Source organism: Zootoca vivipara, chromosome 5, assembly GCF_963506605.1.
Source record: "Zootoca vivipara chromosome 5, rZooViv1.1, whole genome shotgun sequence".
NCBI classification, from domain to species: Eukaryota; Metazoa; Chordata; class Lepidosauria; order Squamata; family Lacertidae; genus Zootoca; species Zootoca vivipara.
In genome coordinates this window covers 61,083,883-61,228,061 of record NC_083280.1, presented here as the reverse complement: position 1 = coordinate 61,228,061, position 144,179 = coordinate 61,083,883, and the positions used below count along the sequence as shown (strand labels likewise).

At 41.6% G+C, this 144,179-nt stretch overlaps 1 protein-coding gene across 1 annotated transcript; it reads right to left on the bottom strand.

Moving 5' to 3' along the window:
- Positions 1 to 26,709: 26,709 nt before the first annotated feature.
- JAKMIP3 (Janus kinase and microtubule interacting protein 3) lies at positions 26,710 to 135,408 on the bottom strand. Its single transcript, XM_035138580.2, has 22 exons — positions 135,272 to 135,408; positions 77,217 to 77,506; positions 70,796 to 71,028; positions 65,524 to 66,021; positions 51,318 to 51,533; positions 49,490 to 49,609; positions 46,827 to 46,973; positions 46,119 to 46,250; positions 45,650 to 45,685; positions 44,861 to 44,920; positions 43,812 to 43,940; positions 42,745 to 42,873; positions 39,786 to 39,869; positions 38,680 to 38,742; positions 38,356 to 38,454; positions 34,999 to 35,097; positions 34,842 to 34,895; positions 33,411 to 33,476; positions 31,309 to 31,377; positions 31,138 to 31,215; positions 27,373 to 27,576; positions 26,710 to 26,959 (listed from the first exon to the last, which is right to left on the bottom strand). The coding sequence occupies exons 3-22, from the start codon at positions 70,928 to 70,930 to the stop codon at positions 26,834 to 26,836; spliced, it is 2,544 nt and encodes an 847-aa protein (XP_034994471.2). The 5' UTR covers positions 70,931 to 71,028; positions 77,217 to 77,506; positions 135,272 to 135,408; the 3' UTR covers positions 26,710 to 26,833.
- Between the last annotated feature and the right edge of the window lie 8,771 nt (positions 135,409 to 144,179).

Genomic DNA, 144,179 nt, shown 5'->3' with positions numbered 1-144,179 from the left:
GTTGTTTCAAAAAACATGGCTGTTTTTTTGTGTATTTGTGTTGTATTTCTTTGATATGTTTCATTGTGATTTTAATTCATATAACCCATCTTGAGTGGGATGAAAGCCTCAGAAATGTGGGGTAGAAATCTTAGCAATGAATGAATCAAGTGGATGGGGTGCAGTTTAATGTTCTATACAGCTTACTATGGTGATGACTATCATTTTGGCATGTATGCCACAAGTCAAGTTCAAAGGAAGGGATGGTGACATTCTTTAATGTGCATCATGTTTCTGGAAGCTAATGCTATGTCACTATAACCCATTCGAAGCACTCTGCTGCTCGTACAGCATGCCTTAGGATGGAGTAACTAGCTTGATAAGATGCATATTTACTCAGAAGTAGGTTCTGAAGATTTAGCAGGGCTTATTCCTAGTTAAATTGCAGAGAATTTCAATCTAAATGTCATGGCAAGCAATGTCTGAGCTTCATTTTGCTTCCCTTATTAAGGAAGTTCAGCTCAACATTTGCATGCATCATCATATAGATACTGGAGTTTTCCAGAATTTTATGTTATCACCATCAGCAATGTGAGTAAAGTAAATTATGTTTAGAGTCAGTGAAAGAAAACCTCTTCTCTCTCTCTCTCTCTCTCTCTCTCTCTCTCTCTCTCTCTCTCTCTCTCTCTCTCTCTCTCTGTATGCAATGCAATGCAATGCAATGCAATGCAATATATCTGAGTAACAGAAATCTAAATCACATTCATTGTTTGTACAAAATATCTGTTTCCATATAAACAATAGCATATTTATACACCATCACTTATTTACATGCTCCTGTTCTGTACAGATAAAATAATGTTTGTAAGGAAGAAGAAAGAGAGAATGAAAGTGGAAATTGGCAATTCTAGGGCCATGAAATGGATACATAAACATACACATATAATGCAGAAACATGGCTGAAGAAGAAATGTATTCCAGCCATTTTCCAAATACACTTGTCTTTACATTCTCAAATCTTATCAAGTGCATCCTGTATATCTAGGCCACTAGGAGCATCTGAATCCCTAAGTACAGCCAGGCATTTAATTTAAGGCATTTTGAAAGATGCCTGCATTGTACATTCTGTCACACTTCCATATGCTTTTATCAATGTCCACTTTTGCCTCTAACCAAGATGGTAAGGAATATGCATATGGGGCTGCCCCAGAAGCAGGGACCTCCAATTCATTTAAAGATAAGGAGAACACTCAGTTAAGGTAACACACATGAAGTTCCTTTGCCTTTGAAGAAAACAAAAACCCAAATGTGCACAGGGAGCTGTGTGCATGCATTTGGAGCTTTTCCTTGTTGCAAGAGTAGCTGGATCAGGGCAAATGTTTGTAATCCAGTAAAATGAATACTGCATGCAGAAAGCAGTCAGTGCACAAGGATTGGTTTAAATCCACATTATTAGATTTTTAAGAACCTTATCTGAAGGTAGAAGTGTGGGCCCTGCTGGAATTAGCAGAAAAGTAATTAGATGTTATGGAGAAAAAACTGAGTGTAGCTCAGGGATAGCAGCAAATGAGTAAATCTTCAGTCAACCATGGGCATAACCCATGCCAAGGTATTTTGATGGGAGAGTTAGGCATGTGCTTACTGTATTGGCCTGAATATAAGCCTCACTCCCCCCCCCCCAATTCTGATCATGAAAAATTAAAGTGCGGCTTAAATTCATGACCTTACAAAAATTGGCTTTTATGATATCGCTGCTGAAACAGACATACGGTAAAACGGAACGGGTGTGAGTGCCTACGGAATTGTAAGGGAGTGGCTTATATTCGGGTACGGCTTATATTCAGGTCAATACGGTAAATCAGTGAAAAGAAATGGTTGTTAAGGCTGCAGGCCTACCACACTTCCTACTAGAGCATACGTCCTACTAAGTTAAGCACTTACATCACTAGGCAGAAGTGTTTAAGTCAATGGGACTTCTAGGTGTGCTTAGGAGGACTGTAGCCTTGAGTGTCATTTCTGAGTAAACATGCTTAGGCTTAGGCTCATGCTGCACAGGTGCTTAACTTCAGAAGGATCATGTGGTGTTCAGGAGCAAAAAAGTACTATGAGTATGAAAACACTAACTTCCTTTATATTTGTTTTCAGCAAAATTTCCTGTTTGGGTGCCACTTTTTTCATAAAGATCCAGAGTATCTTCTAATGACCAGATGGTGGTACCAAATGTTTCTTCTGTTTTTCTTTTCCCATTAATGCAATAATGTTCAATGTAGTTTCTGAGATCAGTAGTGGATCACATACTGGATAAATGTCAATTTCTGGAGCAGTTTTTTTGAACAGTATCTGAAGCTAAATTTGTTAACAGTAGCACACATTTTGGAAGTGTTCAGGGGCTACCAAAACTGGCAGCTTGTGACCAGAATTTACTTTAAAAGGGGGAGGGGGGACTTTAATTGGTGTTTCTGGGGATTTTGCATACTATATTTGATGAATCTCATTTGGGACCATGTTTTGCAGCATCCACATCCTGGTCTGAATCTGAAAGAAAGTGCACACACGCACACCAGAAAGGAAAAGGGAAAAAGAAGAAGACAGTAACTACAAAATGCTCATAGTATAATTTCGTCCTGCATGAATTGTGATGCACCAAGCCAAACACAGTCAGTCTGCCATTTATGGAAGCCTATCAAGGGCTTGATAAATGCCTGCTTTTGGCTAACCACCTGCTTTTTGCTATCTTTTGGGACTCAAAAAAGAGGAGGCTTGGCAGTCATAATATGTGTTTGGTGAACTATGTTGGACTTAGTGGACACTGGTGTTTTGTTATGAAATTAACAAAGAAAAGGATGGAAACAAAGAGGAAATGCAACCATTGGCTAACATCTCTAATCTTACTACATCATAAAAGAAGTTCTAAGGATGGACAAGTCAAAGGATGAGCCACTATCCTTCATTGTACTAGTGCAATGTGAGAAACTATAATTGCTGATTGTCCGTATGGCCTGATTAAACACAAATGATTAGACTTCCCCTCAGGTATCTATGTTATGATGTAACTGAGTTTATGGACAAGGAGAGTTCAGGGAATGATGCAGTTTTATATTAACAAGCCTGCAGCACAACTGAGAAGCCAATCTTTTTTTGTATCCATCTATCAAAAGACTTATAAATCTGAGAGGAAACCACAGTATGTGTCAATCAAATGGGGAAGGAAAGATGTAAGGCAACATCAAAATAGTGTTAGGTGCAGAAGTGACCAACCATAGGATGGAACCAAAGGGATGCTTAAGCAAGCCTAATGCATTTTGGTTTGCACATATGGTACCCAATTTCCACATATTTCCCCCTCCAGCTACAGCACCTCCACCATATCCCATTCTGTTCCTAAGGGTCCCCAACTATCAGGAGCTGTTTTTGAAGAGCACAGTTGAGTGCAATGGAAAAGGGGATGGGGGACCTCTGTTCCACAAGGGAAAATCCACTTGAGGTTCTTAGGGTTCATCTTACTTCTTATGAGTGGCACCCAACAAACGTATAAAAACATGAGAAAAATAAAAGAAACAAATCAGTACCGTAAAAGAAAATCAGATGGGCCCACTGCCCATCTTCAGTTTAGTTATCAACCCAGAGGTCATCCTGCATGAACAGTACAGTAGAGGCGAATTCAGAAGTGCAAGGTCCCTTCATGATAGTCATAGCCATGCCCCACATCTCTGCCACACACACCTCACAACCACACCTCCTCACAGACACACTGCCTTCTAAGGTTCTACAACAATCCTATAATTATGCAACAATAATAATTAGGGATGCATTGCATCAATCAATTGTTGCAAGCATTGCCTTTCCACTAGAACTATACTATTTTCTGTGCGCATACATGGGCCAATGATTTGGAGTGCTCCAATACCTTCTTCTGGAGTGACTTAATTGGTCCATCAGACTTCTTTGGTGGTCCATTGTATGTAGAAGAACTTGCCCACCACACTCTTGAAACTGAAACACATTGTGTTTTCAGGGTTCCTAAATGCTTAGCTTTGGAGCACCCAGAACAATGCCTCCTCAATCATCTTTGTATGCACCTTTTCCAGAGTGATACTACAAGCCAGTCCTCAGTGACTGACTCACCTCTTGTCTCCAACCAGTGCAAAGGGCGAGAAGACTTCTCTGTATCTAAAAAGCTAAAAAAAGCTAAAAATCTACTGAGAGAAGGGAAGCCTTCTGCAGAAATAGTAATAGGTTCTATTACTACACCTTTCAGACCACTACACCTTTGTGCATGAGTCTCACTGACTGCCTTTGACTGTGTTCCAGGGAGCCTTGGAACCTTGGAAAAAAGCTCTATAAAAGACCCGGGATTCTCAACATTTTACAATAACTAGGATCCTTTGGTGAATAGTTAAACTGATATAAAACCACTGAACTAGTAGAATAATACCTGACATTTCTCCCATTTTTGCCTTACCCCATGGAGGGGAAAATTGATGAATATTCTGCAGCTGGCTTGGGGATCCCTAATGCATACAGCTACAGACATTCCTCTTTCTCTCTTGAGACAATGATGAACTAACTGCCTCCTTCAATGCTATCCTTGAGATGGAAATAGCATGGAGCATACAGAAAAGCATAAAGAAAAATAATCAACCCTCTCTTGCACATATAATTTAGAAACAGATTACAACAGAACACATTCCTTTTCTTATCTTAGGAACTACAACACCCAGAAATCACTTGGCAAATGATGTAACCAGAATTTATACATGTAGGCTTCTATATGTGGATTTCTGGCTACATTGAAGCTTCTGTCAGTGACAATAAGTGTGGCTGTAAGGATGGGATGCGGGTGGCACTGTGGGTTAAACCACAGAGCCTAGGGCTTGCTGATCAGAAGGTGGGCAGTTCAAATCTCTGCGACGGGGTGAGCTCCCGTTGCTCAGTCCCAGCTCCTGCCAACCTAGCAGTTTGAAAGCACGTCAAAGTGCAAGTAGATAAATAGGTATCACCACAGCAGGAAGGTAAACGGCGTTTCCATGTGCTGCTCTGGTTTGCCAGAAGCGGCTTTGTCATGCTGGCCACATGACCTGGAAGCTGTACACCGGCTCCCTGGGCCAATAACATGAGATGAGCGTCGCAACCCCAGAGTCGTTCACGACTGGACCTAATGGTCAGGGGTCCCTTTACCTTTAAGGATGGAAGAAACTCGCCATCTGACTACAGCCAGGCAGCACTACTGATGATAATATAGAAGTCATATTTCAAGTTGGAAGCTTGAGCTATTGGGCCTCACTTCCAAGGTTCTCAGAGATGCTGGTTTGAAGCAGTGAGTATCACGGAGGAAATGAAGTTCCTATATCTTCTCCTTTCATTTACATGGAATGAATGGAAAATCCAGGCTCACACACATATGCCTCAGCTTGCATGAGGACATAAATATTTTAGTTCTATCAATCAGCAGAGACCTTTTTTTGGTACATCATTGTCTTTTAAAATACCCCACATTTTTTGCCCTCAGCTTCCATAGTTTAAAATAAAAAACTCTCTTTTTCAGAGCCAAACAACTAGGAGCTGATTTTTTTTATTAAATAAAGCTAGCACTGAAGTTAAAACTCAAATGGGTATGGAAAATATAAGCTGGTAAGTAATGTTTTAAAGAGTTGGTGTGATTATTGACAAATTAATATTATAAAGATGAAAATAAACAGTCAAATCAATCTATGGTAGGTAGGTAGGTAGATAGATAGATAGATAGATAGATAGATAGATAGATAGATAGATGATAGATAGATGATAGATTATACTGGAGATAGATGGATGGATAGATTGATATGATGAAAGTTCGTTTAAACACATCACTCTGATCTGAAAATCACAGGTCCCATGATCTCGCCTTTAGTAGGAGGGCATGAGGATAATCATGAATGGATAAAACGATTCCCCATTTGACACTCAGCAGATGGTCCATCTGTCCTTGCAGTCAATTCTCAACTGGGCATTAGACATTTAAGCCACCATATGGCTAGGAAACACAGACACTTTGAGCATCAGAAATGGGTTACTTTTATACATACAGTATGTTTTGGAAGGGGCAAAAGAAGAGGATAAAATTTGCCTGTAAATGTGGAATAACATTTGTAATACTTGTACAATGTATGTGCAATCTTTCTTTTTAAAAGGTTTTTTAAATTTAAATCATTTCCCTCCAGTCATAGGAAGAAATGCATTTCCCCTTCACCGTATTTATTTTGTAAGGATTCCCCCCCCCTAAACCTAAACAATAAGCATTATTGGGATTCCCCCCTAAAAACAATTAGTTTTGTAAACATTGGAACTGAGCAAAAATAGCAGCTTATTGCTAGAATACACACACACACACACACACAAACACACACACAAACAAAACAAAAACAGTCCCTTATATTTTTCTAAATGAACGCTATAGGAAGATGTGGGAGACAGTGCTACAATTCCCACAGAGTGGGAAAAAATACGGAAGGAAATCAAAATTACATTAGAATTATTATTTAAAACATCAAAATAAGCAGTATATGGGAATAATCTGTCCTCAAATCTGTATAAAACAAAAAGGTTAATGCTGAGCATAATGGCTGGAGACCTGGAACCTCCACTTCTCAGTTCTGGGGGAAACCTACTATTTTAAAGTGTGTTTGGTTCAGAAGAGATAGCAAGATTATTAACTTGAATAAATATAATCATTAACTATTATTTAGATGACGAAAAACAAGACACACCATTACAGGCTTGTCAAATGATGTGGAAATGACTTGAAATGGATTAAAGGAAGCACACATACATATAATGTTGTCTGTGGTTCCTTCAGTTTTCAGTACACCACTTAGAGAAATTTGTAACTGATTAAGTGGTATAGAAATTTAATAATAATAATAATAATAATAATAATAATAAACTCACTGCACCACAAATTTTGACAAAAGTCATGCCTATGAGATAAAAGTTGCCATTTCTTATAGATATTGACTAGATATTCGTGCTGGACACGAATATGATAAAATTGGCTACTGTTTCTTAGAGATCTGCAATAGTTTATTATACAGTATACTCAACAGTAGCCTATGTACTCCAGCCCAAAGTGGAGGCCAGCCAATCAGCTCTCGCAGGAGGGCATATATTGCTCCTGTGCTTGGTGTGAATCCAAAATGGAGCATCCATTTTAGCAGCAGCAAGGAAACTCAGATCAGGGAGCCACGTAGAGCCCTCCATGCCTCTCTGCCAGCTCTTGGGACACCCCCTCAGGCCACATCCCCTCCTAAACTTTCAAATGCCCTCTGCTAGTGCTTTTGCATGGCTGGAATGCATCCTTGAACCATCCTCTTGGGAATACCATGTTTTAAAAATAGGGCAAAAGCATGAGAAGGGCAGGGCATACACCTCTCAAATAAAACACAAATATATGCTGATGAACTCTCTACTTGTGCTGGAGCAGCTCAACCAGTCAATGTTTACTATGCAGGGGATATTAAGACTTATCACATCAGTTTTTCAAAAGAAGGAAACACTAGAACCAATGTGAAATGGATGTTCTTGAATAAGGAGTTGTTGCTATCTTTTATGAGGCCATGATGTTGTAGGGCACTGGATTGTTACTTCAAATAAGGGCTCTTAGCTATCTGAAGTCAATAGATGTCCCATCCAAGTAGATAGGGGTGTTTGAGAGCTCACTTAGTGTAGATGCTGCTGTGGATTATAGCTTCCAATCAGCACCACTTTCAGGATGTGCATGTATTCAATTGCTGTGCTCTTTGAAAGAGATGACTGAAGGGCAGACCACATTTTTTGATATTGCCACTGTTATCTTTATGGGCTTGCACAGGAAATTAAGCCAGAGATAGATAAAGGCAACGTGCATTTCAAAATACAACTCCTTTGGGATTCCTAAATGAACAACAGACTAGTAAAAGTTCAGATGCAAAATGACGTGAGAGTCTGCAGCATCATTAAGCCTTAAGAAAACCAGATGCAGGCAAGCTATAAAAGTGTGGCTCATAAAAGAGCTGATGCAATGATGTCAGGAAGTCGTGAATAAGGCTGCTGATTAAGCCTGCAAACCTATGAACTTAATCTCCTCTCTTTCCCTGAAATTCTTACGGTGAATGTATTTGGGAAGGATATGTTGACCCAAATGGGAAATGGAATTATCTACTTCCTGGAAGATCAATTCCACGAGTAAATCTGAATTACATATTTAATATCTTATTGTCCTTAATCAGTTCCAGTCTGAAGTCACCATTCCTAACCACTGGCAGGTCTATATAACAGAAGATGCTACACTAGGTAACCAGGGAAAGATTTGCTTGAATGGGGAAGATTTGCTTGAAGTAGAAAGCCTTATGAAATTGGGGGTCTTGCTTTATCGACCAATTCCATTCCAAAAGCAGGCCTGAACACAGACCGGAACTGGTTCAGATAATGAAATGGATATGAAGTACGGTATATGCCAGATATATCATATGTGATGCACATGCAGGATATATCACAAACACCTACTTTTCGTGCAGAGGGATGTTTTCGGCTTTGAAAATCAAATGAGACCATCATTGCACTTAACAAAATATTTAATGCACTTTCCCCATATCCGTCTGTCTAAACATGTCCAAGGATAACTGCATTTTTACAAGCTTATGCCATGAACCAGTGCAGCACATACTGCTTGAAACAAATTGGATCCCTATCCCAGAACAGTCACTGAAGTGGTTATCGCATGACTGCCCCCTGGACTTAATGCATAACAAAGTACTAATTACCACACAGGGCAGTCAGTTTGCATGATAAGAGAACGGATGGTCCACACAGCCTTTTGGCATCCACTTAACTATAAATGCTTGTAAGACGAAAGGACAAACAGCTATTAGAGGAAGAGTTCCATAGATAAACATGGAATTGGAGAAGTGGATAGATACCAGGTAGGAAAATTAAGGGCCTGACTTCAAGCTATTCAAGCTACACACTTCAAGGTTATAGCAGGAAATTCAGGTAGACAGACAGTCTTCCCATAATTCACACTTTTGAATATGGGGTGGGGGGGGAGGAATACCCCAGTGGCATGAGTTAAGGGCAGGATGTCAACTCAGATTTTCTGTTCTAATCCCTTTCCTCCTCTTGGGTGAATAAATACGTTTAATGTGATTGAAATCCTGTTCTCTTTGTGAGCACCCTTTGATAGCAACTTTCAACTGAAAACTGTTCAGCTTTTTCAATTCCCCCTTTATGTGGATTCAGAAAACAGAGTTATAAATTCACCATAGTCTATATTTATCATGCTGTCGAAGGCTCATTTTTGAACAGCTGACACAAGATAGAGGAATATGCTTCTCAGAGCTATCAGCCCCTTTTATCAGTGCAGCCCTCAACTTTGATACATAGGAACAAACCCAAATTGCTGAGCTTTTTGGCAGAAACATACCCCAAAAATAGAGATTTTAAGCTTTTTGAGCTGTTTCCACCTGCTTTTTCTATCACGTTGTCATACATCTGGGTTTCCTCTGACATTTTGCCAGTTTAACAAAAATTCCCCCTGGCATCATTTTTACACCTGGACATGCCAGGAATTTTCCTTATGTATGGCAGGCCTAGGAGAATGTGATGTCAAGTGTGGGGCAGTTGGGCATTGTTTAGGGGAAACTGACCTCATAAGCCAAATCAAGATCCCTCCCAGGTGAAACGAGACCCACTAGATGGAGATTCCCCACTGCTGGTATTGAGGGCTATGAAAAAAAGGGTATAAATTTGGAATTATGGCAAGTGATTACTACCATTCCACTTCCCACCCCTGTGAATTCTACCTAGATGGCCATATGCCCTACTTTGTCATTTCTTTGGAGGGCTGTCAGAGACTAATCCTATGTTTGAAAGGCTGTCTGTTCCAAGTCTGGTTTTTAAAGATGAAGAACCCTATGAAGGGAGTTGAAGTTGCTCATCAACAGTAAGCATTTGTTTTATTCTGTTTTGTTTTGTTGGGTTGTAAGCTACGGCTGAATGCTAATGCAATAAAGAATTGATTGATTGATTGATTGATTGACTGATTAAGCATCTCAACAGCAGACTGAAAAAGCCACCGTTCCCCCCGCTATGGGGAAATATATTGCATTTCTATTTAACTAGGGTAATTATTGCTAGCATATGCACATTTTAAACAAATATGTGTCTTTCATTGTTCTTTTTGGTGATGGTCCCCCCCCTCTTTTTGATGATGTCTAAGTGGCCAGTTGGCGCTGTGGTTAAACCACTGAGCCTAGGGCTTGCTGATCAGAAGGTCGGCGGTTCGAATCCCTGTGACGGGGTGAGCTCCCGTTGCTTGGTCCCAGCTCCTGCCAACCTAGCAGTTCGAAAGCACGTCAAAGTGCAAGTAGATAAATAGGAACCGCTATGGCGGGAAGGTAAACGGCGTTTCCGTGCGCTGTTCTGGTTTGCCAGAAGCGGCTTTGTCATGCTGGCCACATGACCTGGAAGCTATACGCCGGCTCCCTCGGCCAATAATGCGAGATGAGCGCGCAACCCCAGAGTCGGTCACGACTGGACCTAATGGTCAGGGGTCCCTTTACCTTTACCTTTAAGTGGCCAGTTAAATTCCACCCAGTGAACTTTCATGACAGAGCAGATAAATCTTCTGCAGACGTATCAAGAGTTCCATCCACAACACTGCACACATATGAATCGGGGAAGTAGGTTACTGCAGCAGTGCAGCCTACAGCAGTTTCAAAAGCTACTTTATCATACACTGCGTTAAAGCTAAGCTAAGTTTTTAGAGCACTGCTGTGCTTTCATCAGCTGTACCTTTCATGTACACATTTCTACAACGTGGACATAAAAGAAACAAAGCATTCAAATAGAAAGGAAACTGGGATAGCCCAGGAAACAGATGGCTATGCAGGGAGCAAACCATGACCTCAGAAAATGTGGGTATCATTTTCATCACTTATTCTCCTAGCTTTGTGGCTAAGTAATTGGATTAGATCATTATAATCTGGATTTGAATGTACAAGCAGCACAAACACAATTTAGACAATTATGACTTAAGGTAGTCTGACGAGAATTTCTGATGGGCACCTCATCAAATAACACTGTTGTTTGCACTTCATCTAGGACAATTTACACACTGCACGGTCTTTATTGTTTATAATCAGGGCTCGCAAATGTATATCAGATGGTAAATATATACCTAAATCACGCCGTTTGCTTCATACCAGAACTAATCTGTAACATTTTTTGATTCCATAAAAAATAGTTATGTATTTACAGCGAATGTGCCCCTTGGAAATTTAGTCTGGTTTTTTAAGAATAACCTCATTTGCTATGCACACTGATTAAATATTCATTAATAATAAATAGAATTAAAGAGGCTTGCTGACAAATTATATTTCTCCCTGACTAGAACACGCACACACACAAGAGACAGAACTGATTGGATTTTAAATGGCTTTCTATATTTCTTTCATGTTTAAACTTCAATGTTTATCAGGGGAAATGAACATTATGACTAATCGTCATCTCCCCACCCCTTGCCTGACCCGAAATGGGTCTAACACCTAAATGTAAATAGTTTGTATGTATATAAAATGTTTGCACTTACAGGCCACTAATTAATATCCTTGAAATGATTTTCTGCTGTAGAGAGATTCAAATCCCTATTGTCATTTGCAGATCAGGGGTTTTTATTTGTAAAAAAACCCCACACACCACCACCACCTTACCAGGGTCTATATTTTCAAAGGACAAAACTACACTAACACTCACCTAGCTGTGTTTATAATGACATGGAACCTGAAAACAAAAAGGAAATAAAGGTAGGGTAAATCAGTCTACAATCCTGAAGGATACAGAGTGTATGTGCTCCTCCATTGGTGGAGAGGAGCTCTCCATCCAGACAGGGTGGCACTTGTGCCTTGAGGGAAACTGGTGATGTGTTGCTGGCAACAGCTCTTGAAAGGAGGGTGTGCTCAGGATGCTTGTGGGAGGCTTTGGATATAAAAACAACTTGCCCTTGAAAATGGCAAAGCCATGCCAGCCTTGAAGCACAATGATTTTCCATGCCACTGATGTCAATCAAAGGGAAAACAGGGGAGAGGAGAAACAAAACAGAGACAAAAATAAATACAAACATTCTGCAAGAACCTTCTGCCCTGGCTGGAGCAAGCCACCAGGGTATAGGAAGCAGCAGTCCCTCCGCCACAGGAATTAGCCCTTCTACCTTAGGATTGCTCAGCAAGTCTTGCGGGGTGGGAGGGAAATGCAATCTTATACATTCAGTCTGAGTTCAGACCTGGCTTCAGAATTGAATCAGCCTAGCAACTCAGTAGGATGGGTATCACAGGCACTGTTGGTGGTTCCATTCATATTTTCAGGGCCATGTTGTGAGAGTAGCACTGGGTGAGTGCTCCTTGGCCTCCAGGTGCTTGTGCTATGGGGTTTCATAGGGATATCTGTAGGATAACGAGCCTCATATCACCAACAGGCTTAAATCTAAATAATGCATGAAGGGGTTAAAACCATAGAGTAAGCCGTCCTGCCAGACATAGCTCACCATGGGAAGGACTAGGCAATCAAGCCTTTGTTCCCTTCTATCTGAGAAGTTCAATGTGTGAGGACGTCTAAGCTGGTTGCTCCAAACTCAGATTGCATGGTTCTAACAAGCCACTCTTGAATTCATATACTAATAATTTGGGAACTTCCGCTACTTTGGAACTAAGCCAATTTTTACTGCCTGTGCAACTTTTCTGATTGATGTATGGGGAAACACATGAACCTGACCTTTGAAGAGTTTGTAAGCAAACTATTTTAAACTTGCCATATGTATGGCCTTTTCCCTATGCTGGGGGGAAGAGGGGAACTTTTTAAGGGGGCACTTTTTGGAGCACAGAAGGGCACGTATTTTAAAGGTCTAACAAACTTTACTTTGCTGCATATTTTGTGATTTTTTTAAAAAAAAACTTTGCTGGGGTTCTCTCAGCAAAGAGAACTTGCCCTAATCCTGGATCTTGCCATCCAGGGAATTATCCCTTTATACCTATTTTTTTCTTGCTACCAACACTATCTTCTCCCCAGTGTTATGTAAAATCTTTATGAAGTCATTGGGAATGGTCATTAGGAGCTTTGGAGCAAGGTGTCACCAGTATGCTGATGACACACAGCTCTACTTTCAGGGAAGGCCGTGAAAGCTTTAGGTCACTGCTGGGATACAATAAACTGCATCTGAATCCCAAGGAGACAGAGGCTTTTGGGGTGGCTTGTTCCCATGTCTGAGAAATAGGTAAATTACTTGTTCTGGATGTGGTCGCACTCCCACCGGAAGGAGCAGGAGAGAAGCTTGTGGGTCCTCCTTGATACATCTTTGTCACTAGAGCCAGCAAATTCCACAGGAATAGCCATGCTAGCCTATAGAACAGGGATGGGGAACCTGTGACCCACCAGATATTGCTGGACTAAACACTCTAATCATTGGCTCTGCTGGCTGGAGCTGACGGGAGTTGGAGCCTAATAATATCTTGAAGGGAATTAGTTCCCCATTCCTGCTGTACAACTTGCTTAGTGCTGCAGACGAGCACAGCTTGTCTTTTGGATACTACTGGCATTGTGAATGTGAGGGGGGCGGAGTATGGAAGGCGAGGGAGCCAATGAAGATCACATGAAGGCTTCTTGGAAATAAATAATCTCTCATTAATAATGAAATTTTCTATTAATAGTCTCAATTATAATTCATAAAACTGTGTTTGCCAAGAGCCCTCTAAAGAAAGTTTTATACCCAGCAAGAACGGATGCAAAACTTTGGGACGAATGAAGTAACTATTCACTAATTTGCCACTTTCAAAACTCAAATGCAAACGTGTGATGTTGAAATGCATAGTTTTACCAGCCAAATAAATCTTTACCACAGGCTTCTCCCGAGCTTTCTTTGTTATATCGCCTCCCCACTCATGAACCAACTGTGTTCAAGGCCCTTCTCTTATTCCAGAGGTGCAGAGAGTGGTGACCCAATTAACTAGTCTTCTCAATGCTCGCTGCCCAGTTGTGGAATGCTCTCCTCAGGGAAGCATGCCTGGGACATTTACTGTTTGCTTTTAGGCGGTTAATTCTCTGCATATTTTTAGTGGGGTGAGGTTGAGGTAGAATTGTTTTTTTTAATGCATATTATTGAAAATAGTTTATTCTTATTCCTGTTTTAGATCTTGTCACAGACAATAACCTTTCCTCATACAGAAGTGCATTCTTGCACTGTTATGAAAGATGGACAGAATCCAGTTGGTGCTTTTGCACTCCTGGAAGAATTTGCTTACCCAGTAGAGGCATCTGCCAATGTAAGTGGTGAAAGAGGCAATTTTTGCTGACTGCTCTTTCCCCGTTATCTTCCACCCTGTACTGGAGAGTCCCCGAACACCCCAGAGGCATTTTTCTTTGGGGATGCTTGCGGGGAATGACAGGACTAATAAGCAAAGTTTGCCTGCTCTTCTCTCCTTTTAGCAGATGCCTCCATTGAATCAAAAGCTCTCCTGTTAGTGTAAGAGCACTTCCTGGGTTCCACCCAAGGACTACAAAGTTATTGGGCTGATAAATAGCGAATATGTGAATTACAAATCACCTAGTGTGCTAAAACAGCCTATATAAGATAAATAATGCAAACACGGATTGTAGTATTAATTCCCCGAAGAGAGTAAAGTTCAGTAACAATTCAGTAGGACTATGTGGGCTCTAAATGAAAAAGAATGGATGCCACATGCTCCTATCTGAAAATTACATCCACCTGATCTTAATTACACATCGCTCATTAAAAACATTATTCATGGAGAAGCTTGAGTCACTACAATGCTGATCAGCACCCTTTTTCCTTTTATTGTTCCCAGAAGCAACCGTGTTCAATCATTCTCTTAGCCCTGCCGTGTGCTTCTGTTTGAAAAACAGAACGTCCATCAAAGCAGGGTTTGTCTAATCAATGAACCTTGTCAAGAGTCAGGCAGGTTTATGTAGCAATCACAGGCTGGTCTTTTGGTATTCTAAGGTCACTTCTTGAAATGATAGGCTCTCTTGCCTGCTGACATTTCCCAAAGCTTTCCCAGCCTACAAACACAAATGTGACCGACCGCTATAAAACAATTGCCTCTTGTCTGCTGGCCCCTCCCAGTGAATCGCTGGCAGATGGGAGCAATCAATTCTTTACCAATAAACGCTATCACTGCTTCAAATGCAACAGCTGTGAAGAAGCTTAACAGATGTAAGGGCTTTTAAAAATGGTAATTAAAGTGGTTAACCCTTATAGTCTAGGAAGATGCCACTAACTGGAAGCAAAGGGGGTCTCAGAAGAACTTCATGGACTCCAAAAGCTCAGTAAAAGTCACTGCTGAAAAGAGATGCATTTCATAGAATCATAGAACTGTAGAGTTGGAAGGGACCACAAGGATCATCTAGTCCAACCCCCTGCAATGCAATTGAATGCAATGCACGGATATGCAGCTGTCCCATGTGAGGATCAAACCTGCAACCGTGATGTTATCAGCACCATGTTCTAACCAACAGAGTACCAAAAATAGTTAGCATTCACTGGTATATGTTCAAAAAGTTGTTGCATAGGTATTTCTCAACTTTTTGAACATATACCAGTGGATGCTAACAATCTCATTTAAGTGATTGTCAACATTCACAGGTTTATCTGTGAGTTTTAAAGCTTTATTTTTTAAAATGCCTGGGATTTTCCTCATTCACAGGCAAATGGTGGAGTCTCCTTCTTTGGAGGTCTTTAAGCAGAGGCTTGACAGGCATATGTCAAGAATGCTTTGATGGTGTTTCCTGCTTGGCAGGGGTTTGGACTGGATGGGCCTTGTGGTCTCTTCCAACTCTATGATTCTATGAAATGTCAACATTTAAGACTTCCACTGTACCAAGCTACTGGTGCCTGCATGTATACTATCAATAAAGGCATATTGTGGGGTGAATAAACTTGGATATATTTTAATACGCACACTTTCCTATTATACCATCTTATTCCATTGTTTTATTGTATATCAGACAACACCTGGATTTCTTTTTTTGTTAATGTTAAGCAGTATAGAAAATTTCTAAATAAATAAATATTTCCATATAGAGAAAATCTGGAGAATATACTGGCTCTGAAACAGAGCGTTATAGTTTTAATAGTAAGTAACAGTTTCATAATGAGTGAAACATTTCAATGTTCAGTAAAATTTGGTTTTCACATTTATCTGCCTAAGGCCAATTATTTTTCCTTAACACAACTGGAGGAGGTGCCCTCTGATGAAGGTCTATTTGCCATTGACATCTTAACTGATCATTTTAATAAAGCAGAGGTTTGTTTGTTTGTTTGTTTTAAATTGCTTAGTAAAGCCCAGCAGGGAAATTTATCAAATTGTTTGCCAGTGGGAATAAGTGAAACAGTAGTGAGAAACTGAAGCTTCACTATAACCAACCCATTTCCCCCAACTGAGCTACTTTGGGCTTAAGCGCCAACCATGATGTCATTATTCCTGCCTCAGGAACTTCGTCTAATCTCATCATCGAAGGTTGTAAATTCAGTCTGGCAGTGTCAACTCTAAGCATTTCAGCTTCTGTAAAATGGCTGGAAAACTGAAGCAGAAGAACCAGACATCCCTTGCTTGTAAACGTTCAGGCTTTTGGTTGCTGTTGTTTGCTCAGGGTTAATCTCCACTGCCATATTCATTTATGCAAAAAATCTTCAAACACATTTTTAAAATGAATGAAAAAGTTAGAATATATCTTGCATTTCAAGTCTGAAACCATATCCACTTTCCTCCTAACAATTAGCAACATAGCTATGAGAAGCTCAAAGTGCTCAGTTAAGCACAACGACTACCTTTGCACATCACAGTTAGCCGCAAACCATCGTTTACTGGAAATGAGGAGATCACACCTTTTTAAGTCTTCCCTCCTTGTATTGGGAAGAAGCAAACCATTGCTAGGGGAGTAAATGGCAACCCCCTACCCTCTCCGGGGGTTACGGAGAGGGGCCGCTGGCCCGCAATGCCCCCAGACCCACTCCGACTGTTTTTGGAGTGGGGGGAGCTTGGGCTGAGCACTTACGAGGGCCAGGACTCCCGGACGCTAATCTGCATGGCGGGGATTTCCATGGTTAAAGAAGATAATTAGGCTTAAATCTATGGACATACTTCAGAAGGAGGGGAAGAAGCGCTGTTTACTGCTGAGAAATTTATGCTGCTGAGGGAGAGGAGTCAAAGGCTGTATTTCATCTGAAAGAAGGATTGATGGGGACGGAGCGATAAGGGAAGTGAGTCCTTTTTTATTTTTCTTCATATGAGTTACTTCGTACCTTCCCAGACGCGATGTACTGGTTTGTTTGGAGTGAAAGAGAAGCAAAAGACTGTGTGAGTTGAACTTTATAAACTGTTGTTACTGAGCATATTTTTTAAAGATGTGGAGTTGCCGACGAGAAAAGCCCCCCTCTAGTTGGACGGAAGGAGTCCTGGACGCGTTCGGAGGATTTATGATCTGTGACGCACTTTGAATTGGAGCAGCGACCTGAAGCTAAGTTCAGCTATAGGGCAAGGAGATCCATTAATTTACCAAGAGTCTATGGTTTGATGTTTGGGTCTTCTGCCTGGAAAAGCTGTAAATTTTATAAAGATCGTTAATCTACCCGGTTATGAGAGAAAACGAAAGTGTTTTGAGTTTTTTTAAGATGGCGCTGCTTCGTGTTGACGCAACAGGGAGCTCCAGACCAAGAAGATTTATGGGGAGGCTGGACTGATTAACCCACACAGGAGAAAGAACATTTGTGAAACCTTGTTTGATATTTATCTCAGCAGCTGGGAAACAATCGGTTGAAAGTGGAAAACATCTATGTGACTATAAGGGAAAGATTCGGATTATTATGAACTTGGAGAGACGATTTGAACTTTAGAAAAAAGACGGCAGTGGACGGTTGCGAGGAATCCCCAATTTCTTGAAGCATGGGAACCCAAAAAAATTTTTTAGATGATTTGGCATAATATTCGGTTTGATTGATATATATGTGTATAATTTGAAATAACGAATGTGATATAATTGGTTTTAATTGGAAAATTAATAAAAATATATTTTTTAAAAAAAAGGGGAAGAAGCAAACCATGACGCATGAGATAGCATTGTGTCACTCCAAATGAACAATGGTGGTAAGTCAGCATTTGTTCTTGATTTAACAATCATGGTTTATCTGGAATGAAACAAACCACAATCCCTGGTTTGGATGCAATGCTAAACCAGGGATTGTGTTTTGTTCACATACCAGCAGTGAGGAGCAAGGCAGCCCAGACATGCATTTTCACAATAAACCAGGTGTGGGGGAGCATTTGGATCTCCAGATATTGTTGAACTACAGTTCCCATCAGCCCCAACAAACATGATCATGGATGATGGGAATTGCAGTTCAATAATATCTGGAGGGCCAAAGGTCCCCCTCACCCACAACTGATGGTTAACTAGGTTTACTGTGACAAACAAATAGAGCCCATGTGATGGTCAATGTATCTTTTAAATATAGGTCTTTAATTATTATTATTATTATTATTATTATTATTATTATTATTATTATTATTATACCCCACCCATCTGGCTGGGTTTCCCCAGTCACTCTGGGTGGCTTCCAACAAAATATTAAATTACAATGGTCTGTTAAACATTAAAAGCTTCCCTAAACAATGGGATTTCAAGCTGAATTAAGTTTGGTAAAGTAACAGAGAATACTCTATAGTTCAGGCTCTCCAATTATTAATCATATAATATTACAAAAGATAATCTTTACTTTCAAGAAGTGGCTTTCATCTACTAAACTGTAAACGTTGCCACATTTTATAACATGAAACTTGAAAAATATATATGTCAAAATGTATCTATATTCTAGATGAATAGCATGCACATTTATTTAAATTGAGGCTGAAATTTTACACACACTTACTTGGAAGTATCATGGAACTTAGTGGGGCTTACTGCTGAGTAATATTTGTATGGCATTGTGTTCTAAATTACATTTGCTGATTGCTTGACCTAAACTCAGGTGTCTCATCTACGAAAGTATAACCAATAGCTTATCGCATGGATTAGTACAGTCTGATAAAGACTGAGCATGCTCAATAGCTGCATAATATTAAATGCAAATGAAAAATAAAAAGAAATGGGGGGAGGGAATAGAAAAGGACTATTTTGGAGGAGGAAATACTGACTGGCTAGAACCCTGAAGAGATGCAGTCCTGGGAATTCTGCTGCAACTTGGTATGCAGTATCTACCAAACCCTTTAAATACGAGATAATGATATTGAACACTACACAACACATATTATTGGTTGGAGCTCCCTCAAGTGGATGATTGTAGAATGGGAAATAAAAGAAGAATGAAGTTCATCGTGTATTCCAAATACAGTACATGTAACTCTAAAATGAATCTGTTGCTTTTGGCATTACTTTCTTGTACAGTAATCAAATATGCTTGGGTTCATCTCCTAAGTGAAGAAAACAGCTGCTCTGCTGGCATTCAAGTGACTTGAAGAAATGCTACTGGATTTGGAATTTTTTTGGTGGGAACAACTTAAACCAACATATTTGCCTTTGAGCTAGTTTAGCCCAATGGAAATTTAGTGGGATCTGCCACACAAGAGCCAAGCTGCATTTAGGCTGTGGTCCTATGCAATCTTATGTGGGAGTAAGTCCCACTGAAATCAGTGGGACTTAAAAAGTTAAAGGGGCCCCTGACCATCAGGTCCAGTCGTGTCCGGCTCTAGGGTTGCGGCGCTCATCTCGCTCTATAGGCCGAGGGAGCCAGCGTTTGTTCGCAGACAGCTTCCGGGTCATGTGGTCAGCATGACAAAGCTGCTTCTGGTGAACCAGAGCAGCGCACGGAAACACCGTTTACCTTCCCGCCGGAGCGGTTCCTATTTATCTACTTGCACTTTGATGCGCTTTCGAACTGCTAGGTGGGCAGGAGCTGGGACCGAGCAACGGGAGCTCACCCCGTTGCAGGGATTTGAACCACCGACCTTCTGATCAGCAAGCCCTAGGCTCTGTAGTTTAACCCACAGCGCCACCTGGGTCCCTCCCAGTGGGACTTACATCTGAATCAGTGGGACTTACATCTGAATAAACATGACTACAGTACTTACTTCCTGAAGCAAGGAAGTACAGTACTTACTTCCTGAAGCAAGGAAGTATTGAGTGGAAGTTACTTTTAAGTAAATATCATTAGGAAAGACCTGCAAAGCATAGTGCTTGTGCTTAAGTGTGCCATCTTCTTAATCTGCTTTAACACACTGCAGTTTGGGCTGTCTCATTTGTTTGCATAGCCATTGCAATGAAAACAGGTTTGTTTTTTTACTGGAATCCAAGACTTCACACCTGCAAAGAATAGCCTTGGGGTGGGGTGGAGTTTGGCGATGCATGGGTGGCAGGCAGCATTAGCAAGCAACACAAGCAGGCCCATGGCGCCTAGGACTTAATATTTACATATATCTATCTAATTTCCTAAGGATTCAGAATTCAGCTAGAGAAAAAATAGCCTCCACATTTACTGGAAGATTGTTAATGCATGAAATAAACCAACCAAACACAAAGAGTTATGAGTTTTAGATAACCACTGAGCATTTAGCAACATTGGTTTGCATAAGGAATAGGCCATCAGAATGCTTACTTATAAGGTGGCGAATGAGTACGGTACATATAATATCAGCTTCTCACCTCTGGGCAACTCCTTGAGCTTCAAATTTATTTCCAGGAAAGTTAGTGTTTTGACTCTGTCCTCTTCTCCTTTTCTTTCCTTCATCTTAGAATATGTCTTTATCGGCCTTTTGTATATCCAGTACTGGTTGCTTTTTCTCTTGGAAATTTTATGTGCATTGCTTTGCATCCTTTCAGTTTCTTCGCTTCTCAGGTGACACTTCCACCAACATTCAAGCCAAGAGATCTTGAGCTTTCTCATGATAGTAAGTTAACCTCCTCAGAGATTTTCCCATGACAGACCTTCTAGATCCAAGAAACTTTTAATTTCTTATTTCAATCCCACTTCAGTTTCCCTGTACGCTCATGTTGCTGGCTTCATTTCATCCGGGAATTCAAGTGCATCACACCTTAATCATGGTGTTATTTTTTTACTAGCGCTGTAGACAAACTTCAATGAAATTTTAGAACAAATCTCTCTCCTGCCCCCTGCCCCCCATTTTAATGCCTGGGAATAGTTTCATATAAATGATTTCATGTGTGATGGAAATGAAACATGTATTTCTTAAATGATCACCACCAAATACGATTGCGTGTAATTCCCCATTTCTATTGGTTAAAAAACACTTTGAAATACAGTACCGTTTTTGTTGTCATTCGTCCATTCATCCATTCATATCTTCGCCAGCCTGGAGCTCTTTGAGAATCTTCCTTCAAGACGTGTATTTAAGCAACTATGAACAACAGTACAAAGGACTGAAGTACAAAACAGGACATGTTCACTTCTTTACAGAAGCAGTTTACTGCCTGCTTAGCAGGGAACCAAAATATATCCACTTCATCTGAATGAGTTTACTGCTTTTCATGTAAAGCTGAAGTTGTTTTTGAGCAGCAAAGTCAAGGCTTCCCTTAGAGAGAAGCCAGTAGTTGTTCATCAATTGGGGTTTTGTTTGTTTTTTGGCATTCTTCTTTGACAGTTCTAATACTAGTTTGTAAAAAGTTATACAGTTATACTTATCAGAAGATCAGACTTCACTTCAAAATAAAATCCACACAAGTTCTTCTTTATAAAAATGATCAAAAAGAGCAGATCTCCAGTCTTTAATGTCCAAGTACAGTATACAGCCTAGTTTCTTGAAAGGGCAATGTCTCTTTCCTTTCCAGCACTGGCTACCATTGTTATATTGTTCCATATGAGACAGATTTCCTAGATTTCTCTCTGGACTGAAAGAGAAGAAAAAAAATTCAATAGAAGCTAAAGCTAAAGGGAGTATGAAACAAGACCTCTGTGTGTCTCAAACACATACACTACTCCTTTGGGTCACATTTCAGTTTACCTTCCTCTGCCTCAGATAAACTTACTGGTGGGGAAAGTCAATGTGCCCAAGTGCTGGGGAAGATGAAAGCACTCAGTGAAAAGCAAGCTGGAGCATATTGGATCATACATGCACTGGACATTTGATTTCTGAGTTTGAATGCCTATTTTTGTTAAAGTTTTTTTTAAGACACTGACAGCACAATACACTGCATATATACTTAGAAGAAAATCTAATGGCGTCCAGTAGGGCTTATTCCCAGGTTCATAGGGCTAGGGGAGGAATTCAGCACAGCACTATTATAGGTTTTCCATCAGTGCAAGCATTTCTGATGAAACCATTTCCCCTCTCCTTCCCCATATACTATTTTTTTGTTCTCCTTATATCCCAGAGTTGATTTAGGGGAGGTGCATGGTCATATGGTGGTGGGCGGGTGGAGAAGGAAGGAAGCCCCATTGCAATACAGTTATTTAGCTGAATCCATCCCTTTGTTCAATGGGACTTGCTCCCAGATAATTGTTCATTGGACTACAGCATAAATGGGCATACAGTCATTCTTTGAGGAGATAAGGTATTTCTTTTTCACTTTTTCTAGGGAAGTCTTGAATTCAGTATTTAAGTACAATTTTCTGCTCTGGAATTTCTAGTCTGAAAGCAAAGTCCCTTAGGTCATCTAGAAAGCACAGCATCATCTTGTCTTTCAGATTCTTTGGCAAGCCAACTGGGGTGAGTCCAGGCTGTACAAGAACACATGCAGCTTTACATAGCTGGCTGTCAGGCGTCAAAGGATCCAACCCCTCCACAGGAGGTTGCTAGGAATGGATAAGACAAGGAAAGTTCTTACCAATGCTGTTTATTCAATACACACAGAGAGAGGCTTAGAAATGCAGACACTTGGGGTAATGGTGTTGCTCCGAGGGAGTCGCCACCCCTCCCACTTTCTTATTATGCGTCATCACTATGGGTGCTGAAATGTGCCTTCTGCCTCTGATCTTTCTGCTCTCCTACTTTCAATGCCCGCTGGGTTCTGAGAGAGGGGGGGGTCTGGAATGCTTTCTAAAGATATTATGTCTGTCAGCTGTCTCCCCTCTGGTGCTTCTTCTACCTCTCCCATTATTTCCCAGCTTTCCCCCTCATCTGCCTCTGAGCTGTGATCTCCCTCAAACCCCTGTTGTAATTCTGAACTGTCTTCTTCTTCTCTGGAAGGGTCAGGCTAGGGAGGCGGTCTCTACCATTCCTCCTCTGCCCAGTCTCTGACACTGGCTTTGTGAGAAGACAGAACCAGAGCCTAGCAGGAAGCAGAGGAGAAAGAGATAACTGGGAAACAAGAGACTTACCTCTTGCCGTTGCGTGGGCGTACTATGACCAAAGAATGAAAGCTAAAGAGAAAAACAAAAACAAAAATAAAAACTAAAAAAGGGGGGAGAAACAAGGGAAAGGAAAGAGAGAAAAAGAAATTACAGTAAGCCTATTGTGAAACGAGCAACAACTCGAGATAAGAGTAAAGCACAACAGTCTGTGGAAAAGAGATGAAATAAGCAGCAATAGGACATAGTTCCAAATTGATCAGCATTTCCATACATTTCATGCCCATTAACAGTATAGAGCAGACATCCTCAACTTGGTGCCTTCCAGAAGTTTTGGAATTCTGATCATCCCTGCCTGATCATTGGCCACAAAGACTAGGGCTAATGGGACTGGATACCAAAACATATGGAGGGCGTCAGGTTGGGAAAGGCTGAGAGAAAGAGGCTTGAAACTGGAACCCAAGAGGTTCAGAAAATGATGGGAAAGCAAGTTAAATGAATCTTTAGTTCTCCTTCCACATAATTTCCCATAATGTCTCTAGATTACTGCCTTTAGCAGTAACTGGTGTGTAACTTTTAATGTAAATGAGTTATATGTGAAATTATGGATTTTGTGTATTGCTTCTGCCCCTTGGTGCTATTGTAGTTATATGTGTTACTATTGTTATTTTTGTTGCCTGGTATCTGACCATAATAAAGATTGTTTGATACTGTAACGTGAAAAGGGAAATTTATGGCTGCATTTCATCTTTTCATCCAAATAATAATAATATTCATCCACAGTTAATAATAATAATAATAATAATAATAATAATAATAATAATAATAATTTATCTATACCCTGCCCATCTGGCTGGTTTTCCCTCTGCTGTCTTCCTCAATTCAATGCCAAGTTAAAATTTCATGCTCTCTGTGATGTTAATCCCTTTAGCAGCAGGGAAAGTGTAGTATCCGGATAGCAGAGTTATGCTTTTAACGATGCAGTCCTATAAATGCCTGTTCAGAAGTAAGCCCCACTGAATTTACTGGGTCCCCTTCTCACATGTGCATATTCCTTGCCCTTTTCATTGCTTCTTATTTCCCCCCAAATAAAATTCACCAACTCGTGAATGTTGCATCAGAACCAGAACGTGAGCCCCTTGGTGCTACTGCAAGTCAAAAATACAGAACTCCTTTAACTTTTGTTAATCCTACACAGCAGTGGGCCAAATTTGGCAGGTGGGGTGGGTAAAGGCTGCTTTTATGTCCTCTTGCGCACCCATGTTCCTCTGGCACCAAACACTTTGCCAGCGGAACAAGCTTCACTAAATGGCTTCAATGTAGTGCTACATTGGATATAGCCCTTTGTCTCCAGGCTGTTGCCTTCTTACCTGTTTTTTCCCTGAGGCTGCATCCACCCTACATATTTAAAGGAACTCTGGGAATTTTATTATATGAATATCCTGCCCTTCCTCTAAGGAACTCAGTGTGGCATACAGAGTTCTTCCCACCACAACTAGCACCACTCCATTTTAGCTTGACAACAGTCCTAATCAACAGAGGTTGATTAGGCTGAGAGAGGTTGACTGCCCCAAGGTCACCCAGAGACAGGGGCGTAGCCAGGATCAAAACTAGGGGGGGGCAAGCCATGGTCGTTCAGGGGCGGGGCCAAGGCACAGAAGGGGAGGGGCCACAAAGTGGGCGGGGCTAAAGGGCCAACGGGCCTGATGACATCGTGGCGGTGGCAGCAGCGGCCACCTTGTGCTTCTGGGGCTGGTAGCGTTGGCGGCTACCCTGCTTGGCTGGAGAGGACGGGAGGGTCGGGCAGGCGAGAGGGGGTGGCAGGGCGGGCGAGGGCGAGGCAAGACACGGCCGCAGCCACGACGGCTCCGAGGTGTTGCTGCATATTAGCATAATATTTCAACCATGGTTCAAGCCCCACCTTAGGAAAAAATCCTGCATTGCAGGGGGTTGGACTAGATGACCCTTGTGGTCCCTTCCGACTACAATTCTATGATTCTATTGATATATTACCATAGCATATGCATCATTCTGCTTTCTTGAATTGTCCTACTCCTAGGCATAGCAGCCAACTCCTAGAGGCCTAGGTGCCCCTCTCCCCCCCCCCAATTACTGGTAAATACCGTATTTGAAAGAGTCATCCCCCCATGTTGATGGGCTTTCTATGTGGGGCTTATCTGCCCCCCCCGTATTTTATTAAAGATGGAAGAGGGAGGGAAGGAAGGAAGAAATAGAGAGAGGGATAACTCATATTTGTGGGTGCCTCTGGGTAACGCTGGGATGCTGGAACTCTGCATGTACAGGAGCCTTGTAAGCAGCTTTCTCTCTGCTTGATTTACAGCAGGCACGTCCAACAGGTAGATTGTGATCTACCAGTAGATCACTGGATGTCTGTGGTAGATCACTGGTAGGTCACTGGCACCCCTTAAAAAAGCTCACCCAAAATTTTCCTCCTCCCTCAAAAAAGTTGAACTATGACCTGAAGCCCTAAACAAAAATGGACCTCCCTCCCTCCTAAAAGAAGCTCAACAAGTTTGACCTAAACCCCAAAAAACAGGGCTTCCCTTCCTTTAAAAAAAACTCAACAGCTTTGACCTGAACCCCCCAAAAGGGGGTAGATCACCCCCAGTTTTAAACTCTGAGTAGATCAGAGTCTCTTGGGAGGTGGCCACCCCTGATTTACAGTATACAGATGCAGGAGGAGGGGCAGACTGGAACACCAATGCTTTTTATAAACATCACTGTGTCTGTCAAAGCTACAGCCCCCCCCCCTTTCTTATTCACTTCTTTTTAGCCTTGCAGAGCCACCTTAGTCAAATTGAATCCCCTGAGTCTGCACCCTCATTAAATCGCCAATAGAACTCTTAATGCTCCTGAATGCTCATTAACAGCTCCCACTTAAGAACAATAGGGTGAAATGGTCAGCTATCGAATCTTGCCTGGGGATATATGCTCCATTGTCTTAACTGCTTAACTACTGGTAGCCACTTTGCTTTATTTATTTGATGTGTTTTTGTTACTGCTGTGTGTCCCCCCCCCCCCAAGCAAGCGGAGACTTAGCTGCTCTTGCTAAAGCAAAGCCCTTTCCACTTCAGTTTTTGGAGGGGAAAAGTGCTGGTTATGGTCTGTAAAATACATTAATTTTTTTGCTTCTAGGGGGGGCAGCTGCCCCCTCCTGCCCCCCTGCCTACGCCCATGCCCAGAGAGCTCCATGGTTGCATGGGGGTTTAAACCATTGTATCCCAAGTGCTAGGCCAATGCCATAACTACTACACCATGCTGGCTGTAACATACATAAACTAGAATGAAATAAATTATGTAAAAACATATTTATGCTTAAAGAATCATCATTTGACTTCCAGAAGCCAAAATGCCTATTTAGTAAGAAACCATCCCTTTTCTACAATCCCATATGAATGTTCTTAATAACACTTGTGACTGAGCAGGTAATGATCAAGACAATTCCTTTGTCCAACCAGATCATTTGGAAAATGACTAGCATTAAATGAGGCTGTTGCAAATAGTTATATACAAATCCTACTGCAATAGGCACACCTTCTCATTCACATTTTTCAGTGTTGTCATTACTATACATACCTTTTCTTCTAATTCCTTTATTTGTCTTATTTGAGCTTCGATTCTTTCTTCTAGCTCTTTAATTCTCTGTGGAAAGTGAAATTCTATGTGAATACTACCATTTTGGGGAGTAACATTTTAACCTGAACAATTTTTCAAACACTTCAGGTATGGGTTATGCAGGGGCTGTGATACAGACATCTCTGATTCCTTGGATATGTACAAAATTCTGATAAATTTCCCAATACCTCCAGAGCCTTGGTTCACATGAATGAACTTACAGGTCGGTGTGGCTGCAGACAGTCTTTCAGGTAACTTGGTCCTGAGTTGTTGCTATATCATGGTTTAGAATAACAGTGCGAAAGAAACTCGGGTGCAATGAAAAGCCAGTGCACCACCCAGATGCATGTGGGAAACCTGCAAGCTGGACACAAGTGCAACAGCACTCTCCTCTCCTATGGTTTCCGGCATTGGAGCATTTCCTCCTACCCAAAGCATACCTGTTGTGCATGCTGAATGTGCTCCATTCGTTCACGGAGGATCTGGGTGTCCCTTTCGCGGAGCTCGCTCATCACCTGGCGCTTCCATTGTTCCACAGCATTCTTCAGCTTCTCTCTTTCATCTTCCGAGAGGATTTCGGACATTTTGGCTCCCGCTTCCTGCTGCAGGGCATCGTAAAGCATGGCTTCCAATTCTAAAATGTGCTAAATGAAAGGGGGAAATTATTTGTTCACTATGAAGCTTATTATTTGCATTACGCTCTTGTAATACTTGCTGTGTCGCTTTTTGCCTTTTACTGTATTCCTTTGCTGTGGATGCTTATTGTGCTCACGAAAGCCAGTTTTTATTCACCTTGTACAATATCATTGCCACCCAAAAATCAGACCCTGTTTGTACCTAATTTAATATGGTTTTGCCCTTTCTGTGGAAAATCTGCTAAGTTTTTTTTATTAAGAAAACCAGCTGCCAAAAACCTTTTCCTAATAACTGAAAGTCCTGTGTGCAATATTTGTTGGATGTAATCCATTGGTACAGTCAAATGCAACTTTCCTAGAGTGGGCATAGGCAGGGGGACATCCAGTCATTGTAACTTCCTGTTCCACTGGTCTGGAGCTTCCTCTCCCTACATGTGATTTGGGAGATGGGCATGGCTCTGGATGACTCCATAAAAGAGCCGAGTCACCCAACCATTTCCTCAGTTGTCTTGCTGTTCTTTTGCTGCCACGCTGCTCTCCTGCAGGCGTTTTGTTCTATTAATGCAATTTTGATGTCTGCTGGCTCTCAGCCAGCAGCACATGAGCTCAGTCTCCATATGAAATGAACTCACTGTTTCTTTATGTGACCACTAAGTAAAGCCTGCCTTTCAGGGATCAAATTGTGAACTGAAATGTGAGTAAACTTTTTGTTACTTTACTCAGAAAGACTCTTGTGCAGGCATCCCCAAACTGTGGCCCTCCAGATGTTTTGGCCTACAACTCCCATGATCCCTAGCTAAGAGGACCAGTGGTCAGGGATGATGGGAATTGTAGTCCAAAACATCTGGAGGGCCAAAGTTTTTGGGATGCCTGCTCTTGTGTCTTTATTCTTTTAAGAGGGAATAAAGGGGACACCAGGAATTAATGTTAACTAAGAGATTAAAATGAATCTGCAAACTAGCTTCTAGCTATATTGAGGGAAATCTGCTCTGCTACTAGCGTGAGTGAAGAAAGGATAATAATCTGTTTTGGGGGGTAGTTCTGTACTGTTTAAAAACTACTTCCACTGATTATTTTATTTTATTTTATGACTGCAGATCACCTTGAGACATATTATGAAAAAGGAAATTCAGAAATGAAATGACAACAGCAGCAATAAATTCAATGGAAATGGGGGGGGTGAGCTCTGGAGACAACATAGTGTCTGAGCGCAAGAAGGAGACCCATTTCACACATCAAAGTCTTACTTTGCTGCTGAAATAGCTGTGCAAGAGTGGTGGGTAGTTGGGTCATGCCATGTCTGCCTAAATTGAGTTAAAATCCTAATCATTTTATTTTTATATAAATGCATTGTTGAAGAAGAAGCACTAGGTCCTAGAAAACAACAAACGCCTCCCAGCTGCTTGTCATCAGCCACCACCCACTAGATAGTTTCACTGGAATACACATAGATAGCATGGAGAGCCTTTTATTTGTGAGGAATAAAAGTCCTCAGAGTATTCTGGATAAGCCTCTTCCTCTCACTCTTAAAGGTGTGGGTGGAATGTGCTTGATATGAAATGATTTCCATATTTCTGCCCTGTCACTGACAATAATACAGAGAATGCTCTGTGGTGTTGCCTTGTCTAAGATAATGCAGAAATCCCTTCTGTGCATTAGGCAAAGTCTGCAGGGAGCTTTCATTTCACACATCAGTTCATAATCCCTGATATATTGTTATGTGTGCATAATAATGTGGAAGCATGATAACCTGAGTCTCTGTGCTAGAAAGAGGGAGCACAGAGGGTTAATCGGCTATGTTATGTCCCTCAGATATGTCTATCAATGGACACTTCTCAGGCTTGCAGCGATAAACTTCTCATTGCCAACATTCTTACTGATCCAGCTTTTGTACCTTTGAAAGCAGAGTGGAATACAGAAATTAAGTGCGGAAAACTTTCCCTTTCATTTTGTCTTAATGCCATGGGGGGAGGGAGCCACCCTGCTTTTTGTACTAAACTCCCTCTCATGATCTCTTTCGCCATGTACAGTCATACCTCGGGTTAAGTACGCTTCAGTTTGAGTACTTTCAGTTTAAGTACTCCATGGACCCGGAAGTGTTTACTTCCGGGTTCCTCTGCGCGCGCACACGCAGAAGCAATCTGCATGGTTCGCGCATGCGCAGAAGCGCTCTATCAGCGCTCGGATTAAGTACTTTTCGTGGTGCAAATGGCACCCTGGAACCAATTGAGTACTTTACCCAAGGTACCACTGTAAGAAAAAAAAAATCAATTTTAATTTTTATCATCTAAAATACAGTCTTATTTATTTTATTGTACAGTACATTGATTATTGCCTTCATTTTATGGATCAATGGTCTCGTTGGACAGTAAAATTCATGTTAAATTGCTGTTTTAGGGGGTGTTTTTCATCATCTGGAATGGATTTAATCCACTTTCCATTACTTTCATGGGAAAGTTCACTTCAGGTTAAGTATGCTTCAGGTTAAGTACGGACTTCTGGAACCAATTACAGTAAGTACTTAACCCGAGGTACCACTGTACTCAGAAACACTGTCTCCTCTTAACAAGAAAGGGCATTTGCAAACTGCCTTAGTTAAAACTCTGGCATTTTTCTTAAGAGAAAATGTACCAGCACTGCAGTTCCTAAAACAAAGAGTATTTGTTAAAGGAGTACCCCCTATTCCCTAGGACTGAGTAAGTTGATCATAATTATTCTTTGAATACTCATGACACAATCAGAGAGTAACTGGGACTTATTTTGGATGAAATACTCCATTAAGTCATGAAACCGAGTCTGTTTTGTTTCTCTATAACAGTGTTTCTCAACTTTTTTTGGGCCAAGGCACACTTGTTACATGAAAAAAATCACGAGGCACACCTGGAAGAAAGTTCCCCTCTGCCGCTCATTCCGGCGCCCCTAGAAGCAGCGGCTGCGGCTCCAGCGCGCTCATCTCCGCTAGCCTGAAAGGGAGAGGGGCTTCGGAGGATCCACCACTTACGGAGCTTCCGGACGAACGGCGACAAGGACAGCTCCGTCGGAGGAGACGACGAGGCAGCAGAGCGCGCTGCCATCGCCGCCACCGCCCCACATTCAACCACCGCGCCGCAAGCGAGTGCGAACTTGCGAGAGGTGGGGTTGGGGAACAGAGCGGCGCCAGGCCATCTCGCGAGAGCAAGCGGCGAGAACAGTTGCCCGAAAGGAGCCCCTGGGAACTATAGTCCTTTCTCTGGCTCCCTTTCCCTCAACAGCGTGCGGGGGTGGCGGAAGTGGAGCTTTCTCTCATCAGCCAGGTTTGCGCTCTCGCGAGCCTTGAGCCGAGGCTTCCGGCTGGTGAGGGTTTGCCGTTGCCTGGGAAACAAGCCGCACGTCACGGCACACCAGCCAGCGTCTCGCGGCACAGTAGTGTGCCGCGGAACAGCGGTTGAGAAACGCTGCTCTATAACATCTGTTCTTCAACACTCAGTTTTAACTAAAAGGCTTCTATCAGCTGATGGAATATGGAATGGTCACTCTCATTCAGGTTGTTTGAATCTTCCAAGAATTTAATCTTCCAAGAATTCAACTTACCTTATGTGCTTGGTCTAAGGACTGCTTCCTGTAATCAAGTTCATCATCCAAATATCCCTTTTGTTTACTAAATAGTTCCTAAAGATGGAAAGAGATTTCAGTTATACTGGCTATCTTTCTATGTGCTGTGTGGGATTCGTTTTTAATTTTTTGTATAAGTTCTTGTATTACCTTTTCGTTTTCTAGATCTATCATCTTCTGCTGTAGAGCTGATTCTGTTACTTCTATCTGCTGCAGCCACTACATAGACATGATGAGAAAAAAAATCCAAGTCAGATAAACAGATTTGACAAATGAGTAGTTGTCAGAAGTTCTCTTTTATTATTGTTCTCATATTACTGATCAATTAGACCCAAAACAAAGATGCTCCAGTATATTGCTATCTTATAAACCACAAACAAAAAAACAACAAAATGATCAACTAGTTCCTTGAGTACGGTAATGATTCCCAAGAATGCAATGAGGATATTCTGAGTATTGCGTTTGCTGTTGAACAGAAGTGTGGAACCTCAGATTGCCCAGGGGAGGATGTGGCCATTGTTCTGAAAAAAGATTCCTACCCCTTGGTCTTGACCAGGCACCCCCAAACTTCGGCCCTCCAGATGTTTTGGACTACAATTCCCATAATCCCTGACCACTGGTCCTCTTAGCTAGGGATCATGGGAGTTGTAGGCCAAAACATCTGGAGGGCCGCACTTTGGGGGTGCCTGGTCTTGATCATGCTTAAGACTGCTGCCCATAGGGTATTATGAACAGCAAAATGAAGTGCTGAGTTATGATAGCTATGTAGTCAAAATGGGGCTACCAAGGACAAAAGAGAGCTATCAGCATGCTTTGGAGAACATGATATCAACTCACAAGGACTGAGCATGCTCATGGCTAAAGAATGCTGAATATCGGTAAGGTAAAGGTAAAGGTATCTGTAAGGTAGGGGAACAGAAATTGGAGGGGTGTGTGTGTGAATGCAATTGAGTGCCCTGAAAGCTGGCACAATGAACAGCAGCACTCCACACTATGCCTATTCGTTACAGGTCCCACTTATATCAACTGTCATAGACATTTCTAAGGAATAGCATTCAAATGGAAATGGCCCTTTATGACACCACCTACCACGTTAACCAATTCACAAGGTATTCTTTGGCTTACTGCAGGTGCCAGCTGCAATGGTCGCCCTAGGAGCATCGTCCCAGCACCATCTGCGTCAGAAGGTTGGTAATTCGGGCCCACCCAGGGACAGCTGTGGGCAGGATTCCTGGCTTGCAAGAGGTTGGCTGGAGGATCCTCAAGATCCCTTCCAACTCTACAGTTCTACGATTCTCTGTAGTTCTTCCTCAAGAACAAGAGTGTCCCAATATATGTGCTACACATTGTAAAGGTAAAGGGACCCCTGACCATTAGGTCCAGTCGTGACCAACTCTGGGGTTGTGGTGCTCATCTCGCTCTATTGGCCAAGGGAGCCAACGTACAGCTTCCAGGTCATGTGGCCAGCATGACTAAGCCGCTTCTGGCGTACCAGAGCAGCACACGGTAACACCGTTTACCTTCCTGCTGGAGCGGTACCTATATATCTACTTGCACTTTGACATGCTTTCAAACTGCTAGGTGGGCAGGAGCTGGGACCAAGCAACGAGAGCTCACCCCGTTGTGGGGATTTGAACCGCCGACCTTCTGATCAGCAAGCCCTAGGCTCTGTGGTTTAACCCACAGCGCCACCCGCGGCCCGCTACACATTGTAGTGCTAGCATAAAAAAGCTTCAACTTGAGGCAAGAAATTGCCTTATGATACACTATTCTACATGTTCTGGTGTTGGCATGGGGAAGAGAAATGCATGGGGGCCATTTCAATCAGCATCTACTAAGCTGGGGTGCTTCCTTATGGGGACTTAATTTTCAAATGAATTGTTGACATAGTGCGTATTGGGCATTGGTACCAGGGCTGTTGGTTGTTTTCTTTACTTATTTGATTTCCCCCAGAAAGGGAAAATCTGAATTACGTTGGGGGGGGGCATGAACAAAGCTAGCATTTTTAGGCCAATAACATTGTGGGTGCTGCAAAAAAAGCTGCACGTGTGAAAAGTACCAATTTCACAATAAACACCTGTATGGAAGCATTCCTAATCTTAGAAACAGCTTTGAATGCAGTGTGGGTGAGGAGTGGAAAAATACCAGTCCTATCACTATACTCCCACTGATCATGACTGTGCTATACCAGAGAAAGCGCTCACTGCATATCTCTCAGAATGGGGGGGGGGAGGAGAAACCATGCTCATTACCTTTTCGGCCAGTGTCAACACTGTCCGCGCTTGTATAACAACTACTTGCTCGTCATTCGTTAGGTTCTGCAGCAAGAACAAAACAGGATTGTCATCAGAGCACATGCCTTTTCATCTTTTTGCCATAGCCAAATTATGTCAGGAGAGCAGAGCAGCTCTCGGTATGGTGGCATCACATTGCATGCTGTGTTTTCCTAGATCAGGAAGGGGGAACCTGTTGTCAGACTCAATTCCTACCAGTCCCAGCCAGTAAGGACAAGGATCAGGGATGAGATGGGAGTTGAGTCATGACACCTGGAGGGACACAGGTCCGTCCGTCCCCGACCTAGATATTATGGAGCAAAAGGAAAAAGACATATGGAAATATAGCAACTCCATGTCTCACATGACCTAGCCCTGCTTCCCAAAGAGCACCTCTCTTTTTTGCACACAGGGAGGTTCTACATAGAGCCAAAGTCTTCTACACAGCTCCTTTAGAGAAAACGTAAGTATACAGAAGAGAACTGCAACTCAGATCTACAAGCATGATGCACAGAAGAAGCCAGCAGTAGTGAGTGGTGTTGTGCCTCTGCTCCCACTTTCAGGGATGGCACGAGGGCAGGGCAGAGTAGCAGAAGGGTTGGCCGCATGCAGTTGCACTGGTGGAGCCAGTCCAGCATTTTCACACTGGTGTGCCCACACAGCCCCTAGCTTACCACTGCCTTATCCCCGCCCCCAGTAAGTAGCAGCAATGCTGCTGTAGGTGGAATGGCCCTTCCCCATGGCGCCAGCAACTCCTGAAATAGACAGCAGATAACAAAGATGCAAATGCCAGCACTTTTAAATCCCACTGATTTCAATGGGAGTGATGAAATCAGGCAGGCTCCATCTTTGTGCGGGTCATCAAATAAACCGACAAGCAGTTCATCAGAATTCACTTGTAACTTACACAGGGTCAGTAGTAAATTAAAGAGTTTGACCCAAGAAATAAGAATTTATGTAGCACAATTTTGTACCATTTTTAAAAAGAAATAATTTAAATTTAGTTCACCTTAGGCTCTATCTTGAATCTATTCTATTTGACAGAGCTTAATTCTCAAACTTATTAAAATACTTGTCAAAGGAAGCAAAAAGCAAAGACCGGGAAAGCGTTGGGGGGTGGGTGGGAGAAAGAGTGCGCCTATTCATGAATTGGTTTTGCTTTTTTAAGAAAGTAGCATAAAATTAAATAGCCAACATTAAGGTGGTGTGGAAAAACCCATAAAGGACCTTATTGGCATATAATAGCAAAGGGCATGCAAATATTGACCTGTATTGACTTGTCCCCGACAAAATGTAAGAAAAGCATTTTTTTTATTAAAAGATGCTTGAGGTTATTTAATGCTATCTGGACAAAAGGACAAAACATACTAGTAGGAACATGCACAATTTATTAAATGAACATACACTTACGGCGTTATCCCCTAAAATGTCCAATTTTTTCATCAACTCTGCTACTAGTATGTCCTAACAAGAGAGAGGTACACAAGGCACAGAATATCAGAAAAATGCACAATGCTTTGCTGAGATGAAGCAGTAGCAGAGAAAAAAGAAAATAAGAATGACTTACTGTTACTCCTTCTGCCTCACAGTAAACCTGGAGGGGGCTTTTCCCTTCAGTAAAAGGAATGTGATGGAAATTGATAGCTGGAGATCTTCTCTCTCGCTCCTGTAATCAAACCAAAACTGTGTTGCTTTATCATCAGCTTAATTAAGAATGAGCTTTCATGAACTTAAATATAAAGCCAACTATGTAAGGGAGTGACTGTCAATCATTTGGAATCTGCACATAAGGAGAAGCATTGGCTGCTTTGAGATACATCTAAGGCAGGGGTCAGCAAACTTTTTCAGCAGGGGGCCGGTCCACTGTCCCTTAGACCTTGTGGGGGCCCAGACTATATTTTTTTGGGAGAAGAATGAACAAATTCCTATGTCCCACAAATAACCCAGAGATGCATTTTAAATAAAAGGTCACATTCTACTCATGTAAAAACACGCTGATACCTGGACTGTCCGCGGGCCAGATTTAGAAGGCGATTGGGCCGGATCTGACCCCTGGGCCTTAGTTTGCCTACCCATGATCTAAGGGGTGTCATGCTGTGATGTAATAGTACAAATGTGGTGTTTAAATGGTACAGACAAAAAATGATTGCTCTTTGCATAAACTTTAATCTGAAACTCGGGCATACAGCAAAAGTTGGATAGTGAGAATGTGCAATGACAAACAGGAAAATCCAAGCTCACATGCATTGCATTTTCAGTAATAAAAAAACCCACAAATTTGAGTTTCTATATATATTTTAATGGAAATTCCAAAACTCTTGACTTTTTGTCTCCAGTCATTATTTTGTAGAAAATATTCTGGAAGTTGCCTGGTCCTCAACTAACATATGTAGAGAAGCACCTTAGCTAATATGGGCTTAAGGAGTGTCTTGGTCACTCTGCTCTGTCAGAAGCGCACAAACAAATGGACTGTTCCTTACCAGTCATTCAGTACTGTGCATGCACAGCTTTGATGGGAAGCATAATAGAGAAATATGTGGCATAACTTCAATTCTGGGCTGCTAGGGAGAGACAAGACCTTTGGAAGTGATGGTATGATTTGTTTGTTAATCCCAGTATTACCTACTCTGACTAGCAGTGCCTCTCCAGTATGGATGGCAAAGAAATTTGATTCACTATGTAATTAAAGCTAAATATATCAAATTCACACTTTCTGAAACAATATGTGAACCGAAACACAGCTATCCTTCAAAAGTTGCACCTATCTGAATTTTGCGATGCGAAAATTCTTCAACCGAACAAAATGTTCACAAAAATGCATATACTAGGGGGTGAAGGAGAAAGTAAGCATAAAAATGATGATATATGGGGAAATTGCTAGCAAAAATATGTATACATTAGGTGAAATTTTATTCAGAGAAATTTTCACTAAAATGCTGCTGAATTTTCATAGTTTTAAAAGAACAAACCAGAAATTGCTGCAAAACATGGAAAACTGAATTTAAGATTGGGAAAATGAGAAATGGAAAGAATCAAAATTGGCAGTTCCTTCCATCTCCCCTTAAGGGACCTAGACAAAGGTATTTTCCAAGAGCTGCTACTTGCTCTTTTGAACTGAACAGGCCCATGATTAAACCTTGGAACTTTTGTATACAAAACATGCAGTCTTCTACTATTCAGCTCCCCTTTAAACTTTTCAATGTTATATTTTTTTTCTCCTAGTATAAAAGAAGTATGGCGTTTTTAATATCTTCCTACACTTTCTAATTAAGATAATGCAGGTGATTATTGCATCCTATTGATGTGCGGAGTCAACAAAGCATCTGCATTGGGTTAATTTATTTAGTAAACATACAGATTCCTATATATAAAATATCTCAAAGTAGATTATAGTAAGGAGCCAGACTCTAAAACAACAAAGAGTCAAGGGCTGTTGTCAATGTACAACAACTCAATATACAGTGCAGATGATATTCAAAACCTAGCAAATAAAAACAATTTTAAATATAAAAATCCACCCAAAACCCAGACTTTAAAATACTATAAATAATAAGCTGTATGATCCAGGACCAACAGTTAACGTGGCTTTGTCCATCTAACCTCCATTTCCCTTTGTCTGCTTATGCGCTCTTTATAACTGACTTATCACTATTTTTACCCACACTTCTGAATGTTTGAATGGTACATCATAAAAAGGTAAAGGGACCCCTGACCATTAGGTCCAGTCGTGACCGACTCTGGGGTTGCGCGCTCATCTCGCATTATTGGCCGAGGGAGCCGGCGTATAGCTTCCAGGTCATGTGGCCAGCATGACAAAGCCGCTTCTGGCAAACCAGAGCAGCACATGGAAACACCGTTTACCTTCCCACTGTAGTGGTTCCTATTTATCTACTTGCATTTTGACGTGCTTTCGAACTGCTAGGTTGGCAGGAGCTGGGACCGAGCAACGGGAGCTCACCCCGTCACAGGGATTCAAACCGCCGACCTTCTGATCAGCAAGCCCTAGGCTCAGTGGTTTAACCACAGCGCCACCTGGGTCCCTGTTTGAATGGTACATCATAAGGCATTCTTAAACAAGCTAAGATTCCAGCATGTTGCTGTACAGCTAGAGAAGAAGTGTGCATGCACACTTATCTGAAGAAGTGTGCATGCACACGAAAGCTCATACCAAAATAAAAACTTAGTTGGTCTTTAAGGTGCTACTGAAGGAATTTTTTTATTTTACTTCGATCCAGACCAACACGGCTACCTACCTGTAACCAGAGCTAGAGAATGGTCAGCTTTGGCTGCAGGCACACCACACATTTAAAGCACATGCCTTCACCCCCAAGAAACTTGGAAACTGTAGTTCACCCCTCAGAAAGCTACAATTCTCAGCACTCTTAGAAAACTGCAGTTCCTATAATTATCTGAGGTGGGTGGGAAATGCCACGTTAATGTATATGGTGCACACAGCCTGGGTTTTGATTAAAAGGATCACTGCAGTAGCATCGTGTCACAACCAGGGGGCGTTCAGCTTGCATGTTGAGCAAACTCACAATATCATTCATGGTGCTGCATTACAGCAAGTCACTACTATTACATCTGCAAATGTAGCAAAGGGTGGTGCAGGACCGGCCAAGGAAGAGCGTGATGGAAGTGATGCTTGGCTTGCAATAGTTACTTGTACATTATCTCCAAAGCTCTTCTGACACTGTGATGCTATCTGACTTGGCATAAAGGCAGATGTTCTGTAATATTTGCCACCAAGTTGTCAAAAGTGTGATTGCCGCTGACATGCAGCATAGATCTGTCACTCTTGCTTCATTAAAGAACTCACTGTAGTCACACCAGCGTTTGTTGCTGATCGCTCAGTTTACAGCTATGCATACCCATCTCTCATTACGACAAAGCAAACTGGAAAGCCTCTGCGGCCCATACTCACTTCCAGTTCTAATATCCTAAATTCCAAGAGTTCGTTTTGATCTTTAGCATCCTGAACATCATGCTTTAACCGAGCCTCTTCCACCTCCATCTGTTTTATCTGGAAAAGCAAAGGGATTGCTCTTTATGATATTACATACATAAAAGACAGATCTATTACGTACTTGATGAGAAAATACCATCTTTTCTTGTATTGAAAACTAATGCACACCTAGTCCATTAAACTCCCTTTTAGTTCACATATGATGCGAATGTTCTTTATTATTAATCTTTAATTACACTTTTGCACGTAAGTATTGGATGAATAGAAGTGTCCAAAATATACCTTTTCTACGAGCTCTTGATTTCTTTTGTACAATGCTTGTTTTTCTTCAATCCACTTCATATCCTTGGGGGGGGAAACACAATAATATTACTGGAAAAACACTGGCAACTTTCAATTCCTAACACTGGATTGGTTTATCCTATGGTTACCAAGACAGGAGAGGAGGAGCCTCACAGCTGCTTTGCTTTTCCCTGGGCCTCTTAGCTCAGCATGGTGCAGGAACTGAGCCACAGTTTAGTTTACCATGTCATCTTAACACAACTAAATTCTTTCCTCCTTAACCAGGAACTGAAGCCAAAAACAAATCTTGGAGCTGAGAACCTTGGCTTAACTGCTGCGCTAAGCTGAAAGGACTGAAGAGGAGCAAAGTGGCTTCAGTGCTCTCCCCAGGAGCCAGCACATTCATGTATACATGCTTACATGTGAACACAGCCACGGGCAGAAATCAATAGAAGGCATATGATTTCCCAGGAGAGAATTGTGAGCAGGTCATTGGCTTCCTGACTGTGTTGAGCCAAGACACTTTTAAAATAGCACGTAGGCTGCCTCTCTTGAGAAGTGAAAGCAGTGAAACGAACTATTTCTGGAGGGCTTTATCATCCTTGTTTTTTGGAGCCTTCCCTTAGATTAATTCTATGCTCAACACATAGGGAGAGGATCAGAAGTGCCAACAAGCCAGAATGAAGGATAGGGAAAGCCCCTGCAATGTATACCGCCACAGTTAAGTGATAAACCTGCCAAACCAGAGAATTGTGGACAGTCTGGTAGATTGGGACCTCAAACCTAGGTGCAAGAGATTAAATATTGAGCTGCCCTCAAAATATATAACCCAATCGAAGCCAGACTTGTAAAAGTAAATCTTGGAGTTAAGCTTATTCCAGCAGACTCCAGTAAATCAGCCCAAGAAAGGACATAGAAGGTGCCTGGACTGTGGCTTGGAGGCCTTGAGAAAATCTCTCAGGACTGATTACAAGAACAATTTTCTCAAACTCTTAAAAGGAAAATGTTGAATGAAGAAGGCTGCAGGCCAAGGAATACATGGGGGGGGTGTATTTGCACATAGCTAAACATGTACTGATATTATGCATTTGCCCTGCATCTATTACCTGTCCTTGCTCCGCAAGTGCCTTTTCTAGGTCATCTATCTGAGCCTGGGATCTGTGGATTTCTGCTTGAAGCTGCTCACGAGTCTGTAGGATGGGATTGAAGAAACGTCAAACTTTCTCTGATAGCTATCATCCCAAGGACAATGCAGTTCTACCCATCTGAATAGCGCAGGGTGACACTATAAACACCCAAATGCTGATCCATTAATTCAGACAATTTGAACAGCTATTTGCCGATAGCTGGTTCACACATTATGAAAGCCAGCAATCTCCATCTTGGAACTGAGTCTACAAGGTGACCTCATGGCTGCAATAGCCAAAGTACCCAAAGTAATTTTCTTTCTCATTTCCCTTGTCTCAGCATCTTGCCTGAAAAAGTTCTGGCGAACTGGAAAACTTGCCACATATTTGCAACTTTTTAGTTTGTCCTAAAGGTCTTGCCCAACAGTGGACTTTAAATAGAAACATACTTTTGAGATGGGGATACTGATTTAAGAAGTGGCTTTGTGTTGAGCATTAAGTATTGGTCAATTTCCCCCCCCCCCCGACTAAATCATATTACAACTTTCAAGCTGATTTTCAAACAGTGTACTGTATTTCAATCACCTGTCTATGTTGTGTTCTATGCCTCCTGGGATGCAATTGGTTATCAATAAAAATAAGTCTGGGCCAGGTTAGGAGGGAGCAACCCTACCCCCCAATTTTATAGTAATAGGTGATACTGTATATTGCTGTAGACATATGTATAAGACAAAACCCTTTGACTTTCTGGGTGCTGTTGGACTCCAACTCCCATCAGTGTCAGCCAGTGGTCTGGAATGATGGCAGCTGGAGTCTACCAACATCTGGAGGATACACAAGTTTCCCATCTTTGACATAAGGTATCGTTATTTGCAAGGTGAGCTCAAAGAAGGCAAAACACAATTTAAATATTCAGACTCTTGTAAGGAAATGCATCTCTTTTAGAAGTGTAAACCTGAGAATACGTAATCTTAGTAAATGCTTGTGAGCATTTTATATTCAAGAATATTACTAACAGATTTCTATTGTAATGGCATTCAACGCCAATGGTTTTTATTTTGATATATAATTTTTTTAAGCTGACGAGAAGCATGAAAATAAAAATGCACTAGATGTGGTTTCTCAGTAATCTATTCCTTCAGCACAAGAGTGAACAATGTGACTGATATGAGAGACCATAAAGTTGAGTTTTGTGTTTGAGATGGTTTCGTAGGCACATTATGAATTCACAGCAGATCAGAGTCACATTAAACAACTTTCTGCCTAAAAAAACCTCCCCCAAAATAATTTATCACTGATAACTAAAAGAAGAGAGGGGGGTAAAGTGGAAGAATGAAAATGGGGAGCACACTGAAACTCATTTAAAGCTGTTTCTCAACTTTCTGCACTTTAGCTTTCTACCTAGACATCATTTTACCTTGTCACTATTTGTCTTCTACCTTTATTTTGGAAAAGTTCAGATGGTTGTCCACCTTAATATGGGTACTTCTCTCTTATAGTTCCCACATGTTCCTGCTATGCTAGTTAAGACCACAAACCTGAAAGCAGGGTCTGCCTTAAGTTTTTTAAGGTGATGATTTATCTCAAGTTAATCAGGACTCACTCTCATTGAAAGAAATGCAACTTAACAGCACAATCTTATGAATAAGGCAAGTCCCACTGCATTCAGTGTTCTCCATCATGAGGGGAACCTACACAACTGCAACAAGGTCCATGCTAGAGATCGTCACCATCCTGTTCATAGAGGATGCAAGAGGGTGGACCAATTGCACTCACCCCTGTTCTCCCTTTTCACATATAGGCTCAACTCAGAAGATGAACACCTGTATAAGTTTTAAGTCCCACTGAAACTAGTGGATCAAGTTGTCTGTGAGTAACTTAGGCTGCAGTCCTGTACACAATTCAAGTACCATTGCATTCAGTGGGGCTTATTTCTATGCAGATATGCATAGGGGCAACACAAACACAGCCATCCCTTCTCTCCCTTCTCACATGTTGACTTATTCCAGAAAAAGAGCATCTGAACATGCCATAGCTGCCAAGTTTCCCCTTTTCTCGCAAGGAAGCCTATTCAGCATAAGGGAAAATCCCTTTAAAAAAGGGATAACTTGGCAGCTATGAAACATGCTCTATAGCCATGGCTGGTCTTGATGGATTGTAATTCTAGATCAGGGAGGGGAACCTGTGACCTCCAGAGGTGGTTGGACTGCAACTCTCATCATTGATGAAATGCTGATATGGAACAGCACCATGGACACCTCCCATATGAACACTGGCTATACTGACTGGGACTCAGAGTTGGGGTCCACCACAGGTTCCCCTTCCCTGTTCTGGACAGTTTATGGATACCTAGTGAAGAATAATAACCTACCACAAATAATACTTTATGAAGCTAAGGCCTCCTTCCGTTGCTACGTTAGTGGTATGGCTGCTGCTGTAGGGTGTTTCCCTCCCCGTGCTGTTCCATTAATAGACTGAAGTCTTGTAGGATGAGTTGGCAACTGAATTCCTTCCCATAACAGCACCACCTTCCCATAAATTATCACTCTTCTTCAGAAATTGATGAAATGCTGATATGGAACAGCACCATGGACACCTCCCATGTGACTTTGGATATTACTTGAGTGAAAGGAGTGGTCCCCACAGTGATAAGGCAACATTAAAATATACATGTCATCTATACTTTTTCAGAGTCTTTGGGCAGGTAAGCAATCATAAATTTTCTTAACCTAAAGCAGGGATGGGGAACCTGTGGGGCTGATAGCAGTTCATGCCCGACAAGTGTCTGGAGGGATGGATTTCTCCACCTCTGAACTATAGGATATTCCCTTATTTCTCACCCAGAAAGGATCTAGTACTTCTGTTATAAGGGTTAGACTAGCAGGAAATATGATATAGTTACAAGCCTTTATTTTCATGTAATATAAGCAATTTAGACCTTAACTTCTCGTTCTGCATCCAACGTTCCTCCAACCTGCTCTTGCAGCAGAGCATATGCCCTCTGTAAGGCCTGGTATTCCATCGTCAGCTGCCGGAATCTCAGTTCTGTTTCTTCTTTTGCCATGCCCTAAAGCGCAACAACAATAATAATAAAAAGGAAATGTCAGATTGAACTACGAATATAATTCTCCTGAGAAAGAAAACCAATGGAATTCATAAACAGCCTTTACGGACAGTAAACTCTCCTCTAGGATAGAACATTTTGACAAGATTTACACGGGTGGCGCTGTGGTCTAAGCCCACTGAGCATGGGGCTTGCCGATCGGAAGGTCGGCGGTTCGAATCCCTGCGACGGGGTGAGCTCCCGTTGTTCGGTCCCAGTTCCTGCCAACCTAGCAGTTCGAAAGCACGTCAAAGTGCAAGTAGATACTGGTAAATTGGTACCGCTCCGGCAGGAAGGTAAACGGCGTTTCCATGCACTGCTCTGGTTTCACCAGAAGCGGCTTAGTCATGACCCGGAAAAATTGCCTGCGGACAAAAGTCGGCTCCCTCGGCCAGTAAAGCGAGATGAGCGCTGCAACCCCAGAGTCGTTCGCAACTGGACTTAACTGTCAGGGGTACTTTACCTTTACCTTTACCTTTATTCTATGTTTCTTATGGGCTTAACCATTTGAGTTTGTGCAATATCTATGCTACTATCAAATCCATGTGAACAAACCAAGGAAACATAACCATAGGAAAGGGTCCTGTAGCCTCTTAAAGACTAATGAACTGATTATGGCATAACCATTTATGAGCTAGCGTCCAGTACATCAGATGCAAATCAACCCTTTCACCAAATATAGGGGAATAAAATATTCCATGTTCTCGTTCCAGATTTTTCCCCAGGATAGAGAAAGAGGACCTCTATCAGTACGTAGTAATAAGCTACAGTTTTGAGAAATGTATCATTAGTGATTAACTTAGGTCCATCAACATCACTTGGTCTATTCTCTGAGTATAATGTAGTTGCATACAAGCTAATAGTAGTAGTACCCAAACCACTGGACAATGTGTGATAATTACCTCTTCCAAGTCATCATCCGGTGTGCAGGGTGTTTGATCTGTTCGGTCGGTTTGATATGAGATAGAAGAGCCATCAGACTCAAGGGAAGCTTCTTCATCATACCCGAAAAATGTCTCCACCACTGGCTTCTGACCAAATGACAATGTGTCAGTGCAAGGCAGTGAACAATACAAACATATCTTTCCATATTAAATCAAGCAGATCTTAACAATACAAGAGAACTAGACTTCCTTCCTATATGAATTCTGAAGTGAAGACTTACTGTTTGAATAATATGAGCAAATATATTCTCTTTTTCATTTTCTTGATATATAGTAATTTATGAGAAGCTCCTCCGGGAGAATGGTGCATCACAGTAAACACGTATTACCCACCAAACAGCATCTATAGGCTGTATCCAATGAAGGCATCTCATTAGCACAAGGATGTCCTTCTGCATGATGGGAAGTCCTCTCCCTCTCCTCTCCCTGCACCCCTCCATCTGCTCTGAAGAGTTGGGGAAACCCCCGTAACAGATTTAGCCCCCCCCCCCGGGGGACAAGCAGGAAGAAAAGAGGGAAAGGAAGTATTCTAGTGCAGCCGAAAGCCCTTGCACTAACAGGAAAATTTCACTGGATACGTAATTCCATTTCTTGATCATCAAACAAAGGCTGTAAAAACCTTACATAAATTAAGTACACCACCATAACTCATTGGAATAATCTTCATCTTTGATCTGTATAAGGGGGGGGGACTGGCAATGTCCTATCAGCTATGGACATTCTAACTGCAAAGAGGGGGCAGGTCGGTCCTTTGTCCTGTTGACAAAGTAAGTGGCTATGAGGGAAATGGGCCTATTAGAAAAAGGCAGCAGCAAGGAGGCAGAGGGATGACAAGAAAGGGAGCCCAATAGGCAGAACAGCTAAAAGAAGAGGTCTGAATAGGCAGTGAGCTAAAAGGGATTATAATAGCCTATGGTCACAGTTGGCTTGCCCCATAAAGGCTCTTTAAATATCATTATATACAGTATGTATTTAAATAATACATGGTTTCCCACTTACTCTCTTACCTTGGGAAATTTTGCGAATTTCTTCCTTTGTTTCCTATACCTTAGAAGTTTATCCCGCTCCTGCAAGCAGAAGCAAAATGCATGTGTCAAGACAGCCACAAACTGGGATTGAATACAATCCATCTAGGAAATTGTCAGTCTCTTATACCGTTATATTTATGGAAAGTGTGAAATTGGAATAGAACAGGGCATTTAAATTGCACAGATAATCTATGAGGCAAATCAGAATACAAATCAAAGGACAGTGTTAATAATAAAAAATGATTTGTGAATTTTAAGAAGCACAGCTTCACTTTCAAGCACCTGATCTAAGGCAAAATTCTTTGGCTGGTATCTGTGATGAAATAACCTTGCACTAAAAATAGTCCCTGAATATATATATATATATTCAGGCGGTGACCATTTTAGGTGCATCCAATTGATGCTTGATCTCCAAAATGGGGGAAGAATGGGGGCAAGGAGGAAAGAGGGCAGGGAAGGGCAGGTGGAATGGGGCAGGGCGGAGTGGGGTGTGCTTATATGCACCCAGTGGATATGGGGGGGGGCAGGAACAGAACCCTCGTGTGAAAGGGTCACCGCCTGTGTGTGTGTGTGTGTGTGTGTGCGCACACACACACACACACACACACACACACACACACACACAAACAAACACAGAGCAGACACTAACCAGAATCTCTTTTATATTAACATAGGAAGCCATTAAACATGACAACCTCACCGTACAATTCAATGGAGAGTTCACATAAGCACACATGAAAAGCAAAATGAAATCCATATGCTACTTACTATTACGCTCTTCACATAGCCAGCAGTTTCTAGTGTCTAGTTTAAAAGAATTAGGAAAACTTGTTATATGAAAGGACACTTGCCTCATTTTCTTTAGCAAAATATCGCAATACTGTACTTTTTTTAAAAAAAAACTTGTGCAACCAGCTCTATATATTACATAATAATAAGTGTATGCTTATTATTCAAGAGTCATTATGAGGTACTGGTTAGACTAAAGCGTCAAACCCTGGGAGACCAAGGCTCAATTCCTCAGCCATGAAACTCACTGGGTGACCTTGGGCCTGTCTCTGCCCAGAGACATCTGAGAGGCCACAGGTTTCACCCCCATCCCTTTCATATTTCTAAGTGATGACTTCTCGGTTCCCCACACAAGTCCCAGGGGTTGTGCCCAGAGAGTGAAGCTAGGTCCACGCAGTGCCGGGCCACATGGCAATTACAGAAGAATTGCAGCAAAGTCTTCTCTTACCTTCGAAAGTTCATCTATGATATTTTGCTGCTCTATGATTTGTAACCTCAGGAATTCGACTTCTCTTTCATCTTGACTCTGATCAAGGTCGTTTAAAGAGCTTGGTCTCCTTATTGTTCTCACCCTTTGTCTCTAAAGAAATGGAATAAATGTTGAGCAAATGATGAGAGTGTCTTTTCAACAAACATCATAGAATCCTTTCTCATTATGGCAAGACACTGTCACTCAAAGTTTTCCAAGAAAAAAACAACCCTATTTTTAAATAGTAATATTTAACCACTGGATCAACAACAATTTGTTTGGGTGTTTACATAAAATGGCACAACATATTCATTTTAAAATCACAATAAAAACATAATTTGGAAACAGTAAACATAATAAAATTATTATCCAATTATAGAGAAAATCAACAGATATACAGTAATCACATCCTTTCCCTGCATTTATTATATATTTCAATATAACAGTGGGTGAATATGCAAAAAGATGTGAGTCTTTGACATTTTGCATGAATGCATGAAGTTGTATGCATTTCCCCCCCATTTTATATACCTCATTTATAACCTGTCTATCATATCGCAATCCCAAGGCGGGTTCAATGAAATGTGTAAAACAGAATACAATAAGTACAAGACTATGCTAATATAAAAAAATTAAATACTGTAAAACATGGGATTCCTGGGAGAGTACATGATGTAAATATCTCACCATTTCTAAATTCTCTTGTGTGACAAATTTCAGCTTATTTTCCATACGACGTAAGGCATGAGACAAATCCTCATTTTTCCTACTTAGGCGTTTATTTTTGTCTAGCAGTGGTTTATACTGGCTCTCAGCTTCTCTCAGACGCTTCAACTGAAAAGTGGGGGGGGGGAATTACACAGGCATCAGAAATCTGCACAATGTTGATGGTATAAATATAAAAGAAATATGGTACACGTTGGGTGGAATGTTCCACTTATTCAAAAATTCTAATCGGAAAGATCGGAACAAATATTGGTTTTCTTACATTTACATCATAGAACCTAAGGTAGCTTGCATGGCACCAAGGTGGTCATCTATCCAGGCACCGGCCACATTCACACCCCTTTGGCTTCAGTTAGGCAGTGGCCTCACATGTGAACCTGAAAAGTCTTAGGCGCAGAAGTCCAATTTGATCCTATTAGAATTCCATATATGGAAGGAATTGGCTCAGATTCAGGTAATGGTTTGTGGTACTGTCTATTGATGGAAGCAAAGTTTAATATCGTGTGGAAAGTCAAAATGCCAAAAGGGCACCGGCAAAATTTAAAACAAAGACGTTTTGCACAAATACCAATATGTTTAAAAATAATATAGATATTTCTTATGCCTCCTGGCTTAAAGAGCAGGGAGCAGGGCTCTTTCGCAGTATCCTTTGAGAAAAATGACACATGTCCTCAGCTTTTGCTCTTAAGGGAAAGCCATGTGGAATGGCAACCAATACCATCCCATTTGAAGATACTCTTGCATTCTTTTATGAATGAAACATATGATGGAGATTATTCAGCTGCGAGCCTGGGATACTATTAAGGAAATGGAAAAGAAGCTAAGCGGCTGTGCTTCCCAGTGCTCACAACTGCCTCCTCAAATATGCAAGCCCCAGTTGCGGCCCCAGATTATATTGCAGAACTGCTGCTCTAATGTCCTCTATAAATTTCATCTATATGGATTTTTCCAACATCCCATCATGCTTTATTGCAGCAGCTCGGTGAAGTATAGGCTTTGCCACAGTAAATGTCATTAACTCGCCTTTAAATAGGATTGCATAGAGATGGGGTAGCACTCTGAAGAACTAAAAGCGGGAGGGGAAAATTCCAGACTTCATCAGAATTATAATGAGAACTTGAGCCTACAGCAAAGTGAGGGCCATAGCTCAATGGCAGAGCACTCTTTTTGCATTCAAAAATTCCACATTCAGCCACTGGCAACTTCAGGCAAAGCAAGGATCAAGGAGCAGGTGTTGGGATGGGTCTTGGTCTGAGTCCATGAAGAAGCACTGTCAGCAAGAGTAGACAATAACAGACTAGAATTCAGGCACCCTCAAACTGCAGCCCTCCAGATGTTTTGGGACTACAACTCCCATCATCCCTAGCTAACAGGACCAGTGGTCAGGGATGATGGGAATTGTAGTCCCAAAACATCTGGAGGGCCGAGTTTGGGGATGCCTGGACTAGATGGACAAACAGCCTGACCTGATGCACGGGAACTTCCTATGTTCCACTTTTCACTTCCAATTACACTGAAATGTATGGCAGGGATGGGGAACTCTCCAGATCTTGTTGCATTACAACTTCCGTCACCCTAGCCCATCGGCTATGCTGGCTGGGAATGATGGGAACTGGAAGCCTGACAACATCTGGTAGGCCCCAAGTTCCACACCTGTAATCTAAGTGCTTTATCTTTGACTGGTGCCTAATTTTTTTTTTATTGAAAAGGTTAGTGCCATAGCTGCCAAGTTTTCCCTTTTCTCGCAAGGAAGCCTATTCAGCATAAGGGAATTTCCCTTAAAAAAAAGGGATAACTTGGCAGCTATGGTTAGTGCTCTAAATGCTTATAAAAGCTAAAGAAACTGAGAGGGAAGAAAAAGATGCTTCTTTGTGGCCACTTCAAGAATGAGCGAAAATTCCTTCCTGTGGCAAAAAGAGGGGTTACCAATGGACCTTCAGCAACTTTGAAACTGCCTTAGGAAATGGGCTTGTCCTAGCCATCTATCAAAAGTGTTCTGAGCTTTCTTTGGGTTAGCCTCAATGTTTCTTATTCATTCAAACATCAGTATGCTGATGGCATACTGTAGATAAGTTCCTAATTCCACACGCAATTATGACGTTTCACTTTAGAAAAACATCTTCTTTGGAAAAAAGGCAATTTTTGCTAAGATATGTGTCAGATTCTTGCCTCTTTCTATAGCTGAAGGGGACTGAATGGTTGCTTTCTGGAATGAGTTGAGTAAATCGATGAACTCTTTATAGTCATCAACATTTATTTCCCAGGTTATGTCCATATATTATATTCGCTATATCTGAACACATATCCTACTTCTTAAGTTGCTTCAACCTCTTGCTATCAAGGCTCTCACAAATAATACCGTAGTCAAGTCTCTTGAGTGAAATAGAAACTTAACCGACCTAGGTGTAAAGAGGTTGGATGGTAGGAACAGGGTTGAATCCAGCATAAAATCTGACCAGCCTCGTTTTATTAAAAAGAGTGCCACCCCTCCCCCCCCAAAAAACACACCAAACCCAGACACAGGATCTTGTAGTGCTGAGTACAAGAGGCATATAGATGGAGTGGATCTGCCCTACATAATCCAGTCAGAAGTTATTTTATGAAAAATAAAAGTGATTTCTTACAAGCTCATTTCGTTCCTCTGACAGTAATGCATTCCGATCTTCCAGTTTCCTGATGATTGCACTTAATTCGGCTATTTTAAGTTGGAAGCGCCGGGCATCCCTCTCATCCAACTGCTGTTCCTAAAACAAAAAACAACTGCAAATAACTGTTCATAGAGGAAATATATATATTTTAGAGCTCTTTATGGCCCCATCTTCTTCCCTTGTTGAATCCATCCATTCCTGACTAATTATATATATGTATATATAATCAATAGTGTAACCTATGCCTTAATACTGAAAGATGAGACCAACAGAAATCGAAGAAAGGATGTATGTAAGAGAGAAAGCAAATGCAAAAGAAAAAGAAAAAGGGATGCATATGTAGATAACAAGTCACACACATCATACTGGGAATTGTGAAAGAAAACATTGGGAATTATGGCAATGTTTCCTGTATTTGCCACTGTTGAATTGAGTGCCTTAAAACAGCTGAGCCGATCTAGAACTTATTTATGGTAATGTGAGGTCTATAGATGCTGAAATATAAAATGTAACAGGTACGTGCAATTCTACCATTGCATAATTCCTTTCCCATGGAGTGGTGAATCTAACTGAGCATCAAAACGGGTCACTTAAAAAATCAGAGGATTGTGTTTTAAAATCAATCCACACGTGAAAATGTTTAACCCAAATAGAAAATGAATACAGATATAAGAGTAGGCATCATTGGGTTTTTTTAAAAAAAGAGCGAAATAATTATCTCATTATATTAACATATCCTCTTCATTTGTTCTTGATCTATTTTTATTCATTTGGAACCACGTATGTAAAAAGCTTTAATTCGAGCAAACCAATGGTTATATTTGGCCTGAATGACACTCAACAGTGCTAGGATTCTTCATTCAACAGGTGCAGGAGAGGCTTGGAACAAAGGACAGAAAAGATTTTGTGCTCATTTGAAATGTAGATATAATAGCTACATTTCAAATTAAGCAGCACTACAAAAGAAATCTTGATGAGGATCAACAATGAAAAGAAGTTCAACAAATGTCACCGGGGGGGGGGGATCTCTGTTATTAGCAAATTAACACAGAAGCTGGAGAAGTGGCAAAGTTACATAAGAAGCCAGCATAAAAATGTAATGGGTTTGATTTAATGGAAGAAGAGACTGCAAACAGCATGAAAGAAACAGCAAAGAGCATGTTTGTTGGTATCTCAGAGCATTGACTAAAGTTAAGAGCTTTGTGATGATGAGCAACCTCAGTGATATTAGTAACGAAGGCTAAGAATGATCTCTACAAATGGGCAGGTTACTTCCGTTTCCCCCCTGCTAGTCAATTCAGTTTTGTGGTTGCTTGCGACAATACTGTTAAGTAGCCCTCAAAATTAGCACACACCCATTCATCAGTTGAGTTATGCATTTGCATTGTAAGTCTCGGAGAAAGCATTTCAAGCTGTCAAAGTAAGGCAAAATGTCAAGGTAAGCTGTGTGTGTTGTTGTTGTTGTTTTAATTCTTTTAACCTGCGGGCAAATTAAAACAAACAAAAAATCATGCTGTCACATGTCAAAATAAGGTTTGAAATCCTGCTGGCTGTCTCCCCCTAGAGCAGGAGTGGGGAATCGGTGTCCTTCCCGAGGCTGCTGAACTCACAGCACCCAGCACCTCCGACCATTGGGCATGCTGGCTGGGGTGGCTAGGAGTTGGAATCCAACAACATCTGGAGGGCTGCAGATTCCTCGCCACCACCCCAGAGGGGAAAAGAATTCGTTGCCAGAATGTGCACTCACTCATCAAGATTTTGGCATATTTGTTTGTTTCAGGCAAAACCACTAGAAAGTGCTTACAGGACTTCCTGAATGATCTGAAGTGTCTCCTGCACCAGTTGCATGAGGAAGTTCCCGCTTGGGGCTGCTCAGATGCCGGTCAGCCTCTCTGAGCTGGGAAAGTTGTTCATCTAAAGCCTCCTTTTGGAGCTGAAGTCTCTGAGCATGCCCGGCTTGAACCCCTAACTCTCTTTCCAGCACGTAGACTGCTCTGTCTTTAAATTTGATCTCCTCCATCTACAAGGAGAACAAAATACAATCACATACGGGGCATGCACGGTACAATTCTGCCGTTGCCATAGTAACTGGCAGCATCCCTCCTAGCGGAGCATTTGAGAGGATACCCAGAGGTTCAAAATGCATGAAATTCATTTCTGCAGATTTCACACCCTTTAACGTTGAAAAGAAACACTGGTTTTGAAAGGGGGGAAAGCACCCTGAAAAATAGAGTATTTTGGCAGCAAAGATAATCATCATCTCACTTATTATCCCTTATAGTAAACCTCTTTGGAATTCTTTCAGCAAAAGAAAGAAATACAATTTCAAAAAAAAGGGGGGGGGAGAGAACTGGTTTGACTATTTCTTCATGTCTACACATTACACTGAAATCCTCACACCAGGTTTCCTACAAACAAGTAAGTTTCAGTCGCCTTTGAATCAGATTCAGGATTATTATTAACTGTGCAGCACTGAAGGTGTGCCTCGTGCATGCATTAAAGTTCAAGGACCTGGATATTGGAGTTCAGGCATGAAATGTTTCTCAATTGATTAGTAAAGAAGTAGGCTCCGTTCCTGACCCACAATGATTGTTACACTGAGAGTTTAATCATGAAAGAATAATATCACAGAGTACTTTTTTGAGCTTAGGTTTGGAACGAATAATATAACTCCACAGAAATGTTATGACATTTTTTGTTGTTCATGTCAACATTTCAATGATAATCCCTCGGTTGCCAATCCTATGCATGTTTACTCAAAAGCAAGTCCACCTGAATTCAATGGGGCCTATTCTTACATATGCTGCATCCTGGAAGTTTAGGATAACAATACTGAGATTTCAAGTGCTCAAAATTACACTGCTATAATCCCACAAGGTAGGTAAGCATTATTATTGCTGTATTGCAGAAAGAGGTTGAGGCTGAGGGAACCAATCTTATGTATGTCTACTCAGAAGTGAGCCCCACTGAATTCAGTGGGGCTTAGTCCCAGGTAAATGAGTACAGGATTGCAGCTAAAGTCTATTAGTGCCAAAAGACACATTAAATTAAATGTGTCTTTCTATTTGGCCAGCAGCATTGAAAAAATAATAATAATTAAATTGCATGGGTGGCGAGGAGAGATGATAACAGAGTCTGAGCAAGCACCAGGAGGAATTTTAACTCCTTCTTCCCCTACTGCAAGCCTAAGGAAAGCCCCTCTTCTGAAGGAGCTATTTTTCTTGCCTATTCTGATCCTGTTAATCATCAGCCCTGCTCTCCAACCTGACACAATTTGCAGAACACTCTGCAGAGAAAGTGGGGCTCAATCTAGACTTGCAGTTAAATTGTAGCAAAACTGTACTTTGCGCGCCCCCCCAAAAAAAGTAGGGGACCCTGATTCTTAGTAGGGAGGTAGAATGCCGGGAGGGGAGGCTTTGCTTTTACTACCTGTCATGATTCTGGAACATTGTGATCAGGGGCTGAGGAAGGGGGGTGCAGTGGGGATGAGCCACCCCAGGTGTCACCACTGAGGGGGTGACAAAATGGCGGGCGACACTCACCGCGGGGCCTGCAGTGTGCCTGAGCCACGCGTCTCTCCTGGGAGTGACGCGGTGGCTTGAGCGCCCACAGGTTCCACGCTGCCCCAAACGCCTGCCTGCTGCCTCCTCCTCAGCTGCAGGGCGGCTGAGAGGGAGGAGGCAGGCAGACTCCTCAGAGGTCCCTCAGAGTGTCCTGTCCTGGCTGGCCCTGCTCGGCTCGCTCCGCCACTGATTGTGATATTGGAATGCCTTTAGGACCCGGGATGTTTCTAGCCACACCCACCTTAGTGTTGGAGTGGAAAGGGCTGGAAATTCTCTCTCTCTCTCTCTCTCTCTCTCTCTCTCTCTCTCTCTCTCTCGTGTGTGTGTGTGTGTGTGTTCCTGCATATCTGGAGCATGAGGTGTGCACGACAAAGAGAGAAGAGGATGTGCTGTGTGGCTGCATATCTGATGCATATGTGTTTGTGACAAAGAGTGGTGGAGAGAGGCATGCGGGCTTTTCTGTTCTGTTGTTCTTTTGCCCTGCCCACTTCATCCACCATTGGAAAGCAGACCCCCATAAGCGGCCAAGTTGAAATAGGCCCTCTGGTAGAAATAGGCTCCCCATCTCTAACCTAGGTCATTGATTAACATGTTGACAAATACAGGGGCCAAGATAGTGCCGTGCAGTACCCCACTCAAAACCTCCCTCCAGTTTGAAGTGGAACCACGGGTGAACACAGTCTGAGTGCAGACCTCCAAGCAGCTGATCACCCAGCCCGCATTTAACCAGTTTGCTAATGAAAAATATCATCGGTAAATGCTTTGCTGAAATCAAGATAAATCATGTCCACAGCATTCCCACAATCCACTGAGCCAGGGCCAGCCCAGGATGTTTATCACTACTGTATAGGCAAAACACTTCCTCCTCCTCTACAGCCCACCCTCCTCTGCTGCATGCCTGCTACTTGCCCACTAGGGGGGGTAAAGGGAGACCAGAGAGTAGTGGCTTGCAGTGGGTGCAGAGTGGTGGGCAAGTGCACAGTGGTGGTGGTGGTGGAGGAGGAGGGGGAGGAGGGGGAGGAGGAGGAGGCAAAAAGCACAGACACTCCCCTGGCTGTCCAGAGCCTGCCACCCTGAGGCAACTGTCTCGTCTTGCCTTGTTGGCATGCCAGCCCTTGCACTAAGCTAGCAATCCAGTAATAAAAAAGAGATATAAGATTAGTCTGGCATTAATTCTTGGCAAAGTTGTGGTGGCTTCTCTGTATTGTTAAGAAGATGCTCTGGGTTGAATGTTGTAATCTGTTCTACTGTCTTCCTTGATATCAAAGTCAAACTGACCAGCCTGCAGTTTTCAGGGTTCTTTTACCCCTTTATTGGGTCTTGGAACAACACATCTACTCCTCCTTTGTGGTCAAGAACTTGTTTATCAAGCAGTAGCAGAAGAAGCACTGTAATGGGCCAAGACCCAAGCAGCTGCTTGGTTTCGATCAGCAACTGGTGGCCAACATATTTCACCCCACGTGTTCCTGGAGGAGTTTCAGTCCCTCTGAAGAAAAGGGTTCATAGTCCAGGGATATTTCTGGATTCCAGTCTGTCACTGGCATCACAAGTAGAGTCTGTGTGGCTAGGCTGCTTCACCAGTTATGGCCTGTCCTGCAGCTCTCTACCATGGTTTCAGTTGTCTATGCTCTAGCGACCTTCCACCTGGGCTATGGCAATGCTCTCCGTGAGGGGCTGCCACCATGAAGACAGTTTGGAAGCTACAGCTGGTGCAGAATGTGGCCGCCATCCGACATTCTGCAACTTCCACCTTGGCAAAAATGAGGCATTTCAAGAACCCATTCTAGCTAGGGGGTAGAAATACTCTGAGGAGGCAGGGCTGGGTAGGAGGGCACGCCAGGCCTCTGTTGCAAGGAAACGAAATGTTACCAAAAAAAAATCCATAATCTCTCTGCTTAAGGGGAGGGGGAGCCAAAGTAGCACTTACTCCAGAACCTCTTGCCACTCTTAGAATTGAGGAGTGTATAACAATACTTACAGGAAGACTTCCCAATAAATCCAGGAACCTTAAAACACTACTGATCTTAGCGAGAAGCCTCTGATAAACCTCCAATAAACACACATACTATTCTGGAACAGTTTGATAACTCTTGTATCAAATGGTTCTGCTGGAAAATTTAATAAACACATCATGATTGTGATGTTACCTTTCAGCTAATAGTACACACAGATGGATAAAGTTTTCTACCATCCCTTTCCCATTGCTGACTCACATGCTTTATACTTGACCTGGAGACCAAGTAGTTTTTTCTCGCTATAGAAGAGCCTTTATTATTATTATTAAGCTCCTTGAATATATCATAGGAAACCCCTGGACTATACTAACCCCCCTTTTTTCCTTTTTGCAGAGGACAAGTGGATTTGTTTGAACATACTCAAGAGAAAACATCAAACATCTTTAGACCCATGCATTCCAGAACTAACACACAAGAATGGAAGGGAAGAAATCCTCTTTGACAGAGGCAATAAAATTCACTTGTGTGCTGCACTTCTCACACCATCATTAAAAAAACAACAACCCATGAATAAATATATAATCTATTTTAAATGTATTGTAGTCTACTAAAGATTGCCATAAGACAAAGGACTGCTTACTATGCATCTCTCCATGGATGGTATAAACAAGCTGTAGGACAGAAATATTTATAAAGGTTTCTTTTTTAAAAAAAATATCTGCATAGCTAATATCTATTGATCTGAACACAGATCTGTCAACAGGCAACATTTTAATTTAGAGAAAAACCACACAACTATACACACACAGAGAGAGAGAGAGAATGAAAGGTAATTCAAATCATATCAAGCATTGACTCTTGCTCATATATTCAGTTCTGCAAAAAGAAACAACTGCGAAAAATTTGTACAATAAGGAAGCAACAAAAACAAAAAGGAAAAGGGAAAATACTATTTTATGTTAAAGCCACTGAAGTATAACAATAATAACATGATTTTAAAGAGAGTGAATCATTAAGCAATACGGAGAACAGTAGATAAATTAATAAAAAGAGGCACTCATGGACATAGAGACACCCCTTCACACACCCACATTTACAGCCTTTTTTGCTCCGTACTATCAACACAAAGGAGAGGTTAGTGCAGAAAAAGGAGTTGACTCACTGAGAGTATTGGGTTAGTATCCAGGTGTGTATCTCAAAAAGACTAGCTCACGCGTTTGTTCCCTGACAGTAGGAAGCGGCGCTCCCAACAGTCTCGCCTTCCTGATAATTTCACCCCAGTTACTTTCTTTAACAGAAGGCCTACTTGTGAAACAGAGCCTATGAATATACATGAGGAAGGCAACCAATGGCCTTTAAGAAAACGGCTTGCTTAACAGCATGGATGTTTCCACTTTATATTTAGCAGGTTGCCTCCACCAATAATGCATTTTAATTAATAAACAGCTTGCGAGCATCGCTGCTGCCAATTATGGAAAGCCAGGAAAGATGGGGGATTTCTCTTCCTCCCAGCCGTCCCTCACCAGCATCTGCTATTAAAAATCAAAACACTGAATAATTTCTAATATCGTTTGCATCAAACCGGTTGTCATGGCTGTTATTGGGGGGGGGGGGAACCCAACATCTCATTTTCAATGCTATGTAAGCTGCTTATAAGCTTGGGAGCTTCCATAAGGGTTGTTAATATAGAGCACTGTAGCAGAAGGTGTGGAAGGGCAAGGCAACATTTCTAACTTGCAGCATCTGGGGCTGAAAAGAAAAGGAAAAACCGGGGGGGGGGGCGGGGGCGGGGACGACACATACCATTCCCAGACAGAGGTTTTAATTGCAAATGAGAAAATCCACGCCAGTCATTGGCCGCACGTTTCCCTGCAGGCAAGTTGTCAAAGGAAGCAATTAGAATGTACCACAAGAAATATGTCTCTTGCAGGGCCAACCAGCACAGGTAAATAAGTTGTCAGTCATTTATTAGTGAAGAGGTAACTAAAGATCAAAGGGAGCAGGAAGCCTTCTGCGGTCAGTATGATGTATGCTATTAAGGGGGAACTCAGGCATACAGAAGAAGAGACTGGAGGACACATAATGAAGGTGCCTTCTGGTGCCAAGGCAGTCCATTGGTTCACCTAGTCTGGAACGGTCTTCGATTGGCTTGGGAAACCCAGCCGGATGGGCAGGGTATAAATACTAAATTATTATTATTGAATGGATGCAGCTCTCTGAGGATTCAGATTTTGCAGAGAGTGATACGTGAGATCTTTCAAAAGTGGAAATGCTGGGGACGGAAGCTTGGGGCTGCATTCACACTTCAGTTCCTTCTGTTTTCCTGACACTTCGGTAACTGTTCATTGCCACATTATATTTGAGCTTTCACATGACACATGACATCTGAAACTACTGTGGAATGTAGCGCAAGTTGGGCGCTCATTTCCGTGGAGTGATGTCAACTTGAATAAAGTATTGGGGAGGAATAAAGTCCCACCCCACATAATCGATCGCAAGATGTGGCGCACACCATTTGAATGGCAATGCCCATCAATTTTGGGGCTCGTGAACTTTTGGGGCTCGTGAATTTTATTGTGGGGGCGAATGGAGCTCAGCTCCTAGGAGTTGGCTCCTATGTTTCTGTGTTATTTGCTTCCAGAAAACATCTGTTTGCAAATAATAAGGCAACGAGTGCTGAACTTGCACTATATTGCACAATATTCCACCATATTTCCAAAAGTGTCTTTTATGTTGTGTGAAAGCTCAAATATAATGTGGGGATTAGCAGATAGGGTGTGAATGCAGCGGAAAACCTTTGATGTGCAAAGCCTCTGAGCTATAGCTCTTTTCCTTAATAGAACATGCATGTAATCATATCAGCTAATGTATGCAACTACTCCAGTTCTCTTCTCTATGCTGCTTTTGTTTTTATTTTATTTACGGATATTTATTTTATTATTTATTTCTCAAACATTTTAGTCACTTTTTTAAAACAAAACAACAACAATTTTACAACAATAAAACCATATGGTACCTCTTTTACTGTATATTTTCCAAACTAGCCATTGTCTTTTGCCAAGAAGAATAGGAGCACCACAGCACAAAATGCTGAGTGGAGAAGGAGGACATCCATTCTTCTTAGGAAAGTCTACCAATACTTGGAATCCATGAGGCAAGAAGGGAAACATGATTTATATACTTAACGCCCGGTTCTAACATATTCACCAACATGCACACATTTAAATGCACACTAGAATATACTTTTTTGAACACATTGCTGTCGGGTGTGTGTGTGTGGAGAATTGCACTGCAAAATTCAGAGCAAAGTGAGTGTTTTGGTTTGTATATTGTTTCAGGAAGTATGAATTAGGCGTGAATGGAATTTAAAATTCTGGCATCCAGAACCTTGCCAGTTTGCTCAACCCAGGGTAAAAGCTGGTGTGTGTGTGTGTGTGTGTGTGTGTGTGTGTGTGTGTGTTCGTGTTTACCTTCACACCTCCAGCTTTCTGGCTTGTTTTTTTCAAAACTATTTCCCCAAACACTGGCAGCAATGGGAGAACAAACCTCCATGACAGATCCAGGCTGGTATGCATTGGAAGCCCAATCCATAGGCATGTCAAGGACATGAAGGAGCTTTGTATTCAATGGATCCAAGGTTGACCATGACATGTCTTAAAATACTACCAGTGGCAAATCTGTGCCCGTGGAAAGCTCTGGGAATACTGGGACTCTCCAAGGGAGCAAACACAGCAAAATTATTTAAGGCTTTACACATTCTTATGCTGGTCCAAGAATCCAGCTTTTCTTGATACACCTTTTTATTTATTGTAATCTCCCCCTGCCCCTCGTACTCATCCCATGAAGAGCTGCTTGAGCTCATCTTAGTTAAACTTTTTTTTAAGTATAGTTAGAGAGGCTGAGCACCCACTCAACCTGCCTCACTGATCGACTTCTGATCATAAGCAGAAGTGCAAACATTTGGGCAACCCTTAGTAGTCACCCAAGATCTGTAGCCACCATGACACTACTCCTGCTGATTACAGAACTTAGAACTTGATCTCTCACTGCACCTCTGATGGGGACGATATCCTGCTTCCCTTTGCCAAATCCAAGCTTGGACCAAAGGAAAGGGCAGGTACCATTCCCACTTGTGTGCTTGCTTCAGGAGGGCTTCTGAAGCCCATCACAACTGTGTTTCCTCTCCAGAGGTCGGGATTATTTGGCAAGAAAATTCTAAGTCCCTCAAACAGCAAAGTACCAAACTGTTCTTTCCAACCCTTTGGCTAGAAGCAGAGTGGGGCACTTTGTGGGTTTGTTCAGACAGACATAGACACAGACACATAGACACACACACACACACAAAAGTCCACTCTACTTAAACACTTGATGACTCCTGACTTAGAGTGAGCTGACATCATTAAAAAGCATCGTATTTAAGGTGAAAGTAATGTCCCAAAGCCTTTACAGGTATTCAGTCTGGTTGATTTTTATATATGGGATAGGGATAAGGTTTCCAGACTCAATAGAGGACAGGACTTCTGTGCCTTTAATTGCCCTGCTCTCTTTTGAGTCTGGAAACATTAAAGAGAAACCAGCAGACCCTTTGTTTAATTTCCAAGCAAAGGGTCTGCTGGTTTCTCTTTAAGGTTTCCAGACTCAAAAGAGGGCAGGGCAATTAAAGGCACAGAAGTCCTGTCCTCTATTGAGTCTGGCAACCCTAGATAGGGCAGGAGGAAATACCATCTTGGCCTTTGGCTTAGAAGGATCCTCTTTGATATGCTCCACACCTGTGTGTGAGAGAGAAGCAGAGAGATTGGGAATGTAGGGTATGCTCATTTAGTGGGGAGGAGAAGCCTTCAAAGTCGTGATTTCTTTTGCTGTGTTTCCCCTCCTGAAATGTGGTATTCATGCTTGCAACTTTTCTCCAAAGGCTAGATACTAGAAAGGGTTGAAGAGCTCTGATGAATGCATTAGCACACATTTGACAACTGCAGAACCACAAGTGTGATCAAAGGTTCCATATTCAATGCAAAGTAGGGGTTTAATGCAGCTGTTTTTAGTTCTGCTACACCCAACAGAAGAGAGAAGGGCCTGCTAATGATTTTTTGACAATACAATATATAAATTGTTAGAAATCCAAAATGCAAATATCTTGTCGAATCATATTTTCTAACATTTTCAAAATGAATAACAATTTTAAGAGTAAGATGCTGGTGATGCAACAAAGTTGGACTAATTATTCCCAATAATTTAAACAAGTAATTATTCCACAAATACTTGGGCGGTGGCACAGGGGCTTGTTGAAAACTTCAATTTAAAAAAATGATGCTCACAATTTTGTTTTTCCAATCTTTTCTTTGCTGGGTTTTTACACAAGATCTAAGTGAGATATCTTATAAACAGACAAACAAATGTATTGTGGCATGCATTTTCATAAGTATTGATTACCTTTGTCATCTGCATGTAATGGAAGTACCGTATTGGCTCTAATATAGCCCACACCCAAATATAAGCAGCACCTTTAAAATTTGGCGGCTTGGGGGGAGCCGCGGATGGGACGGGCACCATTGCCACACACTCCTGGGCTGCTCTCTGGGGAGGGGGAGCCACGCCCCTTTGCTGGCAGCCTCTCCCCCTTCTCAGCAGTTCAGGGGAGGCTTGGGGGCTACAGTTGGGGCGGGCGCCGTCGCCCTGCATTCCTGACACCCCTCGTGGGCTGCTGTTTCAGCAGCAATATCGTAAGGTCGTGAATATAAGTTGCACTTTAACTTTTCACGGTCAGAATTTGGAAAAAAAAGTCTGGTTTATATTTGGGCCAGTACAGTAGGTTCTTGCCCATGTAACCACATGCCACAGTCAAATCTGTTAGACATTAAGGTACCATGGATCACATGGCTGCTTCTGCTACTGTAGATCAACACAGCTATTTTTTTCTGGAATCAGTACTTAGTCCACTTTAATATTGATATCGAGTTCCTGCATCTTATCATGTGGTCGATGGGAAACATGCCCAGTTAATAAAACTCACAGATTTCTGGCTCCTGTTATTTTGTATCTATCTGCAAAATAGCATGTTATATTATAAGTATAAAGACATATGGCTTCATGATCTTGAGGCATACTCAGTAAATACTCTGGCATTAAAGTGTTTGCTGTTGGGGATTAATTTGCCTCCTGTTGAGCAGAGCTCTGCTATTAATTTGTGGTAGTCTACGGCTGACATGAGGAAGAGAAAACATTACAATCACATGACTACAGCAAGCCAAATAGATCGTTGAGCAGAGTTTAACCTGTGATGTTGCTAAAATATATTAGAGCACATTTTTCTCAGTCAAAACATATTTTTTTCTTTCCTATAACCCTCATGTGCATAAGCAATGTTCAAAGTGTGGGTCTCATCCAAGGCTTAGGGTGCTAACGTGAAAATGTCGCCTTGTTGCTTGATTAACAACTGGCTGTTCAATAGGTTAATATTTCCCTTGGTGAACATTAGCTGTGGTGCTTTTCTCATGAGAACTCTTAGTTTTTATCATTTCTCTGGGTAAGCAAGATTTAAACCCACAGCCTGGTAGGAAAGTGCTAGAGTTGAAATCCAGATATATGAGCCAGTACGGAGCTGCATCAAACATCCAAAATCAAGTTATGTTATGTTTTGCTTGGAAATATTCACACCATATGAGGTTGGGAGGAGAAGGGTGGGGGTGGTTATTTGGGGAAAGCTGCACACATAGAGAAAGGCAGTAAGATATGAGGGGGAAGCTATCTTTGGATTTAGTAGAAGTTAGCCACTGAGTCCCTTACTATAACTGGAATTTTGTGTTCCACCAATCGCTGTTCCCTACAAAAGACCCAAGCATGAGTCCTGCAGATGGCAAGAGCTGAAATGCTCACTTGTTTCGGATAGTTAAGAAATGAAAAAGGCTAGTGAGGTTTTGCAGGAATCCTCCAATATCTTAATTGGGCTCCATTCTAATTAGACTCAAAGAGCCATTTCAAGGCTAAAATGCACACTGCATGAAAACATGTAAAAATGTTGCCTGGTGGATTTTTCATGGAGGACAAGGCTATCCATGGCTACTAGCCATGATGGCTATGTTCTACTTCCACTGTCAGAGACAATGCAACTCTAAATACCAGTTGCCTGAAATTGCAAGTGGGGAGAGGGCTGCTTCACTCAGGTTCTGCTTGCAGGCTTCCTGTGCACATCTGTTGGCCATTGCGAAAACAGAGCGCTAGACTAGATGGCTCTTTGGCACGATCCATCAGGCTCTTCCCATGTTCATTTAAGCTTGAAAAATTACTTTGGGAAAAGGTGATTGAGCCTGTATTGGTGCCTGGGGAAGAATAATTTCCCCACTTGCTATCTCCCTCTCCAAATCTACGCTGGTTTTGAACTTAAGTACGTGTTTGTGAAGGTCATAGATACCGACAGGCTACACTTATATGTGTTTGCATGTAACATTTAATTGTGCCTCCCCAAATATCTTGGGACACTTCACTAAAGACACCCATTTGTGTGATCAATCTAATACAGGCACCCCCAAACTTCGGCCCTCCAGATGTTTTGGACTACAATTCCCATCTTCCCCGACCACTGGTCCTGTTAGCTAGGGATCATAGGAGTTGTAGGCCAAAACATCTGGAGGGCCGCAGTTTGGGGATGCCTGATCTAATATATCCAGAAGTAACTTACATCTTCTAGCAACTGCTGAAATCCTTAATATGTTGTAGGGTGGATCACAGTAATCACAGTTGTTGTGACTGAGCTCTGTGAACTATCGGCTCACATATTGGATTGTCCATTCACGTGGATATTTCCATTCAGTTCAAAAGGTTTTATTCAATTTCCATCCATCCATCCATCCCTCTCTTGGTATTTGTGGGAGTTACCTTGTTTTACCTTATGAGGATGACTTAGGATGGGAGAATGAGACTTGCCCAAGTTCACCAAGCCATGAAGGCTAAAGAGAGGTCCATATCCAGGTACATTTAACCATTATACTACTCTGTCTCCCTAGTTACAATGTTACTGACTATACACTGCAGTAAAATAAGACTATATTTTGGTATTGAACAATTAGGCTGTTTCTTTGCATCCTTGAGTGCTATAGATGCAATTTCCACTTAGACTTTGTCCACGTTATACTTTTAAGGCACATTCAAAGCACATTATTTCCCTCAAGGAATTATGGGCACTGTAGTTTACTTCTCACAGAATTACAATCCCCTGAAAACTTTAACAAACTACTGTGCCCGGGATTCTTTGAGGAAAAGATTAAGCTTGAATGTGCTTTCAATGAGCAGTGTGCACACAAGTTGCATGATATCTCCAAACAGAAAAAGAGCATTCAACATATTTGGCTATGAAGGAAAGATACAATCCTGGTCACAGTTCTCCCTTTGGTATAGGATCCCAATGTTCCTGAGCCCCACAAATTGGACAAAATTGGATTTAGCATGACTAGACTTAACTTATCAAGCATACATTCTATTACATGTAAAGTTATGCATTTTACTTTGGAAAAGAAAGTATCCATTCTGGATATTGCATATTTCAGAATAGGTCCTATTACTGTGAAAAAGCAGATCATTTAATATGAAACTGAAGGTACATTTGTCATTGTCATCCTTATCGTGGAAAACAGCAAAATGCTCCCTGAGCATAATAAATCCGCTGAAGTTATACATCAAGAATTAATCTACTATGAATAATTAGCTGCTGCAACTAGTCTCCCACTAATGGTGTTAGAAAGCATTAGGTGTGGCTTTCATTGTGATCACAGGAGTGTTAAACATAAATTCACACATAGTAACATGTAGATGTGGTGCAGGAGCAGGAAAAACACAAGTCTACACAAAGGCCTTGCTCTCTAAATGCCTGGTAACCGCCTAATAACTGGAAAAAAATCAAACAACTGTCGAAATAGAAAATCAAAAGCTATCATACATAGTCGGAGCTATCCAATGAGAATTTAAATCATCTCTTGAGTGGCTTTATATGCAAAATACAGCCGTTTATAATACAAATATGTTATCCTGGAAATGAAACTGTGTGCAGGTCACCTTATATGTTGTGTATTTTCCTGCATGGAAAGCACTTCTGTCTGGGAAATACTGCGCAACTCAAATCGTATATGATGAGGCCAAATGGAGACATTTACGTATGAAAACAGGCTAAGAAACCATGACTAGATGCAGGCTAAAGGTAATTGCTTTATACGTGTTTTTTTTATAAAAAAAAACCACCCTGCTGAAATGGCATACATGTATATTCAGCGGTGTAAGTCCAAGAGGCTGTAATCCAATAATATGATGATGATGATGATGATGATGATGATGGTGATGATGATGATGATGATAACAATAATTTATTATTTATACCCCACCCATCATCTGGCTGGGTTTCCCCAGCCACTCTGGGCGGCTTCTAACCAAACATTAAAAACAATACAGCAAACATTAAAACGTCCCTAAACAGGGCCGCCTTCAGTTGTCTTTTAAAAGTAAAATAGTTGCTTATTGCCTTGACATCTGCTGGGAGGGTGTTCCACTGGGCAGGCGCCACTACTGAGAAGGCCTTCTGTCTGGTTCCCTGTAACCTCACTTCTCGCAATGAGGGAACCACCAGAAGGCCCTTGGTGCTGGATCTCAGTGTCCGGGCAGAACGATGGGGGTGGAGACACTCCTTCAGGTATACTGGGCTGAGGCCGTTTAGGGCTTTAAAGGTCAGCACCAACACTGCACACTTATCTAAGTTCCATTAGATTCAGTGTGAGTTACTTCCAAGCAGGCATGCCTAGAATTGTACTGTAAAACAAGGGTTTAAATCATTGGCCTCCTACACATGGCGTTGAGCTTTGATCACTTTGTCATATTTGAAGTTTTGCCTATACCCCTTTCCCTAGAAAAAGGTTGATAGTAACAATTAGATCACCATATACTTCTACAATCATCAGAAGTCTTTTATGTCTCAGTAACAATACAGCATTGTGAAAAGGTAAGTAGAGATGCACAGCAATTTGCAAAGCTGGTTGTGACCTGGAAAAGAAACATCATCTCCTTCCTCCTAATTTACCCTTTACCAGCAGAAAGACAAGGCGGTATTTGGATTCTAGCACATAACTATTTTTCTAGCTTTAAAACTTTTTTTTTTAAAGAACAACCTACTGCCCACTAACCAGTCCTGATGTGAAGTTGATTCCTGGTGGAACTAAAATGATCATTTAAACAGATGGCATGGCAAGAAACCAAGAGACAGCCTGGATCAAAACCTTGCACCCTGTTAATTTACAGCACAGCAGTTCTTTGAGAGACAACCTCCTCCTAGACATTTTCATTAGTGCTGGATAAACCTCAGAAGGATCAGAAAGTCTGTATGGATTTGTAGCCCCAATGCAGGATGCTTCATCACAGTGAATTTGAACTGTTTATTAGCAAAAACACAGAAAGAGCATTCATTCCCTTCCCCTTGATGCTGAAAACCACCAGAATGATTGAAATTTGCACATACCAATCTGCGAATTTCCCTCTCACACTCTCTCTTTATCCTGGTAATCTCTTCTTGGTGAAGGTGATATACACTTCGTATCTCTGCTGCTTTGATTTTGTCGGCTTGCACGACTACAGATAAAGCTTCTTCCACTTGTTTTTTAGCCCCCTTAAGCTCCAAAATTTCCTGTTGCATTTTGGTTTTCTCACCCTCAAATCCCTTCTTGGCCTCCTCCTTTGCTTCGCAGAAGAGCATCGTCTTAACCTTATCAGGCGTCCCATCCCGGACAACATTGAGTAAGGCCTGAAGTCTCTGAATTTCATTATCTTTGATTTTTATGACTCTAAGAAGCTCAGCTTCATGCTGTCTTAAAAGTCCCTCGCGAACAGCTTGGAGCTCCTTCATTTTTTCTTCATGAAGTTTGGCCTTGAGCTCCGTTACTGTCACTGTGTTTTTGCGCTGTTCGTGTTCTTTGATCAGCTTCACTTCCTGATTTTTCTCCCTCTCCAATTTGCTGACCTAGAAGAAAAAGAAAGTATCACACGGCATGTTTAAGGTGGATTTTATAACCTAGCAATAAATGTTGGAGGACATATTTAAGACAGCTGTTGGGAAATCATCAAGTGTTTTTTCATTATCACCAATTAAGGGTTAAAAAGAGATGTAAGATTAAATGAGTGAGTTTGTCTGGGTTTTTTCTTCTCTGTTAGCAACATCAGCTATTCAGGGTGTGGGGGGGGCACAAGCTAGATCAGAACCATGGTGCATGGGAAGGAGGGGTTAATCCTGTTCCCCATGTTAGAATCCCACCGAAAGTTAGAGTTGCTCATAGTCCTGGCAATGCACCATGTCAGGGGTGGATAATGGAAGATGGAGTCCTCCCATTACAAGTTTCTCCATCCCTCTGAAAAACTCCATCTCTTACTGAATCCTGGGCTCATTTGCCATCGGACACTGGACACACTGGGAATACTGGGAAGATGTAGACAAAGGGACGGAAGAAAAATACCTCCCTTTCTCTTCTACAGTGACTTATTCATTAAAATGAGGGCCCATCCATACCTTGGCTTAATATGGATTCTTTGTGCCTTCCTTAATTTCTTCTTGTCCATGTGGCATTCACCTCCAACTACAGTGGTACCTCTGGTTAAGAACTTAATTCGTTCTGGAGGTCTGTTCTTAACCTGAGGTACCACTTTAGCTAATGGGGCGTCCCGCTGCCGCCGTGGCATGATTTCTGTTCTCATCCTGAAGCAAAGTTCTTAACCTGAGGTACTATTTCTGGGTTAGCGGAGTCTGTAACCTGAAGCGTCTGTAACCCGAGGTACCACTGTACTGCCCCCCCTTCCAAAAATCTTGAGATCTCAATATGCAATTGATGTAGCTCTCCTTTTCAGATTTTCAAGGCATAGAGAATCCCTGGATTTAATGAGCAGACAGTGTGGGACAACAGTAGCTGGAAGAGAACACTGCATGGACAGTGGGGAATTAAAGGGGGCCCTTTATTGCACTAATAAACGTTAATAAGGACAGGAATATTCACAATACCAAAGTTTCTCAACAGCTGTCTGCACGCTTCTCCTTGATGATACACAAGTACCATGTCTAAATGTCGGTTGCATACGTAGTATTTTTGCACTTTTTGGTAATGTGCTAATTCATACACAGGAGTGTCGACACAGACAGGCCTGACAATAATTCAAACAAACCAATCCACACACCCATTTAAATTAGCTGACAAAACGAGTTTTGGTGTGGCAGGATTAGTCCTCCTTCTCAAAAGTTTTAAAATAATTCATAGATCTTCTTGCTTTCCTGCCTACCCTTTATAGTGAAAGCAAAACAACTAGAGTCTGTCTGAACCAACCTCCTGCCAATTTCTAACGCAAAAGTCAGAGACTCGGCTCATTTCAGGTTTCACGCAAGCACAGTTTTTGCACTGGTCTTTTAACTTTCGCCCGGTTGCTTTTTTTGAGTTCTTCAAGGCAACAATTCCAGCTAAAAGCATCGCCTGCTGGCAAAAGTAAGAAGCTTGTGAGTTTAGCAGAGTTTTGAAAAGCAAAGACTGTCAATGTGCTATCCCCATTTTCCACCTCAGTGCCCCATTACTTAACAGTGGCCATGTTTCTTGGCTCTTAGATACTCAGCTATTATTACACAACTGATCCAACAGATGTTGTTTCAGTTACTTCCTGGGCTCTTTCATTCAGCATTCATCCTAACCGGGTTGCACAAAGCAACTGGATTGCACAAAACTCTTCTTCTACTCGGTGGTTAGACTCAGTCCAGTTACACTGAGCATTCATCCTGATTTGCTTACAGGGTTCTTATATGTCTTCCTGTTAATCATTCATTAATCCCACATTATTCATTCATCCCTCATTTTTCGGCATGTTTCTCCATCACTTTCCTAACTTCAAAAGGTTGGGGGGGTTGGTTTTTTGTTTTTAAACAAAAGAGTGAATGGATTGAACTAGGGCAACAAAGTATTTTATTCCACTTTAATTGCACAAGCCTAAATTTCCAGTATGTGCTTAAATCCCTCCCACAAAATAGGGGGAGTCTGGAGGCACCCCCAGTTACTAAAGTGGTTTTATTAAATGGGGACTTAATATTGTAAAGGGTCATTCAGGTATCACAATTGATAGCAGTTTTTCTTTTCTTTTTTACTGACTGAATCCCGCATCCTCCCTGTTAGATCTGGATGAAGTGTGTGTAGGGGGGTATAGCCTGGCATTTTGATGCCAGTGATGTTGTGTGCATGATACAAAAAAACAAGCTGCATGTAAGCGGATCACCCACCCACAGGAAACACAACAGCAGTTTGCTGGGTGGGGTGCAGCAGCTAAACTACCTTCCCAGAAGGCGGCCCACTGGGAGGGCAAGATGGCAGGGAGCCTGGCATGGTGTAAACACACTCGCAGAGCCAATCCAGTAATTCTGCTAGTACATTTGCACCACATTGACCTCCCCGCCCCTTTGATCCTTTATCTTCTCCTTTCTGCTAAGCAACAGGGACCAACCTGCTAGGAAGCTAGTGCTGTGGCTCCAACGCCACGCCCCCCAGAAAACTGCTTCTCAAGATTCCACCACCTCTAAATGACTTGATACCCATCAGGAAGCCCCTTAAAACTAACATGTTACAAATTTTCTTAGCTACCAAATTAAATTTAAAAATCCCCAAAGCATTTTCAGAGTAGTGGTGCAGCAATAAAATCTTCCAGCCCCTTTGCAAAGCTAAGCAGGCTCTGGTGTGGTTTCAAACTGGATGAGAGACTGTGTTTTGAGATTCCTGCATTGCACAGGGTTGGACTAGACTGCCCTAGGTATTCCCTCTATGATTCTAAAACAGCTTTGTGCTTTCTCAGTGGTTTTTAAGATGTTAATTAAGCAGCGTTGGAAGTAAAGAATAAATAAAAATGACCTGCAAACATACACTGTTGAACAATATCCGAATAGCCTTCTTTTAATGATGCCTTCCCAGGAATGAAACTGCTGCTGTACAAGCAATTCAATAATGCAATACTTCCGGGCTTGTTTTCCGATGTGTGATTTACACAAGAATTTTGGAGTAACACTAAATCTTCTAATTAGAAATGAATTACAAGGAGATGCCATCCATTCAGAACCCTCGGCTGCAATTGCTTGTCTGCAGCTGATATTAGCAACATGCTGGGCACGTCTAACATTAGCATACTGCTTATATTTCATTGCTGACTGCTTAGTTTGCAGTGCAAGCTGCTTATGTTGCCTGGGATGGATTGGTAACATCAAATAAAATCAATACTAAAGTCTGGACTGGCTTGCATTTGTGGGTTATAACCATCATACCTGGAATGAAGCTTTTAAAAATGGTGTGGACTTATATAGAAGAAGAAACAGTGGAAATTGTGTGTGTATATACAGTATACACACATATATCTGTGATTCTATGAATGACCTGAGTGCCTAGATAGGAAAATGTGGAAATATGTGGTCCTTAAGGCCTGTTAGCCAGTGCAGTTGGCTCAATATTGGCTCAATAGCTGGCATCCATCTGTCTCAGGAGACATTAGAGGAGTGTCCCTTTGGAGTTGAAGTCAAACTGTTGCAGTTGCACCATGCAATTTCCCCCTCCATGCCTCTCCCATGCCTCATCATCAAAATCTGCTCCAGAGGATTGAGGGGCCCTTCAGAGAAGATTTTTTAGGGTGTACAGAGAAGAATTTGATGGTGCACAAGGAGAGTACGGGGGTGGCCCATTCCGCAAACAGAACTCCATGCACAAACCTATCTATTTTTATATTTTTATATTGTTGTATTTGGATTACATTAGAATAACTTGGGATATTTACTTACAGCCACTAGTAAGCATAAACTTTCACAGCCATATATTTCTGTCTATCCTACATTTATGTAATTCAATTTATAGTTTAACATTTAAATAATCAACGTATCTGAATTTAAGTACATTAAGAGCCATTTATGTAACATTGCCTGTGACATCTGTTCATCATCAGTAGAGTTCTCCAGCAATGTCAACATGAAATTCAGTAGGTTTGCCCTGAGTAGTACTTAATTGGCTGCAACCCTGTTTTCAAGCAAAGCGAAGTGTAGACAAAATATAATTTGTCTTCCGATTTGGTAGATTACTCTAAAAGCCAATGCAGGCTCCAGCTGTCACCCACAAAGTAACCAAAGATTAATTTAATTTTCACATTAAAAAGCTAGATTGTGCTCAAAAGAAATTGCCAGATCAGCTTGTTTAATGTGTACTGCATATGGATTTATGCCATCGTCCCCCCACCCCTTCTTGGCAGTTTTGCTTCTTAGTGTATGGTACATGCTGACAATACAGCTGCTTTGGCCTCCATAGGGGACCAATTAGAGAAGTCTCTAAATAATGCATCAAAACCCGCATTCGTATGAAGACAAGATCTAAAACAACCTTCAGGCTTCATTCCACTAGAGTATATTAAGAGGAGGACCCTTGTTTAATGTTTGCAGCATCTTCTTTTTTCATGATCAACTCCTCAATTTACAGATCCAAGGCTTATGTTCCATTGCAATGAAGGACCTAATCTATTAATACACATGGTATCTTTCAGAAGTGCATTTTCTTATTAAAACACACACATGTACTGTGATGAGGTGTACCAAATTGCATGGTGTGGTGTGTTTTTTCCTGGCACAGGAAGAGAGCTATGGGATGGCTATGCCTCCTGATTCGCCATCACATTGTAAGTGGGTGTGTTTAGGAAACAGGATGGCTTTTGTTTTGATTAGCAGTGGTGGGGGGGAAAAAGATGCACACCTTACTCTTTTCTTGCTGGAGCTCTATTTGAATATCTGTTAGTTTTGCCCTGAGCTCTTCATTAGCAGCTTGCAAGGCAGCTAAGGCATCCGGTCTTTCTCCTTTAGCTCGAAAGCTGGCACCCTTCTTTGACATCGTGAGACGGCGTGGCAAGAGGGGCAGAATCCCAAGCAGAGAGGACCTCCTGCTCTTGCCTATTCCTTGATTCTGCTCCACAACATTTTCTTATTCATCTGCAAAATAAGAGAAAGACCAACAGTTGGGAGTCCCATCATTAGTCTGTGGAAAATACAAGGTGTTTCAGCTGGAGAGGGACCAAAGCACTTAAGAAAGAAGCCCCTTTTAAGGGATTATGCATCTTCTATTTACTTCCTTATTGGTAGCAATACATCTTCAACTAGAGCAGGGGTGGCCAACTCTCAAGAGGCTGCAATCTACTTTCAGAATTAAAATCTGGCAGTGGTTTTTTTTTTTTTGTTCAGTTCAAAGCTGTTGAGCTTTTTATAGGAGGAAAGCCCCATCACTATGGATCAAAACAGCAGCACAGAGAAAGCTCCGTCTTCCCTACATACAACAATGGAGGGCGGGGTGAGGGGGTGGGGCAGGAGTCACTTTTAGCCACGCTAAGGAAAGGGAGCCAGAGATCGAACACAATCTACCAAAACCTCGTGGGGATCTACCAGTAGATCACGATCGACCTCTTGGACCTCCCTTTCCTAGAGCAACTTTGCAGATACTTCCTATATTTCATCCTAAGTTGGAGCTACATCACATAAAGCCTTACAAAATTCAAAGACTAATTCAAAGACTAATGCCCTCCTACTAGAGGTCAAAGAGAACAACAATTACCAGACCTTTAGAAGGCATCTCAAGGCAGCCCTGTTTAGGGAAGCTTTTAATGTTTGATGGATTTCTGTATTTTAGAATTTCTGTTTTTTTGGAAGCCGCCCAGAGTGGCTGGGGGACCCCGGCCAGATGGGTGGGGTATAAATAATAAATTATTATTATTATTATTATTATTATTATTATTATTATTATTATTATTATTAAAACACAGCATTGATTACATATCAAGTGGGTGATAAAATATTTGTTGTTGTTGTTTAGTCGTTTAGTCGTGTCTGACTCTTCGTGACCCCATGGACCATAGCACGCCAGGCACTCCTGTCTTGCACTGCCTCCCGCAGTTTGGTCAAACTCATGTTCGTAGCTTCGAGAACACTGTCCAACCATCTTGTCCTCTGACGTCCCCTTCTCCTAGTGCCCTCAATCTTTCCCAACATCAGGGTCTTTTCCAAGGATTCTTCTCTTCTCATGAGGTGGCCAAAGTATTGGAGCCTCAGCTTCACGATCTGTCCTTCCAGGGAGCACTCAGGGCTGATTTCCTTAAGAATGGATAGGTTTGATCTTCTTGCAGTCCATGGGACTCTCAAGAGTCTCCTCCAGCACCATAATTCAAAAGCATCAATTCTTCGGCGATCAGCCTTCTTGATGGTCCAGCTCTCACTTCCATACATCACTACTGGGAAAACCATAGCTTTAACTATACGGACCTTTGTCGGCAAGGTGGTGTCTCTGCTTTTTAAGATGCTGTCTAGGTTTGTCATTGCTTTTCTCCCAAGAAGCAGGCGTCTTTTAATTTCGTGACTGCTGTCACCATCTGCAGTGATCAAGGAGCCCAAGAAGGTAAAATCTCTCACTGCCTCCATTTCTTCCCCTTCTATTTGCCAGGAGGTGATGGGACCAGTGGCCATGACCTTGGTTTTTTTGATGTTGAGCTTCAGACCATATTTTGCGCTCTCCTCTTTCACCCTCATTAAAAGGTTCTTTAATTCCTCCTTGCTTTCTGCCATCAAGGTTGTGTCATCTGCATATCTGAGGTTGTTGATATTTCTTCCGGAAATCTTAATTCCGGTTTGGGATTCATCTAGTCCAGCCTTTCGCATGATGAATTCTGCATATAAGTTAAATAAGCAGGGAGACAATATACAACCTTGTCGTACTCCTTTCCCAATTTTGAACCACTCAGTTGTTCCATATCCAGTTCTAACTGTAGCTTCTTGTCCCACATAGAGATTTCTCAGGAGACAGATGAGGTGATCAGGCACTCCCATTTCTTTAAGAACGTGCCATAGTTTGCTGTGGTCGACACAGTCAAAGGCTTTTGCATAGTCAATGAAGCAGAAGTAGACGTTTTTCTGGAACTCTCTAGCTTTCTCCATAATCCAGCGCATGTTTGCTATTTGGTCTCTGGTTCCTCTGCCCTTTCGAAATCCAGCTTGCACTTCTGGGAGTTCTCAGTCCACATACTGCCTAAGCCTGCCTTGTAGAATTTTAAGCATAACCTTGCTAGCGTGTGAAATGAGCGCAATTGTGCGGTAGTTGGAGCATTCTTTGGCACTGCCCTTCTTTGGAATTGGGATGTAGACTGATCTTCTCCAATCCTCTGGCCATTGCTGAGTTTTCCAAACTTGCTGGCATATTGGGTGTAGCACCTTAACAGCATCATCTTTTAAAATTTTAAATAGTTCGGCTGGAATATCATCACTTCCACTGGCCTTGTTATTAGCAGTGCTTTCTAAGGCCCATTTGACTTCACTCTGCAAGATGTCTGGCTCAAGGTCAGCAACCACACTACCTGGGGTGTACGAAACCACCATGTCTTTCTGGTATAATTCCTCTGTGTATTCTTGCCACCTCTTCTTGATGTCTTCTGCTTCTGTTAGGTCCTTACCACTTTTGTCCTTGATTATGGTAATCTTTGTACGAAATGTTCCTTTCATATCTCCAATTTTCTTGAACAGATCTCTGGTTTTCCCCATTCTATTGTTTTCCTCTATTTCTTTGCATTGCTCATTTAAGAAGACCCTCTTGTCTCTCCTTGCTGTTTTTTGGAAATCTGCATTCAGTTTCCTGTATCTTTCCCTATCTCCCTTGCATTTTGCTTGCCTCCTCTCCTCCGCTATTTGTAAGGCCTCGTTGGACAGCCATTTTGCTTTCTTGCATTTCCTTTTCCTTGGGATGGTTTTCGTTGCTGCCTCCTGTATAATGTTACGAGCCTCCATCCATAGTTCTTCAGGCACTCTGTCCACCAAATCTAAATCCTTAAACCTGTTCCTCACTTCCACTGTGTATTCATAAGGGATTTGATTCAGATTGTATCTTACTGGCCCAGTGGTTTTTCCTACTTTCTTCAGTTTAAGCTAGAATTTTGCTATAAGAAGCTGATGATCTGAGTTACAGTCAGCTCCAGGTCTTGTTTTTGCTGATTGTATAGAGCTTCTCCATCTTTGGCTGCAGAGAATATAATCAATCTGATTTCGATGCTGCCCATTTGGTGATATCCATGTGTAGAGTCGTCTCTTGTGTTGTTGGAAGAGAGTGTTTGTGATGACCAGCTTGTTCTCATGACAGAACTCTATTAGCCTTTGCCCTGCTTCATTTTGAACTCCAAGGCCAAACTTGCCAGTTGTTCCTTTTATCTCTTGATTCCCTACTTTAGCATTCCAATCCCCTGTAATGAGAAGAACATCCTTCTTTGGTGTCATTTCTAGAAGGTGTTGTAGGTCTTCATAGAATTGGTCAATTTCACTTTCTTCAGCTCCGGTAGTTGGTGCATAAACTTGGATTACTGTGATGTTAAAAGGTCTGCCTTGGATTCGTATCGAGATCATTCTATCATTTTTGAGATTGCATCCCATTACAGCTTTTGCCACTCTCTTGTTGACTATGAGGGCCACTCCATTTCTACTACAGGATTCTTGCCCACAGTAGTAGATATGATACTCACCCGAACTGAATTCGCCCATTCCCTTCCATTTTAGTTCACTGATGCCCAGGATGTCGATATTTATTCTTGTCATCTCATTTTTGACCACATCCAGCTTACCTCCATTCATGGTTCTTACATTCCAGGTTCCTATGCAATATTTTTCTTTACAGCATCGGACTTTCCTTTCGCTTCCAGGCATATCTGCAACTGAGCGTCCTTTCGGCTTTGGCCCAGCCGCTTCATCAGCTCTGAATCTACTTGTACTTGTCCTCCGCTCTTCCTCAGTAGCATGTTGGACGCCTTCCGACCTGAGGGGCTCATCTTCCAGCGTCATAACTTTTATATGCCTGTTGTCTTTGTCCATGGAGTTTTCTTGGCAGGGATACTGGAGTGGCTTGCCAGTTCCTTCTCCAGGTGGATCACGTTTAGTCAAAACTCTCCACTATGACCTGTCCATCTTGGGTGGCCCTGCATGGCATAGCTCATAGCTTCTCTGAGTTATTCAAGCCCCTTCGCCACGACAAGGCATTGATCCATGAAGGGGTGATAAAATATATGCTGGTTCAAAACCTCAACCCCTTTCCCAAAGACTGGGAGGAGTAGCTTCAGCTGCCAATGAAAGGTCAGCAATTTCAGCTTTTGTGTGTTTTAGAAAACATGGCGGCACCACATAGAAGGTCCAACCATACATTAGACCATATGAGATACTCTAAAGAGGCATTGCAGTTATCTGGTGAAGTGCAAGCTGCCCTCTTCATCCCTATTCTGGTATGTTTCTTAATTGGTTGAGGGGAAAAGCTTATCCACCCATTTCCAAGCCCTAAAAGCCTCGGCCCAGTATACCTGAAGGAGCATCTCCACCCCCATCGTTCAGCCCAGACATTGAGGTCCAGCGCCAAGGGCCTTCTGGAGGTTCTCGCAGCTACAGGGAACCAGGCAGAGGGCCTTCTCGGTAGTGGCACCCACCCTGTAGAATGCCCTCCCATCAGATGTCAAGGAAATAAATCTGACTTTTAGAAGACCTCTGAAGGCAGCCCTGTTTAGGAAAGTTTTTAATGTTTGATGTTTTATCGCTTTTTGTTATTATTAATAATATTCTGTTGGGAGCCGCCCAGAGTGTCTGGGAAACCCAGCCAGATGGGTGTGGTATAAATAAATTATTATTATTATTATTATTATTATTATTATTCATTTTAAAATATATCATCATCATCAACCTTCCCTCCAAAGAGTTCAACACACTTATCTGTCTCTCTATTTGATTCTCACAACAATCCTGTGAGGTAATTTACTCTGAGGGATAGTGACTGGCCCAAGGTCACCCGCTGGGCTTCATGGCCGAGTAGGAATTTGAATCCTGTTGTCCCAGGTCCTTGTCCAACACTAACTTGTATGGGAAATGAATAGAAAAATGAACTGCAGGATGAGTTTGGGGGTGCAGCAGAAGGTCTGTGCGAATGCTTCATGACAAACCCAAATCATTATCCCCTTTTCCACCCCAGCAAGATGACATCTCATCACCTCACCACTGGCCAGGCATTCAAAACTTCTGGGAGTGACTCCATAAAATATCTGACCACCTGGTCATAAAGAGTAGGAGTCACAGGCTTGCTTCTCTGCACATTCACATTCTCCAAAATCACATATCAAGCCATATTATAATATACGAGCTATGTGAATTACCGCAATATTGGTTGGTGCATTAGCTGTGATTCCCCCCCCCCCCCACACACACAAATACATACACATTATTGATTTCTCATCAGTTTATGACAGGATAGATTTAAACCATTGATTTAAATCAAGGCGATTTAAATCATTGATTAAAAGTATTTAATTCACCAGTGGGGAAAAGCTGTTTAAAATCACTAACTCAAATCAAGCTTCCATTGAAGCCTATATTTATTGAACATATGTGCATACCAATCAATTGTGATAACAATTCAAACTGAGTTGTTTATAGGCGAAATTGTGCCTTTACAGTTCAGCCCATAAGCCACTTTCACTATAACAACAGGCAGACCCAGAGACAAAGGAGCATTTGTGAAACTAAGATCTGTTTGGCTCTCTCTGTGATACATATGCAGGACAGGGAGTATGAGCATTTAAGACAAAATACTTTCCCAGAAGCATTGACTGTTAGTTAGAACACATCTGCACTATACATTTAAAGTAGTATCATACCACTTTAAACAGTCATGACACCTCCCCAAGAATCCTGGGAACTGTAGTTTGTTAAGGAGGCTGCTGTGAGTTGTTAAAATGACCTTTATGTTCCTCACAGAGCTACAATTCCTGGGTGGTTTAACAGTCATTCCCTCTTCCCAGGGAATTCTGCCAAGGTGAATGTCTCCACTTTTTTTGAAAGACAATCATCATGCAATTTTCATTTCTCAGGAACATCAAAACATCCATTACACTCATGTTTGCAATTGCTAGCTCTCTCCAATAAAGTTTCATCGAGACCATTCTTGCAGAAGCATGGTAAGAAAGACACAAAGAACTGGAAGATGGTGGGGATAACCTCCAGTGGTCTTCAAGTTTATGAGAATTTCAGGAATGAAAATACAGTTTTTACTTTATGAGTTGGAATTCCACATGGACCACACACCGAAAGGCTTTCTTCTTTCTAAGCAAGCTGCTATTTACCTTGCCTTCTGATGGGAAGAAAATCCCTCTGCTGCACAATCTGTCAGCAAAACACCAGCATGTGACCAGATTCCTTTCTCATGGCCACTAATTACACTTCAGGGTTTTTTTTTTTAATAGAGGGAACACTCTTCAATTCATAGCAACATAAAGGATGTCGGGAAAGGCCATTCAGAATGTCAGATTATATCCAGCCATGATGATCCATTAATAGGTCAGAGAGATGCGGCTTCCTTCTGTGCTGTTTAATTGCATGCCCCAGCTTAAATCTCTAGGCTCCTGTGTTCTTCCTTGAAAAAGCAAAGCAAAACAAAACAACCACATGTTACAAAATTTGCCCAGAATAACTCAATTGCACTCAGTGTCTGCTTTCCCTGCACACATTTGAAATTGGATGGAACATTCCCCTTTTCCTAAACAATGTTTGGCCCTGCTTATGGGCTTCCCAAAGGCTGGCTACTCTTGGAATCAGGACCCAGGATTAGCTAGTCTGACCTTTGCTTCCCTCCTTTGTGGAGGAAAAAGAGGAGCAAGCGGTGGAGATTTATGATGTCACAATCTCTTAATGTACCACTGCTCAAGTAATGCAGGGATGATAGGGGCACAGAAACAAGCAAGCAGGCAGGCATTGCTTGTTAAAAAGCAGCATCAGTCTAACATCCTGAATTGCAAAACTAGCTCTTCAGTAGCCAAATCCACACGGTTACAACACTTCACCCACACACTGTCACTCAGGCTGGAGAAATTGCTGACAGCCTCATCTGCTCTCAAAATGCATCCCAGGTTCTTGACAATTCAAATAGGTCATCTGCTGCCCATCAACTGATATTCAGTGCCCATCACTGGGAACTACCAGGCCGTGACAAACTTTAGAGAGAAAGCATGGCTTTCAGCTGTATTTAAAGGACAAGCTGCCCCTTGACTTGCTAAGCATACTGACATTTTTATGCGTATGCTTCCTGTTATCTTGTTTCCTCCAAAGAGATGATGCAATGAAACCAAAACAAAGCAGATTCTGACTAAACATTCAGAAAAACTTCCTTTTTTTTTCTTTATTCATTTTCCATTTTACATATTACATCTATACAAGTCATACCTTAGTCTTACACAGACTTCCTGACTTATCTTCCATTGGCATCCTATTTCATATTCTTAGTTTGCTACATCTCCTTATATCATTCGGAAAAACTTTCAGGAAGAGCTGTTTGGCAGTGAAGTGGACTCTTATGAGAAGTGGTGGGCTCTCCTTCCTTGGAGGTTTTTAAGCAGAGGTTGGATGGCCACCTGCCATGTATGATCAAGTTGAAATTCCTGCATTGCAGGGGGTTGGATCCCTTCCAATTTTAAGATTCTATTAGTCTATGATTCTATATGAAAAACTGGATTCCTCCCCCAGAACCACAGTGAGAAATGTGCTTTTCCAGGTTCATGGGAATATGAATTTTAGACTTGGATTAGAATGGATGATATTGTAATGAGAAGGTCTGGGGCTCCTTGGAATAAGACAATGGATGTAAAATAAGCTTTGCAGGTGTAATGTTCAGGTTCTTGCCTTCTCTACAACCATGAGCAGGGTCTTGTTTGTGCTACTAGGATCCTCCTTGTCCTTTCAGTCTAGTGTTAAGTCCTGGGATAGACTGACCTGCTATTAAACCATGGCTTTCTGAAACACTAGCTTGGACCAATGAATAGATAGATATCCCTTACAAACATTACAGATGCTTCCTCAAAAAGCCAGGCCCTGAATCTTCGACCTATGCAGGAAGGCTTAACCATTGTCAAGAAAAAACTGACAATAAGATATACAATGATGTGCATTCTAGGTGCATCCAGATGAGCACAGAATGCAGGAAACCCAATACCTAACAATCCCCATTGTTTAATGCTTGAAAGCTTCTGGCCTGGAGAACATGTGAATGCGAATTTGTTATACTCAATAAAGATGAACGTAAAATGGATTTCTTTTCCTGCCTGTTCATACCGGTACGCACAATTACAGTGACAAGAAAGTCAATGTTAAGAGGGTATTATGAAGCTGAGAAACATGTTAACTGTATAATGAGATTTTCCACTAAGGAAATTGGCTTCTCCTATCATTCGCTAAGCAGCAAGCCTGGCTGGTGAGTGGGTGGGGGGATGGACTCCTACAGAAAGATTAATATGGAACTCTTTAATTAGGCCTTTTGCAAAGAAATGGAATATAATGAGAGAATACATGGATATCACGATGTACAATACCTGCTGATGTATAATATAATATAATATAATATAATATAATATAATATAATATAATAATATGATTTAAGACTGCATGCATTGGGCTTCCACAATCCCCCCCATAAAACACCCCCTCTGTTAATTAGAAGTAAACCCATAAAGCTGCATTGTCCTGGTTCTCAAGAATCAAGATATGCATATAATATTCATTTACTTATTTATTACATCCTCATCCCATCGTTCTTCCAAGAAGCGCAAGGCGGAGTACATGGTTCTGTCCCTCTACATTTTATCCTCACAACAACCCTGTGAGGTAGGTTCGGCTGCAAGACTGTGAGCTTCATGCCTGAGCAGGCCTGGTCTGCCAGGTCCTGGTCCAACACTCCAACCATCACACTCAACACTGGTTCTGAATATTTGAGTTAATAGGTAGTAGTTTACATCCACAATTGCACAGTAATGCTGAAACTAGGAAACAGAACCCTAAAGATAAAAGTAAATGCACAGGAGTCAATCAAATGTCCTCAACAGACTCACTCATCCAGGTACTGATTCTACTAAGAGGCAGCTCGGCAATATTAGCAACTGTTACTCTAAGAGAATGTTTATCTTGCCAGCTGTAGGACTGGAAAAATAGGAGAGTGACAAAAAAAAAACTTAGGAGGAAGAAAAAGTGAAGCTATTTGCTAATCTCATATCACTGTAATTTGGGACACTGTGATGATGTCAACATTGTGACATCACAATGTTGACATCAGAATTGGGGCATGAAGAAAACAGTTTGTTTCAATATAATTTTTATTTATTGGGTTTTAGAATGAATACTATTATAATATTAATCCATAGTCTTTTGTCATCCTGGAGAGTTTTTCTTCTTTTCTTTAATTAATCCATTGGCACAAGTTAACAAACCACCTGAGGTCTTGTCATTTCTACATTGCATTGCTTTTAAGAAAAATACCTTGTGACACTTGTGGATTTTCATTGCTGCTGACGACTTTGAGGTGCTCCTGTCTGTACAAGCAAACAGGCCAATGTATTGTCCGAACTGGATCAGAAACCTGCACTTTTGCAGACAGTGATGGTCCAACCCTCCCATTAGGTAGACTGAGGAGGCTACCTTATGCAGCTGGTTTTGCATGTCATGAAAGGGTAGTAAATTGTTAGTAGTTTTATTCATTGTGACTGGTTGTTGTTTTTTACTAAGAGAGCTCAAGAGGTACTTGCAAAACTTTCTGCTTCAGGTGCCAAATTAACTAGGCTGGCCTTCACTTCTTTGGGTGATACCTAACACTACTGTTCAGGTTTTGCAGATAATGTCCACTCACACAATGGAACTTGTTCCACAATGGAATGGACTGTCTCACTAGAGTGGTGCATGCTCTAGTTATCTCTCGCTTGGACTACTGCAATGTGCTCTATGTGGGGCTACCTTTGAAGGTGATCCAGAAACTACAACTAATCTAGAATGTGGCAGCTAGACTGCTGACTGGGAGCAGCCACCAAGACCATATAACACCGGTCTTGAAAGACCTACATTGGCTCCCAGTATGTTTCTGAGCACAATTCAAAGTGTTGGTGCTGACCTTTAAAGCCCTAAACGGCCTCAGTCCAGTACACCGGAAGAAGCATCTCCACCCCCATCATTCTGCCCAGACACTGAGGTCCAGCGCCGAGGGCCTTCTGGCAGTTCCCTCGCTGCGAGAAGCCAAGTTACAGGGAACCAGGCAGAGGGCCTTCTCGGTAGTGGCACCCGCCCTGTGGAATGCCCTCCCACCAGATGTCAAAGAGAAAAACAACTACCAGACTTTTAGAAGACATCTGAAGGCAGGCCTGTTTAGGGAAGCTTTTAATGTTTAACAGACTATTGTATTTTAATATTTTGTTGGAAGCCGCCCAGAGTGGCTGGGGAAACCCAGCCAGATGGGCGGGATATAAATAATAAATTATTATTATTACCCCTCCTCTCCCCATAGTCCTCATGCACCCTCAAAATCTTCTCCAGGGCAAACTCCAGAGCAGAACTTGAGGGCACATGGGACTGGAAAGGGAAGTCCTGTTTACCTAGCACTGGATGCAACCCTTTGCGTCTTGGCCAGGAGGGGAGGCACATTTCATCTGCTGCTCCACTGTCAATTTCAAAATGTCTTGGGTTAGCTCTGGCAGACACTTTGCAAAGAAAAGGAAGGAAAAGAAACTGTGCCATCAGACATGGCTTCTGGTTTATCTGATGCCAAACCAAGAAAGGATTGATCTCCCTTCACTTGCCAAGCTCAATCAATAATTCTGGAACAGACCCCAAATCAGTAACTCTGGATGTTGACACGAGAAAAACCGCACCAAAACATGTTCCCAGATTGTGGCATGGGAGTATTCAGCATTGTCATCCATAGAAGATACAGAGAAAGAATTGGAGGAAAATGAGAAAGTATTTGGCAGGCATCTTTCTGATAGGGGAGATGTAGTTTTATGCATACAGGGGAAAGCATTGTTGGAAGCTATGAAAGAGTTGGTGTTTTCTTGTTTCTTCCCCCTGCATCACTTTGTTTTCTCTCCTTCAAACCTCAGCTTTGTTATATATGAAGAATGAGAGTGGTGTTTGCGCTCATGAGGTCTGCGCTCATAGATGATTAATCAAAGCCATCTGGACACTGGTGGACACATGCCAGTTATAGAAGAATATCGCTCCCAGGTGCCACATGCCAGAGACTTGCCATGACTAAACTCCAGAAATGTATAGCAAGACTTCTCTTGAGAAGTTTTTCATTGACAAACCTAGCCTATATAGACCCAGACAATGAAGAGACCACCACAGGCAAACTATTAGTAGCCCAATTTCGTTTCTCTGCTATCTCAATTTCCACTTATAATTCGTTTTACAAAAATAAGAATGAGTCATGCAAGGGAGGGGGGCCTAGCCAGCCATCAGTATTACCCCTTAGGACATTCAAACAAAACAGTACATTTCTCAGCAACAGGGAAAATACATTATGTATATGATAATGCCTCTCACATTGTGTCAAAGATGGTGGCATGAATAATGCATCACCCAGCACTGCCTTGAGTCAGATGCACTCTTTTTGCCACCTGCCTTTAAATGGAGATCAATCCCTTCCTGCAGATCCGTCAAGGCATTTCCCAAGCCCATTTTGTGCAATAGCCCCGCCAAATGACAAAGGTGTTATATCCCGTCTGCAGGGGAGGAATAACCTTAATAGGAGGCAGACATAGCTATTATATTTGCTCTTCTTTCAAAGGCATCGGTCCAATATATATTTACTTGGTTCTCAGTTCCCACTGAAGTGAAACTTTACAAACTGGTGCCTGAGTTTGCTTTCTCCCTTCCCTCCTATTTTCCCTTCTGATTTGTCTTCTAGATCATAAGCCTACAGACCAGGGTTGTATCTCTGCAGTAGTTTATCTCAAAGTTTCAAAATGTCTAAACGCTTATCCCATTTATAAATTTAAAATTTACTGTTGTACAATGTTTTAAATGTTTGTTTTCCTTCTGGGAGTGTACCCACAAGTGTGTTTTATAAGCTGGTCTCTGACCGTAATAATTTATCTATCTATCACAGACAAGGAGCGTCTTTTTGCTCATCTTGTAAGCTACTACTAAAGAGCAGGGTGGAAATGTTTTAAATCAAACACACCACACACACACACACGAAGCTTACTTCTGAGTAAACATGCACATAGGATGGCATTGTAAAACAAGGCTAGATGTGTGTTCTGCATCAAGAAAGGGAATTCCTCAACTTCCATGAATGAAATAAAAATTATGGAAGTTGGAGCAAAGTACAGAGGCGGGAAAAGGAAATCAACATTCAAGTGAAAGGCCTGAGTGTCAGATGCATAAATCTACACTCAAATATTTATCTGACTATTCATATTCTACCCCTAATTCAAAGACTTTGAGGCAGGTACCAACAAGTTGCGTAATTTGGTGGCATCTAACTTCAAAAACCCCAACTACCTCTCCCAGCAGCTTCATGTAAAGGTTGAATAGCTTGGCTTAGGGACAGAATACAACCCTAAGAGACCCACTGCAGACAGTTAAGGGAGAAGTTGTATGACTGTAAACAGTAAGTGAGATCAGGAAAGGGGTATTTTGCAGGAGCTTTTAATGGGGAGCAATAGCAAATGATCATAGAACTATGTCTACTTGAAGAGTTTCTTTCATGCCAGGAAGAAAAGAACATTATGGTATAATGGCAAATTGCCATTTCAGACATGCTGCTATGCTTGTGAATGCTGTGCAGAGCCATTGTGATGTTGCTTGCAGAGTGTTTGAGTCACACCAGGGAGAAGTGGCTGCAAATCTCCCATTCAGCTGAAAAGCTCATTGGATGGCTTTGAGCCAGTTCACCATCCCTTGACTTCATCTATATAAATTTGCATAACCCAACATATGTCAGCTTTGTAAAAGTTGGTAAACAAGCCTGATGAATAAATAAATATCTCCCCTCACTCTGCAGTTGTCTTTTACCTAGGATCTCCTTTGCCAGGAATTTGCATAATATTCTAAGAATATGACGTTTCCTCACATAAGGCATCCAGAACGACATTCTGCCAAGAATGGAATAGTGTCATGCACTAGTCCACTGCATGCCGCCCATTTAAAAATCGTTCCCTCAACTCTGTCACCATTTGAATTGTAAATTAGATTTATCTGGCTCAAACTGAGTGAAAAATCAATACCCATCTGATTAATGGATTTCACCATCAAGAAGATCTCCTGAAGCAGCAGAGCTGATACCTGGTGGGGATTGTGCAGAACACAAATGGGAGAAAGCAACATTGTTGGGTATAAGGTCTGAGTTAATGAGAAGCCTCCTTTTGTAGCTTTACCGTAACAACCACAACCAACCTGTACTTGCTCACACATATAAAAGGCATCATTTGTTATTGCAAGTTATCAAGCGGTGAACAAGACAACTCCTTAAAAGTTAGATAAGTGTGTGTGCTTTTTACAATTTACAAAATATCATGTTTGTGAGCATTCTATGAGAACATAGCAACTCAGCCAATAAAAAAGGACTTTACCAACAGATTCATTAATAGCTAACATGTATTTTACCTCAAGGATTGTCCTTCCCCATTTTATTTTCTTCAAAATAACAAAAAAGGCAAATCTGTGTGCTCTTTAATATCTGATAACTATAGCAGGCTTCCCAAAGTGGCATTTCCCATGTGTGTATGTGTGGATTAGCAATCAGGGGGTATGTCTGAGAAAGAAATCAGGAATATATATTTGAGCAAATATACCAATTGCTTTACTTCTGGAGCTGCCGTTAGATGTCCCGAGTTCAAGTGAAACTTAACAGGCTGTGATGCTTACCATAGCTGCCAAGTTATCCCTTTTTTAAGGGATTTTCCCTTATGCTGAATAGGCTTCCTCACAAGAAAAGGGAAAACTTGGCAGCTATGATGCTTACTAAAAGAAAGGACACATGTACCTACTATCCATAATTTCTCTGCCCCGGTCCCTGATAAATCACTGCTTTGAGGGGCAGAATGTCTTGATGAATTTCTATTAGTGCAAGCTGCTAGATGTGTTGTACTTTTTCAGGATTTATCTCTCTCCCCAATGCATAGTCAAATCAATCCATCTTGCCTCTACTATAGCTAAACATTTATGAATGACCACATTACAGTTGCACACTTCAGCCAGCTGGGATACATTTTCTATTTTTGGCACTTTGTTCTCAGTTATACATTAATATTGTGCTTCTTCTATTTTAATGCGTACTATACATCCAATAACTTTCTGTAAAAGGGTTCTGAAAAGTGGTTTGCAAATACTTGAAATAAATAACCAAACAAGAATCGAAAGTATCATGGTCTAACGAGCTGCTAGAAATGCTTACATGCGTAACAAAACAATTGGAAATTCTGCTTTGGGAGTGCAGAAAAACTCACTGACTGCGCTGCCTCCCTTATCTAAGGCTTTCTTAAGACAACGTAATTGACAATCAATCTGTCCTGATGAAAGTCTGGTCAAAGTTTTTGTTTGGGATTAGCACATGCCCAGCAACAGATTGAGAAAGCACGTGCTTGATCCTGAATGACCTGAATTTCCACCAAAAAGATAAATAAATCCCCAGCTGTTCTTTTCAAAATCTACTCAAATTTGAAGAACTGCAAATAAATTCTTGACCCTTCTGGAAAACACTTAAATGCAAAATAATTTGAAACAAAGCAAAAGAACTTACAGCCTTGCAAGTTCCTGTGTATCTGATGAGCAGAATCAGGGCAGGGGACACCTATTGTGGCTTGCCTTGGTCTTTGATGGCACCAGTCTCCAGGGCCTTATCCTTCCCACTTTAGTAGCTCAGCAGCAGCAGCAGCAGCAGCAGTGCCTGCTGACAGGCACCCTGAGGCAATAAGTATGTACTAAGTTTGCTTCTAGAGACACAAATCCTCCCCCATTGCTCAATCACATGTGCAGAATATGTATAGTCCATAAGAGGGACACGGGTAGCGCTGTGGGTTAAACCACAGAGCCTAGGGCTTGCCGATCAGAAGGTCGGCGGTTCGAATCCCTGTGAAGGGGTGAGCTCCTGTTGTTCGGCCCCTGGTCTTGCCAACCTAACAATTTGAAAGCATGAAGTGCAAGTAGATAAATAGGTACCACTCCGGAGGGAAGGTAACTGGCGTTTCCATGTGCTGCTCTGGTTCGCCAGAAGCAGCTTAGTCATGCTGGCCACATGACCTGGAAGCTGTACGCTGGCTCCCTCGGCCAGTAAAGCAAGATGAGTGCCGCAACTCCAGAGTCATCCGTGACTGGACCTAACGGTCAGGGGTCCCTTTACCTTTATACTTCATAAGAAGCCAAAGTTAGCTAAAGGATGGATATTGGAATGGCATCTTACATGCATGATTAACAGAGAGAATGACAGTCATGTGGCACCTCAAAGACAGGCAGATGTATTGAGACATAAGCTTTTGTGGGCTACAGCTGGCAGATATTAAACACATGAGCAGTTTCAAAAAATGTAGGGGCATGAAATACAAGAGCTACAAATTTCTAGTTACTCTTTGGTTGTTTGTGGTTTTGCCCCAGAGAGGTTTTCAATGTTGCAGGAAAAAGTGATTATTTTATAACTGATAATTTAAATCTCTTAGTAGTGGCAGATAAAGGAAATGAGTAATAACTGAAGAGATTCACTTAATTTTTCCCCACTAGTATGTTCTAGGAACGTTTTACATATGAGGCACATTGAGGGAGATCCCACCCTGTTAGGGCCTTCCCATTCTGGCATGCCCCAGGTTCTATGTATGGATTTGATCCCCCTATTGAAGTGAATGAAGGAGCAGATGAAACAGTCCCATACAAGTGTGCAAGCATATGCAGAGCTGGTATGCTAGTAGTCAAATTCTTGGGGAAAGTTAGGAGGGCCCATCAAAATATTCACAAATTTGTTCTCCTCTGTAGCTGTCTACCAGCTCCATCTGGTACGCAGGCTGAGACCCTACCTGCCCACGGACTGTCTCGCCAGAGTGGTGCATGCTCTGGTTATCTCCCGCTTGGACTACTGCAATGCGCTCTACATCGGGCTACCTATGAAGGTGACCCTGAAACTGCAATTAATCCAGAATGCGGCAGCTAGACTACGGTAGTGACTGGGAGTGGCCGCCGGGACCACATAACACTGGTCCTGAGAGATCTACACTGGCTCCCAGTACGTTTCCGAGCACAATTCAAAGTGTTGATACTGACCTTTAAAGCCCTAAACGGCCTCGGTCCTGTATACCTGAAGGAGCGTCTCCACCCCCACCATTCAGCCCGGACACTGAGATCCAGCACCGAGGGCCTTCTGGCGGTTCCCTCGTTGCGAGAAGTGAGGTTACAGGGAAACAGACAGAGGGCCTTCTCGGTAGTGGCACCCGCCCTGTGGAACGCCCTCCCAGCAGATGTCAAGGCAATAAGTAACTATTTTACTTTTAGAAGACAACTGAAGGTGGCCCTGTTTAGGGAAGTTTTTAATGTTTAATACTGTACTGTTTTAATATTCGGTTGGAAGCCGCCCAGAGTGGCTGGGGGAGCCCGGCCAGATGGGCGGGGTATAAATAATATATTATTATTATTATTATTATTATTATTATTATTATTATTATTATGAACAAGGTGCAAACCCCCAGGTCTCTGTATTTATTTGGCTTATTAAAACAAAGGGTTAGCATCTATGAATAAGAGAAATACTCTGGCTCATCTTACTTAGCACTTAGTTTCACATTTGCATAGGTTGCTGTTTTGTTAGGTTGTAGCACTTTGTCACTCATGATAGGTAATTATTGTCCCTTTCAGCAATGTATAATTACCAGGGAATAGTACATTTTCCATGTTTCCATGTATTATGCACATTTACATAGTGCATATTTTTAATCCTACTGGCAATTTAGAGAGAGGGTAGGTAGCGTGAATTACACAGAAATGCCAATATTGTTTTAGTGTCTCCCCCACTTATTAAATAAATTGTAAACATGCAATTTCCTGAGCGAGATATCTATAATTAAGCTGTTTCTTTTCTTGTAAAACAACAAGAAGTCTCAGCCCAAGGCTCAGACATTTCAGACAGGAAAATGAACAATATATCCACTTAGCGAATATATGTACATTTTTACAGTAATGCATTGCTCACCAGCAGTTTTCATTAAGCATATAATAAATACAAAATATGTACAGCTTTGTAAATTAGATGAGAATCATTTGTTTCTGTAGATGTGTGTGTGTGTTTGTGTGTTTGCATTAGGGCAAACCCATTGAAGCTAAAAAGCTAGCTGTGGAGTTAATGTGGAAGATAGCGGGCTATGGGGCTCCCGTGCTGCCTGGCACAGCTACTGCACAACACACAGTAGGGTGTGAGCACTTCAAAGGTGTGAGCTCCAGATGAAAGGCTGAGCATCGGGGACAGCCAAGGTATCAACATCCTAAGAGCCACATGCAAGGATCCCCATATGGCCTGGAATAGAGCCACAGAACTCGCCAAATGGTGCTTCTCTATGCCAATCAGCCTCTCCAGTCCACATTGCCACAGATTCTTCCTTCCCTCTCATCTCTCACTTCTGCTTGTCTCTGCCTCTCTTCATATCGAAGAAAGCATGGTGCCTTTCCTCATAGTTATCTCACTCATAAGAACAGCCTTGCTGGATCTGGCTAAAGACCCACCTACTCCAGCCTCCTGTGGCCAACCAGATGCCAACAGAAAGCCTGGAAGCAGGACTTGAGAGCAACAGAGTCCTACCTGTTTGTGTTAAAACTCTGTTATTGGATTTAATAAAAAAAGGACAATTAGAACTATCTACAAGTTGGAAAGAGGAGCAATCTTGGCACCATGCTAAGTTACTATCATCATGCAGAATGTTGTTGTAGAGCCCATCTTTGCACTTTGAAAACCAAAGCATCCTTGGCTGGTGCCAGAACGCTGACAAGGGTGATGCCAGGCAGGCCTCCTTGGGAAGAGCATGCTCTAAACTAATGGTCCATTGCCATCATGATTATCATTGCATCCAGTCCTGGACACTGCAGTTAAAGATAAATGTTGACAAACTGGAATGCGGTCAGAGAAGGGCACCAAAGATGAAAAGAAAATCGGAGACCTGGTCCTATGAAGAAAGGTTGAAGGCACCGAATATGTTTACCTAAGAGAAGAGATGATTAAAAGGCGATTCGATTGCCACCTTCAGATATTTCAAGGGCTGTCATGTAGAGGATGGAGCAAGATTTGATTTCTATTGCTCCAGAGCAGCCTTTCTCAACCTTTGATCCTTGAATGTTGTTGAAGGATGACTCTCATCATCCCTGTGTGCTGGTCCTGTTTGCTAGGGATGATGGGAGTTGTAGTCAAACAGCATATGGGGATCCAAATTTGAGAAAGGCTGCTCTAGAGGGTAAGGCCCATGGGTTCAAATGGGCACTTGGGCCTATTGGGGAGGAAAGGTGGGACAAATAAACTACATTGCAGAGGATTGGACTAGATGTGCCTGCCTGTTGGAGCCCCTGGAAAATATATAACAAAATTCATGCCAACCTGGAGGCCACTGAAAAAAATCTGAATATCTGGAGTGGCTCCTACACTCACTAAATATATTATCTGCTAATGGCTTAGTCTGGTTTTCGAGAAATGGAAAAACCAACAACATATACAACAGTAGGCTTCTTTCACACAGCAAATCAATCAAGGTAGAAAGCAAACAAAGCAATTACAATTCCTTATCCCCCCCCCCCGTTTCTCGATAAAAGAAATGATACAACTTGTCCAATATAGGACCCTTAGGGCAGCCTGCATTTTACAGTCGACCCCTAAAAATATCCATAGCTCTCCCTCCCTTTTATCTGAATACATCAAATTACCCTTAAGATTCAGCCCTTTCATTTGAAATCAATGACTCAGTAATTAAACGTAATCAATATAAACAAAGATGACATTCTAAGACACTAATGATGTTCATAAATGTATTTTAAACAACTCAAGAATGAGCCTAAATTACTACTTAACTTTCCAACTCCATAATTTCTTTCCTGTTGAGAAACAAAACACAGCTGTCAGAAAGAAAAACAAGTCAACATCTAGTCAAACCAACATTGACAAGCTTTCAATAATTTGAATGAATTTCATCTTTTCTTAAATGAATGATTTTATAGTATTAAATGGGGAGCGGGAGACAAATTCTGGTCCAAACAGTGTCCTACAGCCTTTGAAAGCCCAAAATAGAGAAAGGACAATAGGCATCTGGAGTATCCCCAATGATCCAGGAATGTCAAACCAATGCCTTTGACTTGACTTAACCGTCCAGGGGTCCTTAACCTTAACCTTAACCTTTTACCTTCTAGATCAGTGGTTCCCAACAGGTGGTCCACGGACTTCCAGGGGTCCGCGAGCTATGCCAGAGGGGTCCGCAAGATGCTAAAAAATATATTAAATATATTTCGTATGATAACCGATTTTTTGTTTTGGCCACTTCCTGCATGAGCAGAGTCTAGCGCAAAACTAGAATTAGATAGAGGCAGTAGTTCTGCTGTATGCCGTTAGGTGGCGCTTTACAAACACTCCTGTTTTGCAAAGAGGCAGCGCACACATTCTACTAACGCTCACCTCCCCAAGATGCTTTGCACGGGTTGGCTTCATTTGTGCGCTACTGCGCAGGTACCCTGTCTTCTCCATTCCCCTCCCTCCTCCCTGGCGCGCGCTGCCTCTTTGCAAAACAGTCGTGTTTGTAAACAAAGCGTTGTTTTTCACGGAAGCTACAGTTCGCGTAGTTAAAAATGGACCATTGGATAAAAAGTGGTTCATCTCATTAAGAACTGAAAATTAAAACTAACTGTATACTGATGGAGTACTCTGTTGTAACTGTAAAAAACGTATAAATATAAAGTATAAAAAGACTCTTAATTTGGCTCTCACTTTTTAATTTTAGGATTAGGAATTAATGGGGGTCCTTGTCACAATAGCGGCTCAATGAGGGGTCCTCGAGAAAATTTTGTTGGGAACCCCTGTTCTAGATGTTTGGGACTACAACTCCAATCATGCCCAGCTTCATATGACCGCCCTGGCTGGGAGTTGCACTCCAAAACATCTTGTTGGTGAGGTTTGACTTAGTAGAAAATGTGACAAAGAGAGACAACAAAGAAAGGGAAGGGAAATGGAGGAGGGGGAAACATGCATTTATTTTAGCTATGTTTGATAATTATTATTTTTGACTGAGGATTTGAAAAGGGGGGGGGAGAGAGAATATACCACACAGGTTTGCTAGGAGGCAGTTCCAGGTGAGCACGAGTGGAAAAAAGGGCAGTCATTTGCCAGAGCAGGATATCTTCAAATGGCTAAAGGTGATGCAGCTGCAGGGGGGATGTTTTGGGCTACAGGAGGAGAGAGATAAGGATGGAAAGCTCCTAGACTTCATAGGCAAGAACAAGGCATTTGCTGGCTGATCTGAGTGCCGCCAAGAAGCCAGCAAAGACATTTAAGGAGAGATGTAATTTGATCAGGGCCATGAGGGAGGTGAATATTTTTGGCAGTAGAATTCTGGACTGAGGTGAGAGCAGTGGTGACTGGTGCCCATTCGGTGTGGTAGGGCCAAAGGTAGGGGAGCCAACAATAGGTAAAACCAGAACCGACCAATTATACATTTGCCCCCATTCCTGCTCCCTGCTGAGATCTACAAGGGCAAAACTAGAATGAGGAGAAAGCAGACAAGCATGGCTAGAATGGATGTAAACAAGAAGGCAGGTGGGCTTGGAGAACATAAAACTGAGGCTGGTGGGGCAGAGCAGCTGTTTGCCCCGATGGACCAGCCTCCAGTGAATGGGAGAATGGAAGATTGGAGAGAACAAGGTTGCAGGAACCAAGACAACTAAATTCTTGCTAACTCAGCAGCTACAGATGTGGCTAGGGCACCGAGGAGGGCTGTCTCTGGGCTCATCCCACTTGTCCCATGCCTAGAGAGCATGAGTCTGGGCGTTCTCCCCTTGCCCTGCAAGTATAAATTTTAGTGATAATAATAATGTGCAGTTTTTTTGTTTTTAATTCTTACATTTTCTTCTGCTCTGTGTACTTTTAATAAAAGAATGACAACTCTCATAGTGGTGATCTTGCTAATAAAAGACAGCAGAAAAATAAAATGCTTGAAGCAAACTGTGGATCAGTTAGTAGGTAGGAAATCTGAAAACAGAAGAAATGCTTTGTGTCATCTGGTACAAAGACTTCCTCTGTCTACAGCATATAAGTGACATGTTGTTGAACAGAAATATATAGCTTGGTTGCACTGTCACCAATGACCTTGTCAAGGTAATTTGAATACCAGCTGAATAAAAGCATGGTGAGTTATAAGGTCCATCATTTTAAAGCCATTGCGTGATATTAAGAAACAAAATACAGTGGTACCTTGAGTTACAAACACCTCAGATTACAAATGCTTCAGGTTACAAACTCCGCTAACCTGGAAGAGTTACCTCAAGTTGAGAACTTTGCCCCAGGATGAGAACGAAAATCGTGTGCCGGTGGCGCAGCAGCAGCAAGAGGCATAGCTGCCAAGTTTTCCCTTTTCTCGCGAGGAAGCCTATTCAGCATAAGGGAAAATCCCTTTAAAAAAGGGATAACTTGGCAGCTATGGCAAGAGGCCCCATTAGCGAAAGCTAATGAAAGAACAGTTTCAGGTTAAGAACGGACCTCCGAAACGAATTAAGTTTGTAACTAGAGGTACCACTGTATCTCTGATCTGATTTTAGATGACTCATACGTTTTAGCCCAGGTCAACAAAGCATTTGCTGGTTGCCCTGGCACAATTCCATGCATTATTTATTTACAATGTAAGCAAGTATGACAAACTCTCAGTAAAAAGTGCCACATGTTATAATGCCCACTTAAAAGAAAAGGGACAAAAGAGTCAAGCATCCTGCTTCTCACAGTAACCAATTGAATGCCTTCAGGAAGCCCACAAGCACAAGGTATGAAGACACCAGCTGTAGCAGGCTCCTGGTGAGTCCTCAGCAACTGACACTCTATGACCAAGTTTATCGTGAATCTACAGGTTCTATCTAACCACAGCAAGTAATGATTGTCAAAAAATAATATTATTATTTTATTTATTTTCAGTATTTATAGAGTACTTTACACCATAGAAGGTCACCAAGCAATACACCAAAACAATCAATAAAACAATTCAGCAATCCAATAGCATGGTGTTCAAAACAATGAAAAATTTGGGCACCGCCTGTTTAAGATCTGAAAGCTTACAAATCCCTCTTCTACTCTATAAAAGAGTGTGTTGGTCACACAATGTGCCTTTATACCAGTGGCCTTAACTTATTTAAGTGCCTTATTCAAAGGATCAGCTGTAAATGCACATGCAAGCCACCCATTTAACTGTAAAAATGCACTTGAGATCAAACGAATCCCAAAGCAATTCGCTGATTTATTGTCCTTCATTCAAAGGGTAAACAAACCCTTCCTTGTCGCTTACAAAAGTTGCTGAGGCTATCTATACTTGAGACCAAAAATGCATGAGCAGTTGCATCAAAATTCACATCAAAGAGCCGAGCATTCAACAAGCACAGAACAGGCGAGGAAGAAGAAATGCCTCATCTTCGCGGTTCCAAGATCCCACTGATCAGTGCTGCAATATTAATTGAACAACCAACACTGCTTCCATCTTATCTATTATTATCCATTAGCCAGATGACTGATTGTACATGGATTCCGAACTAAGTAGGAAGTAATGCATTAGGAAATCAGGAAGCAACATGCTCCAGGTCTAACAAAAACCAGATATGGCTGTCAACAATGTCAATAACAGCCCAGGCCAAACTCATTATCTCATTATCTCACCCCAAGCTCCTAATGTGCATAGCACTATAGAGGTTACTAAGAAAGGACCCCTCTGGAATCTCCATTGTAGCAGAGATCAAATTACCCACCACCATCTCCCCTAATAAAAACATGTTACTGTCTCCAATGAATTCCTTCAATTTAAGAGATTATGTTAAAAAAATTATGCAAGGGTACAAAATAGCATGGCCAATGGTATAAATGCTTTATCATGGGGATAATTGCATTAATATCCTTGTGTGTGTGTCATCTTTGTCCAATCTGCATTTCCATGACAATACTGGAAAGATATTAAGAGATAAAGGCAGGCATCCATGTATGAGAAATTGCCAAAGGTGTCACAAGACCGTTTGCTGTTTTTAATTAAACTTGTTTCCTGATAAGTTTGTTTAAGAATGCAACAGAACTGGACCCTGCATGGACAATCATGAATACAATTTGTGGGCAATTAAGTTTTTCAAAATGCTTGGATCCTAAATTGGGGAAGTATTCAAGTAACCCATCAGGGGCGTACCCAGGATCAAAATTAGGGGGGGCTACGTGGCGGGGCAAGGGGCGGGAGGGGAGGGGCCACAGTGGGAATGTGGGCGGGGCTACGTGGCCTGCGCCCTCCCAGCTCTTCCGAGGAGGCGGCCCCACGGGCCGGGAGCGGAGCTCCAGAGGCGTGCGGGGAACGCGAGCCTATGGCTGCCTCCTCCGCGCCTCCCAGGTCTTCTGAGGAGGCAGCCCCAGGCTCCCGTTCCCGGTGTGAGGCTCCAGAGGTGTGTGGGAAAAGCTAGCCTGTGGCTGCCTCCTCCGCGCCACCCAGGTCTTCCGAGGAGGCGTCCCCAACCTCCCGTTCCCGGCGCGAAGCTCCAGAGGCACGCAGGGAACGCGAGCCTGTGGCTGCCTCCTCCGCTTACACTCCCCGCTCCCGCTTAGCGCTCCTCCGCTTACGCTCCCCGTACGCCTCTGGAGCTTTGCGCTGGGAGCGGGAGCCTGGGGCTGCCACGCTGCGCCCCTTAGCCTTTTGCTTCTAGGGGGGGCAATTGCCCCCTCCTGCCCCCCTGCCTACGCAAGGACAAGTATTTCCACTTGTGCAATCTGAATTTCCTCTCCTCTCCTCTCCCTATCCCATGCCCTCACCAAATCTTCCCTATAACAGATTTAAGGGAGATGGAGGAGAGTGGAATAACATTCTATTGCAGATGCAGAAAATCCTTGCTGCACTCAGCATTGTTTTGGATTCCACCCTAGACTTCTACAAAAGGAAGAACACCTCCTGTCCAGGGATGGGACTGAGATCCAGATGGTAAGACCAAAATGAATGGATTTAAATTACAAAAATGAGCAGGATACTTCATGGGTCAGGACAGGGTGGGGCGTTCACAGGAATGACCCAGGCGATGAGGGGAGTAGGGGGAGGAATAGGTAATGGATCAGGACACCCTGGGAACAGTCACAGGGATGAGCCAGGGGAGGGGGAGGCGAGATTACTCATGGCTTGGGACACCCTGGGGGACTCCCAGGGATGGCCACAGCAACACATAAAACATTTCAACTAAATGAAGGGGGACTCTGAGGATCCATTTCATAGACTAAGCCACAGCAACGCATGGCCGGGCCAGCTAGTGTGTGTGTGTGTGTGTGTGTGTGTGTGTGTGTGTGTGTGAAGCATGCTGCCTGACAGTGGGTAATGCAGTCATCATGACTCTGAGCTGTTGGTAGCTTTACCCTCCATGAATTTGTCGGATTAATTTGCCTGCCCTGACTTAATCCCAGCCAGTGCACTGAAAGGCATATACTGTACATGAACACCACTGTAGCATTTGTCCACTGCAACCACTCAAGTTGTAGCAAAATTGTTCCTGGGGAGATAAATAATTAAAAGAAACAAAAGTGCATTACTTCCCAGAATTCAGTCTCTTATGGAATAGAAAATTACAGTGCCTTCTGTTTCTGTTTCCCTGTGGTCTAAATGCCTCTAAAGAGATGAAATCCAGCTCCCTGCATAATCTAATTTATTTCCATGTTCCAGAAGTTATTTCCATGTTGTGATCAGGTCTACCAATCACAAAAAAGTTCCTTTATCTTGTTCAGTGCCGGATTTACGTATAAACTAAACAAGCTATAGCTTAGGGCCCCACTCTCTTGGAGGCCCAATTTTTTAAAAAAGAAAAACAACAACTGGATGTACATTTCCAAAATATAAGATAAAAAAGAAATAAAATAAAGCCTACATACAGCAACAGAAGAAGAGGAAGAAGAGGAAGAAGGAGTTTGGATTTGATACCCCGCTTTATCACTACCCAAAGGAGTCTCAAAGTGGCAAACAATCTCCTTTCCCCTCCTCCCCCACAACAGACACCCTGTGAGGTGGGTGGGGCTGAGAGACTTCAGAGAAGTGTGATTAGCCCAAGGTCACCCAGCAGCTGCATGTGGAGGAGCGGAGACGCGAACCCGGTTCCCCAGATTATGAGTCTACCGCTCTTAACCACTACACCACACTGGCTCCCCAGTGTTTTGTGTTGTGTAGGCTCCTATTTGTTATGTGCAAATGGATTTAAATACCTATTAGGTTCATAAATAGGGACGCGGGTGGCGCTGTGGTCTAAACCACAGAGTCTAGGGCTTGCCGATCAGAAGGTCGGCGGTTCAAATCCCCGCGACGGGGTGAGCTCCCGTTGCTCAGTCCCAGCTCCTGTCAACCTAGCAGTCGAAAGCACGCCAAAAAAGTGCAAGTAGATAAATTAGATACCGCTCCGGTGGGAAGGTAAACGGTGTTTCCGTGCACTGCTCTGGTTCGCCTGAAGTGGCGTAGTCATGCTGGCCATATGACCCGGAAGCTGTCTGCAGACAAACGGCCAGTAAAGCGAGATGAGCACCGCAATCATTTACACATTTCATTCTTTGTACACCACCTTTGTGATTCATAAAAAGGAGGCGGTATAGAAATATTTGAAATCAATGAATAGCCAACCAGCTGTGGGCTGGCCATAGGAAAGTCCTGCCCCAGGAGTGCTTGAGAAATTTGATCATTGTGAATTCTCATATGACCTAACTTTAGCCACACCTCCTCAACTGACAGGTAGGTTAGAACAGAGGCTGAAAGTTGGGAGCTTGCCCCACATCTCAGAAGAATTATTTAAGCAAGATTAGCAATGCATCTTCTCTCCTAAATTACACATCCTATACATTTGCTTTGTAGGCAGATGTTCTTATTAATAGGACCCCAAGAGTTCTGAACACAGCCATTCATTTGGATGGTAAATGCACCAACGGCAGAATTCTATGAATATATATTCACAAATAAGCCTCAATGAATACTCCCAGATAAGTGTGTATACGCTCACAGTGTAATCATATCTATGTCTGCTCAGAAGTAAGATCTATTGAATTCAGTAGGGATTACTCTCAGGTAAACAGCCTAAAACACCCAGAGATGGACATGTTCATTCTGAGATGACAAGAGCATTTAGTGCACATTAAGTAACACTTCAATCTTATACACACTAACATGAGAGTAAGCTTTATTGAACACAGTAGGACTTGCTTTCAAGCAACCATGCAGAGGACTGCACTGCAAGCATAGTAGTGACAAAACATCTGAAATATTCTTTTAGGGCTATCATCTGCCTTCTTCCAAGCAGGAAATATTAGGGTTCAAGACACCAGGAAAATGGTTTTAAAATTAAAACCATGCATTTCAATATCTATCAGGCGCCAATAGTAATGTGAGATCAGACAGACTGAATTATTATTTGACACCAGTTTTAATGACAGCCTAATTCTGAAAACACTCAGCTATTACCATCAGAATAAATTCAGAATGTACCTTCCTCGCCTTTGCTTCTACTTAAGAAATAAACAACCATTTCTTGGCTTCCTAAACTCCAGCTACAGCCGTTCAGCTCTGAAGAGTCTATGACTCAGCAAAGAGGTCTGCATTTATTATTTCAGATGGAACTTACCAACATGTTAGCACAGGGAAGCTTTGCTGCCACTATCCATTGCTAAACTGTCTCTCTGAGACAGCCTTGCTAGTCTCTTCCCCTGTATGAAAACTGGGGAGGATAGTATTTATTCAGCAAATAGCAGTTAAAGACAGCTCAAAATAAAGACTAATTGAGGGACTAATATATCAGCGTAACATACCGTGGATCTGGATATAAAGGAAACAAAGAACCAATTCAGGGTGAAAGGGGGAATTTAAAGAATCCGTGCTAATTTGCTAACTGGCCAAAAATCAACCAGAGAGAAATTGTGGTCCATTCCACCATCTAAATCAGGTTTGGATGTAACGCTAAACCATCATTTATCATTACAAGGATGAGGTGCTGCAAGGCTTATATGATCCCTGCTCCTCCTAGGGTGAAGTCACAAGGAGATGTTTGGAAGCTTTCACTTGTGTTTTAGCTTAACCACAGCTTATGTTCTTACATTGTCTGAAACTCAAAAACTGGAGTTAATTTCAACTACGGATGGACAAATCACTCTATTTCACATTTGCTCCTTTGCATGTCAGTTCTGTCCTGCTTCCGCATTACTCAAACTGGTGGGATGAGTCTCATGACTGGAATGTAGTAATAGAGGGATACAATCTATTTAAGAGAAATAGACCAAACAGGAAAGGAGGAGGAGTAGCTTTATATGTTAGGGATATGTATACCTGTGAAGAGATCCAGGATTTAAAACTTCAAAGCCAAATTGAGAGTATCTGGGTCAAAATTAAGGGAGAGAAAAACAACAGTGATCTCATTGTGGGAGTTTACTATAGATCCCCAAGCCAAACTGAGGACACAGATGATGCCTTCCTGGAACAGATGGCCAAGCATTCCAAAGGAAGTGAGATAGTAGTAATGGGGGATTTCAACTATCCTGATATTTGTTGGATGTCAAACTCAGCCAAGAGCATAAGGTCGAACAGATTCCTCACTGGCCTTGCAGACAACTTCATTGTCCAGAAAGTGGGAGAAGCAACAAGAGGATCAGCCATTTTAGATCTGGTCCTAACCAATAGTGATGACTTGGTTAGTGGGGTAGAAGTGGCAGGATCATTAGGTGGGAGTGACCATGCTCTTCTGGAGTTTATTATCCAGCGGAAAGGAGCAACCAAGCATACTAAGGTCCAAATTCTAGACTTCCGGTTCTGGCCGCGGATCGCGATCGGGCGAAAAAGCGGAGCTCTGCAGCTCCGCGCTAAAAAGCTGGGCGAAAGGGGGGTTCGCGAGGCTGAGCGACCCCCAGAAAAGGCCGGGGAGGCGATCCCCTTCTGAGACGTCGGCTGTTCCCCAAAGGTTCTCCTGGAAACCTTCGCAAAAAGCTGAAGGAGGGGGAGAAGCTGGGCGCTGCGACGGAGAACGTATCCAACACAGCCCGCGAAGCCGAAGCCCGACGCGTTCACAGACGGTAAAGCTCCTTTTAATCAAACCCTTTTAAAAATAACAACCCCGGGCGTTAGAAAATAAAAGGAAGTAAAGAAACGTAGAGGAGTCCCCCCCACTAACTTGGACTTTAAAACCGGAAGATAAAGTTAAGGCGCAAGTGGGGAGAGGGAAGGAATATAAAAGGACAGTAACATATTGCAAAAGACGCCGTCAGGGACAACCTAAGAAATGATTATGCTGGGGAATTAAAATAAAATAAAACAGAGGAACCGTCTAAACTCTGACCTGGTGGAGTCTGCATACAGTTTTAAAGAGCTCGATTAATTAACGCGAAATAAGAACCTGTCCTAAAGGAGGAAAGACAAATCTAACTTTTTAACAGACACTGCGTGGAGAATACTTTCTCTCAATAAAAAGGACACTTTCATGCCCGCAGTGACGACTAGGAAAATTAAGACGAAGTGAAAATAAAATGGCGACGGCGTTTTAATCAATCAAGGACTAAGCAGGCGAGGCTACAAAGAAGCCAGAAGTGACGATAGCGAAAAACAAAGAATCTAAAGAGGTCCTAGGAAATAGCGAAAGAGTAACCAGGACAGTGATACAGTGACACCAAGTGGATACAAAGACAATAACTGTGCTAAGTCACTGTATCTGAAGAAGTGTGCATGCACACGAAAGCTCATACCAAAATAAAAACTTAGTTGGTCTTTAAGGTGCTACTGAAGGAATTTTTTTATTTTACTTCGATCCAGACCAACACGGCTACCTACCTGTAACCAGAACTGTGCTAAGGACACTGTTTAATAGAAAATAAGTAAAGAGCGACACCCTCTGGACAAACAAGAAATTGCACATCAACAGCTAAAATGAACAAACAAAAGATATCAAGCTCAGGAAATGGGCAACAGAGAAGAACATCAAATGCGGATCATGAACTGGACCTCAAAGAATTAATTTTAAGCCTTAAATCTGATATAGGAGAGATCAAACAAGATTTCAAAAATGATATAGGAAAAATCAAACAAGATCTCACAGAGATAAAAAAAGAAATGAATGAAAGAATTAAGAGCATAGAGGGCAAGGTGGACAACATGGAAGAGAAGATGACTTCAGGTGAAGTAGATAGACAGGAAATAAAAGAACAATTACACAAAACCGAAGAAAAAACAGACAAGGCAATGGAATTGATTCAAGAATTACAGAACAAGAACTTGGCATTAGAAACAGCATTGAAAAATATGGCAAAGGAAAAGAGAGAAGGGAAAAAAGAGTCTGATAAAATGAAGAAGGATATAGAAGAACAACAAGCAGCATTGGAAGCATCACAGGATGCCCTCGCAATGATGCAGATGAAAATGAGAGAGAAGATCTTGAGGTTCCGGAATATACCTGAGATTGCAAACGAAGACATAGAAAAGAGAATAATAAGTGCACTAGCAGAATGGATAGAATTAGATGAACAGGAAATTGAAACAAACATAGAGGAAGTTTTCAGAGTTAATTCTAAAAAGGCCAAAGCTAATAATTGGCCAGGGGACTGCCTGGTAACGTTTACATCGATGTGGTTAAGAAACAAGGTCTTAAAACTTAAAGGAAAAAAGAAACTGATAATGGAAGAGACGGAAATCATTATCCTGAAAGAAATTCCGCCACGGCTGGTGCACAAAAGAAAGAAATACCAATTCCTAGCTAAGCCATTGAAAGCGAAAAAAATCTTCTTTAAATGGGAATATCCAGAGGGGATGGCGTTCTCTTTTAAAGGGAGGTGGAGAAGGTTTGATAACCAAGACTCAGCGGACAGATTTTTCAGGACTTATTCAAATGAACTGGGTGGACTAAAACCAAAATCTGTATCTGAGCTGGATAAAGAAGAAGATGTAGATGACCCCAGCAGAGACGAACAAGAAGACGAGGGTGAGGATGGAGAGATTGAGGAAGAAGGAGAAACGAAAGAATGATCACTGAATTGATAATATAACTCAAGTATAGAGACAATGTAATCTAAATAATAGTTATTAGAATTACCCATTTGTATTAATAATCGCGGAATCACTTCTTAATGCATTGAGTAAGATAATTTCCTTGATCCTGCTTAGTCTAATTGAATGATTCTAGAACTAATTGTAATCACCTTTTCCTTTCCTCTTTTGTCTTTTTCCCCCTCTTTTCTCTCCTCTTTTTCTATCTCTTTTTAAAGTGATAAGTAACGATTAATAAATATGAATTTGAGAGTGATTTCATGGAATGTGAACGGCTTAAATAACAAAAAAAAAGGAACAAAGTGGAACATATATTAAAGAAGAAAAATTGGGACATCATATGTCTCCAAGAGACACACATTAATAAAAAACATATGAGAGTTTTGAAAAATGAAAAGTTAGGAAAAGAGTTTATAGCAGCTGATAAGAAGAAAAAAAAAGGAGTTGTAATCTATATTAAAAATAAATGGAACCCAGAGATGATATGGTCAGATAGAGAAGGTAGAACGGTAATAGTAAGAACGATGATAGAAGGAGAACAATGGTACTGGGTGGGCATCTACGTACCTAATGGGAGTAAGATGGAATATCTGAAAAAACTAGAGAGCCATCTGATGAATTACATGGGACAAAAAATAATAATAATGGGCGATATGAACGGAGTCATCGATCCAGAAATAGATAGAAACAGTGTAAAGAAAGGTACAAACAAGACAAAATTACCAAAAAAATTCATGGAGATAATGGGAAATTTAAATCTAATAGACGTATGGAGGTATAAAAACCCGTTAAAAAAAGAATATACGCACATATCCGCCTGACACCATTCTGCGAGTAGAATAGATTCAATATGGACCCCGAAAGAATTGTCATCGAGGATTCAAAAAATTGAAATAGGACCAAATACCCTATCAGACCATAATCCGGTTACTATGATATTAAAAAATGACCAAAAAGATAGACAATGGAGGCTAAATGTTTTTTTATTAAATAATGATAAGATCACACATGAAGCAATAGAAAGATTGAAGGAATATTTCAAATTCAATAATAACAGTGGAGTTGACCCACTAGTTGTTTGGGATGCAGCAAAGGCGGTAATGCGGGGTTATTTTATAGCACAAGGGGCCAAAATTACAAAAACCAGAGAACAAAACAAAGAAAAACTCTTGCAAGAGATAAAGAAAAAGCAAAACCTTCTATATAAAAAGTATAATAAAACGTTAGAACAAGAAGTTAAAATATTGAGAATGCAATTTGAAAATTTAATTGATCAAGAATTGGAACGACAATTGCAATATTGGAAATATAAAAATTTTGAATGGGCCAATAAACCTGGCAAATTATTAACCTGGCAAATAAAAAAAAGAAAAAATGAAAAAATAATAAATAGAATTAAATCAGAAGGAAATTATATATATAAAACTGAAGAAATCTTAAAAATCTTTCAAAAATATTATGAAATTTTATATCAAAAAGAAGAAATCTCCCCTCAACAAATTGATGATTTTTAAAAGAAATATAAATTACCAAAGATTTCAAAAGAAAAATTAAGTCAATTAAATAATGAAATAACAATCTCGGAAATAACGAATGTAATTAAAGATATGAAAAAAGGGAAAACCCCAGGCCCGGATGGGCTTCCAATAGAATTTTATAAGGAGCTACAAGAAGCATTATTAAATCCGTTAAAAGATTTAATGAATTTAATTCTCCAGAGAGGTAGCATACCCCAATCATGGAAAGAAGCCCAGATAATATTAATACCAAAGCCACAAGCAGATATGGACATACCAGGCAACTACAGACCAATTTCACTCCTAAATAGTGATTATAAAATTTTTACTAAAATAATAGCGAAAAGATTAAATAACATTCTTGAAGAAATTATTCATAAAGATCAGGTAGGGTTCATAAAGGGAAGATATGCCAAAGATAATATCAGAACAGTGGTAAACATCTTGGAATGTTTAGAGGACAGAAGAGATAAAAAAGCAGCTCTTCTTTCCATTGATGCGGAAAAAGCCTTCGACAGGGTCTCATGGCTTTTTATGACAAAAATATTAGATACTCTAAATTTAGGAAAGAAAATGGATAATGCAATCAAAGCAATATACAAAATTCAAGAAGCCAGAATATCTATAAATGGCAAATTAACAGATAAATTTAATATTACGAGGGGCACCAGACAGGGATGCCCCCTATCTCCAATTCTTTTTATAATTACTTTAGAAATTCTATTAAAAAATATAAGAGAAGAAGAGAAAATTAAAGGAATTATAATTGGAAGGAAAATTTTTAAAGTAAAAGCGTTTGCCGATGATGTAATAGTAACTACTGAAGACCCTGTCGAGGGCATTCCCGCAACAATGGAAAAGATAAGAGAATTTGGAGATCTAGCTGGCCTTAAAATAAACCTTGAAAAATCAAAATTGTTAGTGAAAAATCTGGAGGGGAACGAAAAAATAGAACTTCAAGAAAAAACTGGATTAAAAATAGTAAAAAAAATAAAATACCTGGGCATCCAAACAACTGTAAAAGGGATCGATTTAATACAAGAAAATTATAAGGAGATTTGGAAAACAATTAAACAAAAGCTAGAGGTATGGAATAAGTTGAAGCTGTCTATATTGGGGAGAATCTCAGTAATTAAAATGTGTGTGATCTCAAAGATGAATTATTTGTTTCAAAATTTACCTATACTAGGGGACCAGAAAAAAATATTCAAAGATTGGAAAAAGGACATCGCCAAATTTGTTTGGAATGGAAAGAAACCCAGAGTAAGATATAAAATCATGATAGATCTTAGACAGAGAGGGGGGTATGGTTTACCGGATTTAGAAAGCTACCACGACGCGGCAGCGATATGGTGGATTAAAGAATGGATTCAACTTAAAGATACTGACCTATTAGACCTGGAGGGACAAGGGCTGGGGTTCGGCTGGCATCATTATATGTTAAGGGAAAAAATAGATAAAAGGAATACTTTCATGTATAACACTATTCGAAAATCGTTATACTTAACATGGCAGAAATATAGAAGATATTTCGAGCCCAATACACCCTGGTGGATTTCACCATTAGAGGTAGTCGCGGTGAGAAGAAGGAACATGGAATCAAACTGGCCGACATACAAAGAGTTATTAATTCAAAAAGATGGGAATTGGCAGTTAAAGGAATATTCGGAAATAAAGGGATTATTAAACACTTGGCTAGAATATTTTCAAATAAACCAAAGGTTACAAATTGATTAAAAAATAGGATTTAATAAAGAACCATCCAAATTAGAAGAAATATTATTGGTAAACAAAGATAAATTTATATCAAATTTATATCAAATCATTTTAAAATGGAAAACAGAGGAGGAAATGACTAAAGAATATATGATAAAATGGAGCCAAGACATAGGACAACCAATAACAATGAAGGACTGGGAAAGTCTTTGGAAAAGAGATCTTTATTTCACACCAAACTACGATCTGAGAGAAAATATATTAAAAATGGAAAGCAGATGGTACATAACACCAATTAAAATGGCCAGATTCTACCCGGGGTCAAGTAACATCTGTTGGAAATGCAACCAAGAAGTAGGAACTAACATACAAATGTGGTGGAATTGTAAGACAATCAGGGTGTATTGGGAATCGATTTATAGGGAATTAAAGAAAATGTTGAAGTACTCATTTAAGAAATGTCCGAAACTATTCCTTTTGGGGATGATGCCCAATGATATCAAGCCCAGTGACAGATGCTGTGTCAGTTATGCGACGGCCGCCGCGAGAACACTTATCGCAAAAAACTGGAAAACCACAAGCGCCCCCAGCAAAGAAGAATGGCAAGGAAAACTTCTTAACTATTATAATTTGGCGATAAAATATGATGAAATCAGTAGTAAAAAAAACAAAGAATCAAAAAGCAATTGGAAACCATTTCTAAATTATTTGCAAAAAAAGTTAGAAATTCCACAAATTTTTTTGGATATTTAAAGGGCTCCTTAACAATTAAAGCTAGCAAACAAGGATATAAAGAAAGTTTAAAAGAAATTATGTAACATCATAAAATCGTAGAGCAAGGTATGCAGAACAACCAAAAGGAATAGTGGGATGAGTTTAGAAACGGTTGTGAAGTTAATGGGTGGGTCGGGGGGGGAGGGATTTGAGGGGATATAATTGGGTGAGAACGGAATAAGAACAATGTAACCATTAGAGATGCATTACTCATTTTATTGTATCGACTGTATATAATAAAGTTTATAAATATAAAAAAGAAAGAAAGAAAGAAAGCCAACTTCAGAAAACTTAGGGAAACGCTGGGTGAAATCCCATGGACAGTAATACTAAAAGGGAAGGGAGTTCATGATGGTTGGGAGTTTGTTAAAAGGGAGATATTAAAAGCACAACTTCAGGCAATACCAATGAGACGGAAACATGGAAGGTGCCTAAAGAAGCCAGGCTGGCTATCTAAAGAACTTTTGACTGAGTTAAGATTTAAAAGGGATATGTACAAAAAATGGAAAAGGGGGGAAATCTCCAGAGAGGAATATAGCCAGCACGTGTAGAGACAAAGTCAGAAAAGCTAAAGCACAGAATGAACTCAGGCTCGCTAGAGAGGTTAAAAGCAACAAAAAGGGCTTTTATGGGTATGTCCGTAGCAAAAGGAAAAACAAGGAAACAGTGAGGTCACTCAGAGGAGAAGATGGTGAAATGCAAACAGGGGACAGAGAAAGGGCAGAACTCCTCAATGCCTTCTTTGCCTCAGTCTTCTCCAAGAAAGAAAACAACGCCCGACCTGAAGAATATGGAGCAGATGATTCAGCAGGGGAAACACAGCCCAGAATAAGTAAGGAGGTAGTACAAGAATACTTGGCTAGTTTAGATGTATTCAAGTCTCCAGGGCCAGATGAACTACATCCAAGAGTATTAAAAGAACTGGCAGAGGTGATTTCAGAACCACTGGCAATAATCTTTGAAAATTCCTGGAGAACAGGCGAAGTTCCAGCAGACTGGAGGAGGGCAAATGTTGTCCCTATTTTCAAAAAGGGGAAAAGAGAGGACCCAAACAATTACCGCCCAGTCAGCCTGACATCAATACCAGGAAAGATTCTAGAGCAGATCATTAAGCAAACAGTCTGTGAGCACCTAGAAAGAAACTCTGTGATCACTAAAAGTCAGCATGGGTTCCTGAAAAATAAGTCATGTCAGACTAATCTGATCTCATTTTTTGACAGAATTACAAGCCTGGTAGATGAAGGGAACACTGTGGATGTAGCCTATCTTGATTTCAGCAAGGCCTTTGACAAGGTGCCCCATGATATTCTTGTAAAGAAGCTGGTAAAATGTGGGCTAGACAATGCTACCATTCAGTGGATTTGTAACTGGCTTACTGACCGAACCCAAAGGGTGCTCATCAATGGCTCCTCCTCATCCTGGAGAGTAGTGACTAGTGGGGTGCCGCAGGGTTCTGTCTTGGGCCCAGTCTTGTTCAACATCTTTATCAATGACTTGGATGATAGGCTTGAGGGCATCCTGAGCAAGTTTGCAGATGACACCAAATTGGGAGGGGTGGCTATCACCCCAGAGGACAGGATCACACTTCAGAATGACCTTAACAGATTAGGCAACTGGGCCAAAGCAAACAAGATGAATTTTAACAAGGAGAAATGTAAAGTACTACACTTGGGCAAAAAAAATGAAAGGCACAAATACAGGATGGGAGACACCTGGCTTGAGAGCAGTACATGTGAAAAGGATCTGGGAGTCTTGGTAGACCGCAGGCTTGACATGAGTCAGCAGTGTGATGGAGCAGCTAAAAAAGCCAATGCAATTCTGGGCTGCATCAATAGGAGTATAGCATCTAGATCAAGGGAAGTAATAGTACCACTGTATTCTGCTCTGGTCAGACCTCACCTGGAGTACTGTGTCCAGTTCTGGGCACCACAGTTCAAGAAGGATACTGATAAGCTGGAACGTGTCCAGAAGAGGGCAACCAAAATGGTCAAAGGCCTGGAAACGATGCCTTATGAGGAACGGCTTAGGGAGCTGGGTATGTTTAGCCTGGAGAAGAGAAGGTTAAGGGGTGATATGATAACCATGTTCAAATATATAAAAGGATGTCATATAGAGGAGGGAGAAAGGTTGTTTTCTGCTGCTCCAGAGAAGCGGACACGGAGCAACGGATTCAAACTACAAGAAAGAAAATTCCACCTAAACATTAGGAAGAACTTCCTGACAGTAAGAGCTGTTCAGCAGTGGAATTTGCTGCCAAGGAGTGTGGTGGAGTCTCCTTCTTTGGAGGTCTTTAAGCAGAGGCTTGACAGCCATCTGTCAGGAATGCTTTGATGGTGTTTCCTGCTTGGCAGGGGGTTGGACTGGATGGCCCTTGTGGTCTCTTCCAACTCTATGATTCTATGATTCTATGCAATTGGGGGGGGGATCTGCACAAAAATTCTTACTTATTTAAGACATTTGCGCACCACTGAATCATTAGCATTGTACATAAGCAGTGTGCATAAAAATAAACTGCACAGAGAATAAAACTAAAAGTCATCATAATATTCTATTTACCACTTATTGCCACAAGATATGAATTTAAATATGCATTTCATCCTAGTGTACATCTTGATTTTTTCATTTTTATTTTTTTAAAAAACACCTTATCTAACACGTGTGGGTGTGGTTTTGAGCGGAGAGCAGCAAATTTTGGAGAAGTGTGAAATCAAGTAGGAGGCAATATTTCACGCAAGGGGACTTCCTCTCCTCTGCCAGCATCTCCTCGATTTCTGCTCCAGAAGGTCCTCCCATCTGCAGCAGATTTTGAGGGTGCCCAGGGGGCTGCAATGAAAGGGAGAGGAGGAGGAAGCTCTGTTGTGCAAGTGGAAGTCTGTTGTGCAAGCAAAACGGCTGCAGCGGCCATGGCCCTTTGCAAGTAACAGAACAGAAGGATGAAAACTTTTAATAAGAGCAGCATGAGGCTGTCATCCTCTGTGGCACTATTAAAATGGAAAGAGAAGTGACAGAAGGAACATTTTTCCCCTGTAGGTGGGAAAGCAGGCTTGAGTCTAGCATGTCCTTCAAATCCTAGCTGCCCTGAAACTATTTACAGTTACTCTGTAACTTCTTGACAAGGATTAAAACTCAGGAATGAGACAAAGAGCTTCTCTTCTTGCTTACTCCGGACTACATACCGGTACATGTAACTAATAATTCAGCCCAAAACACAACCTGTTTCAACACAATTCAACATAAATGGTGTTAAAAGCAAGCCCATCAGGCCCCCCAAAAATGAAACTGAGGTCACACCCACACCAGACATTTAAAGTGCTCCTTTGTCACTTTAACACACAAACATCACACAGTCCCCAAGCAGGACAACACTTGAAATGAACAACATCTTTCATCCCTTGCCACTTCCCCATTGGATACTTTCCACCTAAACCAGGTATCTTCTTTTCAGATCCAGGACCAACTTTTAATCCAAACATGCATTTGGGGACCCATTTCTTAACCCTTTGCCATATATTTGCATGGTGGTAGTGCTCTACCTTTGATCACCAGCTGAAGACCAGTGACCCAGACATAACTGGAGTAGTATGAGTACAGACAGCAGGGAGAAGCTCCCACATTACTATGGCAATGTATGAACTTGGCCAAAACCACAACTGCTTATAGTCCTGTTATGACACCTGTTATGATGCCCTCCTTCCACTTGAGAAACTCATTTGACCCTTTTACATTCTGTGTAGTACTGCATATAAAATGCTACATTCCAGTGTCACACTCCCAAAGTTAATTATTTCTTGACTGAACATTCAGGTGCACACACCGCCCCCCGCCCCCCGCTTTTGAATTCTACAAACAGGAAGTTGCTCTAATACAGAGGCAGACCACTTTTTCATGTAGCTCAGTACTGTACTATCTACACTGATGGGCAGAGGTACTCTGGAATTTCAGACAGGACATATTCCCAGCCCTACCCAGAGATGTCAAGAATTGAACTTGAGACCTTTTGCAGGTAAAACATGTCTTCTACCACTGAGCTATGACCCTTCCTAATACAAAAGCAAGCCATTGTTAAACCATCATCTAATCAAGCCATAACCCCCATTTTGTGATTGCATAAAAGTTGTCAAATGTGGCTCTGTAGAAGTCTAATTTTGGCAACATTTGAAAATCTTGCAGGTTTGTTACAGCTGGAGCCATGATTAAATTGGTGGTTGTCTTAATATGCCATTAGATTCTTGCCCATTCTTCTTGCAACTCATACACATGGCTATCCCTCTGTGGGTTACTGACATTTTGAAGGCCTTTAATAGTGAGGTAGGAACACCACCACAAATGTAAACTTCAATAAAACTCAGAGGCAGGGGGAATAAGACACCTGCAGCTCTCTTGCATGTGCAATCTGATTTAAGGATTTCTTCACATCTCCTCTTTCCCCGAGGCTGCCTGTCTCTCCCACTTTAAAGCATTAGCATTCCTCAAAATCAGCAGTTCGTCTTTACAATGACCCATGTCAGAGAGGACGAGCAGAGATGAAAGGTGTATGCTGCAGGGCATGAAAGGCAGGCCCAGGGCAGGGAAGAAAGTCCTTTGACTATATATGGAACAGTACAAACAGAACAGCTACTAGCCAGAGGCTTCTGAACATGATAGACTTCAGTGACACTGAAGCACAGCCATCTGCATCCTGTTGTGGAGGACAGATGCAGTTTTCTGGTGCTTCTTGTTCCATGAGAACAGCATGTAGGTGTGTGCTTTTCTCCTTCAGTATACCTGAAGAGTGTCTTTACACTCATCGTTCAACCCGGACACTGACGTCCAGCTCCGAGGGCCTTCTGGCAGTTCCCTCACTGTGAGAAGTGAGGTTACAGGGAACCAAGCAGAGGGCCTTCTTGGAAGTGTTGCCCGCCCTGTGGAATGCCCTCCCATCAGATGACAAAGAAATAAACAACTATCTGAGTTTTAGAAGACATTTGAAGGCAGCCCTATTTGTGGAAGTATTTAATGATTGATGTTTTAGTGTGTTTTAATATTCTGTTGGGAGCTGCCTAGAGTGGCTGGGGAAACCCAGCCAGATGGGTGGGGTATAAATAATATATTATTATTATTATTATTATTATTATTATTATTATTATGCATTACTGTTATCTGAGCAGGCAGGACTACTGTTTTCAAAGGAGCACAGGAAGCTTCCTTGTACCAAGTTAGGCAAATTGGTCCATTTAGCTCAGTACCAAGGACAGTTACTAGTGGAATCTCGACAGGGTTTCAGGCAGCAGCATTTTCCAGCCCTACCTGGAGACACCAGGGACTGAACCTGGGACCTTTGATGCAAAGTATGTGCTCTACAAATGAGCAATCATCCTTCCCTGGTCCTTTTCATCTTTTAATAACACCCTTCATCCTGCTAATTAGAACTGCTTGCAACGGGGCTAAGAGGGGAAATAAGACTCAGGATTGTTGTACATTTTGGGGATAACATATGTATAACACTTTCAGCATTTGCATACAAAGCTAAGTGTAAGTGTTACTATTGACTCAGCTCACTAGACTGCAAAAGGATTTCCTTATTTTAGGTAGCACAACTTCAAAGTGCAAGGCATCTCTCTCTCTCTTTCTCTCTCTCTCTCTGAATTATGATATGCTGCCCTAATTTATCTTTTAATATACTCCTAACAAGCTTGTGTGTGTATTTTCGGGGTGGGGGGGATCTCATATGCAATATTTCTGCAGCAATATGGTCTCTCATCAGTTAAACCTTTCAGTTAATGCCACAATCCAGCACTGCTGTGCAATGCAATCCAAAGCATGCTGCTTATATGAATCCAGTGGCACTTACCTCGAATAAATGTGATCTGATTTCAGCTTTAAGTTTTCTATAATCAGTGCACTTAAGCACTCAACACTCTGTCATGGAATGAATCGGTTGGAAGAGAACATATGCAAAGTTAAAGCAATATCATTTGTCATAGCTGCATACCTGAGATGCGTTTAAAAGTGTTGGCTACACCTCATATTTGTGACTAGATTCAAAGAGGAGCAACACTTAATAAGAGCCTTGCTGGATCAGACCAAAGGCCAACCAAGCAAACTGCATAGTTTTAGCTACACACAGGGTGAAGAAGGGCTTCCTTTTGCCCATCCTTAATCTTCCAGCATTCAGTTTTATTAGATGGCCCTAGGTTCCAATATTATGAGACAGGGAGAAAAAGGTTGCCCTATCAACTTTCTTCACACCCCGCCTAATTTTACACAAATCTATTAGATCTCCCTTACTTGCATTTTCTCGAAGTTCGAAAAGCCCCTGAAATCATAACCTTTCCTCATAGGGGAATTGCTCCATGATCATTGCGGGTTAACCTTTTTAGCTCTTCAGCCCCCAAATATTCTTTTTGAGATACAGTAATCTGAACAAGGTTGCAGGTTTGATCCCCATAGGGGTCACCTGCAGATTCCTGTGTTGCAGAAGTAGACTAGAAGACCACCAGCATCCTGTCCAACTCTCCAATTCTATGATTCTATAACAAAATTGTAGGGTTGCCATACGTCTGGGATTTCCCGGTCATGTCCTCTTTTAGGGGTGAGCATGCCCATCCGGGAGGATTTTTGCATTTCTCATGGATTGACTGAGTTTTGAGATTTTCTTTTTTCTTTGTGGGGCATGCACATGCTCAGAAGGCGCTGGGCCCCAGAACACAAAACGCCACATCAGGACTCACGACTCATTGATATATCGAGACTTCCGGAATGGCGCGCTGAAGCCGGTCGAGGTTCTGCTCTCCCGACAACTTTGAAGCAGACCCGACGCCCGAGAGAGTGAAAGACGGGGAGCTTGGCGTGAGTTATCTCCGACCCCAGGGGGCTATTGCCTGTGGTGGCGTGCAGGGGTCTTTTCTAGAAACTGCAGAGAGACCCTAGCGCCCAGGGCAACCCAACCCCTCTCGGCGTCTAACGCCCGAAACGCCGGTAAAGAAAGCGCTGAACTCTCCGAAACAACAAACTGCTAATATCAAGGCGCCCCCCCAAGCTACTTAAAAACTGGCAACACTTAAAACCCCCGCTTAGTGAAAGCGGGGGCAGGAGGGAAGCGCCAGAAGTTTCTAAAACTACTGCAAGGCAGAGACTTTTAAATAACTGAAAAGGGGGACCGCGACAGAGTACAGAGCACAGCCACAGTCTGTCAGCTTACCCGGCGAGAGGAAAATAAACTCACCCCCACCGAATGGCACAAACCGGTGGAAATAGTCGTTTCAGGCTTTAGAAAAAACGGAGGATACCACTTTAAATGCTCCATAGTACCCGCCCGCCATACCAGCAAGGCTCTGAGCGGAAGAGACGGTAAAGAGAAAGACGGCGGTAAACAAAGACGGGGCTAAGGAGCAGAGGAAGCGAAAGAATTAACAGCGACGTGTGTGGTCAAACCAGACACTACACTAATATAAACAGATCCTTGCAAGTCTTTGCAGATCTTTGCAGACAATCCCTACAGACGATCGCCACCTAGCGGCCAGATCCAATTTAACAGGGGGAAAGGAGTAACCCTTTTAAAGTAGTCCTCCAGCAGCAGTGATATTATTTTCGGATATTACAAACAAACAAAAAATGGACATGTAAAAAGACCACAGAGGGGATTCCCAAAATCTCTTTTTGAAACGCCAATATAAGCGGGAAGAATAGACGTAATTTAAACTAAATCTCCGATGGGCTCCAAAAGAGGACTTGCGGCCAGCGGTATAAACTCAGCTTTAAACCAACAACGCAGAACATCGCTACTTGAGACCGAAAGCAACATGGAAATGAAAGAACTGGTCTCAGCGCTGGAGAGAATGGAAAAAAATTTGAGTGACAAAATTACCAATCTGGATGGAAATATAAAACTAATAGACAGTAAAATGGAGAACATGGGTTCAAAAATAGAAAATAATTCTAAGCTGATTGTTGATCTCTCTGAACAAATTAACCAAATAGCTGGAAAAAATAAAGAAATAGAAGCATCGATGCAAGAAGTTAAAATTAAAACACAGAAGCAAGAGGACCAGATGAAAAAAATCCAACAAGATCAGAAAGAAACGAAAAGGCTCCAGGAAAAAAACAAAGAGGAAATTGATAAACTTAAGAGAATTCAGGAAGAAACATATGACGCAATCGCGATCCTGGAAATGAAACAAAAAGAGCTTACTCTCCGGGTGAGAGGCGTCAAGGAAGATCATGACGAAGACATATCTTCCAAATTAACAAAAGCTATCGCGAAATGGCTCGATGTGCAGGAGGAAGATCTACTGTTAGACATTGAAAAAATATTTCGAATAAGATCTAATAAAGGTAAAGGAAGAAAGGGCCCAGGGGACTGCCTATTATTCCTTAATTCTACATTACTAAGAGATAAACTACTATCAAAAGGAAGAACAGATCCACTGCACATCGATGGAGCACCAATTGAGATAAAGAAAGAGATGCCCACCAGAATCTTGAAAAAGAGGGAGAACTATAGATTCATAACTTCGGCGTTATGGAAAAATAACATTAGGTTTAAGTGGGAATTCCCGGAAGGGATAACATTTACATATAAAGACAGAAAACGAACTTATAGAACAGTTGAGGAGACAAAATTTTTTTGGAGGAAATACTGGGACGAACTAGGTGGGGAGAAATTGCCTGAGGCAAAGGGAGATAGCAAGTAATTCTGTGGGGAATGTAAGGTTTTTAATAATTGCAAGTAAATTTCAATTTTTTTTTTCTTTCTTCCTCTTTTTTTGTATAAAGGTACTTCATTTATTTATATTTGCTAACATTTTTCTGTTTATAGTTGTTGTTTTCTCTTTTTTTTCTTTTTTCTTTTTTCTTATTTATTGCTATTTAGAGAGTAACTTGCTTGGAGCTGTTTCATTGTCTATTGAACAATATTTTCTGGGCTTATCTTCCCTTTTATCCCTCCGTAATTACCTTGCTATTATTTGACAGGTGATAATCGGGAAGCAATAAGAACTTATAACATAATAATAAAGGGTAACCATGCTGAACTGTATTTCTTGGAATATAAATGGATTGAATAATAAGCATAAGAGGAACAAAACAGAATGTTTACTAAAAAAAAAGAAATGGGACGTCATATGTATGCAGGAAACGCATATTACGCAAAATCATCTAAGAGTGTTAAAAAACAGCAGGTTAGGCCTTGAATTTATATCCTCAGGCACGGAAAAGAAAAGAGGGATAGTTATGTACATAAATGGTATGTTAGAACCAAAATTGTTATTTAAGGATGAGGAGGGTAGATTACTGGGAGTAGAAACGCACACAAGAGAAGGGAAAATAATAATAGTGGGTATTTATGCCCCTAATGATAAAAAAGATGAATTCTTCAAAAAGGTAGAGGAGGCTTTGTGGGACCACCTGGGAGAAAATATGATAGTGATGGGAGATCTTAATGGGGTGGTCTCAACAGAGCTGGACAGAACGCACAGAGATAAAGAAATTAAATCAGGTAAACTCCCCCAATCATTTTTTCAATTAGTGGAAAATTACGACTTGCACGACGCATGGAGAATTAAAAATCCAAATGTTAGAGACATTACCCATTACTCGGATGCCCAGAAATCGGGCGGAAGACTAGACGCAATCTGGATTTCAAGGAAACTAACATTACACTTGGACAAGGCTGAAATACTAAACAAGTCAATCTCTGACCACAACCCCGTAACAATCCAGTTAAAATTTAAGAACAAAACAAAGGGGAGATGGAGGCTAAACGACGAGATATGGAGAGAAGAACAAAGGGTCATAAAGGCTAAGGAGATGCTTAAGGAATTTTTTGAAATAAATGAAAGCCAAGGTTCAGATAGGAAAATTATATGGGAAGCAAGCAAGGCCTACATGAGGGGGTTTGGGATACAACAGATGGGCAGGATAAAGAGGGAGAAGCAGAAAAATATTTTGGAAATCAATGAACAAATAAGAGGTAAAGAAAAAGAATTGATTAAATCCCCAAATGATGACGAAACAAAACAACAAATTAAAATATTACAAGCACATTTGATGGATCTGGTCAACAAAGAGGTAGAAAAAAAAATTATCTGGACAAAACAAAAATATTTCGAGCAGGCAAACAAACCTGGAAGAATGTTAGCCTGGGCGATAAAAGAAAGACAGGTTAATAAAATAATAAATAACATAATAGACGAAGGAAAGGAAATAACAGATATTGACCAAATCAAAGATAAATTCGTGAACTATTATAAGAATTTATATAAAGAGGTGGAAATTGATAAAAAGGAAGCCATAAAATATATAATTGATAATAATCTACCTGAAATTAGCGATACAGAATATGCAATCCTAAATGCCAACATAGAAATAGAAGAAATACAAAGAGCCATCAGGAATTTAAAAGAAGGGAAATCACCAGGCCCAGATGGGATCTCAGCGAAGTATTACAAAAAATTAGAAGATGTGATCACACCCAAACTTCAAACTATAATGAACGAAATATTAGATAAGGGAGAACTACCAGAATCTTGGCGGGAAGCCTTTATCACCCTAATCCCCAAAAAAGATGCGGACCCGAAGCTCATAAAAAACTACAGGCCAATTTCTCTATTAAATATAGATTACAAAATTTTTACTGGCATACTATCAAATAGACTAAAAAATTTCCTGAGCAGAATAATAGATAGAGACCAGGCAGGCTTTCTCCCCCAAAGGCAAATAAAAGACAATATTAGAACAATTATAGATCTTCTGGAATATGTTGATATGAAACCAGGCCTCGAAATCGCAATGCTACTTGTCGATGCGGAAAAGGCATTCGACAGTGTATCCTGGCCTTTTATGATTAATGTATGCGAAAATTTAAAATTGGGAAACAAAATTCTAAACGGAATAAGAGCAATATATAAAGAACAAAAGGCAAAAATAATTATTAATAACGAAATTACTGGAGGTTTCAAAATCGAAAGAGGGACGAGACAGGGGTGCCCCCTGTCTCCCCTATTATTTATTATGGTAATAGAAACATTGTTAATAGCGTTAAGAAAAGATAAAGAGATAAAAGGTATTAACGTGGGGCCAATATGTTATAAGACGAAAGCTTTTGCAGATGATCTAATAATAGCTACAGAAGCGCCCCAAGAAAGTATTATGAAAGCGTTACTTAAGATGAAAGAATTCAGCAGGGTTTCGGGGTTCAAATTAAACAAAGAAAAATCTAAAATGTTAACAAAAAATATGAAGGAGAAAGACAACGAAGATTTAGTAAAGAAAACAGGAATCAAAATAGAGAAAAAAGTTAATTACTTGGGAATTTGGATCTCGAATAAAAACACCAACTTACTTAAAGACAATTATCTTAAAAAATGGAAAGAAATCAAAGATAGTATGGCCAAATGGAACAAATTAAGATTGTCAATCTGGGGACGAGTCTCAATGATAAAAATGGTGGTTCTACCAAAAATAATGTTCCTCTTTCAAAATATCCCAATAATTTTGGGACTTAGACATTTTAAAGACTGGCAGAAGGACCTAGCTGACTTCATCTGGCAGGGCAAGAAAGCCAGAATAAAAATGGAAAATCTAATAAAATCAAAGGATAAAGGAGGATTGGCGCTCCCAGACCTGAAGAGGTACTATGAAGCAGCCTGCTGGAGCTGGCTTAAAGAATGGATGCTTCTTAATAACACAGAAATTTTGAATATTGAGGGATGGGACAAGGTTTTCGGGTGGCATGGCTACCTATGGTATGGGAAGGCACAGGCACATAAAGGATTTAAAAACCACATCTTGAGGAAAGCTTTGCTCGAGGTGTGGGATAGAACTAAAGAAAAGATTACGAATAAATTACCCGGATGGGTATCCCCAGTAGAGGCTAATGCCATGCTGAGGTGTAACAAGAAAAAACTGTGGCCGACCTACAGAGAATTGATAGAAAAAAAAGAAGGGACCATTAACCTAAAAAAATACGAGGATCTAAAATTATTAGGGATAAGCTGGTTGGAATTTTTCCAATTGAAGGCTACATACGATAAAGATGTTAAATCACGGGGAATTAATACTCAAATAACTAAATTTGAAAAGGAAATATTACTTAATAACGATAAGATCATAGCAAAAGTTTACAAGCTGCTAGGTGAGAATGAGCAGGAAGAAGAAAAAAAAGGGACATGGCTAAGAAAATGGGAACAAGACCTAGGTTATGAAATACCACATGAAAACTGGAAAAAATTTTGGTCAAAAGATATAAATTTTACTGCTTGCTATACGTTGAGAGAGAATTATATAAAGATGCACTATAGGTGGTATATGGTCCCGGAAAAATTGGCTAAGATAAACAAATCTCTAAGTAACAAATGCTGGAGATGCAATGCAGCCTCCGGCAGTTTGTTTCACATATGGTGGACATGCCCGATGATTAAAAAATTTTGGGAAGCAATTCATGAGGAAATCAAAAAACTACTAAAAACCTCATTTGCAAAAAAAGCAGAAATGTATTTATTAGGCATTTTGAATAATAACATACCGAGTGAAAAAAAAAGTATTTTTTTGTACGCCTCAACGGCTGCAAGATTGCTAATAGCCAGCAATTGGAAGAGTACTAACATCCCATCTAAAGGACAATGGGTTGACAAAGTGTGCGAGTACTTAGAGCTAGCAAAACTAACGGATATAATCCATCAAAAACCCAAAAACAAAGTTAGAAAACAATGGGAATGTTTAAATGAATACTTGGGGAAATATGGCAAGGGGACAAAAATTCGGTTGTGCCTCGAATGATCTTGTCGGACGCGAGAACTGGAATTAGAAGACATGTAAACTGACTACTGATATAACTACGATATTTACAAAAAGACAGACTACGCACTACGATTGTAACTGTACGAAGAAGCGGTGGAAGTAGTGACTTACCTGTTTGGACTTACCTTTTTTCTTCTTGTATTTCTTGGGACTCCTCTCTTTTTCTTTTTGAGTCTCAACGTTCTTGTTAACCCTTTTCTATTTCTTTTTATTCTACCTTATCTATATATCCATTTTCCTTTCTCCTTTTTTCTTTTCCTTTCCCTTTTCTCTTCCCTTTTTTATTTTTCCTGTTTTTTTTCTTTTTTTTTTAATTTTTGTTTTTTTTTCTCCCCTTTTCTTTTTTCTTTTCCCTTTTTTTTGCAAACTCTATGAATTCCTGTGATGAATTGTGGTTAAGCTTATATAAATGCAATGAAGATTGTTATCTGTTATGGTTTTTATTTATGTAAATCAATAAAGGTTTTTCTAATAAAAAAAAAAACAAAACGCCACATCAGGTGGCCTTCCCGGGGCTGTGCAAGGCCCTGCACTGCTCTCGGTGGCTGGCAGGCCTGGTGCGGCCTTCATGGAGCCGAGCAAGGCCTCCTGCCATTTTGGGTGGTTGCCAGGCCTGGCATGACATTCCCAGGGCTGGGCAGCAACTCCTGAGCAGAAGGCTGAAGACAGCAAAGGATAAGTGGTGAGAGAGAAGGAGGAGGCAAACAGGCAGGCGAGGAAGGGGCTTTTGATCGTCCTAATATGGCAACCCTGCAATATTGGCAGTTCTGTTTTCAATCCATTTCATGGCTATATTCAATCTATTCATTCCCCCCACCCCACCTAGTACAGTACCATTTAAAAATTGCATTCTTTTTTTTAAATCTGAGACTGGGAATAAAACCTTGCAAAACAAATACAGACTATTTTGTCTTTGCAGTGGCAGGAAAAATAACATCACTGAATATTTAAAGCCTTCCCCATCTGAATAGCTGCAGTTGCTAGGAAACATAACCACATTTGCGGAAGTATCCTGCTCCTGCGTGCGGCATTGTGCTTTTCAATGAGGATGCCTTTGCATATATTTTATGGAATGGGCTGGATGGCAACTGTTCAGCTCTGTACATGCCAGGAGTTTAAATTGCACAACACACAAGATTGCACCAGGAAAACCTGAGATAAGGAACACTGTGCTTGGCAAAAAAGTCCCTCGGGTACAGTTCTATAACTATTTAATAACAGCAATAAACATTGTGACTTTCTCCCCCCGCCCCAAACACTAGTCTGTGCCATACTGCTAATAACATGACATATTTTATTTTATATAAAAAGTAGCAATTAAGGCTGCAGTTCTATACTCACCTGTGCAAGGATATGGCAAGTCCCCAACCGCTTATCCAAGCACAAACAATACCTTTACCCAGAGAATATCAGCCCATTCCCTGGGATGTCCAAAGTATGAAGTGGGGAATGTTTTTTCCGACAGAGGTCCATAGTTCCACATGGGCAAGACTGCAGGGACCACATACCAGTGATACACAGGGCCAGAGACAAGAGTGGGCAGAACAAGAAATACAAATGCTGTCTTTGTATAGTACTTTCTGCATGCACACACCCTTTCTATCCTCCATCCAGGCAACCAAAAGAGTCACAATCAGAGTTCAAAGACACATTCCAGCCAGGAAAAAAACAAACTTGAGCTCAAGCCAGGGCCGGATTTGGGTTTGACGAGGCCCTAAGCTACTGAAGGTAATGGGGCCCTTTATATGTCCAGCTGTCCTTTGTCAACAACAAGTTGTCACTGTTTTTTGTGTTGAATATATGATATGGTAATGTATAGATCTAACAGGTATCTAAAGCCATGTGCACATAACAAATAGGAGCCTACAAAACACAAAACACAGTTGCTGTATGTAGGTTTTATTTTATTTGTTTTTTATCTTATATTTTGGAAATATACATCCAGGTTTTTTCCCTTTACTTTTTTTTGGGGGGGGGCAAGTGAGTGGGCCCCTAAGCTATAGCTTGTTTAGCTTATACATAAATCCAGCACTGGCTCAAGCCACACCATTCAGTACAACACAGCTCTGAGCCTTTTAAGCTCCCAGTAACCCCCTCTTAGAGGGACGCGGGTGGCACTGTGGTCTAAACCACTGAGCCTCTTGGGCTAGCTGACCAGAAGGTCGGCGGTTCAAATCCCCATGATAGGGTGAGCTCCCGTTGCTCGGTCCCAGCTCCTGCCAACCTAGCAGTTCGAAAGCACGCCCAAAAGTGCAAGTGGTGTAGCCAGTGTGGTGTAGTGGTTAAGAGCGGTAGACTCGTAATCTGGGGAACCGGGTTCGTGTCTCCACTCCTCCACATGCAGCTGCTGGGTGACCTTGGGCTAGTCACACTTCTCTGAAGTCTCTCAGCCCCACCCACCTCACAGGGTGTTTGTTGTGGGGGAGGAGGGAAAAGGAGATTGTTAGCCGCTTTGAGACTCCTTCGGGTAGTGATAAAGCGGGATATCAAATCCAAAGTCGTCTTCTTCTTCTTCTTCTTCAAGTAGCTAAATAGGTGCCGCTCCGGCGGGAAGGTAAATGGCATTTCCATGCACTGCTCTGGTTTCAGTGTTTTGTTGCGCCAGAAGCAGCTTAGTCATGCTGGCCACATGACCTGGAAAAACTGTCTGTGGACGAACGTCGGCTCCCTCGGCCTGTAAAACAATATGAGAGCTGCAAACCCAGTCGTCTGCGACTGGAGTAAACTGTCAGGAGTCCTTTACCTTTACCTTTTTAACCCCCTCTTATTATAACTTCACGGGACATGGGTGGCGCTGTGGGTTAAACCACTGAACCTAGGGCTTGCTGATCAGAAGGTCAGCAGTTCAAATCCCCACGACAGGGTGAGTTCCCATTGCTCGGTCCCTGCTCCTGCCAACCTAGCAGTTCGAAAGCACGCAGTGCAAGTAGATAAATGGGTACCACTCCAGCGGGAAGATCAATGGCATTTCCGTGCACTGCTCTGGTTCGCCAGATAGCAGCTTAGTCATGCTGACCACATGACCCGGAAGCTGTACGTTGGCTCCCTTGGCCAGTAAAGTGAGATGAGCGCCACAACCCCAGAGTCGTCTGTGACTGGACCTAATGGTCAGGGGTCCCTTTACCTTTATTATAACTTCCAGCTGGTGGGTGGTGTCTGCCATCATAAACACAGAAAAGTACAAAGGGTAGTTTAACAGTCTTTTCACATGTGTTTTGTCGGGAGCCCAAACCCAGCAAACATCCCTAGCACATGTTCTTGAGCATACAGTAGTATATGATCAAACATCCCTGGTATCCAGGGCCGGCTCTAGGTAGACCCCCGGTGGCGCAGAGCACCACGGCACCAGCCTGCCAGGAGGGCGCCGCAAGCTGCGCCCGCCCAGTCCGCCGGTTTGACAACCGCGATGTGCCTGCCCGCCCGCCGCGCTGGGAAATGGGGCGGGGGGCGCCGGAGGGATCCGTCGCTCCACGGCGCCAGGGGCGCTTAAGACTGCCCTGCTGGTATCCCATAAAAGATGCAGGCAGTGTCCAGACCTCATACGTGTTTGCATCCCACACTAGGAGCGCAGAATGGATGCTGCTATGCATGGCATCCCCATAGCCATCCATTGTCAGCTGTCTTATAGAAACCCGAGAGCCACTGTCAGATGATTAAAAAGAGTTATTTCGTGACTGAAATTCATTCCCAGAGATACGGCAGCTTTTTTTTCCAGGTGTTGTAGTTAATTGCCAACAAATAATGAGATTTTGTCTGGGAACAGTAAGTTCTCACAGAATGGCTCCAATTAGCTGATAACATCCAAGGTCATTATAACAAAGAGGGCCTGAAAGAGTCCATGGACTTGTGGAAAGTTTCCGGAGAGCAAACTTATCCAAAAAGTGATGAGCCCTTTTCTTCTAGATATAATTGGTTGGTTGCTCCTGCTGGGGATGAGGAAGTGCGTAAGGCAGTGTTTCTCAAGCAGTGGGCCAGGACTCACCTGGGCACTTTCAGGTGGGCTGTGGTGCCTCTTCACCTGTCTGCCCTGCTGCCTACATATGTCCATAACCTTTTGGTCAGACCAGTGCAGACTCGTTGCATGCTGAATGAAAGTGGCCAGGTGACAGGTGTTCAAGAGGAAAGGGGGAGGAAGGAAAGTCTTCCTCCTCTGGGGGAAAAGGACCAGAGGAGGTGTTGAAGGAGATGAAAAAGAAGGTGGGAATAGAAAAGAAGGGGCTAAGAAAAGAAAGGTGCTATAGGAGAGGAAAGTGAATGTAAAAGGATCAGGAAGGGAAAATGAGGTGAGGGTATGGATAAGGTTCAAGTTCAGTGTGAAAGGAGAATGGGAAATGAATGTACAGGGGAGGGCTAAAAATACTTTTGCGGGGTACATGGCAGCAGGAAAGAAGACTAGAGAAGAAAAAGTATTCTCCACTTAAAGCTTTTGGATCAACAAATTCTGCTGAAAATGGGGAGGCTGTCAAAACATTTCTTTATTTAGCTCAGGGAAACGTGAGCAGTAGAACTTCTTGCCATGAGGAAAATGCTGCGGTCAAAATATGAAATAACTTCAAAAGATGGATTAGATCTCAGTTGAAAATGATGTATGTAATTGTCAGCTGATTTTGTCAAACTTGATCTCCATCCACCACCATTTTCGTGACTGCTGGGCCTCAGTAATTTTCAGCTGCATCAACTGGGCCTGCGGGTAGGAACTTTGAAATGATTGGTTTAAGGTATAGTGCTGCTAGCTACAGCTATAACAATGGATACCTTGATACATCACAAGTCAAAAATCAGGGTGGATTTGATTTAAATCAAACTGATTTAAATCACGATTTAAAACAGGATTTAAATCACTAGTCAGTAAGGCTTGATTTAAATCATAGTTTTCTACATAAAGACTAATTCTTGCTGGTATAACTTTAATATGCAAGTAGATGAAGATTTTTAGAATAACAACTTTTCATATTAGTTTTTTATCCCCAGTTTAATAGGTTAATCATTCATATTTGGACAACTTTACTGTTGTACTTAGGAAGGAGAAAAATAATCATTACCTTAATAATAACCATTTAAATAGATTTATTCAACTGAAACAATAACATTACAGCATGTTATTTGTTTAAACAAACATCCATGTTTGTTAACTAATTTGGCTAAACAAAAACAAAATATATATATTTTAAGAAACTTAGACTGTCAGCCCAGCCTACACATGAAAAACTTAAATACTGTCCACTCCAAACAATCAGAAAAATATTGTTTCTATTCTATTCACTGAACTTCTTGAAACTTAGCACTGAAGGGGTTACTTCTGTATTCATAGGTTTGTAGAACAATAGGATTAAGGTCTTTTTCTCAACTATGTTCATGTTATAACATTTTTGCTGTGAAGAAGAGGCATGTGATCTCTGTTGAGTCAAATTCAGTTTTGAGAACTGCAAAAGTAAACCAAGCACCTGCGATAATATCTTGTAGGCAGAGAAACTGCCCAATAATCTTACAAAAACCTCTGGAAGAGCATGACATTGTGAATGGATTAATGGAATTTATTTAGCCCCAAAATTAAACATATACAACCTTATTCTACATAGTTAAAAGACTAATCTTTATTTCATGATGGAATAACCTTTGGGTGGTAATATATTTTCCTCAAAAAGCATTTTATTTAAAAAAAAATCCAATTTAAATCAAAAAAATCCGATTTAAATAAAAAAAATCCGATTTTTTTATTTTTTTAAAAAAATCATTGATTTTTATCCACCCTGTCAAAAATACTTCCCTGTCCCTAAGACCCCTCCTTCACTTGACCAACGGATCAAAATCCTGGAAGACTTGCTATCTCTACCCAGCTACAAAGATTCCTTTGTAAAACACTTTCACTAAATTAGCTTAATTTACTAAGCAGTAGAAACTGCATTTATGATTATTTGTGCACATGAAGCTATTGGAGCAATCATATGCAATCTTGCTTTCAGTAGTTCACTGCACCTGCAAACACTTTGAAGCGGTCACACTGCTTCATTTCTAATCAATGCAAGTCCTGTAACGTTTAGCTGAAATCCAAGAAAGTTTTGTACCACAAACCTTCTGGTTTCTTTTTGACCTGCTTTTGTTGTGCCACAGCTCCTCCGGACAGCAATAATGGCCCTATTCACACCATACGTTTAAAGCACTAGGATGCTACGTCAAACAGCCATGGCTTTCCCTAACGAATTCCAGAAGCTGTAGTTTGTTAAGGGTACCAGGACTTCGAGCTACAATTCCCAGAGCTCCCTAGGAAGAGGGATTGGTTGTTAAAAACCACTCTGGGAATAGGAGCTCTTTGCTGGAAGTCTTCATATATGCCTGTGCTGCTGGTGTTGGGGTGTTTCAAACACTAATCCTGTCCCCTTTTGCACAGCAGATTCAGCTGTACATCAAACAAGAATCCTGAGACAGGTTCATAGAACTATGTATAATTCACCAGTACCCTGGCAAAATAGTGTTGATTTAAGAATTCCACTGATCACTCTCCAGGGAGCTTGAATCATCACTCTCAGAATATCTGAATGGGAACGATAATCCCGCTGAAACTCCTACGGTTTGCGCCAACTTTGCTGAAACTAATGAATGATATTTTTAGAAGGGGGGAGATTCCGAATTCGTGGAAAAGTGCCTTTATTACACTGATCCCAAAAGGAGATACTGATTTGATGAATGTTAAAAACTACCGTCCTATTTCGCTGCTTAACACGGACTACAAGATCTACGCAGATATTCTGGCAAACAGGTGGAAAAAGGTACTGAATGAAACTATACATAAAGATCAATCGGGATTTCTGCCTGGGCGCCAAATGAGAAATAATGTAAGAACTGTGATTGATGTAATTGAATATCTAGATAGAAGAATTGATATACAAGCTGCCTTAATTTTTGTCGACGCTGAGAAGGCGTTCGACAATATCTCATGGAAATTTATGGAAAAAAATCTGGAGGCAATGGGTGTGGGAGAAAATTTTCTGAAAGGAGTCAAAGCTATCTACAAAGAACAAAAAGCAAAATTGATAGTAAATGGAGTGTTAGGCGAGGAATTGAATATTGGTAAGGGCACCCGACAAGGATGCCCCTTATCACCTTTGTTATTCATCTCAGTATTGGAAGTGTTATTGAAAAATATAAGGGAAAACAAGAACATAAAAGGTATAAAAGTAGGGCGAAAGGAATTTAAACAAAAGGCTTTTGCCGACGACCTTGTTTTGATGTTGGCGGACCCACAAGACAGTATAAAAGAGGCTCTGAAAGAGCTAAATGAATTTGGTAATCTCGCGGGTTTCAAACTGAATACTATAAAAACGAAAATGTTGGTAAAAAATCTGAGCAAAAAAGAGGTGGAAGAATTACAGAACAACTACGATATTATGGCAGTAAAAAAGGTTAAATATCTGGGAGTGTGGTTAACATCTAAAAATATAAATTTATTTAATGATAATTATGAGGCACTGGGAAAGGAGTTAGATAAAGATCTTGAAAGATGGAAAAGCATGAACCTTTCACTCTGGGGCCGGATAGCCACGATAAAGATGAACTTGTTACCTAGAATACTTTTCCTTTTTCAAATGCTTCCGGTAATTAAGGGGACGAGTTATTTTGATCAATGGAGAAAAAAGATCTCAAGATTTATCTGGCAGGGGAGGCCTCCGAGAATAAAACATAAACTATTAATAGATAAAAGAGAGCGAGGAGGCTTCGCCCTACCAGATTTAAGAACATATTATGAGGCGGCCTGTCTGATATGGGCTCGGGAATGGATGGTGTTGAAGGACACAGATCTTTTAGATCTGGAAGGATTTAATAATAGGTACGGGTGGCACTCGTACCTATGGTATGATAAAGTTAGAGCCCATAGAGGTTTTTTGTCACATGTTTTGATAAGGCCGATATATGAGGTCTGGGAGAGGTATAAAACTCTTTTAGAAAGGAAAACGCCACTGTGGTTATCCCCAACGGAAGCACTGACAATAAAGAAAAAAAATATGGAAGCCAACTGTCTGACATATGAGGAAATAATAGTAAAATCTGGAAATGAACTGAAAATAAAATCATACGAAGAGCTGAAAGGTAATATGACAAGCTGGCTCCAGTACTATCAAATAAGGGACTTGTTTAATGGAGATAATAAAAAAAATGGCTTTAATAACAGCAAATCAAAATTCCAATTAGACATAGTGGAGGGAGATAAGAAATTATTATCAAAAGCATATGATTATATTCTAGAATGGAACACCAAAGATGAGGAGACTAAAGATGCAATGATTAAATGGGCCATGGATGTGGGCCACAATATAGAAATAGACCTATGGTTAAAACTCTGGAACCAAAATCTGAAATTCACTGCTTGTACGATACTTAAGGAGAACATCATGAAGATGATGTATCGTTGGTACTTGACCCCAGTCAAGCTGGCAAAAATCTATAAAATAAAAGACAAAAGGTGTTGGAAGTGTAAGGAGGAAATGGGCGATTTCTATCATATGTGGTGGCAATGCAAAAAAGTGAGACCGTACTGGGAATCAATATATAATGAGATCAAAAAAATGTTACAATATACATTCCATAAAAAGCCAGAACTGTTTCTATTATGTTTAATAGGGAATGAAGTCAAAAAAGAAGATGTAAAAATATTTATGTATGCCACCACGGCGGCTAGAATCCTACTTGCACAAAGGTGGAAAACACAAGAAGTACCTTCAGTAGAGGAGTGGAGAGGAAAGATGACTGAATATATAGAATTAGCCTGGCTGTCTGGAAGGATAAGAGAACAAAAAGATCAAAAGACCTTTAAGGAGTGGAGCAAATTTCGGGAATATCTTAAAAGGCATTGTAATATGGGAAATTCACTTACAGGAACGACATAATATCTACAATTGTTAAAATATGTTTTGATTAGAAGATAGGATTCTATACGATGACATTACGTGTAAAAAAGGTAAAAAAGCGGATATCTAAGATTTTGACCAAATAAAACCAAAACGATGTAAAGGGGAAGTCGAGTTCGGCGGAACGGTTTCAGGGGGAATGTGCAACTAGTTGGTGTATTTACGGGATGGGTTTATAATTTTGTATTTGTATTGAGTTGACATATATTGATGTAAGGAAAGAAAACAAACAATAAAAATCAATGTTAAAAAAAAGAAAAAAGAAACTCCTACGGTTTGCAGTATCAGATACAGTGCACCAGAAATCAATCGCTCTCTGAAAGTTTTGAGTTTTCTTTGCCTAGTGATAGTCACATGGGTCACAGTTCATAGGGCCGCTTTCTATATTATCAGGTTGTGCAGCTGTGGCCGAAAAGCTGAATGGATATTAGCACTGAAGGCTACCATTTTGATTCAGGTCGCTAATCACTATGCCAAGAAACTACACATTACTGGCATGGTTCCCCTGGCACAGTTACTATCAGCACAAATGACTTGGGCAGCCCTTTGCACAGACATAAGTACATAAGAAGAAGGGGCTGGAGCCACAGTTCTGCACTCCCAACAGCGGCGTCACTGATGCTGTGTTGGCAAGGTCAGTGCTGCGTGGGCAGAAGCAGCTGAAAAGAAAGAAGAGGAGTCCAGTGATATATTATATAGGTATATAGTATATATATTAGGTTGCATGCCCTTGTTTCTCAATTTGATCCTTTTACAATGGCTTTGTATTCTTTGTGATATTTTATGCATTGTGACTTGTCATTATATTTACTGATTATAGTTTAATATGCCGGTTTTTTTAACTGATTATAGATTGGTAATTCTTTATTGTAATTAATGGGTGTGGACTGTTTGGTTATTATTTGCTGATGTTTAATTTTGTTGTTTCCTATAAGGCTAACATACGTCCAGACATTACCAGGATTTCAAAGGCAGAAGTGATGTCCGGGGGGTGGCATCCTGTCCTGGATCTCAGGCAAGTCAAAAAGCTCAACAACTTAACGACTTATTGAAATATGGCAGCCCTAGTTTAATATTGCATTTTGGTGGATTGTTGAGTGTTGCTTTGTTTGTCTATTTTAAAGTTATTGTGACTTTTTGTATCGGATACAGATGGTTCAAATCCAAATCACTTTATTTCATAGTAGGATCAGATGGTTATTATTAATGTTTGATGTTTTATCATGTTTTTATGTGTGTTGGAAGCTGCCCAGAGCAACCCAGCCAGATGGGTGGGGTATTTTTTATCATCATCATCATCATCATTCACTGGTGTGATAATCCCTGACCTTGCTGATTCCCTGCCCGAACCCTGTTCATGTAATCAGCAGTGAAACAATCAGGACGTCTGATCCAGGGAGCTGCCCCATTATGCCAACTGTTTCAGAACAGCCCTGCTGGATCAGACTAGAGGGCTGTCTAGTCCAGAATCCTCTTTACTACAGGGTCCAACTAGTTACCCGTGGAAAGCTCACCAAGCCTGCTCAACATTTCATCTTGGGTGCCTGTGCAATTTGGTTTCCAGGAGGCAGCCACGTGCCAGGATAATATATGAACTGAACCTTATTGAAACAGTAATCAAAGAGGAACTGCTCTGAGTCAGTGTTGCAGGGAGGCTGTGTACATGCAGTGTAAGGTGATTTTGCAACAGCAGCTGCAAATGGATATAAAACAAAAGCCTCCATGCTCAATGTTATATTTGATCCCTGGGGGAGCCATTTGCACTCGGCTTGTCAGGCAAAAACTCATTCGGAGTACTCAGTGGCTGGACTCACTTGGGATTTATGTCCATTTCTCAGTTGTTTCCAACACTTTTAGTTATCCCTGAAGAGTGCTTTGCATTTCAGGGTGGAAGAAACGTGGATGTTTGAATGTGATGAGATGTTCAGAAAATTGTCCAAACTATGTTTCCATTTCAAGGGAGTCTTTGGAAATTTGAGAGTTGGATTTGAAAATATCTTTATTTATTTTTTTAAAGGAATGCTCAGAATTAAATTAGGCAGCCATATAAATCCTGAATGCACATCAAAAGACTAAAAAGGCATTAGGGTTGCAAGTCAGTGCAGTGCTATCCACCTAAACCCTATGTGAAATCAATTAAGTTTAAACATGCAAAAAGGTACTGGGTCTATGAGTGCGATGCATCAGCAGTAGTGCTGTGTAAGCCCCAGCCAATGGACTGTGTTCGAACCTGGCTCCAGCGTACATTCTGTAGACATGAACTATGACCACGGAATAGAAATTGGTTGCAGTGCACTTTCGTTTTCATAGACTGCACTGCAGAAGCAGAGCTTTATTTGTAATTCAAAAATTGGTTAATTATGGCATCAGGTTGGATCCAGACTAAATAAGCTGAACTGAGTGGAATCAGTGGGACTCAAGTGAAGTCAAGACTGACAATATGAACCAATCAGAAGTAGGTCCTATTGAATTCAGTGGGGCTTAGTCCCAGGTAAAGGGACACGGGTGGCACTGTGGGTTAAACCACAGAGCCTAGGGCTTGCCAATCAGAAGGTCGGCGGTTCAAATCCCCGCGACAGGGTGAGCTCCCATTGCTTGGTCCCTGCTCCTGCCAACCTAGCAGTTTGAAAGCACATCAAAGTGCAAGTAGATAAATACTGGCGGGAAGGTAAACGGCGCTTCCGTGCGCTGCTCTGGTTCGCCAGAAGCAGCTTAGTCATGCTGACCACATGACCTGGAAGCTGTACACCGGCTCCCTCCGCCAGTAAAGTGAGATGAGCACTGCAACCCCAGAGTCATCCGTGACTGGAGCTAATGGTCAGGGGTCCCTTTACCTTTACGTAGTCCCAGGTAAGTGGGGAAAGGCTAACCGCCCAAGCAGCAGTGGCATTGATTTCAATCCATTGTAACCAGTAATTAATAATCTGAAAAATTGTGTCAAAGTTAGCTAAAACCCGCATTTAACAACTTAGAAATACGGTCAATACCGGTAGGCCTTGAGCTTGTTGCTGTTGCTTTTACCCAGAGCTAAACAGAATGGTGCTGAGGAAGAGTTGAATGTGGCGGTGTGATCTGCCTCTTCCTTACTTTCAGCAGGCTACAGTTGTGACCTCAGTGCTGGCCATTTCAACCCACTTCTGAAAGGAGGAGTGTAGACCATGGGTTGGGTGAAGTTACTTGGACTTACAATAGGTGCCATTGTCAACAGGACAAATTTGCTATGACATAGGTGGCTATTAATTTCAATAGAATCTATGTACAACTAGCAACACAATCCCATGCATGTTAAGAAATAAATGTCCTTCAAAGTGATGTTTCATACCACTGTTGGCTATATACTACTACAAGTTCAATAAACCCTAGATAATCGTAATAAAACAAGAAATGAGATTATTTTAATGTGCTCTCAGCGTCTCATAAAGTTCTGTGCTAATGAAAAAGCATGACATACTTTGCATATTAATAAAAGTTGTAGGCTAGTGAATTGCTTATTTAATGAGTTCATTTTTAAAAAAAGAAAAGGTTGAGACTATTTTATAAGTGATAAAAATAAATAAATGAACAGGGTAGTAAACTGTTTTACAAGAACCAATTATATAGGTTTTTGCATATAACCATATTTAGCCTCTTCATATTGATCTTTTATTTTTGTAGCAGCGTTACACAGAAGAGGATGGCCATAATGGCCCAGACATATGAACCACTCTGCTCTAATGGCATTCATTGTCCTTGGAAGCCACTGTAGCCTGAACAAAGCTCTGCAGGCCCTACCTGAAACGAAAATAAGGGAGGAGGAAAAATACATTTCTCTTGGGGAGAAAGGGCAGGATAGGCAGGCTCCATGCACAAATCATTCCAGTTTAGTTCAGCTGCAACGGCACTAGTCAGTGGTGTCATCAGAGTAGGACCTTGGAGCAGAAGACACAGGGCAGAATCAGCAAAAGGTCCCTAAATGTAACAGATCTGGCTTAGCATATTTTTTAAGTAAGTAAACTAATACACATCACATAGGAACATGGGAATCTGTCTTATATTGAATCAGACCACTGGTCCATGTAGCTCAGTATTGTCTACACTGGCTGGCAATAGCTCTCCAGGGTTTCAGACACGACCTAGGGATTGAACCTGGGACCTTCTGCACATCACACAAGTTGCTCTGCCACTGAGCTACAGCTCTTCCCATCTAAAGAAGGTATGCCTGGAAACCCATTAAGTGTAGTACAGTATCTTAAGCTTTCCTATCTGCACCAAAGGTCATAGTCATTATTTCCTGGCTCTCAGATTAAGTACCTAACGAAATGTCAAACCCACTAATTGGAAATAATTCCTTTTGGATCCATTGGTCTAACTTCCAAGTACACCAGCCAGCTCATAAACGCAACTCAGCCTGGATCAAGCAGACCTGTGCTGCAACAGAATGGGCTAAGGCTAAGCACTGGGGAACCTTGGAAGCTGCTTTATACAAAGTCCAACCATTGAGCTCCTTCAGTCAGAACACTGGTCCATCTACTTCAGTATAGCCCACAGGGCTTGCAATGGCTTCCCAAGTTTTTAGATGGGGTCATCCCCATCCCTACATGAAGAGGCCAGTGATGGAACTTGGGAGCTTTCCCATGCAAAACAGGTAATCTGCCTCTGAGCTATGGCCAAGTATTAGCCAGAGCACTTCTGTCCATCTCAGCCAATCTGCTGAGAGCACAGCTCCCCACTTTTTTGAGCTAGCTGTGTTATTGGCCAAAGTAGGCTTGGATGAGAGGAAGAAGGCATTCATGGCCTCATCCACACATCATATTATTACAGCGGGGGGGGGGGACCCTAATGCTGTAATCTAGGGTTGTTATATTTCAAAAAGTGAAAATCTGGACACAAAAATTGAAGTTTTAAACTTTTTTTAAAAGGGAAAGCACCTAAAAAACAACACTTGTGATATGGGCTGTCATACGCTGGGTTTTCCCAAACATTATAGCCGCTTTCTGAAAATTCCACCCAGATGCCATTTTCGACAGATGAAGCCTGGCTATGTCTGGGAAATTCCAGATGTATGGCAGCTCTACTGTAATCACACGCACACTTACTTGGGAAGTAAGCCCCACTGAGCTTAACTCAGTGTGGTTTAGGCCTGAGTAAATACTAAAGAATTTCACTGTAATAGCCTGATCCTAAGCATATTTACGCAAACATAAATCCTACTGAGTTCAATGGAGCTTATTCCCTAATAAATATGCATAGGATACTTAAATGGTTCATTTGGAACCATTCATTTAGCTCTTCCTGAAAAAACAACAACATTGAATACAACTTAAACAAGTCCTAATGAAATTTAAAAAGGAAGCAAAGGAGACAAAAGAGATATATGGAACATCAAGTGGAATTTACACAGAAATACACAATGGGATGAGTCACATGAAGTCTGATCAGTATACAAAGCTTCTTAAAATGTCATTTATCACAATTTGAAGATGAACGTTGACAAAATATGTGTATTTTGTCAGCAATATCTGAAGGAGCCTCAAGGATGTAGACATTAAAAAAAGTAAAGGGCCCATGGATGATTAAGTCCAGTCAGAGGTGACTATGGAGTATGGCACTCATCTCGCTTCAGGCCAAGGGAGCCAGTGTTTGTCCACAGACAGCTTTCCGGGTCATGTGACCAGCATTGATTAAACCACTTCTGATGCAACAGAACACTGTGACAGAAGCCAGAGTGCATGGAAATGCTGTTTACCTTCCCGCCACTGCGGTACCTATTTATCTACTTATCTAATCTTATGTCTATATCTTATACATATGTAGACATAAAATATATGGATAACCTGAGTCTCAGCTATAGATGCAAATGCAGAATCTGAACTTTTGGCAATGGTTTTTGTGAGAGTGGGCAGAATTGGTGATTTACTTTTGATTTTATTTATCTTTTGCAAAGAATGTCTAATGTGCTGGTGAGTTTTTAATGAGAGTTAACCAAACATACTCAGAAGTTGAAAAGAAAAATATTTATGATATTTAGAAATTCAAATAAATGGGAGGGTTGTCCTCTTTGAGATATGCACACACTGTCCATTTGGGTAATGGTGCTATTTTATATAATCAATGGGAGTCTGTCTTGTGCTCCAGTAACTTTTGGAATATGCTCCAGTACCTTTTATGTTAACACACAATCTAAGCTGCAACTGTTAATCACTCACCAATCTACATATCCTGTTATTGTAATGGACCATATATGTTGCAATGTTTCTTGCAAGAGAAAACAACCCTTGTGGATTACAAATACCAAGCTAATCAGCTATTAAAAAGTTGGTGGGCCCACAATATAAAATTCAATCTGTTTTTGGCATATGGGTGCTTTAAGAACCCATGGGAAGTTTGCTGTGCTCAATTAATGCTGTTACTGCTAAAAGACTGTCAAGCCTTTTCAGGTGTCATCTAAAGATCATTCTGGAGCCTCATCAATTCCCCCCCCCCAATGCTGAAATGAAATATTATGTATTAGTATAATCAACAAGACAGAGCTTGAGAATTCCCCTGGATGGTAGCAAATCTTTCTGAGGTTGCTTACACAGTATAGTTAATCTATTGAAATAAAATGCTGAAATGTATACCGGTGATTAGATACACAGAAGGGATAAAATGCTTGGGGAAAAAATGCAAGCCTAGATTGTTATTAAAAATTATTATCTTCATACAGCAACCCACAATGAAAGCTTTCTTCAATTCATCTGGCAGATTGAGGCCACCAAGAAAATAATCTAAAATATTATTCACTTGCCATTTACATCTGTACTGCTGGGTCAATATTCTTGTGGGGATGGGGGAAGTTTTAACCTATCCATGTTTACTTGGATGTAAGTCCCATGGACTTCAGTGGGGCTTTCTCCCAGGAAGCAGGTATCAGATTGCAGCCCTAAACATTGCAGTGGCTCTGTTTCTCAAGGGCTCTTCTAACATTTTGTCTTGAACAGTTCCTACTGTCATATGTGTTGTCCTTGGTTTCTTATGAGATGCCTGACAGTTCATTTCATATAAGTAGTGGAAACTAAACTTTGAAGCGACAGATCCCTATTCCAAACCTTGCCTCCTTCCACCCCGGTCACATACACAGAGAGAACTCCCTACAAACCTATATTTAAAGCAAAGGATGACATTGCTGACAACACCGTACTTCAGGAAGGTAAGGCCGACAGCAGCAAATCAGAATGGAAGGCGGAAAGAAACTGTTCAGTTCTCCCAATGGAACCATTGATGCAGGTGAATCCCATTGTACCAGGTCCCATCTTACTACGGTAGGATTGCTCAGAGGGAGGGAAAGTAACAATACAAAAAAAGAAGAAGGAAAAAAAGATTTGCACCTGCTATCTTTGCACTCCAAACTCCATCTGCATTGTTGTAAGCTGACTGCAGCTAGTGAGCTTTTATGAACTGGAAAGTCCAGCCACTTAATGGGCCAAACTGACATTTATCACCAACAAGGGAAGCAGAGGTGATAAAATGGGGAAATCCCTCTTAACTGCAAATTAATCCCCAGAGGGCTCTATTGTTATAGAAGAGAATTAAAGAGGTGTCCACAGCACACAAGAGCTCAGTGCAATTTGCTAGACTCTCTTTCCTCATTCCCCACCCCCACCCCAAATAATAATGTTGATGCTCAATATATAAAAGTGCAGGTGGGACCATGTAACTAACAGCTCTACTCAGAATTTGTATCTGAAGTAACCAAATCAAAATGGGTGCAGCTCCCTGCATTATGCATTAGAATATAATGTCATGGATCTGGCCTTTTCCATTAAAAATATTTTTTCCCATTAAAAAAAAATAACACCACCAACCTATATTTATTCCCCAGGCTGCAGCCATCTGATACATCACACAAATCATGGCATAGCTTAGCATAGCATAGCATGCAAAAAAAACCAAGAACCTAGCAATGGATTAATTCCAGAATGCACAAGCAGGCAGTTATATAACTGTGTGTGCAAAGACAGCGATACCATTCGGGTGCAGAAAGAGGCAAAAATATGCAGAGAGACTGACCTTACAGGCAAGTTCCATCATGATGGGCACATTGCTGGTCTGCGTTACCTGAAGGAAGCACCATTCCGTGTATTGCAGTGCACTTCAGCCTAAAACCTGTAGGTTGTTCCTATCAGGCAGGTTTAAAGCAGCATTTGGGGGGGGGTGCACGGGGAGGGGAGTGGGAGGGGTTGCCATTCACCTTGCATTTTGCAAGAGGTTTAGCATTTTTTAAATTGCAAAAATCAAGCAATCCAAAAGTCCGTTCTCTCCCTGCAGGTTATATATGCTGTTCTCGAAACGGCTTAGGACCAGATGTGATGCAAGCATGATTCGTCAAGTCTAGTCCAGCAATTTGGGGGGGGGGGGCTGAAAGCAAGGGAGGGAGGGAGAAAAGAGGAGGAGGGGGTGGAATCGACCATACAGATTTTTTTATTTTAAAAAAAGCTGCTCACCAGGTACACACCCTGAAAGTGGAGACTCAGTCCAGCCTAACTGAGGCAAAGAGCTAGAGAGGGGTTTCACCAGCAGGTTGCAGTTGCCGGGCGATGCGCTGGATGCTCGCCTTCCTCCTGGGAAAAATGAGCTCACTGCGAGCATCCAACAGCCGCCCCTCAGCCATTGCAGTGACACTGCAGCTAGCAGCCGACTCCAGGCACGTCATCGGAGGAGCTCACTTGGAGAAACGGAGGCCCTCCCATTCAGGAAGCGAAAGGCAAAGGCGCTCGATCCAGCAGCAAGGCCAGCCCTCAGCCGCAGCTACCTAATTCGTGGCTGGCTTTTCTCAAAGCGGAAAACAAATTCCTCTCCAGCATCCTAAGCGGGGTGGGGATTGTTGGCTCCACTCTCTGCGTTGCCAAGGTTACAGAGGCTTGCCTCTCTCTCCGTCTCCCCTTCCTCTCTGCTGCCAAGGAAGGGGTGTAGCAGGACCCAGCCGAGACTGACATTTAAAATCCCCGTGGCTCCTCTCCCTGGCATTTGCAAGCAGCCGGAGAGACGGTCCGACGAGTTCCTCCTCCTGCAGGGGACCTCCGCACATGTGGCCGGTGTGCGATCACCTCTTCATCATTTTGAAATTCTTGTTTTCATTTAACAAGAATTAATTCCTGGAGCGTTTCTCTGCTCTGAAAAGGATGCAGAAGGGGAAATTGCGCTGGGGTCTTTGCAAATGTCTTTAAAGTATCCGGGCATGGCAGATAACAGAACTCATCATTAACCCCTTGTAGGAAGCCCAGAGCTAGAGAGAAGGTCCCAGCCCCTTTGAGTTGTATTTATGTACAGTACTGCTTGTTTGTTAACTTTCCTTTTGGTCCGTGCTTACACGTTAAGTCTAAATTATTTATTTGTAACACTGAATGGTTGGACTTTGGCCTGTTTGAACGTTCTGGTACCTTTTGTAAACTGGGTTCAACAATGACACCCCTGCTGGTTTGTATATTGATAAGACAGGTGGGTTTGTTTGTTTTGGAAGGCTTTTTGGGCACAGCTCACTGTGGAAAAACAGCACACAGACACCCCGAAAACCCATGTTCTTCATCCTTGAGTCCCCAGGTGTGGGTAGACTACAACTCCCATCATCCTTGGCTAAACTGGTGTGGATGATTGGAATTGTAGTCCACCCACATTGGGGAACCAAGGTTGAAGAACACGCCCAAAGCTAAATAATGTTTACAATGGGCTGTGACTTGTCCTACTAATAAACAGATACAGTAAGCAAGGGAACTTGCAACAAAATGTTGCATCATGGAGCGTTCCAGATTCCAACCAAGCCCTTTTCAAGGATTCCTCATTCCATTGCCCTTCTCTTCCCCACCCCTATTTTCTCCCTCCCTTTCTGTCCCTCACTTGGCCACCAAGCATACTCAGTTTTGTTTTAGGGGGTGCCCCCTTAAGTTAACCGACCAGCATACAACAGGAAACCTAAATGCCACATGCCCAGTCGAAAGAATTCTTAGGATTTTTGAACCTACGGTACTAAGGAATATCACAATGATACAAATACAGTGGCATTTCTGTCAAATACAGGGGTACCACAGCTAATGGCTTTAAACAAGAGTTCTGTAATTCTACTTTCAGTAGGCTTTGACATTTATAGTCGCTCCCTGAATTGTTTGGGGTTTTATAGTTCATTGCATCCATTAACAAAAGGCATCTTTGTGCATTGTCCAAACTGTTCGATTGTGAAGTGCTTTGAAGAGGAAAGATGCATATATGCCCCTTTGTATCTGATAAATATCTTTAATATATAACCACAGCTGTGCAAGCCTCATTGGACACTTATTCTGACAGTGTTGCCTGGCAAAACTCTAAAGGTCCACAGATGGGGTAACAGGTGGTTGGTAGCTATCCCTTTCTGTTTATGATGAGACTCGGGGTATTTGATGCAATGCCATTAATTTATAATGCACAGGCTTAATAGAAGCATCTACTTCTGCAGGATTTTTTTTTTTAAAAAAAAATGTTAGCAATTTGCCATAGATCTACTGCAAAATGATTTTACGCCAGTGTGGTTTAGAACAGAGGAAGTGCTTTTTGAGAGTTGATGTAATTTAATGAAGTCGATATGAACTGCAAAATACCAAAATATCAGCTAGACTCATATGGGTGGCATTCGGTATGACACTATCTTGCAATGATTATTTGTTTGCAGGATTGCTTTATATATTTGTTGCAAGGCTTCCTAAGGGCCAAATCAGACATGTGTGCCAATTCGGCTGATACATGGAAATGGGATCTACTTTTAATCACTAAAGAGAGTGTGGGGACAGCAGCAATATAAAGCTACCCAATCTGGCTTCTATTGCATTTATATTTAATGAAATTTTATGTTAGTTAGGTTTCTTTTTTAACAGAAAAACAAAAAACCCAATGTAAGTTTAATAAAATAATATTTTAATAACTAGTCATAAGAAAATACTGATAAAATCAACAGATTTTATTTTTTTAAAAAACAGTTTTGAAATCAAATATACATAATAAAATTGCATGTCTGGGTAGACATTTTAAAAATCTATCTACCACCTAATGTTGATCTCCAACTTTGCTAATATGAAAACTACCTAATTCCTATTTTCCATTTTTCCAGAGGTGGGGAATCAATCATGATATGTTTCTCATTGCCATTAGAACTTGGTGCAACCTCTAGCCTGTGTGACACTTAGAAGCAGTGGCATAGTGTGGGTTGCCAGCACCCAGTACAAGGGAAGTGTCCTCTAAACCACCCGCTGATAGGCTGGAAAGAAGGGGCAAAAGCTCAGTGACCTACCCGAGTGGCAGCTGTGGTGCCCAATGAGTGTCAAGCATGGCAGAAAGCAGGATGGGGGATTGGTCAGGAGTGGGCATCTTTCTAAAGCCCATGCAGAGGGCACCCTAGCAACCAGCTGTCACCCAAATTTGCTTCTCAGTCTGCCCACATGAATATTGGGAGATTTGGGGGGGGCATGCTATTTTTAATGTTATTACTACTTTCTTCTCTCTCTTTCTCTCCCATTGAAATTTTGTGCTCCTAAGAATTTAACATGCAGTTCTGCTGGTTTATATACTTCTACTGCTCTTTTATCTTTTTTTGGGGGGGGGGGGTATTTGTTTTAGGTTCTTTTATCATTTGAAAGTGTATTATAAATGGCCTTGGGGGGGTTTTTAGCAGTGCAAAATTGAAGCAGGAAGCATTTGAATAAGTTACTTTTAGAAACACGTCAAGGAACAACACGTCATCCCTTGCAGCCCAGGAGAAAAGAAGGAGAGAAGTATTACACAGCATGAGCCACAGAGTGGGATGGTGCCGGCTTAAACAATAAGGGTAAGTTTTGCGAATCTTTCAGCCGTGTGCTGAATCTGAGCATCTGCGCTAAATCTGAGTATTTTGAGACCAGATAGCATAAACTTCCAATGGGTCAACATCTGACCACATGGAGAAAGTTGTATGGATTGGGGCACACAACCCCTCTCTCTGTGCTGGATCAGGCCAAATGCCGTTTTCTTCCAGCATTCTCTTCTCACAGTAGCCATACCAATACCTACGAGAAGCCCTCAAGCAGGGCGTGAGTGCAACAGCACACTCCCCACTTGTGATTCCCAACAACTGGTACATAGACACATGGGATGCAGGTGGCGCTATGGTCTAAACCAGTGAGCCTCATAGGCTTGCTGATCAAGGATGGCGGTTCGAATCCCCACGACAGGGTGAGCTCCCGTTGCTCTGTCCCAGCTCCTACTAACCTAGCAGTTCAAAAGCACGCCAGTGCAAGTAGATAAACAGGAACTGCTGTAGTGGGAAGATAAACAGCATTTCCATGCAACTCTGGCTTCTTTCATGGTGTTCTGTTGCACCAGAAGTCATGCTGGCCACATGACCCAGAAAGCTGTCCGTGGACAAACACCGGCTCCCTCGGCCTGAAAGCGAGATGAGCGCCACAACCCCAGAGTCGCCTTTGACTGGACTTAACCATCCAGGGGTACTTTACCTTTACCTTTTACATAGACACATTGTGGCTAGTAGCCACTGATAGCTTTCTCATCCACAAATTTTATCTAACCACCTTTTGAAGCCATGCAAGTGGTGCAAGGTATGAAGAAACATTTTGCTTTGCTTGTCCTGAATCTTCCAACATTCTGTTTCCTTGGATCACTCTTGTGTTATGAGAGAGGAAGGGAAACCACCTCACTGTCCTCTTTTTCTGCATCATGTTCAATATTATGTGCCTATGGGGGGGGTCACTTCCGTTTACTGAGGCCTTCCACTGGTGAGACGTGTGTGTGTGTGTGTGTGTGTGTGTGTGTGTGTGTGTGTGTGTGGTGTGAATGAAGCAACCACGTGGCTTGTGCTTATCGTTCCCACCCAACTGACACCCCATTGAAGGAAAGGATTCTGATTGGGTGGAAAAGACCCACAAACCCTGGCTCTGTATGTTATTTGCTCCACACACACACACACACACACACACACACACACACACAAATCCAGCAGCATAAGGCTGCTTTGCATCACATGGAAGTGACTTCCATGTTCCTGGGTTCGTGTGAGAAGGGGGGTCATGCGCCTCACTTCATATGCCTTTTACACAAACTAATCAATATAGCATCAGTTGTGGTTGAATCCAGTCTCAGTGGAGATAATTTACATCCCATTTACAACTATCTGGGCCATCAAAACAATGTAAAGGAAGTTGTTTGGCTAAGTAAATAAGGTGGAAGTTGAATGGTTATCTTAATAAACTACCCCACAGGTTTCCTGGCTTCTGTGACATTAGCATTATATCTGACTACACTGAGGCAGAACTGTGACTTCTTGTTGTTTTTAATTTCAAAATCTCAATGGGGCAGACGACAGATGATGCCTAAGCAGTAAAATATGTGGATCTGAAGAGCATAACAAACAAGAGACTGGCCAGATAACAATAGTAGGTAGCTCACTGTGACTTCTATTAAGTGAAAAAGTGGCTGTTGCAGGTAGAACAGGCTTAGATGCAATTAATTATATCAGTGTGATTTATGCGTCTTCAAAGTGGAGGAGAAGAATGGCTGGGCTGACTTATGTTAGGAATGAAGGGGGAAAGCAGCAGCAGCAGCAGCAGCAGCAAGAATGAGATCCTACAGACATCAGATGCAGCCAGAGATTATTTGTATGCAGCTGCAAAAGCCTTGAGCTGCCCAATACAAAGATACTCCCAAGGGCCCAGGCTTCTGAAAGTCTGAGCAGTGCTTAATCGATGCGGTTGACTACAAGCAAAGCTGCAATTTGTGCACTTGTTCATAGATGCCAGCATGTGCTGGGGTGCTACGTTTTTTGTTTGCCATCTTTCTTTGTTTCTTGTCTCGGGTGAGATTTTCCTCTTACCACGTAGGGCAGATCCACACCATATGTTTAAAGTACCTCCAGCATACAGAGCACATGATACCCCCTAAGGAATCCTGGGAATTGTAGTTTGTTAAAGATAATGAGAATTGTAGCTCTGTGAGGGGGAAGCTACAGTTCCCATGATTCTTTAGAGGAAGTATGTTTAGCCTGGAGAAGAGAAGGTTAAGGGGTGATATGATAGCCATGTTCAAATATATAAAAGGATGTCATATAGAGGAGGGAGAAAGGTTGTTTTCTGCTGCTCCAGAGAAGCAGACACGGAGCAATGGATTCAAACTACAAGAAAGAAGATTCCACCTCAACATAAGGAAGAACTTCCTGACAGTAAGAGCTGTTCGGCAGTGGAATTTGCTACCAAGGAGTGTGGTGGAGTCTCCTTCTTTGGAGGTCTTTAAGCAGAGGCTTGACAGGCATATGTCAAGAATGCTTTGATGGTGTTTCCTGCTTGGCAGGGGGTTGGACTGGATGGCCCTTGTGGTCTCTTCCAACTCTATGATTCTATGAGTCTAAGTCATGTGCTTTAAATAGCAAGTAGCAGTGTACATACTTCGGTCACCCCTCCCAATCTGCTGCCTGAGGCATGATGCTCAAAGTGCCTCCTGGCAGGGCCGGCACTGTGGCCATTCAATGATCAATCAAAATAACCATTAAATAATTACTTTTGTCTTAACACCACAGGAAGTCAGTGCATTGATTTCAGCCGGTGATTTTATTTTCTTATTACTGCTGCACTTGTACAAAGGTGGGTCAGTATCACACGAAATGCAGAACGAAGAAAATGTAGACCAAGTTGGTTCCCATAGAGATGCATTTGGAAGGAACTTTGCAGGCTCCTGGATCGATAGACCTTTACATTATTTATATCTGTTCAATTTACAGTTGCCAGGTCCGGGGCATAGCTTTGATGTAGGCCGCTGTGGAAGGCAGGCTCACAACCCAATTAGCCTTTGACATGTATTTGACAGGCGGCTTCAAGCCAAGTAGTACAATCCAGTGAGCAATATGGATGCTATCTGGACATTTAAACCAGCATCTTTTTTCTTCTTCAAATTTCACATTCCTAAGGCACGTCAGTAAAAGAAAGAAAGAAAATTCTTTCTTCAGGAATCACCTGATAGTCTTACAGCCTAATACCAAAGTTGCCAATCCATACAATTTCTTCATATACAGTGGTACCCCGCAAGACAAATGCCTCGTGCAATGAAAAACTCGCAAGATGAAAGCGTTTTGCGTTGCGTCTCGCAAGACGAAGTTTCCTATGGCCACACTTCGCAAGACGAATAGGAACGCATTAATTAAATGGGTAGACCGGGTAAAGCAGGTAAATAGTAAACGATGCTTTGCAAGATGAAATTTTGCTATACTGAGTGACTCACGGAACAAATTAATATCATCTTGCGAGGTACCACTGTATAGTGAGGTGGGAAACGTGGCTGCCCAGATGTTGTTGGACTACAACTCCCATCACCCTCTGGCTATGGACCATACTTGGGCTGCAGCTGATGGGTGTTGCAAACCCTTCAAGTGTCCCCATTTTCCAGGGACAGTCCCAGATTTACAGAAGCAGTCCCAGTTTGTGATTTGATCCTTGCATGTCCTACTTTTCCTTAGGACATCCCTATTTTCAATGTTGGAGGGTATGAAGTTATGTGACCCCCGAGCCAAGGAGATAAGTAACTATACCACCTTTAGAAGACATCTGAAGGCAGCCCTGTATAGGGAAGGGTTTTTTTTAATGTTTAATGTTTTATATATGCTGGAAGCTGCCCAGAGTGGGGCAACTCAGTCAGATGGGTGGGGTATTATTATCATTATTATTATTATTATTATTAAATGATCAACAGAGAAATGCTGGAGGGTATGGTGTTGAGACCAGCAACACACCAGTTTGCCATCCCTGATTAATTGTTTTGCTTACCCCGTCCCTATGCAGCAGACAGTTGAATGCTGAATAAGAATCCACAAACAAACCAGGCATCATTTCTCAGTCAAAAAAAATATTATAAGAACTCCTCCCACCGCAAAACGTACCTGGCTCTCAGAAGGGTTTGATGTTCTGGTAAATGATTTGACTGTGTCGTCCTATATTTGCACCTAACATGCTCTCTGTCCAGATGATGTTTTGTTTTGGGCCAGCTAGGATGCTTACCTGGGTTATAGTTCATCTTCTGTGAAAGGTGTTCCTAACATGGAGTTGGGGGGGGCACACCTCCAGCTCCCATTAGGTTTTCCAATGTCACACAGGTACACTAGCCTGATACCTGCATGCCCGAAGGCTGAATCACACAATCCTATCTTCTCAAAAGGAAAAGATCACACACGATCCATCCCTCTGCAGGTGCAGAATGTTTGTGCCACACATTATGGATGGGATGAAGAGCAGCATGCCTTCTTGTTTCTTTGCTCGGAAGACTTGAAGCCAGACGCAGCCTTCTAAACTACTCTCTCTGGTCACTGTGATTCTCTCTAACCACACCCCCTCTCCCTAGGTCTTGCCCCTCACCAGCCCTGCTTTGCATCCTCCTTAAGTGTTTTCAACCTGGCTGGAATGTGCCCTTGAACTCTGTTAATCCCTTTTTCCTTGCCTGGCTGGTGGGTAGGGGTGTGCATAGCAACCAGCACACTGTACAGAAATAAAGAATTACATAACTAGCATCTCATCCCTGGGAAGTTGCACAGAAATGTTGCACCTCCCATGGAAAAGTGAACCTGGAAAGCCAGCTCAGCAGTGCTACTCTTTCAGAGTTCACACAAGAAGGTAAAGTACGTAGTTGGTTTGACCCACTGGAAACGTCCAAAATCCATTGTAGGGCCAACAAAATATCACAACATATTGTGCAAGCTTTCGAGTTGTCCAAATTTGAGGCTAGATAGTAAACAGAGCAGGAGGGGAGGAAGACAGAGAACGGACAGAGATTTCTTTATTTTCTCACCCGGGTGCCAATGTTGTTGCTGGACGGCAGAGGGCAACAGAGAGCTATTCCGGAAGAATGCCAGTCTGAAATCTGCTATAAAATGAATGATCAGACATGGGTCAACTTGAGCAGTTTTGCATTTGTATGTGTGAGCACAGAATCAGAAGGATGTTTATCTAGTCCTGGGCAGACATGTACAAGACCTGATACAATAAGCAGATCCAGAAAGGGGTCCCAGAACCTACCGTATTTACTCGAATGTAATGCGCACCATTTTTGGCCGAATTATGTCACGAAAAGTAGGCTTCACATTATATTTGATGGTGCATTTACATTCACTAGCAAAAAACTTTTTTTGGTTTCAAGGTTTTGAAAACTGAGGTGTGCATTAGATCCGATGGCGCATTAGATTTGCGTAAATACAGTATCATATTTGTTGAACCCTAGTAGCATGGAAATATCAAAGTACTATTGGAAACAGATAGAGTTTGGGTGTGCATATGCATAGAATTTCTTTTCCTCCCATAAACCCCTCTCCCTCCAAGTTCCCCTCATTTTGTCTCCCTGTGTTTTTTTGTTGTTGTTTTTTTGCATCATCACCA

Excerpts from the sequence above, each read along its gene's own strand:
- JAKMIP3 (XM_035138580.2), bottom strand. The coding sequence starts at position 70,930 with ATGTCAAAGAAGGGTGCCAGCTTTCGAGCTAAAGGAGAAAGACCGGAT. Across the intron at positions 42,874-43,811 it reads CGGATGATGACTTGGAAGAG|GGCATGGCAAAAGAAGAAAC; the intron begins GTAATTATCACA and ends GTTGCGCTTTAG. Across the intron at positions 38,743-39,785 it reads CACTTGCGGAGCAAGGACAG|GATATGAAGTGGATTGAAGA; the intron begins GTAATAGATGCA and ends TCCCCCCCCAAG.